Source organism: Rana temporaria, chromosome 3 (assembly GCF_905171775.1).
Source record: "Rana temporaria chromosome 3, aRanTem1.1, whole genome shotgun sequence".
NCBI classification, from domain to species: Eukaryota; Metazoa; Chordata; class Amphibia; order Anura; family Ranidae; genus Rana; species Rana temporaria.
The window spans coordinates 232,400,661-232,539,882 of record NC_053491.1 but is presented as its reverse complement, the minus strand read 5'-3'; the positions used below and the strand labels follow the sequence as shown (position 1 = coordinate 232,539,882).

General features: G+C 44.4%; 1 protein-coding gene and 1 long non-coding RNA gene across 2 annotated transcripts; one reads left to right on the top strand and one right to left on the bottom strand.

Annotated features, from left to right (window-relative positions):
* Positions 1–53,895: 53,895 nt before the first annotated feature.
* On the bottom strand, positions 53,896–137,259 carry F12 (coagulation factor XII). The gene is made up of 14 exons (XM_040344449.1): positions 137,130–137,259; positions 131,069–131,114; positions 130,890–130,983; positions 117,375–117,445; positions 107,619–107,726; positions 102,697–102,828; positions 99,083–99,187; positions 98,801–98,975; positions 92,091–92,188; positions 85,953–86,298; positions 84,690–84,826; positions 62,615–62,755; positions 62,368–62,516; positions 53,896–54,154 (listed from the first exon to the last, which is right to left on the bottom strand). The coding sequence occupies exons 1-14, from the start codon at positions 137,187–137,189 to the stop codon at positions 53,999–54,001; spliced, it is 1,818 nt and encodes a 605-aa protein (XP_040200383.1). The 5' UTR covers positions 137,190–137,259; the 3' UTR covers positions 53,896–53,998.
* Positions 58,894–96,390, top strand: LOC120932214. Its single transcript, XR_005747938.1, has 3 exons — positions 58,894–59,066; positions 93,410–93,719; positions 96,236–96,390. It is a non-coding gene; the product is annotated as an uncharacterized LOC120932214 (long non-coding RNA).
* Positions 137,260–139,222: the final 1,963 nt, after the last annotated feature.

Sequence of the window (139,222 nt, the reverse complement as noted above, 5' to 3'; positions counted from 1 at the left end):
ACTCAACTGATCCCGCTAGCCCAGTCTCAATTTGCCAGTAGGACTGACCTCACTTGTTATATTCAAAACGAATGGTTGTTCAGTCTTGTGGAGTCTCCCATATCCTTGGACACAAATCTACCAGTATTTGTCCTGAGAAAGCTAATATCTAGTGAAATGCGCCGACAAGCAAATGTCGACGAGCAAACGCGAATGGTTATTGGATCAAATTATTCTACTTTAATACGATATGAGATATCTTTACATTTAGATCCAACCTTCATAACTGCATTATTGGGTAACTGGTAACTTGTGTCCATATGGGGTGTTGAATGTATGTTTTTTCATGTTTTTTAATCATTTTGTAATACAATTATATTTTTGACTAAATTCTCGGTTAGACATCACCTCAGCTCCCGTGGCGGACCATTTTTTGGCCTCAGCTCCATACTTACCACACTGACCTCCCAGATCCCATGTAAGTACTCCAAATTGACCTTTCTGTTCCATCTTTTGTTTTTATCATTATTGTTATTCATTTTTGATCACTACCAGATCAAATAATTATACCTTATACTATTTACTCTGTAGATATCCCATGCATCAGCCCCTGATGAGTGTCATGGACACGAAACGCGTCGGGCACGAGAGATGCGGATATATGCTCCGATCATATCATTGATATTGATGAATACCTTAGCTATCCTTGATGGTTCCACTTGTTTTAACAATTTGTATACTTCTTGCTTTTGCTGTCAATGTGACATCTGTACATATGTTAATGCATATATTGTATCCATCGATCAATACAGACCACTGTGTGGCACCAGGTTATGCACTGTTGTACCCTAATTGCCTATTTTGCATATGCACATTACACATGGATGTGTTTAGCATTATGAAATGACATTTACACATGATGATTGTTTCTTTGATGTGGTTTCTGTGTTTAGAGACATGTTATGCAATTGTATGATTAATAAATATGTACCTCCCTTCATTACCCACACCATGTCTGCAGCCTCATTTAAAGTCCCAAATTTTCCTCCTTTTTCAAATGTGTGCCCACAAAGTCAATTTATTTTTTTCTCAATCCTTTTTTATGTTAATTTTGAATGTTGGCATGGTGAGGGTCCTCCCTTTGTTTGCACATGCCAGTGAATATGGCCAGAGATTGGCACACAGCTGTCACAGCTGGGTGCCCATAGTGAAGATGCAGGCTCACGGGACTGAAGACAGTGGGTGAGACTGACTGGGGTGAGCAGACTGCTAGATCGTTGGACAGGTGAGTGGATGTTTATTTTAAAAGTCTGCAGCTACAGATTTTGTAGCTGCTGACTTTTAGTTTTTCCACAGGTGGGTGGAACTCCGCTTTAACTTCCTTAGGACATAGAAGTTGAATCCAGAACAATTTTACTAAATATAATGCAATGCAAAGGATGTTTTTCCAGTTTTTTTTTTAAATAGACAATCACTTTCCTGTCTCCAGGCTATCTGAAGAACCATGAGAAAACCAGGGATGGTCCAACTAGGACTGAACCAACTAGCACAAAACAAGCGAGAAACAAAATGAGCATACCAAATTACAAAAAAAAAAACTAGTTGTAGTTGTGCATCACCACCACTAGATGTCAGCATACATTAGAACATCAAAAATAAAACAATGCACTAGCAAAAAAATACTTAAAGCGGGAGTTCCACCCAAAAATGGAACTTCCGCTTTAAGTGATGGTGACCCCCTGACATGCCACATTTGGCATGACATTTTTTTGACGGTTGTGCCATTTCTAACGTAGGTCATGCCGTGAGTGGAGGCTCCCGTGCATCACACGACTCCGGCCACTCACAGAGCCGGAGTTTGCGGCCCCAGAAGGAAGAGGGGTGAAGAATGGCCGCTCGCTACTCGCGAGGAAGACGGGGACTTTGCGGGCTTCTCCTGCAGGTAAGTGTCACATAATGGGCTACTATGCGATGCATAGTAGCCCATTATGCTTTACCTTTGCAGGGAAACAAAGAGGAAGTAACAACCATCAGGGTTTACTTCCTCTTTAACTAATCTTGTTTTTTGTTAAATTCTACTTTAAGGGGGCGTGGCAGGGGTATGTGTATATCTCCTGCATACTTTTGCTGATAGGTGTCCCTCATTCCCATCTAAAAAAGTTAGGAGGTATGCACCAGTTTTTATGCTGGCCATACACATATAGATTATCTGCAGATTTTCTATGATTAGATGTAAAAAGTGCAACAGATTTCTCCATGTACGCTAAACAGTATGGATGGAGGAATCTCCCACTTTTTCCATCTGACTATAGAAAATCTGCAAGTAATCTATAAGTGTATGGCCAGTTTTAATAAATCTCCCCCAAAGTGTACAAGTTTGTAATCTATAATGAGTAGGGCCCTCTAATTCCTCCTGTATTGAATTGTATTGTAGTGGGGCGTACACACGATCGGGATTTCCGATCAGATGGACCTTTTCCATCGGAAATTCCGACCGTGTGTATGCCCCATCGGAGTAATTCCATCAGAAATTCCGACAAATTCAATCGGAGTTTACATAGAGAACATGTTTTCTTTTCCTCCGATGGAATTCCGATGTGAATTTGGTCGGACAAAGGTCCGATCGTGTGTACAGGGCATAAGTGTACTGTCTGCCCTCATGTTATAAAGCGCTGCGCAAACTGTCGGCGCTATATAAATCATGTATAATAATAACAATTATCTTCTATTTGATTTTGCTTAATTTGAACTAAAATAATCAAACTGAACTTTTGACTCTCCTGTGCTGGTATTCTTGTTCTGCTGACAGAAGCATATCACAGGATGGGCTGAACCTTCATATCTCTTCTTGTGGGACAAAAGGTCAGAACACTTCTTCGCATTTCAATCACAAGAAGATACGGTCGTATTTTTAATGAATTAAAGCCCAGTACATTTTAGTTATTTACATTTTTCAAAGCAATGCATTTATTTTTTACAAGCTGATGCAATGTTATTGCTAGGATCGTCAAAACTACGTCTACAAAGAGTTCTTGAAATGTATTTTTACAATAAAACAAGAATTGCTATGGACAGTTATTGCCTCTTATATAAAGCACAGTGACTTCTCTATTTTTCATTCACAATGTGTTGCATCCAGGGGCGGACTGACAACTCATGGGGCCCCCGGGCAATAGGAGATCATGGGGCCCCCGGGCAATAGATTATGGGGCCACACAGTATACACACACACAAACACACATACAGTATACATACACGGTATACACACACGGACACACAATATACACACACAGGGCTGGATTCAGAAAGATCAGCGGATCCTTCTGCTGGCGTAACGTATCTCAGATACTTTACGCCACCGTAAATTTGGGCGCAAGCTCCGTATTCAGAAAGAACTTGCGCCCTAAGTTACGGCGGCGTAACGTATGTGGGCCAGCGTAAGCCCACCTAATTCAAATGGGGATGTTGTGGGCATGTTTTATTTAAATTTAACATGACCCCGCGTATTTTACGTTTTTGTGAACGCCGCATTCGATGTTCGTGAAAAAATCCCAGTGCGCATGCTCGAAATTCCGCCGCAAATCATCAATGCTTTAGACGTGAACGTAACTTACGTACAGCCCTATTCGCGAACGACTTACGCAAACGACGTAAAAATTTAAAAATTCGAAGCAGGAACGACGTCCATACTTAACATTGCGCCTCATAAGAGCAGGAGCAACATTACGCCGAAAAAGCCTAACGTAAACGACGTAACAAAATAGCGCCGGGCGTACGTATGTTTGTGAATCGGCGTATCTACCTAATTAGCATATTCCTCGCGTAAATTGACGGAAGCGCCACCTAGCGGCCAGCGTAAATATGCAGCCTAAGATACGACGGTGTAAGACACTTACGCCAGTCGGATCTTAGGGAAATCTATGCGTAACTGATTCTATGAATCAGGCGCATAGATACGATGCCGCAACTCAGAGATACGACGGCGTATCCGGAGATACGCCGTCGTATCTCCTACCTGAATCCGGCCCACAGTATACATACATACAGAATACAAATACACACACTGAAAAGGTACTGGAGAGGCGGGGCAGCTATAGTCTTGGGATTTTTAAAACAGATTTTTACATACTGTCCATGGTTTTACTAAGGCTGGCAACCCTGATGGGGCCCCCTAGTGGCATGGGGCCCTTGGGCAGTGCCCGAATGGTCAGTCTGCCCCTGGGTGCATCGAGAGTGTTCACACCAGAAGACACACTGAATGCATAGATGGTGTGCAGTGATGAATCTGGCGTATCGCCCTTTTTTATAGGTGTGCGTAGCCTATTGCATTAGGGTGTGCACCCCAAAGCTCAAACACACGCGTGTGTGTGTCTACATACATACTGACCTGTGTCCATTGGTTTTTGTTCACTTCAGGTATGTTTTACTTTCCCATACAGACATATGGAAATGCAAAAACCACTTGGAGCAGATCGGAAGGTGGTCAACTAGAGGTCAAGCATATGAACAAAAGAAAGGCCACTGACCCTTTGGGACCGGCATGCAACCTTGCTACCTCTTAGGAATCAACTCCTCTGCTTTCCAAAACTGGAATTTCATATACAAACACAAGTGGAATTTACAGATGAGGAAAAACCCAGGAGGCTTTATGTCAGAAAGCACATACAGATGACAAATGTCTTACCATATTTGGTGCTGCTCTGCATAACCATACGACTCTGGTCAATAAATTCTGGTTCTTCTCAGAAGCGTTATTTTACTGTATCTATGTATAATAAATTTGATATTTTTATATTTCGGTTTTGATATGTTTATGGCACCCTAAAAATCCCACTATCTCTTTATCTATGTCAAATTAAGGCGATCGATTCGACACAAACCCAAAGCCCTTCAACACGGGGTCCTTTATATAACCTTAATTTCCAAGACAATACTACTTCTATAGAGTTATTTATGAAGCTTGCTCACTGTTGGTGACAGTCAGTGTGGGAGTGAGTATCTCACTGTAGCCTTGTTTAAGGCTACTTTCACAATGACAGCGCCAGCCGTTACCACTGTTTTAGCGGCACTTTTGCACCACTTTTCGAATGCTAGCGGGGCACTTTTTACCCCCAAAAATTGTAAAAAGTCCAGTTTTGCAGCGCTGCCCCTTCATTGCAATGCACAGGGCATTTTGGCAGTGCTAAATACAGCGCTCCCAATCCACCCCAAAGATGCTGCAGGCAGGACTTTTCATAACATCTCGCAAGCGCACCACCTCCGGTCGGAGATGCTGTACTAACTATTCAAAGTTAGTACCGCAATCTCCCCTGCTGAGCTGTTGTGTTCTGACAGGGAGACGTCACGCCCCCCCCCCCCCTTTGCCAGAACACTCTGATCAGCGCTCTCTGTCATTGGCTGAAAGTGCTGATCAGGAATCAGTCAGCTGCTGGTTTTCCCCAGCATGCTCGTCTGACAAAACGGCATACACATGGGCCGGATGTCCTTACATTTGCCCTTTGTGTACGGGGCTTTAGATTTAATCGCTGCACCATCTATGTGCTTTTCCAGGCAGATATTGGAACTTCATTGATCACTATTTCTAGATTGCAAATGATTATAAACACCAATAGGCTTTAGTACGCCATCAATGAATGGCATCACCACTAAGTTTTTCATGGGCTTTGTAACACACTAAAGTGAATTAGACCATTTTTGCTGTTAGGTTTATTACTGCTTTACTGTAAATCAAACCCAGTAAGAAAATGGCATGCAAACAAACCCTTTCTCCCCATATTACAGGGCTGCTTTATGCACAAACTAGCTCTATCCAAAAACTTTGTAGGCACATAGTAATCTCATGCCTTCTGTACAGAGGGGGTCAGGTTCCCCATTCTTCTCGGCAGAGGCCAGTATATTCATTATAAAAACATTTCCTACCCCAGAATAGAGGGAAAATTAGAAGGATTGGGGGGGGGGGTGGGATTGGCTGGGGATTGCTACCTTTTTTTTAAATTAAATTTACCAATTCTTTTGACCTACGTATATATTCGAGTATAAGCCAAGTTTTTCAGCACATTTTTTTGTGCTGAAAATGCCCCCCTTGGCTTATACTCGAGTCACCTTTTTGCGCCTGATCTCCCGGATTTGGGGACCCAGTACCGGCCAGCGTAGACCCCAAACTTGGCACACATGTAGCCCCACTCTTCCTCTACAAGTGTGCAAAGTTTGTTGTCCGGGGGACCTACGGCCGGGGAGCACCGATTTTTCAAACCCGGGCACCCCTTTCGTAGACTCCCATGTTAAACAGTCATTTCTCCGGTGACTTTGGGGACCCGGTACCGGCCGGTCATAGGTCCCCTGGACCCCGGAACTTGGCAGACATTGAGCTCCTCTACAAGTGTGCAAAGTTTGTTGTCTGGGGGACCTACGGCTGGGGAGCACCGATTTTTTAAAGCCGGGTACCCCTTCCATAGACTCCCATGTTAAACATCATGGACACAGTGAGGCATGGGCACAGTGAGGCATGGGCACAGTGAGGCATGGGCACAGTGAGGCATGTGCATAGTGAGGCATGGACATAGTGAGGCATGGACACAGTAAGGCATGGGCACAGTGAGGCAAAGTGAGGCACAGTGAGGCATGTGCATAGTGAGGCATGGACATAGTGAGGCATGGACACAGTAAGGCATGGGCACAGTGAGGCAAAGTGAGGCACAGTGAGGCATGCATATGGACACCCTAGGCTTATACTCGAGTCAATACGTTTTCCCAGTTTTTTTGTGGTAAAATTAGGTGCCTCGGCTTATAATCGGGTCGGCTTATACTCGAGTATATACGGTAATTTTTATTTATTTGCCAATCTTTTCCAATGTAGTACTAAATGCATAGAACTGTAGCAAAGAAAATTCTTGTTTCTTTTACAGAAACAAATAGCAGAGTATAAGATAATAGCTGCAAAAACTAAATTTTATGATACCTTAAGGCATATATAAGAATGCCAACAGAAAATCCAGTGGCACTAGGTCTGCATAAAAGCTTCTTGCCATCTAAGATGAATATTTTTCTGCTGTGTAAAAATCTAATGCTGAAATTATAATTTGCAATACCCTGCATTATATTTTAAATTTATAAATTGTCTTTATTGTTGCTCTTAATTGGTTTCAGCAAGCTGCCCAGCTTACAAAAAACTTGGAAGACGTGTCAAAGTCAATTGACAGAAGAGCAGTTGCACAGAAATATGGTTAACAATCTCGAGTTGGCTATTTTCTGCGTCAGCACAATGCTGATGAAAGAAGCAAACAGACAATTTCTAGAACGAGCACCACCAAATACAGAGAGAGCAGGAGCAGTCACTTGTCATTGGTATGTTTTCCATAAGGTCTGTCATAGGATGAAGTAGTCCCTGAAGTTTGTGCAAACTCTTCTGGAAGCAGAGATAACACGGGGGTTTGTGTAAAGACAAAAAAAAATGTCAGTAAAACAGTATGGGTTACTGGGATAATAGCAGCATGTCAGTCACTGTGTCCCTATGGCTCCACAGAAATAACTAAACTACACAGAACCAGCAATGTAAAGTGTGTTCTATTGAATTTAGTGGTACCATATCCATCTTAATATTTTTCAGTGGTCCTGCAAGCCAAAACTACAGGCAAGCTAAGCCTGCAAAACAGAAGTTAAAGAGAAACTTTACATCCACCCCCATTATGTGCATTACCATCTTTACTTCTCTCTTGCATGTGCAGATGTGCCACCGGTCTCTACCAGGTCCTTGCATGATCCCACTGCTGGTTTCTTCAGGTTATTTAACATTAATTAGGGGATTGAGTTATATGTGTGCATTCGCAGAAATGCCTTGTGCGTGTGCAGACATCATGTTAGGTCTCCACCAGTTCCAATACCTGGCAGAACACTGCATCACGTGTGCGCATGTGCAGAATATCATAGCATGCAAATGCCTTTCAGCAACACACTGGGGCTGATTCACTAAAAGCAATGCGCTGCGCCGGTTCATGGCTTAATTGGCACGCCGGATGAATCCTTAATTAGGCGCATGAACCGGCGTAGCAGCGTGCGCAATGCAATTAATATGTAAAGCCCCTGCCGAACTCCCTTTAGAAGTCTATTGGAGAAATTAAAAGTGTTAATTTTAAAGGTTAATATGCTAATTTTTGTCCTAAAAAGTGTTTGGGGACCTGAGTCCTGCCCCAGGGGACATGTATCAATGCTTTTTTTATTTTTTAAAACGGCCGTTTTTTCGGGAGCTGTAAATTTAATAATGCTTAAAGTGCAACAATAAAAGTGAAATATTCCTTTAAATTTCGTACCTAGGGGGGTGTAAAGTAAGATGTGAAATAGCGCATGTTTCCCGTACTTAGAACTGTCCCTGCTCAAAATGACATTCTGAAGAAAAAAAAGTCATTTAAAAAATCACTCACAGCTGTAATGAATTGTCGGCTCCCGGCAATTCAGAGCAAATTCATTCATTAAAAAAAAGTGTGGGGTCCCCCCAAATTTAATTACCAGGCCCTTCAGGTCTGGTATGGATATTAAGGGGAACACCGCCGTAAAAAAAAAATAGTAAAAAAATAGTAAATGATGTGGGGGTTCCCCCTAAATATCCATACCAGGCCCTTCAGGTCTGGTATGGATTTTAAGGGGAACTCCACCCCAAATTAAAAAAAAATGGCGTGGAGTTTGCCCAAAAATCCACACCAGACCCCTTATCCGAGCACACAACCTGGCCGGGAGCGCCCCCCCTCTCCTGAACCGTACCAGGCCACATGCCCTCAACATGGGGAGGATGCTTTGGGGTCCCCCCAAAGCACCTTGTCCCCGTGTTGATGGGGAGTGGGGACAAGGGCCTCATCCCCACAACCCTGGCCAGTGGTTGTGGGGGTCTGCGGGCGGGGAGCTTATTGGAATCTGGAAGACCCCTTTAACTTCTCCGTCGTTTTCTGCCGGGGGGAGCCAGGCTTCTCCGCCGCCTTCTGCCGGGGCACCCTCCCCCTTAAGCTCTTTTACATTGGGGGGGGGGTGCGCCCGGTCTTCTCAGTCGTTTTCTGCCAGGGGGGAGATGGTCTTCTCCACTGTCTTCTGTTCCCTCATCTTCCGGGCTCCAGCGTGGGGCCCGGTCTTCTCCTCCGCTGTCTTCTCTGTTCCCTCCTCTGCCGGGCTCCAGCGCGGGGCCCGGTCTTCTCCTCCGCTGTCTTCTCTGTTCCCTCTTCTTCCGGGTTCCAGCGCGGGGCCCGGTCTTCTCCTCCGCTGTCTTCTCTGTTTCCTCTTCTGCCAGGCTCCACCGCAGGGGCCGGGTCTTCTCTTCTAGCGATGTTGACACGACGAGCTCTCCCGCTGTAATGTCGTGTGAGCGTTGCGCAACGACTTATATAGGCATGGGGCGTGGTCACCGGGTGATACCACCCGGCGACCCCACCCCTTGTTACATCAGATTCCCGGGGCATGATGGGAGTGTATACTGTATGTGCGTGTACTGTGTGGCCCCATAATCTATTGCCTGGGAGCCCCATAATCTCCTATTGCCCGAGGCCCCATAATCTCCTATTGCCCGGGGGACCCATAATCTCCTATTGCCCATTTGTCAGTCCGCCCCTGATGTCAGACTTGCCTAGATGAGGTAGGGGCTTTTATTTTTCCCCTAGACCGAATAAGCACTTAACCCTTGCAATGTGGGCTTAACCCCAAGTTGGGCTTTCACCATTTTTTTTTTGTCTGTTTATTGAGCTTGAATGTACATGCTACATTATATATGCCGAGAAAGCCTTGGCATGTTTTATGAGTTCATTAGGCGACATTAGGTAATTGCTGTATAGAGGCTATAGGTATGCATAAATATAGTTATCAATGCAAATTATCTAACTTCTCGATAACACTACAAACGCTATTGAACTTCTCATGAACTGCCCCTCTTCTCTAGTATAATTTTATCTTAAGCAATTAGTCAAATAAGGAGACAGGAAACACTTCCTCTAAATGATTTTGTGGTTTCTCACATGGGATCTATATGTTAAATATTATGGACAGCAGCTACAATCTCATTCAATTCCAAGAGATGGACAGAATGGCTCCCCCCACTATGAGACAAGAAGTTCTGTATATAATGAACACAGGGACTTATACTTGACATTAGGTTACATCATTATCTAACAATGATTGTACATATAATGGGCAATCAGAAGAAATGAAAATGACCAGGGCACCAGATGAAGTCTGGCTTACTGATTTTACTTGTCTAGTGAATTAAACCTTATTAGGACATAATTACATTGTCTGTTACTAGAATACATTGCCCCCAAGCACCATTCTACTCCTAATGAAACACCACTGAGCAGGAATAAGGATACGCCAAGCATTACATAACACTCTTATGTATGTAACAGAACTAACTTACAGTATCATTATACAATAGTCACATGTTCATGTCAGTTAAATTGGATGTCTTGAAGCTTAAATCTTAACATTCATTTGATGTTCCATATTTTTTTTTCTAGTCCAGTACCTCTGCATGTTATGATTTTTCATTGATTTTCATTTAAAAACGGCCATACGCACTTTGAAATTATTATTTGATCAATATGTCATTTGATTATAATGATCAAATCTGCCAAGAAGTGAATGGCTAGAATTTCCCTTACCATTTATTTTGTATTGAAAATATATTTATTGGTAGTTTAACATACATGTAGAATTACCCCCATTGGAGCTGCTGGATTTTTGGGCGGCGTGTTACCTCGTGGCTCCTCCGAATTCTCTAGGGGTGAGTGATGCGTATGTGCATAAACAGAAGTAAAGGAATTTCCACGACAGGTGCTCTTTTGCTGTGCACTTTATTACCCACCTGGGTAAAAACAATAAAACGTGTGGTGAGGAAAGTAAAGTTGAAAGGAGGAAGGATAGCAGATTCAGGCTTAATGATAGGAAACAGTCCTGCTCCCAAACGTAACACTTCCTCTTCACCACTCCTGCCGGAGTGGGTTTGTTGTACCCGGACAAGCCTCTCTCACTGACCTGACAGCCGGAGTATCACTCAGACAATTATAGGATGAAGTCTCTGCCACAGACCCTCCTTGGTGAACTTGAACTTGGGAGAAAGTCTCTGCCACAGACCCCTCTCAATGAGCCTCAGAAGACACCTCTGTCACAGGTCCCCTCTGGGTAGAATTCTTGGAGATATGCCTCCTTGGTTGAGTTACGTCTGGCTCTCCTTCAACTTGTCGCCCAGGTACCGACTGACAGGTGATCAGTCCCGCAGGGTCCGGCTACCTGTGATCCCCGGCCGTTTTGTCCAAGCCGTATTGGACCACCAGCCTCTCAATGGCGCTCCTCAGACCGATTCCCCACCGAACAGCACACAGCTTGGGATCTTGAAAAGTGGGAACCCAGTCGCTCACTGGATCCCCATCGCTGGTTCAGATGCTCCGGGCCAACATTGTCCCAGAACCAGGAACACCGCGTGGCACGCACACCTTGGCCAGGTAGGCCATAGCACTGGGGCGCCGTGATGTGGCCACCCTAAAGGTTGCTGCCACACTGGACGAAAAGAACCCAGAACCAATGGCGTCTGTCCCATAAATACTTCTCCCCAGCATGCACAGCGAGGACAAACCCTTTCTCTTCACTTGCTGTCCCATAGCCAAACAGGAAGTAAAATGAAATCCCTGCAAATTAAGGGAATTCCTTGGGGACCCCCGGGTCACCAGAACTAGTTTCCTCATTGGAAGATTTCCCCTTTATTAATTTTCTGGGGACAACCCAAAATGTGTGATTTTCTTTTACCTTCACTCTCAATGATAATGGTGAACAACACCCGCCTCCGCAGCGAAGCCGCAGCTGACAGCTTAGCGCAGGGTCTGATCGGCTTCAAAAGAGATATGTATACTGACTTCTTCTTGAGGAGGTCTGGTTCACACTTATGTATTTTTTTTTTTGCGCGTTTTCAGTTTTTTCATCCCTAATGATGTACAGTAGTTCACATCTGTGCATTTTATGAAAAGAGCCAGGGACTTTTTTCTGTTTTTTGGTATCATATATTTCAATGGATGAAAAGCATGTATTGGAAAAGGCAAAATGCACCTGCAATAGGCAAAATGCACCTGCATAGGTGTGAATCAGGCCTTACAGGGCTAGATAGGTTAGTGTTAGATTGTGGATGCCTGTAGATGCAGGGATTTTAGTGTTAGGGTGAACTTCTAAAATCGACTTCCCTATGTGTGGCATATCAGTCGAATGGGTTATTGACTATAGAGGATTTATTCCTATGTCTCGGGTCCTCATTGGACAGATTGATAGAAGCAGGATTCATTGGCTCCCGCTGCTGTCAATCAAATCCAGTGACATGGGAGGTGGGAGCCAGGGGAGGGGACGAGTCCTGCTGTCTGTGTCAATGGACGCAGCAGCAGGACTTGAGAGTGCGCCCGTACAGGTGCCCCCATGGAAAGCGGCTCTCTGTAGGGGCACTCGATGAAGAGGAGGGGCCAGGAATGCTTCCGGGGACCCCAGAAAAGGAGGATCAGGCCACTCTCTGCAAAACCCTTGCACAGAGCAGGTAAGTATAACATGTTTGTTATTTAAAAAAAAAAAACCTTTACCATGACTTTAACGGTACAGTGGCTAAGTGGTTAGCACTTCTGCCTGGCAGCACTAGAGTCATCAGTTAAAATCCTAACTAAGTCATAACCAGCCTGAAGTATGATAGTTATCCCAGGGGTGAACTGACAACTCATGGGGCACTCGGGCAATGGGAGATCATGGGGCCCCCTGTGTCCGGGTCTACACTCAAGCTACACCCACACAAAGCCTCACCTACATATTGCTCTGTCCACATTACATGCATTCATCACAGAATTTCTCTACACTATGTTCAAAACAAATGTTTAATAATTTAAGAAAAATAAACGTACATAAAAAATGTAAATTTCCAAAATGAAGATTTTAAAAAATTAACACAATATAACAGGTGCAGCAAATGTCTTCTTAGCTGAACACTACCCTCTGTACTTGCCATGCATTACCCCCTACACACTTCATGCACTACCCCCTGCACACTCCATGCATTACCCCCTACACACTTCATGCACTACCCCCTGCACAATCCATGCATTACCCCTACACACTCCATGCACTATCCTCTGAACACTCCATGCATTACCCCCTACACACTTAATACACTATCCCCTGCACAGCACATCTGCTACAATGGTTAATGCATAAAAAAAAAAACGAATTTATCTTACAGGCAGTGGGGCTCTACTTGGGGATAATAGGAGACAGAATTCTGAGACATTTCCACAGAAAGATTGACTGTCTCTGCAAACCAGAGATTGCTGTCTGTGAAGTTCCTCTTTTAGTAAGAAAATATATTATCAGGAGTTGGATCTATTTGTCAGAAGAGACTCTGCATGTCTCTTATGCCAAAAAAAAATCTACTCTCTTCCTTCTAGCAAATTTATGTTTTGTTTACACTGCCTGTGGCACGTGAGCTGTAATGTGTGTACCCCCAGCTCATTCCTGGAATTTGTAGGATGCCAAGAACAGCTGGGTGCCAGGATAATTAAACCACCTTCCTTCATATGTGCAGGAGTCATCCATGGCCACCCAGTGGATCAAGATGGAAGACACTGAATCCAAAAGAAGTGTTTAAAAAACATGCTAATTAGCAGTGCTAATTACCAGTAGTGTATTTAGGCTTCGTGCTGCCCTAGGCCTGACTAAACTCCTGCACCTCCTAATTAAAATATGACCCACCCCTTCCTGTCAAGGCCATGACCCTTCCTGAAATTTTTGAGTGGGGGCACTAGTTCTTAGGGCCTGGGGGGGAGGGCAATGGATTACCTTAATTTGCATATATTTCCTCTCACTTTCTGTTCTACTTTAAGCACAAATTTTCGATAATTTAATGGAGAGGACTAAGAAGATATAACAATGCCAATGGTGCAGCAGAAAACATAGCACAGTGAGGAAGGTTTGTGGTCCAGGATGAAAGGACAGCCAAAATTAGAAGCAGCTTGCGTTACCCTAACAGTGTAGAGCAAGCCGGCGGGGACTCTTTCCGTGCTGCCCTCCTGCAAAGTGCTGCCCTAGCATACCTCCCAACTTTCTGAGATGGGAATGAGGGACACCTATCAGCAAAAGTATGCAGGCATAGGACACACCCCTTGCCACGCCCCGTTACAGGAGAATTGTACAAAGAAATAAGATTGGTTAAACCCACAAGTGCTTTTTTTACCACTACTATTTCTTTATATTGGCTTTTGGAATTTACAAATGCAGCAATTTAGAAATCAGGTGAAAGTTTAGTGCTGGGAAACACTTTTTAATAGATAAAAAGTGAATTTGATTTACATCTATATAGATCAGACCAAAATGAGGAGGAATGAGGGACAGAGGGACATTGCTCCAAATCAGGGACAGTCCCTCGAAATCAGGGACAGTTGGGAGGTATGCCCTAGGCCTGGGCCTTGTTGGCCTAGGCCAGGATACAGCGTTGCTAATTACTCCACTACCTAAAGTAGAAATACCAAAGGGGTGCCATCCATACAGAGTAGTAAGGAAAAATACACACTAAGTAATAAAGGTATGGGTAGTTTGAGAAAACATATGGCTTTTTTTCAGCTTGAACTTGGTGGAGCTCAGTTCCACCACCACTGACTCAGGCCCTCTGCTCCCTGCTCACCACTATCACTTGTAAACATAGAAGTCTGGCTACTGTGTTTACAAGTGACAGCTTGTCTCCCAACAGCTCCCACAGATCTGATGAGTGACTCCCACTGAGTGCAGGATGGCGACAAGAGAGATGCAGGTGCCCGGGGGGGCGCAGTGCGGATGCCAACACCCCCAATAGATGATCTCCCTGCAAATGAGAGAGGTAGAGCCAACTACAGTGTGCAGGTAGGTACTAGAGCCGATTGGGTGCTTTAGATTAATACAGCAACAATAGTAAGACATGTAGAAGGTGAAGGAGCTTTTAAGGAGTTGGGGGAGAACATGGGGGCAGTGAAAGGGGGTGGTTGAATGCAGAGGTCAGAGCTGTAGAGGGGTGAAAGTGAGATGTTGATGGGGATGCAGAAGTAAGCAACTGTGTAAGAGGGCTGAACCCTGCACTGTGTGTAGCGCACCCCTGAACCCTGCACTGTGTGTAGCGCACCCCTGAACCCTGCACTGTGTATGTAGCGCACCCCGAACTCTGCACTCTGTGTGTAAACCCCCCCCCCCCAACTCTGCACCCGTTATGTAATGCACTCTTGGTATAAATAACCCCCTCCCACTGCTAGCAAAATTTGACCATGGTCACTATTCGATGCATTTTGGAGGATGTGTGGATGGGGGAGGGGGTTTTGGGAGGTCGTGTTTGCGTCCCTGTACCTATTTTCAGAGAAAAAAAGCCTGGCATATAACCCTAAAGAAATAGCCAATGTAAGGAAACACCTTCACTTAGCTGCAAAAATCAGAAAGCAGTGGCTGGGTATCTTTTTAGGAGCCACTGACCTGGAACAGGTATGCAGATCAATAAAGTAACAGTGAAATCATATCTCCTAATCTGTATATGTTCAAGGCAATTGCTGCTTTCCTGGGCCAACAGTCTTATGTCGCCATCCAAGTTGACATGATATGCTTAAAGGATCACTAAAGGATTTTTTTTTTTAGCTAAATAGCTTCCTTTACCTTACTGCAGTACTGGTTTCATGTCCTCATTGTTCGTTTTTGCTTTGAAGTAGCTGTAATTCTGCTGTGATCTCCACACTTCCTGCTTGTCTGGCTCCTTATGAAAAATCTCATGGCAGCTTTTCACTGTGGTCCAAGCTGTGTGTCTAAAACTCCTCCGAACCAATCAGATTAATTTTAAAAACAAAACACTGCCCTGGATTTGTTTGTTTTTGTTCTATGGGTCTCTGTACTTCACAGAAACATGAAACCAGTTTAAAAACGAAAGTGAAACTGTAGGCACATTATATGATTGAATTTAATCTATTTTTAATCCTTTTTAAAAGGAATCAGTTAACTGTTATGTCTCTATACCCTGTAAACAGTCATTTCAGCAAAAACATTTTTTTCCTTTAGTGACCCTTTAATAACATATTTCTAAATTCAGATATCATATCCACACAACGGCACGTTAAGGTCAAGGGCAGAAAAAATAAAAAGAGAAATTTTTCTCATTCTGTTTTAATATGTTTTATGTTTTTTAACTGACTAATAGAAAAATAGAGCAAACTGTCTGCTTACGGCAGCCGTCTTGCACTGGTAGGCAGAGTAGTTTTTCGTACACAAGAATGCGTTATTGACAGTCACCATTGTGATGTATGGTTTTGTGCCACCCCTGGCAGCTCTGGTTCAAAGTCAGTAATATTTCTCCATCAGCACATCCCCCACAGTTATAACCTCTTGTATCTATTGACCCTTCCCTCTTAGATTGTAAGCTGTAATGAGTAGGGCTCTCTGATTCCTAATGTATTAAAGTGTATTGTATTTGTACTTTCTACCTTCAAGTTGTAAAGTGCTACGTAAACTGTCAGTGCTACATAAATCTTGTATAATAATAGTAATAACAAGTCCTGAAGCCATTGGAGCGGCGTCACGAAAACCCAGGTTCAGCAGTCTCCGTAAGCTAAAAATTGACAGCTTCAAAGAAAAGCATGGTAAAATAGAAATTTTTCACTTTAACCACTTGCCGTCCGCCATATAGAAAAATGACGTCAGCAAAGTTGTTTAGTTAACCTGATCGGACGTCATATGACGTGATCAGGATAATGAGCCGGCGCACATTTGATGCCAATCAGTGCCCGCAATTGATGCCAATCAGTGCCCATCCCTAATGCCTGTCAGTGTCTGCCAATCAGTGATGCCCATCAGTGCCATCTATCAGTGTACATCAGTGCCACCCATAAGTGACACCTATCAGTGCCCATCCGTGCCCATCAGTGCCACCTATGTGTGTGCATCAGTTCTGCCTATCAATGCCCATCAGTGCTGCATATCAGTGCCCATCAGGGCCGCCTTTCAATGCCCATCAGTGCTGCATATCAGTGCCACCTATCAGTGCCGCCTATTGATTGATTGATTGATTGATTTATTGGATTTGTAATGCGCCAAATACTGACCCGTCAGGGAAGCGTCTAAGCGCAGAAGACATACCTATAAATAGATAAATCAAGTCAGGGAAAGAAAATAGAAGGAAAAGAAAAAAGGAGAGCACAAAAAAAGCAAACTACCAAGGAACAACAGGGAAAACTAACGTGACTCAGCCTGCTTTTCCCTCAAAAAAACAAGTTTTTATCCTTTTACGAAAGGCCATAATGGAGGGGAGAGACCGGATAGAAACAGGGAGACTATTCCATAGGGCCGTTGCTCTCACAGAAAAGCGTCTACCCCCGAAGGTAAGCAGGCGAGCAGATGGACAAGTGACGAGACCAGCTGTAAGTGATCTAAGTCCTCGTGCAGGGGTGTATCGCGTTATCAAGGAATTCAGGTATTGTGGGCCCGTCCCATGATAAGCGCGATAGGCGAGACAGAGAGCCTTAAACTCAATGCGATCTACCACAGTGAGCCAGTGCAGTGATCGCAGGGTAGGGGTAATATGCTCCTGCCTATTTAAGCCGGAGATTAGTCTAGCGGCCTGGTTCTGGACGAGCTGGATTTTCCTCAGCCACTTTAGAGGCATACCCAAATACACAATATTGTTGAAGTCAATCCGGGAGTTGACGAGAGATTGAACCAAGACTTTCCGGTGGTACTGAGAAAACAAATTTTTGACCTTTCTCAAACACCTGATGTAATACAGTGCATTGTGGATACATTGATTGACTTGGGGTATCCAATTCAGATTACAGTCAAAAATTGTCCCCAGGACGCGGACTTGATTCACTGGAACCAGACACGGCCCGCGGCTCGTGGGCCAGTTTCCCAAAAAGACAGCTGGATCAATACGTCCAGAGATGAGAATTTCTGTCTTTTTAGCATTTAGACTAAGGGAATTGCGATCCATCCATTGTTTGATGTCTAATAGACAGGAAGCAAGCTGCAGGCCAGGAGCAGGGCTGGATAGGCTGTCAACGACCAACTGGACATCGTCTGCGTACAACCGATTAAACACTGCATGGGTGTCCAGCAGACTCGCAAGCGGCCGAAGATACACATTAAACAGCCATGGTGACAGGGCAGAGCCCTGAGGCACCCCACAACTCAGGGTGCTGATGGCAGATAGGAAAGGACCGGTTTTAACCTGAAAGGTCCTGTGGGTGAGAAAGTCTGAAAGCCAATGTGAAGCGGAGCCGGTAATGTAAAACTCGTCCCGAAGCCTGGCAATCAACATAGCGTGGTCCACGGTGTCAAAGGCCGCGGAGAGGTCAAGGAGCACCAAGGCAGCCGCTCCCCCCGCATCCCTGACTCCGAGCAGCTTCTCTCTGGTGGAAAGAATCGTGAGCTCAATCCCACGGCCCGGGCGGAAACCGCACTGCGAGTCGTGGAACAGACCTGTTGTCTCCGAGTACGATTGAAGTTGGAGAAAAATTTCGTATTCCACCAGTTTAGCCAGGAAACCTATAGCAGAAATGGGTCTGTAATTAGAAAGACAGCCAGGGTCCAAGTTGGGTTTTTTTAAAATTGGTGTGATAATGGCATGTTTCCAGCGAGCCGGAAACACGCCATGGGTTAGAGAAAGATTGACAAGTATCAGGAGGTCGTTCACAACCAGCTCTGCATTCTTCTTCAAGAGCCAGGCTGGACAAATGTCACCATAGAAGTAGGAGGCCTTAATTTTTGCCATAGATTTTAGAAGATGTTCCCGGCTGACCTTACTAAAGGACGACAGGGAATTAGGCACTGAGGAATTTGGTTTGGGGGGGCAAGTGATTGGTTTCTGTGAGTCAGTCCCTAAGAGTGACAGGGGGTCGGATGAGGATTTGGGATATTCCAAGGGAGTTAGTTGTCCTATGCCTAAGCGTATGTCGGCTACTTTAGTAACAAAAGTATTAAGTAGATTGTCGCACAGAGCCTGCAAATGGGGTATATTCACCTGGCTCTGCGTAGGGGAGAATAAGGTTTTAACTATTTTAAAAAGTGCCGAAGCACTGTTATCGGCGTTATCAATAAGATTACCATAATGGGACCTTTTTTGCCGTTTTAAGGCCTGTGTATAAGCTCGGCATTGAATTCTATACTGCCTCTTGTCAGTCGAGTTTTTGGTCTTATACCAATGGCGTTCTAGTGCCCGACATTTCCTTTTAATAATAGACAAGGAGTGGCTGTACCAGGGTTGGTTTTTGCCAGCCCTGTGGCGATTTTTAGACATTGTTAAAGGAGCAACAATGTCCAAAATTGTATTTAATTTAAGTTCCCACACGTCTAATTTGGCTTTGAGGGCAGAAAGACTCTTTTCAAAGGAGCCCAGATCTACATCCTCGGGATCGATATTTACACATGAATAAAAAGCTTCTGTAAATGCCGGGGTTTTGATGTCATGTAACTTCCTATAAGGTTCAGTTACTGCCATTGGTGGGCCAGGGGGATTACCTTTTGGTATTTCATAGTTAAGATTGGCTGACAAGAAAAAGTGGTCGGACCAAATCACCTGTTTTGAAAGAGTATTACATATCAGATTCTTAGAACAAATATGGCATCCAGCTGATGGCCCTTATCATGAGTTGGCCCAGAAACGGTTTGCAAAAGACCCAGGGATTCCATGTCCGCCAATACTTCTTGTCCCAATTTATCATGTTCTACATTTAACCAAATATTAAAATCCCCATTAAAATAAAAAAGTCACATAAAGTTAGGCAGTGTAGAGCAAAAGCTGAGAGCTCATTCGCAAAGGAGCTATCATAGCCGGGTGGACAGTAGACCACTGCAAGCAAGATGGAGAGGTTATTGTCTAGACTACATCGGGTGAGGAGGTGCTCAAATGACTTAAAAGGTGCTGAAGAAACTTCTATACATGTTAAGTCCTCATTGTAAATTACAGCCACTCCCCCGCCTTTCTTGACAGGTCTACATTTAGCTAAAATCTTGTAATTCTCGGGCATGAGCTCATCCAGGTGAACCAGCCCTCCTGAGGAGAACCAGGTTTCGGTCAGGGCCATCAGGTGAAGGTCATTTTCAGTAATTAACTCGTGGATCTGTGATGCATTCTTGTATGCTGATCGAGCATTGATCAGTCCCACCCGTGGAAGGTCGACCAAAGAATGTTTTTTTTTGGCAGTGTGTCTGAAAATCCTGTTGGACAGGCAAACATTCTTGACCTTTTTTGAAATAGTATAGTCCACGTGATCTAGTTGAGTCAATTGCATCTTACTGTAAAGACGGCGAGGTGCCGTCAACTCACAAGATGGTGTCCTTAAGGTGTGGGCCATGTGGGGCTGCATTAGGCCAGCATGACGTGCCGGGACCGGGCCCGATCGGACCCAGACGGGCCCGGACGGGCTTGCCTCTGGCGCGCCTCCGTGGCGCCGCCGGCACGCCGCCGGCACCCAGCAGGGTGCCGCCGCCATGTAAGTACTTCCTGGATGGTCAGGTGATCGCTGGCTCCTCCCCCGCTCGTCGCACTCTCACAGCGTCAGGCGGCAGATGATCAGCAGGTGTCACAGATCGAAGGCGATCAAATAAGCAGTCCACAAAAGGCAGGTCAGCAGACAGGTGAATAGAGGCACAGATTTTAAAAGCACAATGAAGGTAAATGTCTTATCTGGCCCAGCAGGGTGCCGCCGCCATGTAAGTACTTCCTGGATGGTCAGGTGATCGCTGGCTCCTCCCCCGCTCGTCGCACTCTCACAGCGTCAGGCGGCAGATGATCAGCAGGTGTCACAGATCGAAGGCGATCAAATAAGCAGTCCACAAAAGGCAGGTCAGCCCATCAAACGGGACTTGCCCAATATATGTTCTTCCATCATGGGAAAGTACCGTGCTGTATTAGTAATCCTAAGTATCACTCAGTGAAAGCAGATTCGTTCTGAACTTTATCCAACGTTTTCAAATTTTTCGCTTTGCACAACATTCAAACTATTTTCTGGTTTAACCACTTCAATACCGGGCACTTTCCCTCCTTCTTGCCCAAGCCAAATTTCAGCTTTCAGCGCTGTCACGTTTTAAATGACCATTGCGCCGTCATGCTACACTGTACCCAATTTTTTTTTATTAGTGCCCATCATCAGTGCCACCTCATCAGTGCCACTTCATTGGTGCCACTTCATCAGTGCCCATCAGTGCCACCTTATCAGTTCTTGTCAGTGAAGGAAAAAACTTACTTATTTATAAATTTTTGTAACAGAAACAAAAAAAAACTTTTTGGCCTATTTTTATTTGTTTAGCAGAAAATAAAAAGACTCAGAGGTGATCAAATACCATCAAAAGAAAGCTCTAAGACCCCTTTCACACAGCGTTTTAGTGTTAAAAATAGCGCTCTTAAAACGCTCTCCATGCATCTCAATGGACCCTTTCACACTGAGGCGTTGTGCTGGCGGGGCGTTGAGAAAAGTCCTGCAAGTGGCATCTTTGGAGCAGCTTTTGGGCGCTGAAAAAAACACTCCTAAAACGCCCCTCTTCATTGAAATGAATTGAAAGCGCTGTAAAAACGCCTGAATAGCGCCTATAATCCACGCTGAGCTGTAGAAAAGTCACATAATCTCCCAAAAATTTAAACATGCAAGCAAAAAAAAGAGCATCTACAACAACAGCACTGAAATTGCCCATGCTTCAATAACGCAGGAAAAACGCTGTTAAAACGCCCGCAGCATTGCATTAATTTTACCACTAGTGCCCTAAAAACGCGGTAATAGCGCTAAAAGCGTTTTAGGGCATTTTTTCAGCGCCTCGGTGTGAAAGGGCTCTATTTGTGGGAACAAAATGCTAAAAAAAATTGTTTGGGTACAGTGTAGGATGAAAATTGGCTTGGGCAGGAAGGGGGGAAAGTGCCCAGTATTGAAGTGGTTAAACCAGAAAATAGTTTGATTGTTGTGCAAAGCGAAAAATGTGAAAACGTTGGATAAAGTTCAGAACAAATCTGCGAGTGATAATTAGGATTACTACTACAGCAAAGTACATTGGCCCAGATTCAAGAAGCAATTGCGCCTGTGTAACCATAGGTTACACGGCGCAATTGCTTACTTGCTCCGGCGTAGCAAATGCTCCTGATTCAGGAACATCGCTACGCCGACTGCAACCTAAAATCTGCGTGGCATAAGGCTCTTATGCCACGCAGATTTTAGGCTGCATTCTAGCGATGACCGCTAGGGGGCGCTCCCATTGTGATCTGTGTATAGTATGCAAATTGCATACTAACACCGATTCACAACGTTGCGCGAGCCCTGCGTACGCAAATTACGTAGTTTGCGTACGTCGGGTTTCGCGCAACGTTACACATCCTGATAGCAGGCGCAGCCAATGCTATAGGATACCCACGTTCCCGCGTCGCGAGATTTAAAATCTACGTCGTTTGCGTAAGTGATTCGTGAATGGCGCTGGATGCCATTCACGTTCACTCTGAAGCAAATGACGTCCTTGCGACGTCATTTGCCGCAATGCACGTCGGGAAAGTTTCCCGACGGAGCATGCGCTCTACACTCGGCGCGGGAGCGTGCCTAATTTAAATGATTCCCGCCCCCGGCGGGATCAATTACATTGCGCGTGCTTACGCCGGCCAATTTTGCCGGTGCGCCCTCGCAATTTACGGAGCCACTGCTCCGTGAATCGAGGGCAGCGCAAAATATTTGCGGGGGCGCAGGGCAAAATCGTTGCCCTGTGCCTCCGCAAATAAAGCGCAAATGTACCTGAATCTGGGCCATTCTCTATAATGCCCCCTGGATAATAAATACGGAAATGCTACACCCAAATGAAGCAATGATATCCTCCTTCCTTCGCTATTCTATAGGCATTACTGACAATTGTATTTGCATATCATGGCACGTATACACCCTACGCTGTCTGCTTTTCATATAAAGGGAAAGAAAGCTGTTTGATGGTCTGAAAACTTCCAGCTTTAATGTAAGAATATTTATTGCTAAAGGCTGATTTATTATACATGCAGGATATTATTTTAGGCATCAATGCTATTCTATCTCAGAGCTTGCAGAATTGTGAATCCCCAATGCACATTAAGAGGAAGCTGCTTTGAGTGTTCATATTTAGTTATTATTCAAACCTAAATCCAAATCTTACTATTTATTTTTTTATTTTACCTAATTAAAATCCCTCTTTGAGCAATGATTGATTTATTTAACTTTTCAATGTTTTTGAAGATAATTGATATTGTTCGTCAAGCATTAATTAAAAAAAAAAAAGGCACTTTATTGAGTTTTAGTGAATGAAGGCTTTATCGTGCTTGGAATTGTTTACGTGAATAGCCTATTATTCTTCAGGACCAGTGAAGAGTGGCTGTTCACAGCTTATATATAATTGCAGAAAATATGTACAGTAGTACCTTGGATTACACGCATAATTTGTGTTTGTAATCCAAAGCACTCGTATATCAAAGCGAGTTTCCCCATAGGATTCAATGGAAATTCAGATAATTCGTTCCAGTGTCACTGCTTGTGTATGCAGTACCGCATGTGACCAAAGGTGAGAGGGGCGCCGGAATACAAAGGAGACATCTATAAGGGAGACCCTTGTCTGTTACCAACACCCCTATTATTAAATAGGAAAGGAAAAATCCCCCAAGGTGGGGCTTGAACGGTAACAATTGATTCAAAGAACGTAAATGATTAGAATAAAATGTATTTATTAATAGGTACAAAAGATTTTTTAAAGACAAATTTGTTAAGAACAAAGGGCCAGATCCACAAAAGGGATACGATGGCGTATCTACTGATACGCCGTCGTATCCCTGTTTCTATCTATGGAACTGATCCACAGAATCACTTTCCAATAGATAGGGAGAAGATCCGACATGTGTAAGGGACTTACACTGTCGGATCTTAGGATGCAGTACCTCGGCCGCCGCTGGGGGCATTTCTCGTCGAAATGCCGCTTCGGGTATGCAAATTAGCACTTACGGAGATCCACAAAGCTTTTACGCTTCGTTTTTTCTCCTTAAGTATTAGTTTGCAAACGCAAAATTAGGGCTGCTTTTACAAGGCCTAAACTGTTTAGGCCTTGTAAAAGTAGACCCTTCTATCCCGCGTCGCCGTCTTTTTTTTTTCAATTTTTTTTTTTTTTCGCCGCAACTCGTATTTTTTTTACGCCCGTCGCGATTCTCAAAACCTGGCGCAACGTAAAACCGCGCAAAGCACGTCGGGAAAATGACGTCGTGAGCATGTGCAGTACGTCCGGCGCGGGAGCGCGCCTAATTTAAATGGGACTCGCCCCATTTGAATAGGAACGCCTTGCGCCGGCCGGATTTAAGTTTCAGCCCTGGTTCACACTGGGTAAGATTTGGAACGATTTGAGATGCGATTTGACGGCAATGGCACTGTCCTAATCAGTGCGACGCCGCATCTGCGATTTCAAAAAGTAGTTCCTGTTTTTCTCAAAAAGTAGTTCCTGTACTACTTTTTGCGATTTCGGGCAGCGTAGAGCGCATGCTCCGTCGGGAAACTTTGCCGACGTGCATTGTGGCAAATGACGTCGCAAGGACGTAATTTGCTTCAAAGTGAACGTGAATGGCGTCCAGCGCCATTCACGAATCACTTACGTAAAATTCGAACGTCGCGACGCGGGAACGACGGGTATACTTTAGCATTGGCTGCCCCTGCTATTAGAAGGGGCAGCCTTACGCTAAACACGCCATTCGGAAACAACGTAAATTGGGTACGCAGGGCTCGCGCAACATTGTGAATCGGTGTTAGTATGCAATTTGCATACTATACACTGAGCACAATGGGAGCACCCCCTAGCGGTCAACGCTAGAATGCTGCCTAAGATATGCGTGGCATAAGAGCCTTATGCCACGCAGATTTTAGGCTGCAGTCGGCGTTACGATGTTCCTGAATCAGGAGCATTCGTAACACCGGGGCAAGTAAGCAATTGCGCTGTGTAACCTATGGTTACACAGGCGCAATTGCTTCTTGAATCTGGGCCAGTGAGTATAACAAGCATGCTTTACTGCATATACACACTGATTTTACTGTGTGTATATGCAGTAAGTGTTACTAAACCCAGGACTCAGCATTCACTAGATCTGGTCTCTCACAGTACACAGAACATGGAAATGCAATTATTTTAGTAAATATAAACTGATAAATACATTTTCTCATCAGCAGAATATGGCAGTCTTATGACTTATATAAGTGTCTGGTTAAAGCTTGTAGGAGGAGTTTTAATTCAACTGCAGGACCACTGACCCTCTGTCTGTACAGTGCTGGTCACATGCACCCTTCCAAGGAAATAAAAAAGAGGATTAACCCCTTGGGTTCCACAGTGAGTATAACAAGCATGCTTTACTGCATTTACAGACCGATTTTACTGTTGTGGGTTTAGTAACACTTCAATAAAAATAAAAATAAACCCTATACATGCCTTTTTCCTACAGTTTGCTAGCTGGTCTAGTGACATCACAAAATTGTATCTTCTTCGCCAAGCGGCAGCGTTGGGGGGAGTGGCCATTCTGCCTGCACTGGACAGCACTGATGTAATAATGTGTAAGCGCAATTCATTCCTAGAGTCCTGTGAGCCCAATCTGCGTGTAAATGACAGGCTGGGTTCACAGGAAATGGGCAGAATGACCTGACTGTCATTCTGCCCAAAGGGGACCTTCAGCTCTGGAGAGAGGAGGAAGCTGGGGACAGTGCTGGAGTGTGGAGAGGGTAAGGCCCCATACACACGAGAGGATTTATCCGCAGATCCGGTCCAGCGGACCGTTTCTACGGATAAATCCTCTCAAAGATTTCCGCAGATTTCGATGCGATGGAGTGTACACACCATCGCATTGAAATCCGCGCGGAAATCCTCTGCCGATGACGTGTCGCGCCGTCGCCGCGATTATGACGCGGCGACGGGCGCGACGCTGTCATATAAGGAATTCCACGCATGCGTCAAATCATTACGACGCGTGCGGGGAATCCCTTTGGACGAATGGATCCGGTAAGTCTGTACAGACGAGCGGATCCATCCGTTGGAATGGATTCCAGCAGATGGATTTGTTGTGCAGCACAGCAAATATCCGATCTGCTGGAATCCATCCCAGAGGAGATTTCTCCGCGGAAACAGATCCGCTGGCGTGTACACACCATAGGATCTATCCGCAGAAACCCATTTGCTGGGATTTATCTGCGGATGGATTCTATCGTGTGTACGGGGCCTAAGTGTAATGTGCAATACATAGTTACATATCTTTATATACAAACAAATTATCAAAAACAAATTATTTTGTTGTTATTTATGCTCCATTATTTTTTCTGCACAGTTTTTAACATACAAACATAACATTTCTTCTTTGTAAACACTTCATTGTACACACACTGCATTACCACCATCCAGAGGGCAACATGAAGAATTACATCCACACGTTTTCTCTACTGCAAATATTCTACAGCAGTGGTTCTCAACCATGTCCTCACGTAACCCCAACAGGTTGTGCTTTCAGGTTTTCCCTATGGTAATTACTAAGGCAGTGAAACTGATCAAATCACCTGTGCAAAATAATGGAAAGCCTGAAAACAGGACCTGAGAACTGGAGGTGAGAAACATTGATCTACAGTAAGGATGAGCTCTGGCGTGTTCGCATAGAACACGTGCAGAGCCCGCCAGGAAGTGTGCACGGCGCTGAGCTAATCACAGCCAGGGAGACATTGTCCCGATGCTCGGCTGCAGGGATCTTAAAATGTCTCCCTGGCTGTTATTAGCACAGCGCCGTGCACACTTCCTAGCGGGCTCTGCACGTGTTCTATGCGAACACGCCAGAGCTCATCCTTGATCTACAGCAGCCACGGAAAACCTCAATTTAAGGCACTGTTTCTCAACTTGAGTCCTTTTTTATTTGTGCCTATCTGACCATGCTTCTAAAGCCCTGTACACACGGCCGGTTTTCCCGACGGGAAAACTGTGAGGAGAGCTTTTGGCCGGGAATCCCACCCGTGTGTATGCTTCTCACAGTTTTTCCGATGGCAAAACTGTCCAAAAACCACCGGACAAAAAAAGAGAACCAGCTCTCTCTTTTTTTTCCGCCGGGAAAACAGGCGGACTTTTGCCTGGTGGTTTTTGGCAGTTTTCCTATGGGAAAAACTGCGATGGAGCATACACATGAATTATCACACCTGAAGATTACCCTCAGAGCAGATAATATTGTTTTGAAAAAAGATTCAACAACCCCCCATCTTTGATGTTTTTCCTGGACATGGATTTAAAATGGATTTTTTTGGGCCTTTGTACAACGTGATGTACATACCATGTCTACCACTTTGAAAGTACAAAATATTTTTTATTGTGACGCAAACGATAATAAAAAAAATGGAATGAGCATAAGTATTCACCCCCTTTGCTATAAAACCACCTAAATAGGATGTGGTCAAACCAAAAAGTGCTATAATTAGATGACTACATAAGGAAATCAAAGTATTATATGATCTGTTATATGATGTCAGTACAAATAAACACCTGTTCTGAAAGGCCCCTGACTCTGCAACAAAACCAAGCAAGCAACATGAGGGTTACTCTCCAAATTGGTCAGAGACAATGTTGTGGAGAAAAATAGACCAGGGTTGGGTTATAAAAAAAAAAAACTTTTAGAAACTTTGAGCATCTGACGTAGCACCAATAAATCTATTGTAACAAAATGGAAAGCATTTGGCACCACTACAAACTTGACAAGAGACAGGCGACAACCAAAACTCACAGACTCGGCAAAAAGGGCATTCATCAGAGGGGAGGAGTACAACTGGGGGAATCAATGGTGGAGAAGGATCTGGGTGTTCTGGTAGATCATAAGCTTAATAATGGCATGCAATGCCATGCTGTGGTTTCCAAAGCGAGCAAAGTCCTTTCTTGTATTAAGAGAGGTATGGACTCCAGAGAGAGAGATATCATTTTGTCCCTGTACCAATCATTAGTAAGACCTCATCTGGAATATGCAGTTCAGTTTTGGGTCCCAGTTATCAAAAAGGATATCGGGGAACTGGAGAAAGTACAGAAGACAGCCAAACTGATAAGAGGCATGGAGGAGCTCAGCTATGAGGAAATATTAGAGAAACTGGATTTATTCTCTCTTGAGAAGAGGAGATTAAGGGGGGGTATTATCAACATGTATAAATTCAAAAGTGGTTCGTATAGTGAACTTGGTGGTGAGTTATTCACTTTACGGTCATCACAAAGGTCAAAGGGGCACTCTATACTTCTAGAGGGAAAATCATTTAATCTTCAAATATGGAAAGGTTTCTTCACAGTAACAGCTGTGAAAATGTGGAACAGACTCCCTCCAGAGGTGGTTCTGGCCAGCTCAGTAAATTGTAGGGTTGTCCCGATACCACTTTTTTAGGACCGAGTACCGATACTTTTTTTCAAGTAGTCGCCGATACCGAATACCGATACTTTTTTTTAAATGTGTCCCCAAATGCAGCGATGTCCCCCCACATATGCAGCCATTGTCTCCCCCCATGCAGTCATTGTCTCCCCCCATGCAGCCATTGTCACCCCCCATGCAGCCATTGTCACCCCCCATGCAGCCATTGTCTCCCCCCATGCAGCCATTGTCTCCCCCCATCCAGCCATTGTCACCCCCCATGCAGCCATTGTCACCCCCCATGCAGCCATTGTCACCCCCCATCCAGCCATTGTCTCCCCCCATCCAGCCATTGTCACCCCCATGCAGCCATTGTCACCCCCCATGCAGCCATTGTCACCCCCCATGCAGCCATTGTCTCCCCCCATCCAGAGTCTCCCCCCATGCAGCCATTGTCACCCCCCATCCAGCCATTGTCACCCCCCATCCAGCCATGTCTCCCCCATGCAGCCATTGTCTCCCCCCATCCAGCGTCTCCCCCCATCCAGCGTCTCCCCCCATGCAGCCATTGTCTCCCCCCCCATCCAGCGTCTCCCCCCATCCAGCGTCTCCCCCCCATGTATCCAGCGTCTCCCCCCATCCAGCGTCTCCCCCCCATGTATCCAGCGTCTCCCCCCATCCAGCGTCTCCCCCCCATGTATCCAGCGTCTCCCCACATCCAGCGTCTCCCCCCCATGTATCCAGCGTCTCCCCCCATCCAGCGTCTCCCCCCCATGTATCCAGCGTCCCCCCCCATCCAGCGTCTCCCCCCCCATCCAGCGTCTCCCCCCCATGTATCCAGCGTCTCCCCCCATCCAGCGTCTCCCCCCCCATGTATCCAGTGTCTCCCCCCATCCAGCGTCTCCCCCCCATGTATCCAGCGTCTCCCCCCATGCAGCCATGTCCCACTTACCTGCATCCCCGCTGCCGCCGACTGTGTAATATGCCGGGAACATTACAACTTTGAATCGCTGTAATGATTGGCGCTGCGTATAGACACTCCCCCTCGCTCGGGATTGGACAGTTCACCCGAGCGAGGGGGAGTGTCTATGCGCGGAGCCAATCATTACAGCTATTCAAAGCTGTAATGTTCCCGGCGTATGACACAGTCGGCGGCAGCGGGGATGCGGCTTCATGGCGACGGGATGCGGCTTCATGGCGACGGCGGCGGCGGCGGGGGGGCAAGTATTCTATTTGGGTATCGGGGGTATTTGCGGGAGTACGAGTACTCCCGCAAATACTCGGAATCGGTCCCGATACCGATACTAGTATCGGTATCGGGACAACCCACCTGTATTCTTTTCTAAATGTACATAATATAACTGGATACTAACATTTATAGGTAAAGTTATTTGAGGGAATATCCAATTGCCTCTCGGTGGATCAGGAAGGATTTTTTTCCTCTGCTTTGTTTTATGCCTTCCTCTGGATCAACTGTGGGTATTTTTTTTATTAGGATTTTCTTCCCCATTTCTTGTGTAGCTCCTGGCTATTTTCAGACCCAGTGCTATGGTAAATTTAGGGGGAGTTCAGAGAGGTAGTTGGCTCTGAAACTGTTATTTGGTTAAATTTGGGGTCTCTGCTCCAGCTTGGCTGTACTGTGTGCTATCCTTTTGTCTGGGGACTCCCGTCACCCCCGGACGGCAGGTGGCAGCAGTGGGGTCAAGTGCAGTTGGATATCTCTTCCAGGGGGGTTGATCGCCTCGCTGTGCATGCTGGGAAGGGGTATTTAGAGGGCAGACGCCATTGAATCGGGGTCGCTGTGTTCCCGCCTTTGAGCTGGGCAGTCGTCCCACCACCCCATGTGTGGCTCCTGCCCGGGGTGCGTGCGTGTGTGTTCCTGGCTCCGAGACCACATTGGTCTGGAGCGTATTTATCCAGATTGTGGATCCAGTGAGTCGACTGGGTCCCTATTTCGCCAAATGGTTCTGGGCTGTCCGTCCAATTGGAGGAAGCTGACTGATGAGGAACCTGTCCGGGAGATACCGAGCACGAGGCGTTTCAGGAGAGGCCTGTCTATTCATCGGAGGACACTTTGGTTCTGAGAGGCTGGACGTGGGTCGCTTATCTGTTGCTGATCAAACAAAAAGCTATGTGAAGGAGAACCGGGTGCTAAATCCAGTCAAGAAGGATTTTGGACCGCAATTGTCTCCAATCTTCAGGAGGGTCTGTGGCAGAGACTTAATCCTATTCATCTGAGTGACACTCTGGCTGCCAGGCTAGTGAGAGAGGCCTGTCCATGTGCACTGTACCCAGTCTGGCTAGAGTGGCGAAGTAAAGTTGTCATTGGAAGCAGGACTGTTTTCCATATCCAGTTACACCTGAATTTGCTATGTTCTATTTTGCTATCCCTTCACCTTTCTACTGTTTATCGTTTTTACCCGGCTGGGTAATAAAAGCACAGAAAGACACCTGTCGTGTGGACATTGACTTTACTGCAGCTCTCATCAAGTACCCTAGACGGCGGGGATATAGCGGTAACATGCCACCCAAAACAAACCAGCAGCTCCTTCGGGGGTAGTGCTACACTTGGTTGAACCATATGAACTTGTGTCTTTTTTTATCCAGACTAACTATGCAACTATATACTAGATCCATTTCCTGGTAACTGATGCCAAACTGAAGTTTCCCAGTTAAAGTGACTTATCTTTGAGGCAGAAGAAAAGATGACTTGCCTTTAAGCTGTGTACAAGAGCTCAGACAACAGTGCCTTACTAGTCAAAAGTTTCAAAAAATACCATCATTCACCCTAATAAAACCAGACAGCAGAAGAGCAAGCTTTTGAGCTAGACAGTCAGACAGCACTTCCCAGCAAACTTTATCTAAGCCTATGGAGGGTCTACAACTCCCAGCATATTCTGCCATGATATCTGGAGGCACTACAACTGCCAATATCTACCTAATTCTTGGAGAGACTTAAATTCCCAGAATATAAGATTATTTACTGCAAACAGTTTATAAAAAAAATCCATCTTTTCAGTGAAATTACCATAATATAGAATTATTGCATTGTTTTGTGACATAGGGTGAAATTGGGGTGTTTAATAGATGGTAGCTGTAAGACACATGGGACATACATTACTCTGGGGGAAAAGGGTGCAACTGAAGAAAATAATCATAAAATACAGCAAATATACATAAAACTGCACGTATAGTCTAAAATTGTTCTTAATGACATTTCAGTAATTAATTGCAAAAATCACATATACTGCACAATAGGAACATATTATCTGCAAATATCTACAATAACAAACATGCAGCTTGCTCTTATATTACACTGTGGGAGCATTTACTTGTCACAGGAACATACACTAGATGATTTTAGTGCTAGCTATGGCTTTTAATTTGATATTTCTTACCTGCAAGAAACAGCGGACATACATTGCTCTGGGGGAACAGGGTGAAACTGAAGGAAGTTCCCCCCAGAAACATATTACTGTATTTTGCTTTCCACCTGCTGTGCAGGCAGTGTTGTATGAAAATGTGTCCCCTTTTTAGAGCAGGATTTTGGTTCCAGGCTGCTGCAGCTGGACATATAAACCAGGGGTAGGCATTTAGGCAACCCCCGCAAGCGGCACACAAAGCCTCCTTTGCCGGCACTCGACTCCCTCCCCAGGCATCAGCAGAGTGACTAATGCATTCCAATTTCAGAATTCCCCAGGCCACACCTGCACTGAGGGGGAGGCACTGTGCCCCCATGCATTGTAAAGGTGGCAAACATTGGTTCTCTAATTGTAGTTGCGATCGTCAGCTCTTGTGATGGGAAAGAGATTGGGTGCAGTTCTGCTAGGGGGGTTGGTTCCTGTTCCCAGGAGAAGGAGGATTGTCATTGGCCACTGCTAAAGCCAATCACAGTCCTGCTGGTCTGCCCACCATCTGGAGGAAGATAAGTGAAGGTACATAAGTGGAGCAGATGGAGTGGAGGGTACAGCGTTGGGGCAGATGTGCAGGGAGGTACAGTGGTGGGAAGGGGGTTCTGCAGTGGGGGTACAGTGTTGGGCTAGATGATCAGGGGGTTCAGTGTTGGGCCAGATGAGCGGGAGGGTTCAGTGTTAGGCCAAATGAGCAGGGGGGGTTCAGTGTTGGGCCAGATGAACAGGGGGATTCAGTGTTGGGCTAGATGAGCAGGGGGGTTTAGTGTTGGTTCAGATTAACAGGAGGGCTCAGCGTTGGGCCAGATGAACAGGGGGTTCAGTGTTGGGCCAGATAAGCAGGGGGGTTTAGTGTTGGGGCAGATGATTAAGGGGTTCAGTGGTGGGACAGAAAAGCAGGTGGATAGAGCAGTGGGGCAGATGTGAATGTAGGTGTATTGGAAGGACAGATAAGCAGGGGGAGTACAGAGCTGAGACAGATGTGCAGGAGGTATAGTGGTGGGGCAGATGAGAAAAGGGGGTACATTGATGGGGCAGATGAGCAGGGGGTACAGTGGTGGGAGGAATGAGAAGGGGGTTTGGTAATGGGACAGAAAAGCAGGAGGGTGCAGTGATCGGGAAGATTAACAGGGGGTTACAGTGGTGGGACAGATGAGCGGGGGGTTTCAGTGTTGGGGCAGAGGAGAAAGGAGGTACATTGGTAAAAGGCAAAGGAGAAGAGGGTTACATCGGTGAAAAACATTAGCAGGGAGTTACATTGGTGGGGCAGAACAGCAGGGGGTACAGTGGTGGGACAGATGTGCAGGAGGTACAGTGGTGAGGCAGATGAGAAAGGGGATTACAGTGGTGGGGCAGATGAGCAGATACGTTCAGTGTTGGGACAGATGAGAAGATGGTTCAGCAGTGAGACAGAAGAGCATGAGGGTATGGCGGTGGAGCAGATGTGCAGGAAAGTACAGTGGTGGGGCAGATGAGAAAGGGGGAACACTGGTGGGGCAGATGAGCAGGGGGTTACAGTGGTGGGACAGAAGAGCAGGGTGGTACAGTGGTGTGACAGAAGAGCAGGGTGCTACATTGGTGGGACAGATGAGCAGGGTGGTACAGTGGTGGGGCAGATGTGCAGGGGGGTACAGTGGTGGGGCAGATGTTGAGGGTAGTACATTGATGGGGCAGATGTGCAGGGGGGTACAGTGGTGGGGCAGATGTGCAGGGGGGTACAGTGGTAGGGCAGATGTTCAGGGTAGTACATTGATGGGGCAGATGTGCAGGGGGGTACAGTGGTGGGGCAGATGTTATTGGTAGTACATTGATGGGGCAGATGTTATTGGTAGTACAGTGGTGGGGCAGATGTTATTGGTAGTACAGTGGTGGGGCAGATGTGCAGGGTAGTACAGTGGTGGGGCAGATGTGCAGGGTAGTAGAGTGGTGGGGCAGATGAGCAGGGTGGGACAGTGATCTGAAGGGTGAAGGTGCATGAATTGGGGCTGATCTGAGGTGTGGAATTGCAGGAATTGGGGCTGATCTGAGGAGTGAGAGTGCAGGATGTTACTTTCTCACTACTAAAGTCGTTTACAGCATTTCGTTTATAAAAAATCCTGATTGATAGTGTGAAGTTGACATATTTTTGTTATAAAATCGGCACGCTCAATTTCTTTGAAAACATTTTTCGGCACGCTGTGTTTAAAAGCTTGCCTACACCTGTGCTAGAGTGCAATGGTGGTCAGTCAAGGAATTACTGGGTTAGCTGGTGAGAAGTAGAGAAATTATAGAGTGTAGTGGTGGTCATAGGAGCAATGCTAGGGTATAATGGTGGGAAATGGAGAAATCCTGGGGTGCACTGCTGGTGGTGAGTGGGGAAATGCTAGGGTGCATTGATGGTCAGTGGGAAAATACTAGGGTGCACTGATAGTAAGTGAGGAAATGCTAAGGAGCACTAATGTAAATTGGAGAAATGTCAGGGTGTATTGGTGGTCGGTAAAAAAAAAAAAAATATAACATTGAGCAACAAAATTGTAAAAAAAAAAAAAAAAAAAAAAATACTATGAATTAATCTGACATGACAGTTTAAAATGACTGCCTGAGTATAGTATGTTGTACTCATGGAAAAACAACCGGCTCTGAGTTTCACATCATGTAAAATGTAAGAAAGCATTATGATAATTGCCTATGCTGCCATGTGTGTATATGTATGCCATAAATAGAAATGATAGAGTTATTGCTTTGCAGATCTGGTGCTTTCATTCTCTACTAAGCATCTGGCTTTATTTTGTTTACCTACTGTTAGCAGCACCACATAAAAAAGGTCTATGCAGGGAAAATATAATACAGTACAATAGTGCAACTAGGAGCCAAAGTAATGTACTTAAAGGCTTTGTACTGTTAATTCTTTGACTGCTGCCAAAAAGTCACTCACGATATTGCTCATATTTCATAGAGTGGAGTATTATAATGTATCCAAATCTTTTTATTATATTTTAGATGGAGTGTAGAAGGGTTACAACCCCCAATGCTCTATGTCTGTTAGGGAGATCCAGCCTCTCCATTTGTCCTAGTGTCCATTGTCAGCATGAAAGAGAGAGAAAATAGTAATAGGCCTCGTACACACAACCGGGTTTCTCGGCAAAAAACAGCAAGAAAACTGCTTCTTGCCGAGATTCAAGTTCGTGTGTACGAGGCATTCAGGTTTCTCGTCTGAAAATCTGGCCAGAATCTCGACGAGAAAAAAAGAGAACCTGCTCTCTTTTTTCTCGTCGAGATTCTTGTGAGTGAGTGTGTATACTTACCTGTCGCCGTGGAAACCCGCGCATGCTCAAAATGACTAAGGCCGGGTACACACGAGAGGATTTATCCGCGGAAACGGTCCGGGGTACTAACCATGAGATCAAAATCCCCGCGGAATTCCGTCCGCGGTGACGTGTCGCGCCGTTGCCGCGATGATGACGCGGCAACGTGCGCGACGCTGTCATATAAGGAATTCCACGCATGCGTCGAATCATTACGACGCATGCGGGGGATGGATTCGGACGGATTGATCCGGTGAGTCTGTACAGACCAGCGGATCAATCCGTTGGAATGGATTCCAGCGGATCGATTTCTTAGCATGTCAAGAAATTTTGATCCGCTGGAAATCCATCCCCGGGGACAAAAATCCGCGGAAACAGATCCGCTGGATCGTACACACCAGGGGATCTATCCGCTGGACCCAGTCCGCGGATCAATTCCAGCAGGACGATCCTCTCGTGTGTACGGGGCCTTAGACACATGAGCGGTAGCTTCCACGGCATAGGTAGGGTGAAGCAAGATGGCGGCGACGGCATCGAATGTGACGTCACCGCGTTCTTTCCTTTCAAGAGAACCGCGGTTCTTTTGAAATGAAAGTCAGCACACTTCGGCGGCAAGAGTTTCTTGCCAAGAATCTCGCCAGGGAAAACGACGGGTTTTTCCTGACGAGATCCTCGGACGTGTGTACGAGGTCATAGAGGGGAAATCTTCCAATGTTCTATATTCCACTAGGAGGATTTTGCTTCCTTAAAGTAATACTAATAACTGGATTCAGGTAGATGCGCGCATTTTTACGGCAGCGTAGCGTATCGTATTTACACTACGCCACCGTAAGTCAGAGAGGCAAGTGCTGTATTCACAAAGCACTTGCCTCCTAAGTTACGGCGGCGTAGCATAAATGGGGCCGGCGTAAGCGCGCCTAATTCAAATGAGGATGAGGGGGGCGTGTTTTATGTAAATGGGTGGTGACCCGACGTGATTGACGTTTTTTACGAACGGCGCATGCGCCGTCTGTGTACATATCCCAGTGTGCATTGCTCCAAAGTACGCCGCAAGGACGTATTGGTTTCGACGTGAACGTAAATTCCGTCCAGCCCCATTCACGGACGACTTACACAAACGACGTAAAAATTTCACATTTCGGCGCGGGAACGGCGGCCATACTTAGCATTGACTAGTCCAGCTATTTGTTGGACTAACTTTACGCCGGAAAAAGCCATACGTAAACGACGTAAAAAAAAATGGGCTGGGCGCACGTACGTTTCTGAATCGGCGTATCTAGGCATTTGCATATTCTACGCCGAACTCAATGGAAGCGCCACCTAGCGGCCAGCGTAAATATTGCATCCTAAGATACGACAGCCTAGGAGACTTACGCCGCTCGTATCTTAGCCTAATTTAAGCGTATCTGTAGGTAGATTCAGTAAGAGTTAGGCCGACTTATCAGTAGATAAGTCAACCTAACTCAGAATCTACGCCGACCTATGTTTAAGCATATGCTCAAACAGAGATACGCTTAAGAATATCTAAGATAGGACGGCTTGCGCCGTCCTATCTTAGATTGCAATATTTTGGATGGCCGCTAGGTGGCGCTTCCATTGCGGTCGGCGTAGAATATGTAAATGAGGAGATACGCCGATTCACGAACATACGCCCGGCCGACGCAGTACTTTTACGCCGTTTATGTAAGAGATAGGCCACGTAAAGTTAGAGCTGGGCCCTAGTTGGAATAGTAATGTCAAGTATGGCCGCCGTTCCCGCCGTGAAATTCGAAATGTTTACGTCGTTTGCGTGAGTCGTCCGCGAATCGGGATTTACGTTGTTTACGTCCACGTCGAAATCTTAGCCGCAATGCACACTGGAAAATGTAGGCGCCCGGCGCATGCGCAGTAACAAAAAAAAGTCAAAAACGTAAGGTCAAGCCTCATTACCATTAAACATAGCAGGCAAGTACATTGAGAATCATTACTTGCCTAGCTAACTTACGGCGGCGTAGCCTAAACACGCAAAGCTACGCTGCCGTAACTTTAGTCCATTGTTCTAGCTACTGGTTTCCAGAATACGCTTAAATTTAGGACGGCGTAGATTCAGAGTTACGCCGGCGTAAAGCTTTCTGAATCTAGCTATATGTACCCAGCATTCACTTTTATTTTATAAAATCATCATTCTAATAGCAATACAATCAATAGTTTTAGTGAAATTCCAATGTAAGCCTACTTGAAAAAATACTCTGTTTTCGTTTCATCCAGCTGTATTTACTTGTACAACTTATAACATCCAAGTGAAAGATATAACACCAACATGCCAGAAAAAAATGAAAACAAATCAAAAACAGAAATAACAGAGTTTGAAAACCATGTACAGCCTTTAGTCTGTTGCAATGTGTCTCTGCTAACTTTGCACATCTAACTTTGCAATATTTGCCCACTCTTCTTTGCAGAACTGCAAGTTCAGTTAAGTTTGATGGTGGCTGTTTTTGGACTGCAGTCTTCAAGTCATTACATAGATATTCATTGGGATTTAAGTCTGGGCTCTGACTAAGCCATGCAAGGACATTCACCTTTTCCTTCAACCACTATGTAGTCATTTTTGCTGTATGCTTTGGGTCATTGTTATGTTGGAAAGTAAACCTTCTTCCCATCGAGAATTTTCTGGCAGCAGGTTTTCCTCAAGAATTTGACAGTATTTTGCCCCATCCATTTTTCATTCTATCCTGACAAGTGCTCCAGTCCCTGCTGCAGAGAAACACCTCCATAACAGGATATTACCACCTCCATGCTTTACTGTAGGAATGGTGCTATTTGGATAGCGAGCTGTATTGGACTTCCGCCAGACATATCGTTTGGTGTTGAGGCCAAATAATTAAATTGTAATCTCATCTGACCATAACATCTTTTTCCATGTGGCCTTAGAATCGTCAATTCGCATTTTGGCAAAGCTCAGTTGTGACTGCATGTGGCCTTTCTTGAGGGGGGGGGGGGGCTTTTTTCTTGCAACCCTCTAATACAAGCCACATTTGTGGAGAAATTGTGATATTGTTCACATGCACACAATGACCACTCTTTGTCATACATTCCTGCAACTGCTTCAGAGTTGCTGTAGGCCTCTTGGCAGCCTCTCTGACCAGTGTCCTACTGGCTCTTTCATCCAGTTTGGAGTGGCTCTTAGCGGCCATTTGCCGTGATCCATGATCATGTTCTGGGAGAACGTCAATGTATGCCCTCCCAGAGTTATTGAGCCACGCTGTAGCCGTCATTCGCCTATAGTAGTGGTCATCAACCCTGCCCTACAGGGCCCACTAACAGGCCAGGTTTTATGTATTACCATGGGGAGATGCAGTCTAGAATACTGCAATCACTGAGCAGCAAATTATATCACCTGTGATGTATTTCAGTTATCTTGCAAACCTGGCCTGTTAGTGGGCCCTGTAGGGCAGGGTTGATGACCACTGGCCTATAGCACGGTCGTTAAGTGATTAAAGTGAACCCAAGTAGAAATGACTCCCTATAGATGTTTTGTCTAGCTCCCTCCTGGGGGTACTCTCAGTCATAGGGTACACTTCATGAGAGATAATGAGGTAATTAGCCCTCTTTGTGCCTTAGAAGAAGCACCATGCTGTTAAGCAACCATGCTGATTGTACTATCAATTTACACTATTCCTTTAGGACCCAGTGTTTTCCCTTCTCCCCTCCCTCCTGAGATCACACTCATACACAGGGTACACTCCTGAGAGATAATGAGGCAATTAGCCCTCTTTGTGCCTCAGAAGAGGGTGAAGTTTTGTATCTGTTTCTCTATAAATGTTTTTATTATTTCATTGTAAACTTGCTATGACTAATGCCGCGTACAGACGGTCGTTTTTTGTGATGAAAAAAAACGACGTTTTTGAAAACGTCATTTAAAATGACCGTGTGTGGGGAAAACGTCGTTTTATGTCTTCTGAAAAACGACAAAAAAAAAATTCGAACATGCTCGAATTTTTTGTGTCGTTTTTCAAAACGTCGTTTTTTGTGTCAATGAAAATGATAGTGTGTGGGCAAAACGACGTTTCAAAACAACGTTTTTAAACCCGCGCATGCTCAGAAGCAAGTTATGAAGCTAGCTTCAATGGAAAAGAGTGCCGTCGTACGTGCTGAACGTAACCATGCTTTGCTAGAGCATTTAAAAAAACGATGGTGTGTAGGCAACGTCGTTTTTGAAAATGAAGTTTCAAAAACGTCGTTTTATTTCATGATTCGAAACGTCGTTTTTTTTTTTCATCACAAAAAACGACCGTCTGTACGCGGCATTAGGCTCACCTGTCAACTATTTGCTTTTTAATGCTCATATGTAGCCAATACATTTTTGCGACAAGGACTTTGGAGTTGCTTGCACTTCTCTCTTATATAATCCTACCTCTACTGTTGCAAGAGTTACTGGCCAATCCCAAAGACTGTAAAAGACTTCTACAAAATTAGCATCAAATGGACAGCTTTTGGGCTCAGTTTAAATTAGCCGTCATTTGAACTCTACTCCATCTATAGATTATTTTCATTACCTTGGAATTATTGATTTTAAATAGATTGGAAATCTTTTTAAATCTCTTGCCAGACTCAAAACAGGGATGGACTGGCCATTGGGACTACAGGGAGTTTCCCGGTGGGCCGATGGCTCAGTGGGCCAGCTTCAGTGACAGCAGACTGCCGCCCCTCCGCTCCTCTGTCTCCCCCTCCCCGCAGCGCTCACCTGGGGGGAACAAAGAAGCAGAAGGAGGACCAGAGGAGCAGGGGGGATGACAGGGGAGTATGGGGGGAGGGGACAGACAGCTGACTCAACAGCTATGGCCTGGGAGTTTCTCACAAACGGATTCTTTGCTCTGGGTGAAATAATGTCTAGCTTCCCCACTGGTACTGCCTAAAAATAAATAAAGTAGAACGGCTAGTGGCTAGTGAAGGGGGAGAGGGGGCTTGGGTGGCCGGGGGAGGGGGGGTGCGGGAGTTGTCCGGCCGCCGTGGGAGAGACCTGTCAAAGTGGGCCAGTCTGGATGAAGTCCAGGGCCAAATTTCTGTCCCAGTCCAGCCCTGACTCAAAGACATCCAAAACATTTTTTCCAGAGGGCTTAATATGTTTTTAAAGGCTTCAGGGTTTTTCATCTTCATGCATTCTGTGCATGAAGGCATAAAACCTTCTCTGTGCAGCAGCCCCCCTAATAGTTACCTGATCCAACGATGTGCATGAGAGTCTCAGCTCTCCAGGGTCTCTCCCCGCTCATTGGCTGAGACAGCAGTGGGAGTCATTGGCTGTCAATCACAACCAGCAAGCCAATGAGAAGAGAGAGGAGGCAGGGCGGACCTGTGACTGTGTGTGAATTGACACACAGAGCAGTGACTCAGGAGTGAGCCTGCTTGGTTTCCCCCATTTCAAGCTGCTTGCTGTGGGGGCACTCGGCAGGAGGGAGGGGCCAGGCAGGGATGGACTGGCCATTGGGACTACAGGGAGTTTGCCGGTGGGCCGATGGCTCAGTGGGCCGGCTTCAGTGACACAGACCGCCACCCCCCCCCCCAGCTCCTCTGTCTCTCCCTTCCTGCAGCGCTAACCTCCTCTCCCTCCCCGCAGCGCGCACCTGGGGGAACAGGGAAGTAGGGGGAGGACCAGAGGAGCAGGGGGACGAAAGAGGAGCATGGGGGAGGGGACAGACAGCTGACTCAACAGCTATGGCCTGGGACTTTCTCACTTCTACCTAATCTAGTCCCATAACGGGGAGCACCTAGCTCATTCTTTGCTCCGGGTGAAATAATGTCTAGCTTCCCCACTGGTACTGCCTATAGGAGTACCAGTACCAGCTGTTCTACTCTAATAAAGTAGAACGGCTAGTGGCTAGTGAAGGGGGAGAGGGGGGATGTAGGAGTTGTCCGGCCGCCATGGGAGAGATCTGTCAAAGTGGGCCAGTCTGAATGAAGTCCAGGGCCAAATTTTTGTCCCAGTCCAGCCCTGGGGCCAGGAGAGCCAGCGGGGGACCTAAGTAAATAAGGATCAGGGCTGCTCTGTGCAAAACCACTGTACACAGCAGGCAAGTATAACATGTTTGATTTAAAATGTTTTTAACCACTTCAGATTCGTAGGACGTCCTGGGACGTCCTGGACTTTGAGCGGTGATATCTGAATGATGCCTGCAGCTGCAGGCATCATTCAGATATCGCTGTCTTCAGCTGGCGATTCTGTGCACCAGAAGAACGATCAAAGTGGCGGTTCCGCCGCTCGATCGTTCTTCTAGGCAGCGGGAGGGGACGTCCCCCCCTCCCGCCGCCATCCTGTGCTTCTCCGGGCTCTCCCGTGCCATCGGGGGCCCGGAGAGCGAATCGGCTGGCGCTCGTTGGTGAACCATAGAGATGACTGGTGACCAGACGGTCACAGTCATCTCTATGACCATCGGAGGGCCGGGCGCGACGTTATGACGTCACGCCCGGTACCCAGAAGTAAACAAAGCCGCTATCGCGGCTGTCGGCATGTAATCGGTGAAATTTTTTTCACCGAATTTCATGCTTGTAAGCCTGTAGGAGAGATGTGGGGTCTTATTGACCCCACATCTCTCCATAAAGAGGACCTGTCACACTGATTCCTATTACAAGGGATGTTTACATTCCTTGTAATAGGAATAAAAGTGATCAAAAAAAAAAAATGACAAAAAAAGTGTAAAAATAAAAAAATGAAGTAAAAAAAATAAATAAAATGCAGAAGCGAACGCACATGCAAGTCCCGCCCACATATGTAAACACCGTTCAAACCCCACATGTGAGGTATCATCGCGTGCGTTAAAGCGTGTGCAACAATTCTAGCACTAGACCTACTCTGTACCTCAAAAATAGTAACCTGTAAAAAAATTAAAGCGTTGCCTATGGAGATTTTTAAGAACCGAAGTTTGGCGCCATTCCATGAGTGTGCGCAATTTTAAAGCGTGACATGTTAGGTATCTATTTACTCGGCATAACATCGTCTTCACATTATACAAAAAAATTGGGCTAACTTTACTGTTTTGTTATTTTTTAATTAATGAAACTGTTTTTTTCCCTAAAAAAAGGCGTTTGAAAAATTATTGCGCAAATACCATGTGAGAAAAAAAGTTGCAATGACCGCCATTTTATTCCCTAGGGTGTCTGCTAAAAAAAAAATATATAATGTTTGGGGGTTCTGATTAATTTTCTAGCAAAAAAATTGTGATTTTTACATGAAGGAGAGAAGTGCCAAAATAGGCCCGGTAACGAAGTGGTTAATATCACTCTAAGAGACCACAATAGCACCACCCATGTCGATGGCATAGAGAACACCAAGCGTTAGATATCTAAGGTTTATATAAGGCAGGTCCCATTTGCATTTTCCCTAAGAAAATTGTAATCATCTGCACCTAATCTAAAACACCTCATTCTAATTTCAGGGTTTTGATATTGTGTTAAATATAGGGATGCTTATATTTTTCTGCGTGATAAATCAACATTTTTCAATAATTAAGATTATGAGGATGAATACACCATGACAATTCGATGTTCCATTTATTCACATTGATCCCTTTTATCTGCGGACAGATGTTGAAAAAGTCAACAATTTCCATGGGGTGCACTTAATTTCCCACATGAATGCATACTGAATCATACATACTGGTAAATCCTGTTAGAAACTGCCCAGTAAGCTGCTTCTTTAGATGTTTAGAACAGATTTTTATTTTTTTTGGCAGGTTGTATTTACTAAAAGCAGAACTTTACCCGGCCGTAACCCGTTTTTTTGTTTTTTGTTTTTTGTTTTTTTTGCAGAATGAAAAGTAAAAAAAAAATCCTTTTGTAGATTTGGATACTTTATGTTACATGCAAATGATTATAGGAATAAAAAGAGCCAGGGCAAGAGTAGTCCAGAAGATGTTCAGCAAAGTTACACATACAGTACATAGATAATGTTTTTGCTCCATCTAGTGGCTATTTTATAAAACTTCAGTACTGCAAATTCCAAATGTAGAGGCTGCTAGTCTACGATTTACACTCACCAGCCACTTTTTTAGGTACGCCTTGCTAGCACTGGGTTGGACCCCATTTTGCCTTCAGAACTGCCTTAGTTCTTTGTGTCATGGATTTAATAAGGTGTTGGAAACATTCCTCAGAGATTTTGATTTATCACATTGACATTATAGCATCAAGCAGTGGCTGCAGAATTGTCGGCTGCACATCCATGATGCATAGCCCCCAACTGTGGCGGTGCGTCCATAAGGGGTGCATGGGCGCTGACACCGCTCTATCCTCATAGATAGATTCATGCATTCATCCCTTTTTGGGCGAACCTGATTACAACCATAGGCTCTAATAGGCGCCCAAAAAGGTGAACAGCGGGCGCAATGCTGTGCGTTCGCAGTTCACTCAGCGTTGGTGACGCCCAGATAGTGGAGGAAGTTCACCTTTGATGGACACAACCAATCACAAACTAATAATACCTAGATAACATTGTGCTAATGATACATATGCTCACCGCCTTAGTAGCTTAACTATAAAACCCCCATGTATCCAGAACCAATAAAGAGAGCATCATCAATCTGAGTCTCAGTGTGATATTTTCTCGTGCATGCACTAAGTCATATAGGTTTAATCAGGACGGAGGCAGATACTCATCAGACGATTGGTCTGTTCCAAAACAGCATTGTAGTGCACTTTATCGCAGGTGCATTCCTTTAGTGCTTTAATGTGCCCTTTAGAGTTTTTGGCACCAAAAAGCAATAAAGAATGCATGATGCATTTGCGGTAACATAAGGGTTTCCACAGCAAAGAGTTGCGAATGGGCCCTTTGTGTTCTTTGTATTTGTGGGTTTTTTATTGTGTATTTGTTATATTACTATCACTTTAAAGTCTAAATTTACCTAAGCAAAAAAATACAGTGTTATGTAATTCTAACCCTTGTCCTAGGCTAACAATGCTGCTCAGTACAGTTGTCACCCTAGGACAGGAAGTGACTTATTGGCAGGATTGCAAGGTTAAAATAAAGGAAAAGTGTGAAAAAAAGAAAACAAATGCAGCCATCACATGCTTGAGTTGGTCATCTCTTGGTTGCGCTGGGTTGGAATCGAATTTCCGATGCCTGTTCACTTTCCCTTCACCCTTCCTCTCTTTATGTTCTACTTTACACTTTGCATGAACTCTTAAGCCTCGTACACACGATCGGATATCTGATGGAATCTAGTCCGATGGATTTTTTTGTCGGATATCCGATGAAGCTGACTTTCATCAGTCTTGCCTACACACCATCAGTCAAAAATCCGATCGTGCCAAAACGCGGTGACGTACAACACTACGACGAGCCTAAAAAAAATTAAGTTCAATGCTTCCGAGCATGCGTCGACTTGATTCTGAGCATGCGTGGATTTTTCTCCGATGGAGTTCCACACAGACGATCAGATTTTTCTATTGTTTTTTTATCCATAGGAAAAATATAAAATTTAAAACGATTTTTTTTCACAGATGGAAAAAAAAAACGATGGGGCCCACACACGATCGGTTTGTCCGATAAAAACAGTCCATCGGTCTGTTTTCATCGGACAAACCGATCGTGAGTACACGGCTTTAGTTTTTTGTGTATGTTCTGTCCCATTTTCACATATTTTTTATGGCTTGAGTTGTATACTGCATGAGGTTATTTTTATTTGTAGTATGCTGAGATTTAGTTGTGACTTGTTCACAATGTCTTTTTGGTATCTTCCTCTGTCCTTCCTTCCTGTTTAGTGCTAGTTAGTTTAGACCCCTTTCACACTGGAGCCATGGCCATGTTTGCGGTAAAGCGCCACTTGTTTTAGCGGCTCTTTACTGCTGTTAAAGCAGCGCCTTTCAGCCGCTAGTGGAGTGCTTTTAACCCCAAAGAAGGGGTTAAAAACGACCATGTTGCAGCGCTTTTCATGCGCTTCCGAAGCATTGCCCATTCATTCCAATGGGCATGGCGTTTTGGGAGCGCTAAATACAGCGCTCCCAACCCACCCTAAAGATGTTGCTTGCAGGGCTTTTAATAACGTCCCTCAAGCGCACCGCCCCAGTGTCAAAAGTTACAATGAATGGAAGGTGGTTTTCAGGCGCTTAACAGAAGCTATTTCCAGCGCTAAAGCGCCTGAAAACCACCCCATTGTGAAAGGGGTCTTAAATTTAGCTAGACCCTCCCCATTTCTTCTATGTTTCCTCAGTTAGTGTAAAGGCCCATAAACACGATCTGACTTTTTGACAACAATGGTCCGACGGACGTGTTTTATCAGCCAATCCGACTGTCTGTATGCTCCATCGGACAATTGTTTTCGGTTTTTCAACAGACAAATGTTCAATGTGAATGCTCTCAAACTTTCCGAACAACAAATATCCGATAGAGGATCTTCCGATCGTGTGCACAAGCAAGTCCATCAGAGTAAAATCCAAAGTACAAACATGCATTCTCAGAACCAATGCTAAACATCAGACAACAATAGCAGAAGTTGCCCAAAGGGTGACGGTAAAGAGCTGAAAAACCACGTGGATTGTTGAATGTTGGCTGAAAAAGTTCTGCCGTGTATATGCAGAACAAGTTCACGGTCAACACCCCTTCGGACAAAAATCCACGGAAAAGTCAGATAGAAGTCCGATCGTGTGTATGAGGCTTTAGTTGTCCACAGAGACAAGGCTTAAAAAATGCATTGTCTTCTTACGCTTTAAAAGACTTATTGGATGGGATTACTGCCCTGTGGACTATTTCCCTTTGCTGTTCCCACTGCTATTATGTGGACTATTTCTCCTTGCCGTGTCTCCACTCCTCTCACAACTTCTATCTGTGTAGTGCTATCTCAGGACCCATAATTGGCCTGTGAACAACCTCTGCCCTCTGGACCTCCTCTCCCTTCCACCCCTTAGCTGAGGTTGCTGTCAGCTAGTGAGTCACCTGACCCTTGCTGTGCAATATTGCTGTCCAACCTGCTGTGCCCAGATTACTGCCCTGTGTGCTGCACTTAACCTTTGCTGAGCCCAGATTACTACCCTGAGCACTGGACTTAACCCTTGCTGTGCCACATTGTTGCATAGGGCACACTGGGCGCTTGCCTGGTGGGCTGGGGCCGCATGACCTTGTGGGGCCAAGGCAGCTGAGCTGCTCCTTGAGCCTCCGCCACTCACTCGGCCTCTCCGTGGCTGGCTGGCTGGGCGGCCACCCGCTATTTCAGTTCGGCCAATGGGCCGAGGGGCAGAGACTACAGGTCATATTACCTGTGACCATGAAGAGGGATGGGATCTACACCAGACAGGAAGGAAAGTGAGTGCGGCTCCCCATGCGTGTGCCTGGATAAGAGAATCGGCTGCATACACAGTAGAAGTATCCATCTCTTTATTTTTTCCTACAACCTCTGAATGCCTGCTTCCCATTCTCTCCCTTCCATGGGCATTCAGAGGCTGTAGGAGAAAAATAAAGAGATGGATTCTTCTACTGTGTATGCAGCCGCTTCTCCTATCAAGATTCTTTCTACTGCCCCCTAGTGCTCTCAGGTGCCCCCGTGCTCTCAGGCTCCCCCACTGCTCTCCAGCCCCTCCCAGTGCTCATTGGCCCCCCAGTGCTCCCTAGCCCCTCTGTGCTCTCAGGCTCACCTGTGCTCATCGCCCTCCCTGTACTCTTTGCCCTCCCATGTACTCTCCACCCCCCAGTTCTCTCCAGCCCCCCATGCTCTGCAGCCCCCTGTGCTCTCAGGACCCCCTTGTGCTCATCAGCCCCCCTGTACTCTCTGCCCCCCCCCAGTGCTCTCCAGCCCCCTGTGTTCTCCAGCCCCCCTGTGCTCTCTGCCCCCTCTTGTGCTCTCCAGCCTCCCATGGTCCCCACCCCCTCAGTGTTCTCCAGCCCCTGATGCTCTCCAGACTCTCTGTGCTCATCGCCCCCCCCCCCCTGTACTTTCCAGCCCTCCCAGTGCTCTCAGGCCCCCCTGTGCTTATCGGTCTCCCCTGTACTCACTGCGGCCCCCCCCAGTGCTCTTTGCCCCCCTAGTGCTCTCCAGCCCCTCTGTGCGCTCCGCTTCCCCATGCTCTCAGCCCCTCCATGTTCTCTTCCCCCACTTGTGCTCTCCAGCCCCCTGTGGACCCTGCCCCCTCAGTGCTCTCCAGCCCCCTCCATGCCCAGCCTCCAGCCCCCTCCATGTTCTCTGCCCTGCTTGTGCTCTCCAGCCCCCTGTGCTCTCTGGCCCCCCAGTGCTCTCTGCCCCCCCTAGTACTCCCTGATCCCCCCATGTTCTCCACCCCCCCCCCCCCCACAATCTCCACCCCCCATGCTCTCTGTGTCTCTCAGTAAATATGTCATGGGCTGCTAAGTCAAAAAGGCCTATTTATTGTCCCAGTCCGGGCCTGATTACATGCCACTGTCCTTGTATAAGTCCTTGCATTGATTTCTCCCCCCCCCCCCCCCCATTTCTATTTGTTTGGTCTTATATGGTGGGTTATGCAAAGTCCGACCTTGATTTGTAAGCATTCTGTTTATCTGTTGTAACGCTCAGACATACATGGTACTTTTAGGTATGAGAAATCATGTGACTTTCTCCCAGGTTGTGTACCTGGGCCTGGGCAACCAAACACTGGCTTCAATGCGGTCACATGGGGATTGGACAAGAAAAAAAAATAGCATTGTCATGGACTTTACACAGGGTTTATATTCAGGGCTTAACAAATAAACAGTGCAGAAAGTGTCACAAAGGTGAAAATAAGCAGGTGAAAGGTGTGGCCTGCTATAAGAACCTGTCAATTTGAATTAAATGGGCAAAGTGACAAATTCTCTTTAAACAGGAAGAAAAAAAATACTCTCTATTTCTCATAAATATGTCAGTGTTATGTAAAAAAGCATGCTTCCGTGAAGGAAACATGTTACAGCAGCTCACACGTAGCTTCTATAATGTGACTAATCCTGCCATATTGCTCAAAATAAGCAGAAATTTTGAAAGACCATATCACATATTGTACATGCACTAAAAAAAGGGAAACGGAAATAATTACTAATGACTAACAAAAATGATGTTTGTCAAAGTGTGTTATAATTCCAAATAATTGTGGGACAATCATTCCCTGCAAGCAGAGATTTTCAAAACACATTACAAGTAAAAGTGATTAAAGAACAGGATGATTAAAATGTAAGAGACATTTACTCTCTGTTCAAATTTCAATCAGAAAGTACTGGTAGTTATGACCATGTATGAAGATTGCATTTCATGTCATCATAATTGTTTGTTAAAGCAGTATTAAACCCCAAAACAAAAATGTAATATATTGCACCTTACCAATTCTTAGATGTGGTGACTGCAATCGTTTTCTTTTTTTAGACTTTAAATTTTATTTTCACCTGGAGATCCAGTCAGTAAGTGTATTATTTTTTTTTTCAACTTACTTTAAAGCGGATCTCCCACGCAAAAAAGTTTTTTTTTTTAAAGGCTACTTAAATAGTTAATAGCGCTGCTTATCTGGACTCACGTTTCTGGTGTCCTACAACCGCTCCTCTGGCATTCTGCCTGCAATGTAGACTTTGATTGCCCTGTTCGTCCTGTTGCCATTTTAGCTGTGGGCATTAGAAGCCGACAAGCAGGCACTTCCTCGTTGCGGTGACGATCGATCTCATGCATGCGCACTCGCAACGGGGAGCCGCGGCGTCAGCGTCTTCCTGGTCCCGAAATCACGCGATGTTTGCTGAACACAAGGGAGGTATGAGATAAGGCTCCCAGAGCACACTGCTCTGGGACGGGAAATGATACAATGCCCTAGAAAAACCCGAGAAAAACCCGTAGTGTGCAGACCGGAAGGAGGACGAATATATATGGAACTGTAAATATTTGAGAAACAAAAATATCCGTTTGTGCAATGTTTAATAGCAGCAGTAATCTTATGATTATGTTGAAATTCGGGTGGAGATACGCTTTAAGGCTACTTTCACACTGATCCACTGCAGCTTTTAAAGGACACGTGACTCAAAAACCGCACCAAAAACGGACTGCGTGTGTGGTTCTGATGCATTTTTACATTTTACATGTTCTACAGGTCCTGAAAAATACCTGTTTGTAAAGATTGTGGGCCAGATTCACAAACAGCGGCGCAAATTAAGTTACTCAAAACGTATGTCATTTAAGTTACGGGGGCCTTAATTTTGTGTCGTAAGTGCCGTATCCACAGCGCATTTGCGCCCAAAATTGCGCAAGCGTAACTTAAATCCCGAGGCGTAAGGCGGGGTTATTGCAAGTGGGAAGGAAGTGGGCGTGCTCCATTGTAATGAGCCGTGACCCCATGCAAATGAAGGGCCGGCTGTACTGCGCATGCGCGCACAAATCTGCACCTCACTGGGCATGTGCAGAACTCGGCTCGGCGCAATCAGTGAGATAGGTAAAAGGCCAAGCGTACTTAGTTTGAGAATCGCCCTGTGTATAAATAGCCCCAGACAAACACACTTCCCTTGCAAAAGTACATCCCTGTGTTCCCCTTTCCTAGAGCAAGTTGCTTCTGCTCTGTCGTCTGTTGGTGTGTGTTGGTGAGTTTAGTGTTAGATAAAAGTTTTGGAGGAGTAGTAGAGTGTAGTAGCTGTGTTTTTTTTCTAAGTGTATTTTCTGTTTGTTTTTTCTGATTGGTTTTTTTTCTGAGTGTATTTTCTGTGTGTTTTTTCTGATTGTTTTTTTTCTGAGTGTATTTTCTGTTTGTTTTTTCCGTGTTTGTTTTTGAATTTGTATTAGCTGTCTGCTTGTGTGGTTTGATTTTTGTGTGTGTTTCTTCTGTGAGTATTTGTGTTTGTTTGTTGTGTGAGTATTTGTGTTTGTTTGTTGTGTTTGTTTTTTGTTGTTGCTGAGTGGTGGGTGTTATGGCACCGAAGCGCAGGAAGCTGAATTTTTCTGTCGCAGAGAAGCAGATACTTGCTCGGGCCATCACCCAATATGGGCGTTATTTGCATGGCCCTGAGAGCCGGAACACCCCCCGGCCAGGAGGAAGGAGATCATTCAAAAAATCACAGATCAGATCAATGCGGCGGGGGGGGGGGGGAGACGAGGACCCCCGATGGGATTTAAAAGAAGATCAACGATCTTAAGAGCCTGGTCCGGGACAAGATGGCCAAAATACATGTCCATGCCACGGGCACTGGAGGAGGCCCACCCTGCTCCGTCAGGCTGACTGAGGAGGAATGGGCAGTGGGCCGGTGTTTCCACCCACAGCAGGTGGTGGGCCTGCCTGGCTTTCAATCTGATTCTCCTGTGAGGACAGGTAATTTTTGGGTTTTTCTATCTGGTGATTAGCATGTGTGGGTGGGGGAAGGGAAGATGTGCCAAGTGTGTGGATCCTCCAACCTGTGAATGTTTTGTGTCCTCCACAGATGGCCAGGAGATTGCTGGGCCATCAGGCCAGGAGGTTGCTGGGCCATCATGCCATGCTGCACCATCCCCAGGACAACAGGCTGCAGAAGAGTCCCAAGAATGGCAGGAGTCCCCAGGGGAGGGGAGTGGCCACACCTCCCCTCATGAGGAGGTTGAGGGGGGGAGGATGAGGGGGGGAGGCTGAGGATGAAGATATGGAGATTGCCAGGGAAATCCTTTTGGCCTCGGATGTGGTTCCCCCTGAGGCTACCCCTAAGGCTGGCAGCAGTCAGGCCTCCATCAGGGGTAGCCCCTCCCACTCCTCCCCCAACAGGCCTCCCCCACAAGGGTCTCTCTCTCCCCTCCTCCCAGGCCACAAGACTCAGCTGCAGGCAGGATGGCGACCCAGAGGACCAGGGGGGGGCCGAGTGTCTGCCGGCTAGTCTGCAGAGGGACAATGCCCGGCAGACCCGCCATCTGGGTCAGATCAACCAGGCTCTGACCCAGATGGAAGACAGCCTGGGCTTAATTAATGAGTCACTCACTGATGTGGCCACAAACTCCTTGGCGGTCATCACATGCATTTGTGACCTGCAGACCGCCACAACAGGCGTGGCCCAGGAGGTAAGTGCCCTGACCCAGGCTGTCCAGGACAATACCCGGGCTGTCCAGGCCAATACGGCTGCCCTCACAATCAGTCTGAACAGAATTGCAGTGGCCTTGGAGGGCAGGCCAGCAAGAGGACAGTCACCAGGGGAGGCTCCTCCTTCCCCTGCTCACCCCCCCCCAGGAGTCTCCCCTGGTTGGCCGTGCCCGTGGCTGGCCCAGGCGTAGCTCTCGCCGCCGCCGTTAACTTTTGGGGTACTTTTGTTTTTTTTTTTGTTTTTTTTTTATTATACTGTACTTATGATTTGTTTTATGTGTGTGAATGATGTGTGAATGTGGGGGTGACATTCCTGATTAAATAAGGGGTGTCACCCTCAGTTTTGGTGTAGTAGGGATCCCCAGGACCAGGGAGAAGTGATCCCAGGTCCGTGTGAAAGGGGTATGAATGCACAGTGACATAATTGGAGCCGTGGCGTAGCGTTACTGCTCCCAAGTACCATTGGGGGTACTTGGATCTAATCCAATTAGATGTGCATGTGATGTGTCTGTGCTAGGGACCACAGTGGGTGTGCATGCGTGCATTCTCATTGTGCCATGATTCATTTGTGTGTTTACTGTGCAAAGATGCATTCTGCGAGGCGTCTCCTGACTGCTGTTCCCTCAGAAGAGGGGGTACCCTCGGTTACTAAAGTCACTAGTATAGTTATGAGCATGGATGCCCCTGGCATGTTGGCATACAGATTGTTGTCCTGCAAGTGTGTGTGCTCAGCTCTTCCTTAATGGTGTTGCTTTAGCTGACCTTTACACGGCTGGTGTAAAATTAGGGCACCTTTTATAAAGTGTAATTTTACACCATGAAACTAACAGAAGCGCACAGGGGGTAATCTACGCCGCACACACTTAATTTTGTGGATCGCCTTATCTCCCTCATTTGCATCTTTGCCTATCAAAACAGTGGTGTGTCTAGCGTATTTTGCGTGCGAAGAAGCGGTGGTGTAATTATTTTAGGCAGGACGGAAAAACCTGGATTTCAGGCGTATCTCGTTTTGAGGATCAGGCGCAAAGATACACGCGGCGCATTTTTCAATTACGCCGCGCATCTCGAGTTAAAGGGTCACTAAAGGAAAACATTTTTTTTGCTGAAGTGACTGTTTACAGAGTATAGAGACATAAAAGTTAACTGATTCCTTTTAAAAATGATTAAAAATTGAATTTAATCTATCATATAATGTGCCTCTAGTTTCACTTTTGGTTTTAAAGGTACATACATGAAGTTCCGGGTGAGAGGTGAGTCGGGAAGACTCACAGAACAAAAACAAACAAATCCAGGGCAGTGTTTTGTTTTTAAAATGAATCTGATTGGTTCTGAGGAGTTTTAGACACACAGTAATGACAGCTTAGACCACTGTGAAAATCTCCCAGTACCATGGTTATAAGGAAACAGGCAACCAGGAAGTGTGGAGATCACAGCAGAATTACAGCTACTTCAAAGCAAAAACGAACAATGAGGACATGAAACCAGTACTGCAGTAAGGTAAAGGAAGCTATTTAGCTAAAAAAAAAAAAAAATCCTTTAGTGACCCTTTAAGTCGGCGCATCTGCTTTGTGAATCTGGCCCATTGATCTTAAGGCTGGGTTCACACCTATATGAATTCTACTCGCCAGGCTTTAAGAGTTACTCGCCACTAGTTGCCCCGCCCCTAAACACCCTTATAAAGTATCATATTTTATTCAGATCATACACGGGTATGCCATGATTGCAAATGCCACCCAGGTTTCTCACCTCTCACAAATGCCCCCCAGGTCTCTTCCCTCTCACCAATGCCCCCCAGGTCTCTTCCCTCTCACCAATGCCCCCCCAGCTCTCTCACCAATGCCCCTTTCAATTCTCTCACCAATACCCCCTAAGCTCTCTCACTAATACCCCCCAGCTCTCTCACTAATACCCCCCAGCTCTCTCACTAATGCTGCCCCCAGCTCTCTCACTAATGCTGCCCCCAGCTCTCTCACTAATGCTGTCCCCAGCTCTCTTACTAATGCTGCCCCCAGCTCTCTTACTAATGCTGCCCCCAGATCTCTCACTATTGTCCCCCCAGTTCTCCCACTAATGTCCCCCCAGTTCTCTCACGAATACCCCCCAGATCTGACTAATACCCCCCAGATCTCTGACTAATACCCCCCAGTTCTCTTACTAATGTCCCCCCAGCTCTCTCACTAATACCCCCCAGATCTCTCACTAATCCCCCCAGCTCTCTCACTAATGCCCCCTCAGCTCTCTCAGTAAGCCCCCCAGCTCTCTTACTAATGCTGCCCCCAGCTCTCTCACTAATTTCCCCCCAGCTCTCTCACCACCCAGCTCTCTCACTAATCCCCCCAGCTCTCTCACTAATGCCCCCCCAGCTCTCTCACTAATGCCCCCCCAGCTCTCTCACTAATGCCCCCCCCAGCTCTCTCACTATACACCCCCAGCTCTCTCACTAATGCCCCCCCCCCAGCTCTCTCAATAATACCCCCCTGTCATGTTACATGATATTGTTTTATTATAATGTACTGTTTCTTTAATGTCCATCTTAAAGTTTGTCTCTTGTGCCACTCCGTAGTTTGCATGCTGCTGAGTTTTCTCCTCCCCCTCTTCTCTGTATTAGTCTGCTGATAAACTACGTAAAATACGACGGCTTATGTTCCCTGGTCCATACCGTTGCATGGGTTGTGCCTCATATATGGGGAATAACTTTACGCCGGACATACGACTTGCGCAAACCGCGTATATTATGCGCCGGGCGCAAGTACGTTCGTGAATCGCCATATTTCCCTCATTTGCATATTTGAATCAAAAATCAATGGGAGCGCCACATGCGTCCAGCGTAAATATGCGCCCACGATACGCCGGCGTAGGCAAGTTACGTCGGTTGAACTGAAATAATAAATAAAAAAAATTCTAAAAAAAAAAAGTATGTATTTAATTAGTGCATTTAGCTGTTTATTTACAGTTTTGATTTTTAAAAAGCAGTCACACAATGAGCGATTGCCAACATGGTATCACTGTCCTAGAAAAACCTAATCAGTGTTAGTAAGGATCCATTCTGTGTATTTGGAGACATCAGTGTAGACACCAGGCTTATTCTCCTCTGCACAGCCAGAACCCCAGCTGACAACACCAAATAGCTGCACTCTGCTGTCCACTTCACACACAAGGGGTCCTCCAGAGTCTCCCTGCAGGGAAACAATACAGAAATAAGAAATTGTGCAACTGAATTACTTTTTCTATTCCAGCATATTATACTCCACTTTACACAGTGTGTAGAACAGTGTTTCTCAACATTTTTTCAGTCAAGGCACCCTTTAAAATGATAGACAATTTTAAGGCACCCTTTAAAATTATGGACAGTCTCATAGCACCCCATTCTAAAATGTAAAAACAAATATTCTAGTAGTTTTACATATAGAGCAACATCCACACATGTAGGACACCAGATGTTAGAGGTGATGTTTTTTCTCCAAAGCAAAAACACTTTTGCACACTGGTACTGAGTAGTATTCCAAGGTTTCTCTTCTCCCTCAATTTCTCCCCATCAGTCAGCTAATGTGACCCCAGTTCTGGAGGAGGGGCAAACAAAGATGCTGTGGAGGCAATAGACATCCTCCTTATCAACTGATCATGTCATTGGTTGTTGGAATGCCAGTGTCTAGAACAGGGGTCCTCTAAATACGGTGTGCATCCGGCCCGCCAGTGTGATTTACCCGGCCCGCGGACTGCCCCTTTAACATTGCAGCAATCCCCCTCCCCTCTGCTACCTTTATCACACAAGACGAGAAACATGACAGGTCCGGAAAAAAGGCGGGTCCTTTTGAGTTAAGAAGCGGGTGATTGGTTACTAGGCAGTGGGACGGTCCCAGCAATCAATCACTTGCCTTTTACTTGCAAAGTCCTGGCCTTTGTCCGGACCTGCCCTGCTTCACGTCTTGTGTGATTAAGGTAGCAGTGGGGAGGGGGGGGGGGGTGCTGTGATATTATAGAAGGTGTAATATCAATGGGGGGGATCTGTGATTGGGGGGGATCTGTTATGGGGGAGTCTGTTATGGGGGGCTCTGTGATGGGGGTGACTGTTACGAGAGGGCTTTGTGATGGAGAGGAGTTTGTGTTGGGGGGCTTTGTGATGGGGAGATTTGTGATGGGGGATCTGTGATGGGGGATCTTTTATGAGGGGCTTTGTGATGGATGACCTGATATGGGGAGTCTGTGAAATACTAATAAGTTTATGTTGATTAAAATTGTTTTTTATATTTTAAAAATATTAAAGTAGTTTTTTTCCTGTTTTTTTTTTTTTTCACTACAAATAAGATGTGTGCATAGGAATTTGTTCATATTTTTTTAAACTATAGTCCGGCCCCCAACAGTCTGAGGGATCATGAACTGGCCCCCTGTTTAAAAAGTTTGAGGACCCTTGGTCTAGAAAGTCGTAATGGTGCACAATGAAAACCTATGGCTTTGTGCAACTAAAAGGCAGACTTCATCGATCTGCTGAGTTGTATACAATTTTTTTATCAATTTTTAGGAATTTTGCCAAGGCAGCCCTGATGAAGCCTCAAGGCACCCTGTTTAAAAAGGCTGGTGTAAAACCTTGCACACATCAAAGTGTGTATTACTCCAACATTTTATATATCTAATATGAGTCTGTATTAAAAATTGTCCGGTTCTCTTTGTATTGCTTCCTTTGACTGAAATATCCACTGATCCTGTCAGTCCCCCTCCTTTCCTATTTCAAACTCATCACACCAGAGCATGAAAGCACATCCATTCCAGTGTGGTCCATTTTCTTCTTTGCATCCTTCCTGGGAGCTCAACCTGCCTGTGGTCAGACTTCTGCTGACAAACCCCCTGCACAGCTCTTCACACGAAAGATCTGTGTACTCCTGTTTCTCAGCCTCATGCCGACATGCTTCCCTGGCCATTGTTTAAGCCAGCTGTGTGTAGTTCAAGCTGCTGCTGAACCCCCCCAACCTCCATTATCACACCCCTATCTCTCTAAGCCACTTATGCAGCTGAGAAAATAGGTCATGTAATTACTTCTAATAATGAAGAAAAACATTTATAATTTAATATATAAACACACAACACACTTTAAAAGCGGAAGTGATGTAATATGGGACGGTAGGCGGCCCAAACATACATAGAACGCCAGACACACCAAACTGAATTAATAACAGCCGCCTAGTTTATTGTTTTTTACGAATGTAAACAATTGACAATTCACCATAACCATACCTCCCAAGATTTTGAGATGGGAATGTGGAACACCTACTGGCAAACGTATGTAGGCATAGGACACGCCCCCTGCCACACCCCCTTAAAGGAGAATTAACCAAAATAAAAGGTTAATTAAATCCACAAGTGCTTTTTTTTACCACTATTTTTCCTTTTATATTGGCTTTCAAAATGTACAAATGCAGCAATTTAGATTTTGGATGAAAGGTTTAGCACTGGGAAACACTTTTTGAAAGATACAAGGTGCATTTGTATACAACTATATAGATGAGACCAAAATGAGGGACAAATGAGGGGGAAAGAGGGACAGAGGGACATTGCTCCAAATCAGGGACAGTCCCTCAAAATCAGGGACAGTTGGGAGCTATGCCTTAACTCTTTTAATCAATAAATACTTTAACCACTTGCCACCAGTGTAACATACTTATACTGCAGCAAGGTGGCACTGCTGCACCAGATCACGTACCTAGTATTTGAGCCAACAATTCCAGGTCTGGGACACGCATGAGAGAGCCAGAACAGCGGTCTGCCTGTGTAAACATGGCAGATCGGCGTTCTGTCAGTAGGGAAGGCATGGATCCTGTGCTCCTGAAAAGCAAGGACATGGAACTATGCCTTCCTCTAGTAAAAGCACCTCCCACAATACACAAACACACAAGCTAGGCCCACAGTTAACACTTTGGTCGCCCCTGATGTTTAACCCCCTTCCTCAGCCAGTCTCATTAGTACAGTAACAGTGCATATTTTTAGCTCTGATCACTAATTTAGTGTCACTGGTCCCCAAAAAGTGTCAAAAGTGTCTGTTAGTGTCTGACTGTTTGCCGCAAAATCTCAATATGTCGTTGATCGCTGCCATTACTAGTAAAAGAAAAAAAAATGAAAAAAAAAATATCCCATAGTTTGTAGACTATAATTATGCGCAAACCAATCAATAAAAGTCTATTAGGATATTTTGTTACCAAAAATATGTAGCAGAATATTTATCGGCCTAAATTGATGAAGTTCTATAATTGTTTTCAATTTTTTTATTGGATATGTTTTATATCAGAAAATTAAAATCGTATTTTTTCCCCAAAAATTGTTTGTCTTTTTTCTTGGTTTCTACCGAAGAGGTGAAATTTGGTTACAGCCTGGCACGACCCTGCAATTGTCAGTTGAAGTTATGCAGTGCCGTATCACAAAAAATGGCCTGGTCATGAAGGGGGGTAAATCTTCCAGAGGTCAAGTGGTTAAAACTTAACATAATCTGCCAAAATCAGTGGGGGCACTCTTTAAATATCCCTCTGGCAACTGGCAAAAGATCCCACTCCACCCCCTGCTTAAATATGGGTCTTGGGAATTTCTGGAATGTTCTGGGGGGTCAGGGTTATCTTAAATTACCAATCCTAGAGAACCCTGAAGAACTTCCAGAACATTCCCAATTAGCCAAACTTTTTTGACCTATCACAAAACCCACAATTGAAATCAAATAATAGGGGGCTTGAAACTCCTACCGCCACTATTCCATGAGGGAAAGGGGGTTTCCTCACATTCTTTTGCTTCCACTGTGTAATGAGACACCTAGCTAACAGGTGGGTAGCCTCCTTTTGTCATACACTGCGAGCGCTGCTAGTAATACAGGGCCAGATCCACAAAAGGGATACGCCGGCGTATCTACTGATATGCCGTCTTATCCCTGTTTCTATCTATGGAACTGATCCACAGAATCAGTTTCTCATAGATAGGCAGAAGATCCGACATGTGTAAGGGACTTACACTGTCGGATCTTAGGATGCAGTACCGCAGCCGCCGCTGGGGGCATTTCTCGTCGAAATGCCGCGTCGGGTATGCAAATTAGCACTTACGGAGATCCACAAAGCGGTTTCCCTTCGTGAAGTCTCCGTAAGTTGTTAGTTTGCAAACGCAAAATTAGGGCTACTTTTACAAAGTGTAAAGTTAGTACACCATGTAAAAGTAGACCCTTCTTTCCCGCGACGCTGTCAAATTTATTTATTTATTTTTTTTTTTTCGCCGCATCTCTTTTTTTTCCCGACGCAACTTTTTTAACCCGGCGCGATTCACAAAACTCGGCGTAACGTAATTTCGCGCAATGCACGTCGGGAAAATCGCGTCGGGAGCATGCGCAGTATGTCCGGCGTGGGAGCGCGCCTAATTTAAATGGGACTCGCCCCATTAGATTGGGCCCGCCTTGCGCCGGACGAATTTAAGTTACACCGCTGAAAATTTCTAGGTAAGTGCTTTGTGGATCGGGCACTTAGGTAGAGATTTTGCGGCGGTGTAACTTAAATAGGAAGATTTAAGTTAAGCCCGCTCGTTGTGGATCTGGCCCACAGAGCTTATTGAGCTTCAAAGAGGACAAATTGTTGGTACCCTCTTAGCTGGTGCATCTGTAACTGAAGTTGCCAATTTATTTGCGGTGTCGTGAGGTATAGTATCAAAAGGTTATGACAGCATATACAGTTTCCAGGAAAACGCCTTCTAATAAGCAAAAGCACAGTCAACATGGTCAATTGATCGGAAAAGACAAAAGGGCATTGCGAAGGATTGTTACCCGGAACAATTTTTGTCAATTCCCAGGTGAATTCAGGCCATCTTGTATGCCAAAGGCGGTCCAACACCACATTGGGTAATGATTTCATTTTTTTACCTGGTGTTTCCATATTTGTGTCAAGACCCTATATATTATTGTATTATACTGTATATGTAACTGAAGTCTACCTATATTCTTCTCCCCTTCAGTGATGCAACATCTACGAGCTCTCCCTCACTGGCACTGACATTTTCATGCAGTCTTCTTCCAGGTTCAGCAACTTTAGCACCAAGCCATGCCCAGAACATACACTGTTTGCAAGAAGGCAGGTAAGAATATTTTATGCAAAAGGACATAAATGAACTAAGAGTGGTGCAAGCATAATGCTGAACTTTGGAAATGGAGCAGATGCTGCTCCTTATTATTAAAAGTGGCTCAAGCCCCTCTGTTAATTAGAAGAAATCAGTTCTCTGTTCTATGCTGTGTCTATGACAGACACAGAACAGTATAGCTGAGGGAGCCTGTATAGCTGAGGAGGCCTGCTCAGTCTTATGCCGCATACACACCATCACTTTATGTGATGAAAAAAAACGACATTTTCTGTGAAGTAAAAAACGACGTTTTTGAAACTTCAATTTTCAAAGACGAAGTTGCATACACACCATCGTTTTCTCACAATGTTCTAGCAAAGCGAGGTTACGTTCCACCACGTTTTTCCATTGAAGCTCGCTTCATAAGTAGCTTCTGGGCATGCGCGGATGAAAAAACGTCGTTTTAAACGACGTTTTTGCTACACACGGTCAATTTCTGTGAAGTAAAAGTTGACGTTTTGAAAAACGACACATAAAATGGAAGCATGCTTCAATTTTTTTTGGTCGTTTTTTAGAAGACATAAAACGACGTTTTCCCCCACACACGGTCAATTAAAGTGACGTTTTTAAAAACGTCATTTTTTTTCATCACATAAAGTGATGGTGTGTACGCGGCATTAGGCTCTGCTCGTACAAGCAGAGAGAGTAATGCGAGTTGATGCTGACAGCTCACATCCTGTATGCCAGGTCTGACCTAGTGGGGAACTTTGGCAGTTTTCTATACTGACAACTGCTGCATTCCCTTTGTTAATTAGGAGCAGGCCCTGTGCCAGTTTCTATTCCACTCTGAAACAGAAATTGTTGTGAGTGGTGCAGATAGACCTAAAACAGGACTATCTGCTTAGTTAATGTGGGGCTCACCACATTATGCGGGCACGCAAACTTTTTTGAATTCCCTCGGATTATGTCTCCCCTGCAAAAAAAAGAAGCCTGCCTTCTTGCATTTTGGAGCGGGATTCCACTGCTCATACTAATGCAGTGACTGGCGTTGAAGTGTATAAACATACATACAGGCATACCCCACTTTTAAGTACACAATGGGACCAGAGCATGTATGTAAAACGAAAATGTACTTAAAGTGAAACAATATATTTTTTCACTTCTAGGGTGTAGTAGGGGGTCAGGGGCTGTAGTTGAGGTCTCGGGGTCTGTATTGGGGGTGTCAGGGGCACACTGGAACAGGGTGGGCTATGCTCTTGGAGCATTAGCTCCTTCTACTGTGGCTCCAAAATGTCTGTACAGTACTTGTAAGGCACTTTACATACACTCGCGGGTATGTCCTTACTCGCGAGTGTATGTAAAGTGAGTGTACTTAAAGCGGGGTATGCCTGTATAGTATAGGTCCTGTTTCCTGGTTGTGGGTGTTAAACATATTGGGCCAGATCCACATAGAAATGGATCGGCGCAGCGTATCAGAGATACGCTACGCCGTCGTATCTTACTTGGCTTTAAATCGAATCCAGGAAGATTTTGCGCCGTAAGTTACGGCGGCGTATTCAGGGCGCAAGTCCTGCGGGAACGCGTGGGAACGGAGTTCCTGCACTTTTTTCACAGCAGGAACGCAGTTCCCTTTGCAGGACTTGAGCAGCCGTGCCGCCCGAGCCAATCCTTCACTAAGCAGAGATGCCCAGCTCGAATCACTGTCAGGGGCAGGCGAACCTTAGTAATCCTTTATGTTACTGGCCGCTTCCTGTATATGTATTCCGTCACTTCCTCGATGCCGCAATGTCTCCTGGGAGCTTTTGTCATTGTTCCCAGGAGACATTGCGGAGGTCTGCCACGAGTTATCGCAGGATTTAGAAAGAACTTGCTTCTTTCTAAATCCCGCGATAAATTTTGCGCAAATTATGCATATGAGCGTATATTTTTTTTTTTTTTTGGTGGGGTAGTGGATCTTGGGTGGGAGTTCCCACACTTTTTTCCCCAGGACTTGACCCCTGGGCGTATTGTATTTCTGGCGGCGGAATTCAAATCGCCGATTAGGGGCCGTGATTCATTTAAATGAAGTGCGTCCCCGCGCCGATTGAACTGCGCATGCTCCGTTTCAAAATTTCCCGTGGTGCTTTGCAATTTTTTGAACTTAGACGTGACTTACGTCCATCCCTATTCACGGACGACTTACGCAAAAAAAAAAAATCAAATTTCGACGCGGGAACGACGGCCATACTTTAACATGGCAAGTCTATCTATACGGCGCAAATTAACAGCTTTAACTATACGCCGGAAAAAGCCGATTAGAGACGACGTAAGAGAATGCGACGGCCGCGCGTATGTTCGTGGATCGTCGGAAAAAGCTCATTTGCATACCCGACGCGGAAAACGACGCAAACTCCACCCAGCGGACGCCGAAGTATTGCATCTACGATCCGAAGGCGTGCGAAGCCGTACGCCTGTCGGATCAAACCCAGATGCCGTCGTAGGATTCAAACTAAAGATACGACGCGGGTAATTTGAAAGTACGCCGGCGTATCAGTAGATACAACAGCGTACTCTCTCTCTGGATCTGGCCCATTGTATTTCTGGTTACTGACTTCTGCTTGTTCCTGAGTACGCTTCTTGGACTACTCCTTTGGATCAATGCTGATCGTGGTTGCTGCCAGTTTCATACGCCTCTCCCTGGTATACCCTGTGGACTGCTGCCTTGGTTTGCTGACTTCACTCTCTACTAACTGTTGCATCTTGTGAGCATATGGGAAGGATTCGACCAACCTCCCTCTGAGTTTTCCTTCTTTGCTGGGATTCATCTGAGGGACAGCATGATCACCATCCGCTTGTGCCAACATTTGCAGATGTGGATGTCCCCGTCTACCGGTGTGCTGTCACCACAAGTCTTGACGACTCATTGGGCATATGCCTGGTTGAGTCCAATAGGTCTGGTAAGCCTTCCTTATGTTGGTGGTGGCTTCTCCTATTATCCTCTCTTCACACTTGTCCTTCCACTGATGTCCTAAGGTGGTCATTCACTTACCTGGATTAACATTACATTTCGGTTTCCACCTGTGGACTTTATCTATTTGCCTTCCATCACATTGTGGATATTTAGTTTATATTTAGTTTATTAATCTATGTGTTTGCACGTGTGTTATTAAGATTGTTAAATGTCAATGTTTATTCATTTTTCACTGTACTATATACGATCTTATTCAATATGACCATTCTTATTTAGCGCCGCTGCACATATATTCGTTATAAACATACATACTGTGCTACATGTACTGTATATCTGAAAGCAAAAGACTATACATTATTTTTAACTTACTTGGCATGCATCAACACCTCCTTCCATGAAGCCAGCACACATCATACCAGCCATTATTTTACTACCATGGGCAAGGGGAGATTGGCATTGTGTATTGGAAAGAATCGGCACATGTGCTTCCTGCAGATATAAGGCATAATGATCGGCCCCTATAAATACAAAATAATAGTAAAATGCTAAAGAAATGTGGACTCCTCCTAATATCTTTATTATCTTTAATGACAGCATATTTGAGTTATTTACTTACCAGAGTACTGATGACCCCAACCAACCACTTCACAATGTTGTGAAGATGCAGCTGTCATGGTGTTCTTTGGTAAACATACAGGCTGTATAAACTGGGAAAACTGGGCACACACTCCATTCACATCTTGCAGTCTCACCAGTGCTGAGGGGGGAAAACATAGTAGTTAACACAAAGTAGTGTGGGGGAGGGGGGGGGGTATTTCATCCTAATATTGGCTCAAGTGCTAAATATAAGAATACATGACCATTAATGACAGATGGCTGCTTGCATGTATTCAAAATCTTATAGCAAGAACAAAAAAAAAGTAATATATTATTGCTTGCCAGTCTTTTATAGTGGCTTCATTTGTTTTCTTTTTTTGTTTCAAACATTGTTTTTCTTTATTTTCCCCTACTGGGAATGACAGCAACATATTCCCCATCATAGGGTGACAACATTCACCCTATGTACGGTATCTGTGAAGAAGCAACATGGTCAACTTAAACCATAAAGAATGTGGTTTACGTGATTGAGTGCACTTTGTGGGCTGTACATCTAGGTGCCTACATACTAGGAAACATTACAATGGGGCTGCCTATACTAATGATAAAAACATTTCTAATGTAGCTAAACACTTCAAACATATGTATGCTGGCAACATGAGCTCATTAGTCTTTAGTACTATAGAAAGGGTTAAAAGAACTTCCCGTGTAGGTCCACCGCAAAAACTCCTTGAACCGGAGGTATAGTGGATTTTCACCTTGGGGACTAGGATCCTACTGGGTTAAACTATAGATGGGATGTGGATCTTTTCCTAAGATAGAGATTGCCATTTACTGCTTCTATTTATTCTATTTTAATCTCATAGTTACATAGTTGGTAAGGTTGAATTGCCAATTAGTGGGACCGGCGATCGAAAGACAGAGCTTTTGTGTTTCTGCTAAGTAGGAACACAGGGCCAGATCCACGAAGCCCGGGCGCAACTTAACTTTTCGGATTTAAGTTACACCGCCGCAATTTTTCCAAGTTAGTGCCCGATCCACAAAGCACTTACCTGGAAATTTGCAGCAGTGTATCCTAAATCCGGCCGGCGCAGGGTGGGCCAATTCAAATGGGCGAGTCCAATTTAAATTAGGCGCGCTCCCGCGCCAGACATACTGCGCATGCTCCGTTTCCGAACTCCCGCTGTGCTTTGTGCGCCGTGACGTCATTTTTTCGAACGGCGACGCGCGTAGTGTAATTCCGTATTCCCGGTTGGCTTATGCAAACGACGTTGATTTTTACATTTCGATGCGGGAACGACGGCCATACTTTAGACAGCAATACACTTGCTGACTAAAGTTAGGGCAGCAAAAAAAAAGTGTAAATTTGCGACGGGAAACTATACTAGCGGCGACGTAGCGAACGCGAAAAACCATCGTGGATCGCCGTAACTCCTAATTTGCATACCAGACGCTGGTTTACGACGCGAACTCCCCCCAGCGGCGGCCGCGGTACTGCATCCTAAGATCCGACAGTGTAAAACAATTACACATGTCGGATCTTAGGGATATCTATGCGTAACTGATTCTATGAATCAGCCGCACAGATAGAAACAGGGATACGACGGCGTATCAGCAGATACGCCTGCGTATCCCTTTTGTGGATCTGGCCCACAGATCTCCGTCTTTCCTCAGTTAAGCCATCTCCCACAAAGTAAGAAAGCACTCCCAGGGAACACAGTTTACCCTTTTATCAGCCCTGATGTAAATCCCTTCCCTACCAGTGTCATTTATACATGGACAGTGCAATTTTTTTTAGCATTGATCACTGTATTGGTCTCACTGGTCCCCAAAAATTGTCACTTAGTGTCAGATTTGTCCACTGAAATGTCGCACTCCCACTAAAAATTGCTGACCTCCACCATTACTAGTAAAAAATAATGAATTAAATAAAAAAATAAAAAAGTCCATAAATCTATCCCATAGTTTGTAGACCCTATAACTTTTGCGCAAACCAATCAATATAGGCTTATTGGAATTTGTTTATCAAAAATAGGGATGAGCTCCGCGTTCGATTCGAACGTATGTTCGAATCGAACATCGGTCGTTCGATCGTTCGTCGAAAATCGAACAAAACGGGTCGTTCGCGCCAAATTCGAATGACACTAAACGTCCCATAATTCACTGGGGCGTTGAGCGCTGATGATTGGCCAAGCATGCTGTATGTCCCGCATGCTTGCCCAATCACAGCGCTCAAAAAACGAAGAGCCATAATTGGCCAAAGCCAGGGTGGCTTTGGCCAATTATGGCTCAGGGGGATTAGTACACGCCCCCCACTATAAAAGGCAGCCTGCACGGCTGCCTAGTGTAGTGTGTTGGCGGTTCTAGAGAAGATCAGTCAGTCAGACAGAGAGAGATAGAGAGATAGAGACACAGTGTCTTAACTAGATAGATAGATAGATAGATAGATAGATAGATAGATAGATAGATAGATAGATAGATAGATAGATAGATAGATAGAGTAGGAAGTGTAGTCAGTATAGTTAAAAGTACAGTTTGTAGAGAATATATTCACATCCTTAGGCGTTGTCAATATATTTATAAACTGTACAGCTCAGCTAGTTTATCTATCAGGCAGGAGATTGTTCTACATGCAGCGCTCTAACGTGTTGTATTGCCTGCATTAGGGATTTACTTTAAATATAATTATTCTGTGTTATTTAACGTGTGCTAGTTAATTGCACACACAGACGCATTACCTGTTACTGCACGTGTGCAATTTATTTGCACAGAAGCGCAGTCGCTGTTAATGCAACTGGGCTATTGAATTGCACAGAAACGCAGTCGCTATTACTGCGTGCGTGCTGTTTAATAGCAACTAAAGGCAGTTGGTGTCACTGCGTGCGTGCTGTTAAATCGCATTTGACCGCAGTCGCTATTACTGCGTGCGTGCTGTTTAATAGCAACTAAAGGCAGTTGGTGTCACTGCGTGCGTGCTGTTAAATCGCATTTGACCGCAGTCGCTATTACTGCGTGCGTGCTGTTTAATAGCAACTAAAGGCAGTTGGTGTCACTGCGTGCGTGCTGTTAAATCGCATTTGACCGCAGTCGCTATTACTGCGTGCGTGCTGTTTAAGAGCAACTAAAGGCAGTTGGTGTCACTGCGTGCGTGCTGTTAAATCGCATTTGACCGCAGTCGCTATTACTGCGTGCGTGCTGTTTAATAGCAACTAAAGGCAGTTGGTGTCACTGCGTGCATGCTGTTAAATCGCATTTGACCGCAGTCGCTATTACTGCGTGTGTGCTGTTTAATAGCAACTAAAGGCAGTTGGTGTCACTGCGTGCGTGCTGTTAAATCGCATTTGACCGCAGTCGCTATTACTGCGTGCGTGCTGTTTAATAGCAACTAAAGGCAGTTGGTGTCACTGCGTGCGTGCTGTTAAATCGCATTTGACCGCAGTCGCTATTACTGCGTGCGTGCTGTTTAATAGCAACTAAAGGCAGTTGGTGTCACTGCGTGCGTGCTGTTAAATCGCATTTGACCGCAGTCGCTATTACTGCGTGCGTGCTGTTTAAGAGCAACTAAAGGCAGTTGGTGTCACTGCGTGCGTGCTGTTAAATCGCATTTGACCGCAGTCGCTATTACTGCGTGCGTGCTGTTTAATAGCAACTAAAGGCAGTTGGTGTCACTGCGTGCGTGCTGTTAAATCGCATTTGACCGCAGTCGCTATTACTGCGTGCGTGCTGTTTAATAGCAACTAAAGGCAGTTGGTGTCACTGCGTGCGTGCTGTTAAATCGCATTTGACCACAGTCGCTATTACTGCGTGCGTGCTGTTTAATAGCAACTAAAGGCAGTTGGTGTCACTGCGTGCGTGCTGTTAAATCGCATTTGACCGCAGTCGCTATTACTGCGTGCGTGCTGTTTAATAGCAACTAAAGGCAGTTGGTGTCACTGCGGCTATTTTGTTACTTTACACTTGAGCCAAGTCGCTCTTACTGTGTGGTTGCTGTTTAATACCATCTGAACGCAGTTGGTGTGACAGCGACTATTTTGTTACTTTACACTTGAGCCAAGTCGCTCTTACTGTGTGGTTGCTGTTTAATACCATCTGAACGCAGTTGGTGTGACAGCGACTATTTTGTTACTTTACACTTGAGCCAAGTCGCTCTTACTGTGTGGTTGCTGTTTAATACCATCTGAACGCAGTCGGTGTGACAGCGACTATTTTGTTACTTTACACTTGAGCCAAGTCGCTCTTACTGTGTGGTTGCTGTTTAATACCATCTGAACGCAGTCGGTGTGACAGCGACTATTTTGTTACTTTACACTTGAGCCAAGTCGCTCTTACTGTGTGGTTGCTGTTTAATACCATCTGAACGCAGTTGGTGTGACAGCGACTATTTTGTTACTTTACACTTGAGCCAAGTCGCTCTTACTGTGTGGTTGCTGTTTAATACCATCTGAACGCAGTTGGTGTGACTGCGACTATTTTGTTACTTTACACTTGAGCCAAGTCGCTCTTACTGTGTGGTTGCTGTTTAATACCATCTGAACGCAGTTGGTGTGACAGCGACTATTTTGTTACTTTACACTTGAGCCAAGTCGCTCTTACTGTGTGGTTGCTGTTTAATACCATCTGAAAGCAGTTGGTGTGACAGCGACTATTTTGTTACTTTACACTTGAACCAAGTCGCTCTTACTGTGTGGTTGCTGTTTAATACCATCTGAACGCAGTTGGTGTGACAGCGACTATTTTGTTACATAACACTTGAACCAAGTCGCTCTTACTGTGTGGTTGCTGTTTAATACCATCTGAACGCAGTTGGTGTGACAGCGACTATTTTGTTACATAACACCTGAACGCATAACTATGGCTGGAAGGACAAAGAGAGGCAGAGAGTCACGAGGGCAAGCAGGCTCTGCATCTAGAGGTAACGCTGGTGATGGATGTGGTGCATCCTCTTCAGCACGTGGCCGTGGCCGCTCGTCCTTCTTTTCGGGAGCTGGCCGTGTTGAGCCTCAACATGCTGAGAAATTAGTTGAGTGGATGACCAAGCCGTCCTCATCCTCCTCATCCTCTCTCACACAGACTGATTATAGTTTGTCTGGCAAAGCAGCTGCCAAGGCGTCCTCTACCCTCTGCACAATGGGATCACACAATCCTTCCCTAGTCCCACCGTGTCCTCCTGAGGAGTCCCCCGAACTGTTTCAACACAGTGTTGGGTACATGCTAGCTGAAGATGCGCAGCGTTTTGAAGACTCCGATGACGGAACACTGATAGAGGAAGGCATTGATGTGAGCCCAGGGAGAGGGGGTGGCCGAGAGGGACAACAATCTGGGAGTGATGTTCCCCCAGCTGGAGCATACTGCCAGGTTGTCGCCAGTGATGATGAGGAGGGAGGGGATGATGAGGTCATTGACTCTACCTGGGTGCCTGGTAGGAGAGAGGAGGAGGAGGAAGAGGACGAGGCACAGGCACATCTTCAAAGAGGCAGGAAGCCCTCCAGGGGTCAGCTTAAGGGCAGTACACCAACTGCATTACGTGGCGCTGCTGTGTCTCAACGGTACAGCAAAAGTTCTTTGGTGTGGGCCTTTTTTGAAACCTGTTCATCAGATCCTACCTTTGCTGTTTGCAACATATGTCTCAAGCGTATCTCGCGTGGCCAAAACATCACCCGCTTGGGCACCACATGCTTGTCCAGACATATGTCGACCTGCCATGCAGCTCGTTGGCAGGCATACCAGAAAGACCCACACCAAAGACCAAAGCGGTCCTCCCCTTGCCCTTCTGTGACCTCAAACCCCACTAGACCCCCAGTCCTCTCTGCAGCCTGCACCGGAGGTGTAGAAATAGGTGTGTCACAACGTAGTAGTGGTAGTACATCCGGCCAATCTACTGATATTACCAGACAAATTTCCCTGCCCCAGCTGCTGCAGCGCCGAAAGAAGTACGCTCCCAGCCATCCACATGCCCAGCGGTTGAATGCTAGCTTAGCAAAATTGCTAGCACTTCAACTGCTACCTTTTCAGTTGGTAGATTCTGCCCCCTTCCGTGAGTTTGTGGAATGTGCAGTACCTCAGTGGCAAGTACCCAAACGCCACTTTTTTTCACGGAAGGCGATTCCGGCTCTCTACCGGCATGTGGAAGGCAATGTCCATACCTCGCTGGACAGGGCGGTCAGTGGTAAGGTGCATCTTACCGCTGACTCATGGTCCAGCAGGCATGGACAGGGACGTTACCTGTCTTTTACGGCCCATTGGGTGACTCTGCTGGCAGCTGGGAAGGACGCAGGTCAAGGTACAGTAGTTTTGGAGGTTGTTCCACCACCACGCCTCCAAAACACTACAACTGCTTGTGACACACCTCTCTCCTCCACCCCCTCCTCTTCTTCTTCCTCTGTGGCCTCTTCCTGTGGTGATGTTGGCTCAGAACCAGCCGTGCTCCGTAGGCGTACGACGGGCTACGCAGGAATGCAGGCCAAGAGATGCCATGCGGTCCTAGAGCTGGTGTGCTTGGGAGACAGGAGCCACACTGGGGAAGAGGTTCTTTCAGCTCTGCAGGGGCAGGCTCAGAGGTGGTTGACGCCACGCCAGCTGAAGCCTGGAATGGTGGTCAGCGATAATGGCACCAACCTCCTCTCTGCCCTGCGATGTGGAAAACTCACCCATGTGCCCTGTTTTGTGCATGTTCTCAATTTGGTGGTGCAGCGGTTCTTGGGCAGGTACCCTGGTTTACAGGATGTCCTGAGGCAGGCCAGGAAAGTCTGTGTGCATTTCCGGAGGTCATATAATGCCACTGCTCGGCTGACAGACCTCCAGAGGGAATACAACCTGCCCAAGAACCGCCTAATCTGTGACATGCCCACCAGATGGAACTCTACGTTGGCCATGCTGCAGCGGCTGCACACGCAGCAGAGGGCCATCAATGAGTACCTGTGCCAATATGGCAGCAGAACTGGCTCAGGGGAGCTTGGGTTTTTTTCACCACGCCAGTGGGCCTTGATCAGGGATGCATGCACTGTCCTGTCACCATTTGAGGAGGCCACGAGGATGGTGAGCAGTGACAGTGCATGCATCAGTGACACTGTCCCGCTTATTCACATGTTGGAGCACACCCTACGTGGAATAATGGACAGGGCCCTTGAGGCAGAACAGAGGGAGGAAGAGGAGGACTTCCTTACCTCTCAAGGCCCCCTTTATCCAGACACTGTTCCTGCTTGCCCACCTGGAACACAGGAAGAGGAGGAGGAGGATGAGGAAGAGGAGGAGGAGGAGGATTGTATCAGCAGCATGGAGGTGGAGCCTAGCACTCAGCATCAACAGCAGCAGTCTTCAAGGGATCATTTACAGTCCCAAGGAACACGTGGACTTTTACGTGGCTGGGATGAGGTGGCTGAGGATCCTGTCGTCCTCAGTGACCCAGAGGACTGTGCCCCGAATGCCTCTGCAAACCTACGCTGCATGGCCTCCCTGATCCTGCAAAGCCTGCGTAAGGATCCTCGTGTACGTGCTATCAAGGAGAGGGATCATTACTGGCTGGCAACTCTCCTTGATCCACGTTACAAGAGTAAGGTAACGGATCTTATGTTGCCATCGCAGAGGGAGCAGAAGATGAAACTACTGCGGGAGGCCTTGCAGAAGGGTCTGTGCAATGCGTTCCCAGAACCGGGGGGATTACCAAAACCTGGCCCTGGACAACGTCTTGCTGAGGCTTCGGTGAGTCAGAGAAGGAGCGGTGGAGAAGGTGGCCGTCTGACCGATGCGTTCAGACAATTTTTTAGTCCGCAGCCCCAAGGTCTGACCGGTTCCAGCAACCATCGCCAGCGTCTGGTTTACATGGTCCGGGAATACCTAGCGGCAAGATCCGACTTGGACACCTTCCCCACGAAAAATCCTCTGGCTTACTGGGTCTTGAGGATGGATCACTGGCCAGAGCTTGCACAGTACGCAATTGAGCTACTGGCTTGCCCTGCATCCAGTGTTCTTTCAGAACGCACATTCAGTGCTGCTGGAGGCTTTGTGACCGATCACAGGGTACGCCTCTCCACCGACTCTGTTGATCGACTGACCTTCATCAAAATGAATCAGGCTTGGATCAACACCGGCTACCAAGCACCTGATGCTGATGTTACTGAATAAGAATTTTGTGTTGAAATATCAGATCCCTTTGAGACTGCTGATGCTGAGTGACTGTCCTGTTGTGCTGCTGATGGAATATCCTTCTCCTCCTCACTTTTCATGCTGTTAGCTAGTAAGAAATTTTGTTTTTCTGTGCTCCGCCACCAGTGCCTAAGGCCTAATTTTTCTGCCCCTGTTTAACAGGGGCGCCTAATAACAATTTTTGATGCAATACTTTGCACGTGGCCTAAGGCCTAATTTTTGTGCCCCTGTGTAACAGGGGCGTCTAATAACAATTTTTGATGCAATACTTTGCATGTGGCCTAAGGCACAATTTTTGTGCCCCTGTGTAACAGGGGCGTCTAATAACAATTTTTGATGCAATACTTTGCACGTGGCTCCTTGTTGCGCTCCAATTACAGATATTGGGAGGGGTTGCAGTGTTATGTTGCGCCTAATAACAATTTTGGATGCAATACTTTGCACGTGGCCTAAGGCCTAAGGCCTAATTTTTCTGCCCCTGTGTAACAGGGGTGTCTAATAACAATTTTTGATGCAATACTTTGCACGTGGCTCCTTGTTGCGCTCCAATTACAGATATTGGGAGGGGTTGCAGTGTTATGTTGCGCCTAATAACAATTTTGGATGCAATACTTTGCACGTGGCCTAAGGCCTAATTTTTCTGCCCCTGTGTAACAGGGGTGTCTAATATCAATTTTTGATGCAATACTTTGCACGTGGCTCCTTGTTGCGCTCCAATTACAGATATTGGGAGGGGTTGCAGTGTTATGTTGCGCCTAATAACAATTTTGGATGCAATACTTTGCACGTGGCCTAAGGCCTAAGGCCTAATTTTTCTGCCCCTGTGTAACAGGGGTGTCTAATAACAATTTTTGATGCAATACTTTGCACGTGGCTCCTTGTTGCGCTCCAATTACAGATATTGGGAGGGGTTGCAGTGTTATGTTGCGCCTACGGACACATTTTTATGCCCCTGTGTAACAGGGGCGCCTAATAACAATTTTTGATGCAATACTTTGCATGTGGCTCCTTGTTGCGCTCCAATTACAGATATTGGGAGGGGTTGCAGTGTTATGTTGCGCCTACGGACACATTTTTATGCCCCTGTGTAACAGGGGCGCCTAATAACAATTTTTGATGCAATACTTTGCACGTGGCCTAAGGCACAATTTTTGTGCCCCTGTGTAACAGGGGCGCCTAATAACAATTTTTGATGCAATACTTTGCACGTGGCTCCTTGTTGCGCTCCAATTACAGATATTGGGAGGGGTTGCAGTGTTATGTTGCGCCTACGGACACATTTTTATGCCCCTGTGTAACAGGGGCGCCTAATAACAATTTTTGATGCAATACTTTGCACGTGGCTCCTTGTTGCGCTCCAATTACAGATATTGGGAGGGGTTGCAGTGTTATGTTGCGCCTACGGACACATTTTTATGCCCCTGTGTAACAGGGGCGCCTAATAACAATTTTTGATGCAATACTTTGCACGTGGCCTAAGGCACAATTTTTGTGCCCCTGTGTAACAGGGGCGCCTAATAACAATTTTTGATGCAATACTTTGCACGTGGCTCCTTGTTGCGCTCCAATTACAGATATTGGGAGGGGTTGCAGTGTTATGTTGCGCCTACGGACACATTTTTATGCCCCTGTGTAACAGGGGCGCCTAATAACAATTTTTGATGCAATACTTTGCACGTGGCTCCTTGTTGCGCTCCAATTACAGATATTGGGAGGGGTTGCAGTGTTATGTTGCGCCTACGGACACATTTTTATGCCCCTGTGTAACAAGGGCGCCTAATAACAATTTTTGATGCAATACTTTGCACGTGGCTCTTTGTTGCGCTACAATTACAGTATGTTTGAGGGGTGCCCTTTTTTCTACAATTTTGCTTTCCCAAAAAGATAATGCCACCCCCCCACCACCCCTAAAATAATCGAGATATTGTTCCCACACAGCACGTGCGCAACCAGTATTAAATTACTTTGTTCTTATAATAATTTAATGTTGTGCAGGGACATTTCTAAACATGTGCCACTACTAGAGACACACAGCAGGTGTGATATTTGAAGGAATTTTTCATTTTTTTTTTTTCACTTTAAACATCATTAAAATCGCTGCTCCGCAAAAACGTCCGTTTTTAAAATATTTTTTTCGATTGATACATGTTCCCTGGGGCAAGACCCGGGTTCTGAAAGACGTTTACCAACATTAAATTGAATATTGGTCTTTAAAATGATCGTTTTTGAATTTGAACGTTCGAGTCCCATAGACTTCAATGGGGTTCTAAATGTTCGCGCGAACCCGCGATCTGTTCGAACGTTCTGATGCGAACCGAACCCGGGTATGTTCGGCTCATCCCTAATCAAAAACATGCAGCAGAATAGATCTGATAACTGATAAAGAAATTCGATTAAAAAAAAAAAAAATTATGGATGAGTTTGATAGCAGAAAGTAAAAAATATTGTGGTAGATTCACAGACAAGATACGACAGCGTATCTCCAGATACGCCGTCGTATCTCTGAGTCCGGCCGGTCGTATCTATGCGCCTGATTCATAGAATCAGTTACTCATAGATTTCTATTAGATCCGACCGGCGTAAGTCTCTTACGCCGTTGGATCGTAACTGCATTTTTACGCTGACCGCTAGGGGCGTGTATGCTGATTTCCGCGTCAAAATATGTAAATCAGCAAGATACGCAAATTCACGAACATACGCCCAGCCGACGCAGTACATTTACGCCGTTTACGTTAGGCTTTTCCCGGCGTATAGTTACCCCTGCTATATGGTGGCGTAAGTGCGGCGTACCAATGTTAAGTATGGCCGTCGTTCCCGCGTTGAATTTTGAATTTTTTACGTTGTTTGCGTAATTCGTCCGTGAATGGGGCTGGACGTCATTTACGTTCACGTCGAAACCAATGACGTCCTTGCAGCGTATTAGGAGCAATGCACACTGGGAAATTCCATGGACGGCGCATGCGCCGTTCGGGAAAAACGTCAATCACGTCGGGTCACACAACATTAACATAAAACACGCCCCCCTGTCCCACATTTGAATTAGGCGGGCTTACGCCGGCCGATTTACGTTACGCCGCCGCAACTTACGGAGCAAGTGCTTTGAGAATACAGCACTTGCCCGTCTAAGTTGAGGAGGCGTAACGTAAATCGGATACGTTATGCCGCCGCAAAGATACGCGGATCTACGTGAATCTACCCCATTGTTTTTTTTTTCAAAATTTTCTTTTTTTTTGTTTATAGCACAAAAATTTTAAACTGCATAGGTGATCAAATACCACCAAAGAAAGCTCTATTTATGGGGAAAAAAGGACATAAATTTTATTTGGATACAGTGTCGCAAGACCGCGCAATTATCATTTAAAGCAATGCAGTGCAGTATCGCCAAAAAAATGGCCTGTCAAGAAGGGGGTTAATTAGTTAATTATGTGATTGTAACACACCAATTTGTTCATGGGTGGAGTTTTGTATGTATAAATGTAAGATGAGTAAGACTATCATCAAAACGCGTTCGATTATTTTTATGCCACTAATACGTAGCCAATAAAATTGCAACACGGATGCCAGAGTTCCTGGCTCTCCTTCTTAGTTTCATCTTGTCTAGAGTGTGGGAGGATACCCTGAGCCTGGGCACGTGTATGTGAATTGTATGTCTGGATGCAATAGTTCCCCACAGTGATCACTGCACCTATGCTTCCATTTTCAAATGTATATTTAACAGACCCCAAAAAATATATACTTGGAGCTAAATTCAATTCAGGTCATAGTGCATGAAGATCAACCAGCCACCTATTGTATTTATGTGAACTGAAGACGAACATCGTACTCTAAGGACTGTAGTCTGACCATTGACCGCAGACGAAGGAGAATCTTGTCTCCTGGTTCTGCTGGACCTAAGCGCAGCCTTCGACATGGTAGACCACAAACTGTTACTGATGCGACTAGCCACGGTAGCAGGAGTCGCAGAAGGTGATTTACCATGGTTTTCTTCCTTTCTTGAAAACCGATCACAAACAGTTAAACTAGGATCTTTCAAGTCGGAAAAGCGTACGTGTCATGTGGAGTCCCCCAAGGATCCCCCCTGTCGCCGGTGCTTTTCAACATCTATCTTCGCCCTCTTCTTGATATTATCAGTAGCCAAGAACTACTCTATCACTCTTATGCAGACGATACGCAAATCTATTTTCGCATCTGCGACAAAAAGGATCATCATCCCAGTTTAGAGAAATGTCTCTCTTTGATAGAAAACTGGATGACTAAGAGTTATCTGAAACTCAACAGTTCAAAAACAGAACTCCTTATGTTTCACGCCAGCCGAAAGAGTCAACTGGCAACAACCTGGACACCGCCGCCCATTCTGGGCCAAATCATCACCCCTAGCTCCAAAGTCAAAAGTCTTGGGGTCATTTTCGACACCTTCATGACAATGGATGCACAAATAGGGTCAGTAGTCAGCGGAGCGCACCATCTGTTGCGCCTACTACGCAGACTTATTCCATTTATCCCCAAAGAAGACGTAGCAGTCGTGGTGGGAACAATCGTGAATTCCAGATTGGACTATGCTAACGCCCTCTACCTCGGACTCCCAAAGTACCAAATCTCCCGTCTGCAAGTCGTTCAGAATACGGCCGCCAGACTGGTGACTGGGAAAAAAAAATGGGAATCAATCTCACCTTCGTTGAGAACCCTTCACTGGCTGCCAGTAAAAGACAGAATTGCATTCAAAGCACTCTGCCTGACACATAAGTGCATCCATGGGAAGGCTCCGCAATATCTTTGCGACAAGATAGAACCTCACAACTCGAATCGCGTTCTGCGATCCACCGACCAAAATCTGGTCAAGGTACCAAAAACCAAATACAAGTCTAAAGGAGAAAGAAGGTTTGCCTTTCAAGGTCCTAGACTATGGAACGCTTTACCAACCAGCATTCGGTTGGAGGAAAACCACCTGACTTTCAGAAGACAGATCAAGACTCTGCTCTTTTGATGGCATGAGACACGAACAACTAGCGCCCAGAAGCGATTCAGTTCGCATGTGCCGCGATTTATACATTTTTCATTCATTCATTCATTCATTGAATAAAATTGACACAATGTGGCTTGCCTTCTACTCAGTATACACTTTGAACACTTGGTATAAATGATCCAGTCTGTTCATGCAGATGTCATACATTGAAAAAATAGAGAACTCTGCGCTATGGTAATAAAAATATAAATATATTAAAGAAGCTGCTCCCCTAAAGTGGTGTGAAAACAACTTAAGCAATGTGGGGGGTGTATAATAATAAGGGGGCGCTAATAGTAGGTGATAAATAAATTCCAAATTCTAGCTTGAAACAATATATTAACTATAAGGTCAACAATATAATAGTGATTTAAAGTGCAAGTGCTTATATAATGACAACATCAAAAAATAGGTGCAAACAGGTCCGAAAAATACAGCAATGGTCACTAAATGATAAGCATTGGTAAGTCCATGCATCAAATGGTTGACTTGAGAGTAGACACCATCACCACGGAACAGATATCAAACTGGCCACACCCGGTGAAAGGTTGAGGTAAATGCCTACTTACCTGGCTCCCAGTTGATGGTGGCTTCACATGTGGACTCTCTGACCAGAAGTGCATTCTTTGATCAAAAGTGCCTGAGTTAGAAACCAGGAGTTTGCTATCATCTGCTTCTGCTTGCAGATTTTTTTTCCCCTCTTTTTCTCTGACACTTTTTAAACAGCTTTTTTTTCTTTTTCCTTTCTGCTAATTAAGGGGAGGGTTTAATTGTTCACAGGTGTGTGTTTGTTCACAGGTCTTCACAGGTGAGTATAAAGTGGCTGTACAAGCTTCCAGAGGTGGCTTCACATGTGGACTCTCTGACCAGAAGTGCATTCTTTGATCAAAAGTGCCTGAGTTAAAAACCAGGAGTTTGAAACAGGAGGTAAGACAGGAGTCTTCATTATTATTTTTTTTCAATCACTGATCCAGAACAAGCTTGCAGCTAATAAAGTTGGAACTCTTGATATATAGATTCAGCGGTGCAGCATATGCTCTCATCTTAGTCTGCTCACCCCAGGGATAGTGAGAGCAGGACGCTCTCAAACGAGTCGGCTCTCCCCAGGGATAGTGCAGCCAGGCAGGGTCCTCCCAGCTCTCGGCTGCTGCAGACACAGCACAAAAAAAACAGGACTCCCACCCCCCCCCACACCCCCTAGGCAATTGATCCAGGGTTGCACCGATCGCCGTTAAGGGGTCAGGAAGGAATTTTTTCCCCCGATCGCTGCAGATTGGCACAGCACGCCTGGGGTTTTTCGCCTTCCTCTGGACCAATTGGGGAGAGAAGACTCAACGAGTGACGGCTCACTTGGACAGTCTTCCACCCATCACCATATAAGACCCCCCCAATCAACATTACTTCCCTGCGTTTTTTTTCTGCGACCATGGGTTACCTAAAATACTCTGCAGAAACTATCCGGGAACTAAAACCATTTGCCTCTATACTCCCAGTTGTCACCAAAAAAGCTCTAAGGAATGAGCGACTGTTGAGAATCAATCGACGATCAACCGTCAAAAACTACGCGCAGGTACCCCAGCCCAAGCGCATAATATGCGCTTTGGTCAACACAAGATCGGCAGTAAAACACCGACAAGAAATCCATGATTTCATCCTTCAACACGATCTAGACTGCCTCTTCATCACAGAAAGTTGGCTGACAGCCGACTGCAACACCATTCTAGCAGAATTGGTGCCAGCAAATTATCGCATTCAAATGCAAAACAGAGTGGGGCAAAGAGGGGGGGGCCTGGCGGTGATCCACAAGACTCACCTCTCGATCACCAAACCAGTCCTTCAAAACTCGCTTCCATTCATGGAAACCCTCACTCTGCAGCTGCAAACAAATCCCCAAGATACGGTCCATATGCTACTTTGCTATAGACCACCAGGCCCAAAAACGCACCTTCTCACTTCATTGACTGAATTCATCTCCACATATACCCTAAACATCAAACACCTTTTGGTGCTTGGGGATTTCAACCTCTGGGCCAACTCCTCGCTGGACCCCGTAGCGGACGCCTGCATCGACCATCTGGAAGGATTAGGTCTGCAGCAACTAATACAAGGCCCCACTCATGCCTCAGGCAATTGGAAATTGACGTCCTGGGAAATGAGCCGCAACCATGGACCGATCACCATGCCATCAAATTCACAATCACCAAAAACGCCAGCCCAAAAAAAAACGACAAAACCGGTGACAACTCACTGGACTAGATCTCAGAAGAAGCTCCACTCGGAACTCTTCAAAACAACACTAGGGAACAAAATAAAAACAACCCAACAAAAACAAACAGCCACAGAAACACTTGACGCCATCAACAAGGCGCTACTACAGTCAGCTGACTTAGTAGCACCAAAACGCAAAACTTGCATCCGGAAAAACAACTCCAGCTGGTTTAATGACCAGCTGACGTTGCTAAAGCAAGAGCGTAGAAGAGCAGAAGCTGCGTGGAAAAGGTGCTCTTCAGATAAAAACCACACCATTTACAAGATAATAACAAAGAAATATCACAAAGAAATCTTCACGGCCAAAAAAAATCATTTCTCCAACATCATCGCAAATGCCCTTAACCGCCCCCGAGAACTCTTCAAGCTGGTCACTCAGACTATGAATCCAGCTTGTTTAGAGGCCCCCAATTCTGATTCACAAGAATTTTGCAACAAATTATCGGATTATTTCATTAATAAAATTGAAAAAATCCGTGAAAGTATTCAGCAAAATGGAACAGTCACCAACTCCCCCCCAAATCACAAACCTAATACCCACATAAATCCGTCGCAACCACCAAAATTCACTCTAAAACCCATTTCCATCGATGCCACTAAAAACATCACCGGGACTCTGCGTAATAGCACAGCACCCAATGATATCATCCCCACTAAACTGCTGAAAGAAAGTGCCGATATACTGGCACCAGCTATCACGCAGCTCATTAACCAATCATTCAAGGAGGGCATGGTGCCCACCTTGCTAAAACAAGGTACAATAAAACCAATTCTAAAAAAAACTACCCTCGACCCCAAAGACCCAAACAACCGGAGGCCCATAACAGCTCTAAATGTCTTCTCCAAGGTAATGGAGAAAATAGTTGTACAACAGCTGCAACTGCATTTAGACACCCATAAATTACTCGATCCGTTTCAATCAGGCTTCCGTCCGGGTCACGGAACAGAAACGGTGCTGCTTAAAATATGGGATGGCGCTCTAGAGGCCGCAGACGAAGGAGAATCTTGTCTCCTGATACTGCTGGACCTAAGCACGGCTTTTGACACTGTAGACCACGGACTACTACTGGCTAGGCTAGCTGAAGTAGCCGGAGTCGCTGAATGTGTTTTACCCTGGTTCTCCTCCTTCTTGGAAAACCGATCACAAATAGTGAAACTGGGGTCTTTCACTTCTGAAAAACGTACGGTGTCATGCGGAGTCCCTCAGGGATCTCCCTTATCGCCCGTATTGTTTAATATCTATCTTCGCCCTCTCTTTGAAATCATCAGTAACCAGAAGTTACTTTACCACTCCTATGCAGACGACACACAACTGTATTTCCGCATCTGCAACAAAAAGGATCATTCTCTTGGACTAGAGAAATGCCTCACTCTAATAGATAACTGGATGACAAACAGTTATCTTAAACTCAATGGTTCGAAAACAGAACTTCTCCTGTTTCACGCTAACCGGAAAAATCACCCCGCGTCAACATGGACTCCCCCACCCATTCTGGGTAAAACTATCACCCCTAGCACCAAAGTCAAAAGTCTCGGAGTCATTTTCGATACCTACATGACAATGGATGCACAAATAGGGTCAGTAGTCAGCGGATCCCACCATCTGCTGCGCCTACTACGCAGACTCACACCCTTTATCCCGAAAGAGGACATTGCAGTCGTGGTGGGAACAATCATCAATTCCAGACTCGACTACGCAAATGCCCTCTATCTAGGACTCCCCAAATACCAAATCACTCGTCTGCAAGTCGTTCAAAATACGGCCGCTCGACTAGTGACTGGGAAAAAACCATGGGAATCAATCTCACCTTCACTGAGATCCCTTCATTGGTTGCCAGTAAAAGACAGAATCACTTTCAAGGCACTCTGCCTAATACATAAGTGTATTCAAGGCAACGCCCCCCAATATCAATGCGAAAAAATAAAAGCCCATAACCCCAATCGCATTCTGCGATCCACCAATCAAAGCCTCCTCCAGATACCCAAGGCCAGATACAAGTCCAAAGGAGATCGAAGATTTGCAGTCCAGGGACCTCGCCTGTGGAATGCACTACCAACCACCATCCGACTGGAGTCGGACCACTTGGTCTTCAGGAGAAAGATTAAAACCCATCTCTTCTGAGGTCAAGGGGTTCCTTACCCATGAAATGGATACAGCGCCCAGAGGCGATTCAGTTCGCATGTGTTGCGCTTTACAAGTCTCACTCTCTCTCTCTCACCATGACCCTTCGTATGAAAAAAGGATCAGGTGGGGCTTTAGTACAGTTGGTGGCCTAAGGTCTGTACTGGTACCTGGATGGGACTGGCCAGGAATGGACTGCAACAGAGTACTTATACATACAGTGGGGATGGAAAGTTTGGGCACCCCAGGTAAAATGTGGTTAATGTGCATAACGAAGCCAAGGAAAGATGGAAAAATCTCCAAAAGGCATCAAATTACAGATTAGACATTCTTATAATATGTCAAAGAAGTTAGATTTTATTTCCATCATTTACACTTTTTAAAATTACAGAAAACAAAAAAATGGCGTCTGCAAAAGTTTGGGCACCCTGCAGAGTTAATATCTTGTACGGCCCCCTTTGGCAAGTATCACAGCTTGTAAACGCTTTTTGTAGCTAGCCAAGAGTATTTCCATTCTTGTTTAAGGTATCTTTGCCCATTCTTCCTCACAAAAGTCTTCCAGTTCTTTGAGATTTCTGGGCTGTCTGTCACGCACTGCTCTTTTAAGGTCTATCCATAGATTTTCAATTATGTTGAGGTCAGGAGATTGTGAAGGCCATGGCAAAACCTTCAGTTGATGCCTCTTGATGTAATCCCCTGTGGATTTTTAGGTGTGTTTAGGATCATTATCCATTTGTAGAAGCCATCCTCCCTTTAACTTCAGCTTTTTCACAGATGGCATCAAGTTACCATCCAAAATTTGCTGAAATTGTATTGAATCCATTTTTCCTTCTACTCATGAAATGTTCCCTGTGCCACTGGCTGAAATACAACCCCAAAGCATGATTAATCCACCCCCATGCTTAACAGTTGCACAGAGGTTCTTTTCATTAAATTCTGTGCCCTTTCTTCTCCAAACGTACCTTTGCTCATTCCGGCCAAAAAGTTCTATTTTAACCTCATCGGTCCATAGAACTTGTTTCCAAAATGCATCAGGCTTGTCAATGTCTATATGTTCATTTGCAAAGTTCAAACACTGATTTTTGTGGTGAGGACGTAGAAGAGGTTTTCTTCTGATGACTCTTCCATGAAGACCATATTTGTACAAGTATCTCTTTATAGTGGAATAGTGTACCACAACTCCAGTGTCTGCCAGATCTTTCTGGAGGGATCGTGCAGTAAAACGTGGGTTTCAAATTACTTTTCTCACAATCCTGCGAGCTGTTCTGTCTGATATTTTTCTTGGTCTTCCAGATCTTGCTTTAACTTCCACTGTTCCTGATGACTGCCATTTCTTAATTACATTACGAACAGAGGATATTGACATCTGAAAACGCTTTGCTATCTTCTTATAGCCTTCTCCAGCTTTGTGAGCGTCAACTATTTTCAGTTTCAGTTTTCTAGACAACTGCTTAGAAGAACCCATGGTGCTGATTGTTGGGGCAAGGTCAGATGAGTCTGGGCATTTAAAACCTTTGAGATTGACATCACCTGGTCTTCCCAGACGATGATTGAAAACAATCCATGACACTGGCAGGTCTCAGCTTTGCAAAGGGGGCAGTGCATGCTATAAATTCTGAAGGGTGCCCAAACTTTTGCAGATGCCATTTTTTTGTTTTCTGTAATCTTGAAAGTGTAAATGATGGAAATAAAATCTAACTTTTTTGACATATTATAAGAATGTCTAATCTGTAATTTGATGCCTTTTGGAGATTCTTTCCATCTTTCCTTGGCTTCGTTATGCACATTAATACAAATTTTTACCTGGGGTGCCCAAACTTTCGATCCCCACTGTAGTTGCCATCATCCCAAATGGCTTTCAGCTATCCTAAAGGGACAATACATGAGAATCAGGAGGAATTGCAATAACCTTACAGATTATGAGATCCAATCCTCAGTTCTCACAACAAAATTTATAGAAAAGGGTTACTCAGCCCAAGTCTTGCAACAATGTCAGACACCGGTATCCCATATGAATCGGGAAGACCTATTGGTAACAAAAGCCAAAGTACCATTCAAAGTAGACATGGCTTTGTTGACAGGCTTTAACCGCCAGTACAAGTAAATGGAACAAATATTTAAAAAACATTGGCAAATTTTGTTAAAAGATAAAGACCTACAATTAATATTACCTGCAAAACCACAATTTATCTACAAAAGGGCACCTGGACTGTGAAACAGGATTGCACCCAATATCCCTGAACCTCCAAAAGCTTTGTCCACTTTTCTTGACAGAGAGGGTTTCTAATATTGTACTCGTTGTAAAGCCTGCAAAACGTCTAAAAGAACTAAAAGGAAAATTACCAATTTCCAATCAGTAGTAACTAAACATAATTTCAAAATCAAGTCGCTAATCACATGCGATTCAAAATACGTCACATACGTGTTGGAGTGCCCTTGCCCTAAGCAGTATGTAGGGCGCACTACACGTAAGTTACGTACAAGAATTAATGAGCATATCGCAAATATTGTCAAAGGGTTTTCGAAACATAGCGTATCCAATCATTTTAGGTTATTTCACAATCAAGATCCCACATTCCTTACATTTTATGGGATCGACATGGTTAAAAAGTATTGAAGAGGAACCAACCTCAAAAAATGGATACACTCCAGCCGGCAGGCCTCAACATAGATGTTGATCTAAACTGCTTTTTAACCAATGAGTAAGTTCTTAATGTTGAGGTACATTAATCAATTTTTACTGATTTATAGAGAATTCATTTAGGGATTGGTACTAATTTTATTTTTTATATCGGCACTTTTTTATATTAGCACCTTTTTATATTAAAATGAATTTTTAATAATTGTTTTATTAACTATTTTAAATAATTTATGTACCAGCAGATGTGTTGTGAATAGCAAGACTCACTTAGCCAGATTCAGGTAGACGTGCCTAACTGTAAGCAGGCGTAGCGTATCTCATATACGCTACGCCACCGTAAGTTAGAGAGGCAAGTACAGTATTCACAAACAATGGCGCTGTTACGGTTGCATAGTGTAAATGTGCCGGCCTAAGCGCGCCTAATTCAAATGTGGAAGAGGTGGGCGTGTTTTATGTAAATTAAGCATGACCCCACGTAAATGACGTTTTGAAAGAACGGCGCATGCGCCGTCCGTGGACGTAACCCAGTGCGCATGCTCCAAATTACGCCGCAAAGACTCATTGGTTTCGACGTGAACGTAATTTACGGCCAGCCCCATTCACGGATGACTTACGCAAACGACGTAAAACGTGAAAAATTAGACACGGTTCCAACATCCATACTTAACATTGGCTGCGCCATCTTTTTGGTGGTTTATCTTTACGCCTGAAAACGCCTTACGTAAACGGCATATCTTTACTGCAACGGGCAAGCGTACGTTCGTGAATAGGCGTATCTCGCTGATTTACGTATTCTAGGCGTAAATCAGCGTACACGCCCCTAGCGGCCAGTGCAAATAGACAGATAAGATACGACGGCGCCGGCGATGGTATCTTAGCAATATTTAAGCGTATCTCAATTTGAGAATACGCTTAAATATACGATGGCGCAGATTCGGAGTTACGACGGCGTATCTACTGATACGCCGTCGTATCTCTACCTGAATCTGGCTAACTGTGTCTTATAAAATGTAGTACCCAATTCGTCCACAAGATGGCTCTGCCGATTTATTTACTTTTAATTACTATATCTTATAAGACTGCAGTACCCAAATTCGTCCACAAGAATGCCGGTTTTTTACACTTTTATTTTGTGTTGTTCATGCAACCAATCACATCTCACCCAGGGTTATAAATACGACACCCATCATGTGACCAGAAAGCTTCCTGACGACATCAATAGATGAAACGTACGTGGAGGCATTCCTGGTCGTGTTCAGCCACTTCCAGATTTGGCACAGAGGGGCGGTGGAACGCACGCTACACCTACCCACGAGAGTAAGACACAGTGCAGCTGGTGCTCCACGTCACATCTAGCTGTAACACGCTTGATTTCTTAGTGCCAAGGTCTCGGCACTTGCACAAGTAAGTGGCCATTTGGCTTTTGTTTTTAATCTGTTTTACAATAAATCTCAGAACTTCACTATGGCCCTCTTTTCTTCATTTTATTCATGGTAATTTCATGGTAAACTGTTGGAGTCCATTCTTGGCCAGTCCCATCCAGGTACCAGTATAGACCTTAGGCCACCAACTGTACTAAAGCTCCACCTGATCCTTTTTTCATACGAAGGGTCATGGTGGTCTGGTAAGTAGGCACTTACCTCTACCTTTCACCGGGTGTCGCCAGTTTGATATCTGTTCCGTGGTGATGGTGTCTACTCTCAAGTCAACCATTTGACACATGGACTTACCAATGCTTATCATTTAGTGACCATTGCTGCATTTTTTGGACCTGTTTGCACCTATTTTTTGATGTTGTCATTATATAAGCTCTTGCACTTTAAATCACTATTATATTGTCGACCTTATAGTTAATATATTGTTTCAAGCTATTAATGCCCCCTTATTATTATACACCCCCCACAGATGTCATACATTACCTATATCATTTTGGAAAGTCACATCAGAATATAGTTCATGAAGAATGTATTTCTTCACAGAAAATTTTACTGTACGATGGTCTGTAGTGTTAAATAAACTCTGCCCTAGCACCACAGTCATTGTCTTCACGCTTGGCCTGAAAAGAAAAAAAACAGTGCATGCGTAAGATGATAATGCCTGACAGAAGAACAAAAGGCCTGACAGAAGAAAATTGAGAAGATCTAAAGCTGGCAATAGATGGATATAATTTTGAAGAAAAATTATTGGGAAAAGAAGGTTCTAAGAAAGTTTGTTTGTTTTTCTAATCATTGGTGGGTCAAATCAACATTCGTTTTCGACCGTATGATGAGAAAATTTGAAGAAGCAGGTTGAACAAATGAATTTATAACTGTATATGTGGCTTTTATTCAGTAAAGTCCATTAATTCAAAAATCTAATTTTAAAAAGAGATCTTTTGAATGACAAACTAATGTTCTGAATTTTCCTAAGACAGTTCTTAAAGTGTAAGTAAACCCCCTATTGTTTTTAGGCAAGGAAGCTGCCATCTTTGCCTCTGTTTAATCTACAATTGCTATGATGCTGAACATGTGATCAGTTATAACACCAGCAATTGGATTGTTTGACAATTTGGTTGAGAGCACAACCAATGAGAATGTTAAATTTCTGGCACGTGCCGCAAATGACACTGTTTTATGGATGGGTTTACTTCTGCTTTAAGAATTTTCTTTCGAAATTCTATCCATCTATAGCCAGCTTTAGTTGCCTATGAGTGCCACAGTAGAACAGGCACTCACAGAACTTTAAGGCCAGGTTCAGGATTCTCCACATCATGTGCATCAGGGATTGTGGGTCTCTGCACACTTTTCTTGCCCTTTTAAAAGATTCACCATTTTCAGGAATTTGTTTGAAAGACATTGATGCCATTATGACTAAAAAAAATCCTGCCACAGACAAGGCATGATGTTGTTCATTATTTCTAAGACTATAAAGGTACACATTTGGTAATTTTAAATTTTGTTGTTCAGAAGAGTGGTGGATAAAATAGGTGAAGTAAATAGAGGCAATCTAGAAGAATCGTTTTAAAACACCTTCACACTGGAGGATCCATATATTGGAATCAGTTTAACTGTTGTTTACAACTTTATCTATAAATGAAAACCAGAAATGAAAATCCCTACTGTCTTCAAAGTGGTACAGTACTTTTACTTAGACTTTTTAAAACACAAATTTGATAAAAGCCATGTGTGTAAAATAGTCCTTACTTATCATCTAAACAATGAGCAGCTGTTACAACCCAGCAGGAGGAGATCAGGGATCCACCACATAACTGTTGTCCCATATAAATGGCTGCCATATATGGATGAGAAGCAGGTAGTGCCACCAATCCTCCTACAATACGTGCGGTCATAGAAGGGCTTTTTAAGAACCTCTTTCCACAGTCTACAGGAATTGCCCGATTGACATCTTTATTAACTGCTGTACTGGTAGGAAGAACAGTGGTTTTAACAGGATGACTAGATGCTTTTGTCGGTAATGGAGGTTTTTTGGTTTGTGTTTGAGGTTTGCTTGTTGTTGGTTGTGGTGGACTTGATGGTTTTGTTGGACTGGCTGAAAAAAATAAAACACATTTACTATTATTCAAAGGTGGTGAATTATGTCCAGTTATCAACCAACCACTTACAGATAATGTATTCCTGTTCCAGAAAAATGGCAATAAACCCATGAAAGATTGATTACATAACTTAAGCTTAACTAATCTTAGTCATTATCAGAGAGCATGACAGTATAATAGTGACTAGTAGACTTAAAAACAATATTACAAAACCTCATAAAAATGTCTATAAAGCACTCCACACACAATTACACAAAAGAAAACTTAAAGCAGCATTGTCTCTAACTTCTCTTTAACTTACGAGCCAACCTGGGACTACATTACTTATCCAAATATCAAGATAGCGAAGAAGTATTAGGTTATAACTTAAAAAAAAAAAAAACTCTGTTTTGGTTGATCTAAGTATCTGTAAAGCTGTTTGTATGAGGAAATTGCAGTTCTGATTATAAATTAATGAAAGGGCTGCTATTTGTAAGCATCATTAACCCAAAGACACTATTGATACTAACTTGTTGTCAACAGAAAGCATTGCTCCTGCAATAGGAGTCTGTAAATGTTGCTGCAGTTCTTTCCACTAGGTCACTAGCTCCTATGTCAATGTAAGACACAGTAGTGACATAGTGCTTCTTCCCACTGTTCCCTAAGTACATGGGTGGGGTTGCAGGCATTTGGCACTTACAAAAGAGCTAGCCCCGGCAAACACAGGCAAAACCTGCCATACAGCACACGAAAAACCCACCCCACAACAGAATCTGACAAGTACGTTCTCCCTCTGCTGTTTGCATAGCGTCCCCTTCCGCTGTTTGCATAGCGTCCCCCTCCGCTGTTTGCATAGCGTCCCCCTCCGCTGTTTGCATAGCGTCCCCCTCCGCTGTTTGCATAGCGTCCCCCTCCGCTGTTTTTTTTACGTTGAATACTGTCTCCAGTCGAAAAATGTGTCAACATCACGCCAGCTGATCAACATATCAGCTGAAGTGACGTTTGATACTTGCAAAATTACTAGGAAGTCAGGAGATCTGAAGAAGAAGACACACTTCCAATCTACTGTAACAAAAGAACAGTTTAAAGTCAAACCTTTAATTACCTGCGATTCCGACCATGTCACCTATGTTTTGGAGTGTCCCTACCCACTTGAATATGTAGGTCGGACGACACGGAAACTTAAAACAAGAATAAATGAGCACCTGACGAATATAAAGAAGGAGTTCCCCAACCACAGTGTATCTAGACACTTCAAAAGTCATCATAATAGTGATCCCAGTTTGTGTACCCTTTATGGGATAGATAAGATAACCCAGCACTGGAGGGGGACCCATATGAGACAAGCTATTTCCCAAAATGAAACCAGATGGCTGTACAAATTGCGGAGTATGCAGCCTAGAGGTATAAATATAGAACTCAATCTCAATTGTTTTTTGTCTAATGATTAATTCATTGGTCCCAATCATTTTTCCTTAAGCCTTCCTTCAATTGTTTACTATTGGAGTGGTAAGATGTGGGTGCTCCTCTTTGAGAAACCCACTAATACACTCATTGACTACTAAGTTTTTTATTGACGAATCCATTATCATGCAATGGATCTATTAAATCCACTTTAATCATGAATTAGGGTATGACAACTTTCATTCCCTATAAATCCTTGTGTGCTCACACTCATTTTTATGTGATGTACTTAATATTTGAACTCTTTTTTTGTTATTTATGATTTTAAAGGAGTCTATTTATATTAGTCCCTTAATCTTCCTCCCAGCGTACATCATTTAGCTTATGGAGGGTGGGAGATAATATAGCGAAAAGGAGAGAGATTCTTTAATGTTTACATATTTTAGGATAAGTTGTGTAATTACATATTACTCTATAGCACCCCCAATAGTAGACACTGCTGATCTATGGAAGTCACACTGAAAAAAAGCTATACTTATCAGTTAGCATGTCAGTCTTCCAAAACCTGAATTATATTTCTTCTCTGTACAGGATTTAAGGTCCCTAAACACTATAATGCACAGTGAGTAGGTTGGTAGTAGTAAATGTGGTTTACATCTTAAAAGATCAACCCACCCAACTCAAATTTTTCAGCTTTAGGTAGGCGTTTGGGAAGATAAACCAACTGACACATTATTATATATATTTTTTTGAGATCTTGTCACAGACTTAACCAGGGAGCCTAAAGAGATAAGAACAGTCTCTCTTTCACCTTCAGCCCAGGGCCCCTGATAGAGCAGATAGGTGGCACAAGGGCATGAGTCTCTAACTGGTCTGGTCAGTAATATGTCAACTACCCCCAGTAGGATGACAGACAGAAGGCAGGTCACTGGAGCAGCAGGAAGGAACATGGCAACAGAATCACTGGATCAGAGGACAGGTAAGCAGATTGGTGTATTGACTTTGAAGCAGCAAGCAGGTGAGTAGTTGTGACACAGAAACACAAGATTTGTGCAAAATCAAGTAAGCCAGGTCTGCCACCGTGGCTAGATCAGGTACTGAGACGCATCAAGTGCGTGGTTGGAGTTCAAGCCGAAATCAGTACCAGACTAAAAGACAAGAATTGAAGGAGTAAGGAGAAGCGTAGTCGAGGTAAAGACTGAGTTCAGTACAAATGAGCAGAAACAGTTCTTGGCAAGCTGGGTCGGTATCAGGTAGTCAATCAGGAAAACACTGGACACAGACTCACTGCTGAAGACATGTTATCACACTCCATATGCAGTTATCCAGTTACAATAGCCAGCTTTGTACCAACTCCAGTAGCAAGCATGCGCACACATCCGTGCACACTCTGAAATGCAAACACGGTCAGAGCCAACTTGTGCTTGTGCACAGGTGATCACATTGATGTGCCAACTTCCATTCTGGCATGACCTCTTCCCATAGTCATGCGCAGTCTATTGCATTAGGGTGTGCAAAACCAATTTCAAACACGTGTGTGTGTGTATATATATATATATATATATAAATACACACACACACTCTTATAAATAACTATGAACAAACAGTTAAAAATGTATAAAAACATTTTTTAACACTTATCAATTTAAAAAAAAACATCAAATGCAGCCACTCTGCCAATCAAATGCAGCCACTGTGCCCATTAAATGCTGCCACTGTACTATCAAACGCAGCCACTGTGCCCATCAAACGCAGCCACTGTGCCCATCAAATGCAGCCACTGTGTCTCCTCCGCCCGCCCAGCACTTACCTTGTCTGCAGTGGGTAATGGCAGCCGTGTTCTTCTCCATGATGCTCAATGTCTTCTCCTGTCTTCTGCTATGATTGGATGCCTGATAGGCATCCAATCACAGTGCCTGTTTCAGCAAATCAGGTGACAGGTAACAGACCTGAGCACCTGATTGGCTGAGAGGCGGTTCAGTGTTAGGAAAGCGAATATTGATTTGCTTTCCTAACACAACGCTGAGTGAACAGCGATCGCCCAGCATGGCGCCCGCTGTTCACCTTTTTGGACGCTTTCAAACAACACCCACCGCTGTAATTCAGGCTCCCGGTGCTGGACACCTGAATAGGGGGTGTCAGTGGCGATGCAATGCATGAATCTATCTTTCTATGGTGATAGAGGGGTGGCAGGAGAGGAGGGGCGGTGCCCATGCGCCCCTTATGGACCCACCGCCACTGCTTCAGAGTCCACAGCATTACCCCTTACACCAGAGTAAATAGTGTTACATCATGTATCACAGTTTCTCCCTTAAACAGGGTTCCCAGACAGCCTCCCTTACACCAGAATCCCCAGAGTTTCCCTTTAAAACAGTGTTCCAGATAATAAGTATTTCTAGAAGGGGTCAGGTCAGCCATAGCAGCCCCCTCACAGCACAGAGTATTTTAGTTTGTATGACCAGACCCCTTCCCCCTTCCCCAGTATGTGTAAGCATTGCCCTCTATGGAACTACAAATCCCAGCATAGCAGGCTGGACTCTCATTTCAGCTGCTCTGTGTCCCACACAGTGTGACTGAGAATGACTGCACTTCACCCACCTCTCTCACTGCCTGCTGCAGTGCCATGCACACACACACACTTTTGGTAGTCTGTGCCCCCAACTTCCCCCTTACCAGTGACATTTCCTCAGTCCCAAGTCCCAGGCATCCTCCTCGCCTCAGGTTCTTGCATTGTCGGCACTGCAGGGTGGAAGCTGGGAGGCGGGGCACTCGGAGGCGGAGCAGGGAGGAAAAAGTTACCTCCTCCTCTGCCTGTGATGATCCTGGCAATGCTTTTCTCAGACAAAGGGCAGTAGTGGGCTGCGGAAGCCCCGCAGTGGCAGCGGGCAGGTCTCATTTAAAAACAGTGGGGTTAATCCAGCCCCGATGCTACCTCTATAGTTGTGGCTACTGCGTCCCTGACAGCAGGCGGCGGAGTGATATTCAACTGTAGCATCGGAAAATGCGGCCGCTTGCCTGCTCACTCCCAGGGGGCAGTGGCTGCACTCACAGGAGTTATACAGCCAAACAAAAAAACAGTTTCACTCGCATAGTCACAGCGTTCCTATTGTCCATCAGCAGAGGTGCCAGGATGGAGATCCTGCCAGCAAAAAAGCCTTGGGGTGTGCCTGGGCATTAGGGTGTGTCCAGGCACACCCTGTGCGCATGCCTATGCCTCTTCCTGACATATCTCTTCACTTGGGTTTGCAAACTTGCTGTGGCCGTTATATGCAGTTTCCACTCTTCTGTTGGACATATACATATTAACCAAGAATAAAAAACCCTAGTTGAATACACAGCTGTGAAAACATCTGCATTATGGTAAAAACTTCTGTGTACATTAGCAAAACAAAAAAAGTCCTTTTTAAAATGTCCAAAAGAATCCCTGTGCTATATGAAGAAACAAAGGGGGTTATTTACTCAAGGCAAATCCACTTAGCACTACAAGTGCAAACTACAAGTACAAAGTTCACTTGAAAGAGCACTGAAAGAGCACTGAAAGTGCAATCGCTGTAGATCTGAGGGGGACATGCAAGGAAAATAAAAAAGAGCATTTTAGTTTGCACATGATTGGATGATAAAATCAGCAGAGCTTCCCCTCATTTCAGATCTACCCCTCAGATTTACAGCAACTGCACTTCCAAGTGCACTTTCAGTGCAATTTCAAGTGCACTTTGCACTTGTAGTTTGCAATTGTAGTGGCTTTGCCTTTCGTAAATAACCCCCAAAGTGTCCAAATCCAACAAATTAAACAAGCTTCCTCCTTTACTTTTTGGTGATGACAAAAAATCAGTATCCACTTCAAAACATCTCCATGTATTCAGCGTGTACTGTATATACAGGTGCATCTAAAAAAAATGAATATCATTTAAAGTAAATTTAGTACAGTAAGTAAATTAAAAAAATGAAACTCATATTATATAATGTAGGTTCATTACACACTGAGTGATATATTTCAAGCATGGCTTTCTTTTAATTTTGATGATTATGGCTTTCAGCTAGTGAAAACCCAAAATTCAGCATCTCAGAAAATTTGAATATTGTGAAAAAGTTCAATGTTCTGTGAGCTCTACATCAGATAATTATTTTGGGGGTTCCCCGAGACCTATATTTTTTTACAAGGGGTACTCTTTGCATTTGGTCTGAAACAAGGTACAATTTGTGATGTGGGGAAATTAGGTAAACTGTTCCAAAAGTGTAATAAATATTAAAATAAATGTAAAATTTTATGGTTACACATGTAAGCTTAGAAGGATTGGTATACCATGTTAAAAGGGGCAGGCATTTGTCAATTGCTATGCATTAAATGATTGTATTAACACCTTATCTATCACCAGAAGGCTTCTTCCTGTTGGTTTTAGTGTACCTGTAGGCCGGTGGCAATGAGGAATATCACAGTGTTCCCAAGTGAGGGTTCCATTCTTCTGTATGAAGCACCAAGGCTGTGCATCTCCATCTGGGCTCCTGTAAATTACAACAAATTGCTTTGATTTAACAAGGCAGTGAAAAGATAAATGGTGATGCACAAAGTGGAAGAATATTCCATAGCACCCTAATAGAATTACTTGGTTGCTTTTTGAAATTGCTGCAAATAAAAGCATGATGTCTAGTCATTCATTACTTTGTGGATGCTGCTTCAGCCAGCTAGATAGGTAATAGGATAAAGGCCAACAGCAGGTTTGGAACAAAGCTCACAATACATCAACGACCTCCTCCAAGCACACACACAGGCACCGGGAGCCCAGGGTAGCTCTCAGGAGCTAAAAAATGGTTCACAGGAAGTGGGTTGAGTCATCCTAGACATTGTATAACCCAGAAGGCCAGCAGCAGCAGCGGCAGGAGGAAACATGGGGCCAGATTCACAGAAAACTCTGGCGGCGTAACGTATCGTGTTTACGTTACACCGCCGCAAGTTTTCAGCGCAAGTGTCTGATTCACCAAGCACTTGCGTGTAAACTTACGGCGGTCTATCGTAAAGACGTCCGGCGCAAGCCCGCCTAATTCAAATGGGGCGTGTACCATTTAAATTAGGCGCGCTCCCGCGCCGGACGTACAGCGCATGCTCCGTTTTGAAATTCCCGCCGTGCTTTGCGCGAAGTGACGTAATTTTTTTGAACGGCGACGTGCGTTTCGTATTCCCGGACGTCTTACGCCAAAAAAAAAATATTTGAAATTCGACCCGGGAACGACGGCCATACTTTAACATGGCTCATATAAAGTTAAACCATGTTAAAGCAGGCTTAACTTTGCGACGGGAAAAAAATCGCCATAAAATCTAATTTGCATACCCGACGCAGGAAAACGACGCAAACTCCACCCAGCGGCGGTCGAAGTATTGCAGCCTAAGATCCGAAGGCGTGCGAAGCCGTACCCCTGTCGGATCTTAGGGCTATCTATGCGTAACTGATTCTATGAATCAGTCGCATAGATACACTCAGAGATACGACGGCGTATCAGGAGATACGCCGTCGTATCTCTTCTGTGAATCTGGCCCATAGTCTTAGGTGAGTATTGCAACGAATGCTGATTTTTCTTCTTTTTTTTTTTAAGATGGACTAGGGAATGGATTTTTTAATTTACTATAAACTGGAGTTGTGCTTTAAACCTTTTAGACTATTCTATGATAGTATTAAGCAGAAACTAATGACTTTGTATTGTTTTATACCCCTTTTACCTATTTTGCAGGGTTTTCATCAATAAAATACTCACACACCCAGCAAATCCAGTGTTGTTGCTGCAGTTTGTCATTCTGCTGAGTCACCATCTTCCCTTCCTACATCATTGGGATTATTGGGCTGTCTCTGATGATGGCTTTGTGATTAGCCGAAAGGTCGAGGTAATGCCACGTCATCACGTTACTTCTGCCTAATCCAACATACCCGGGAATCGTGCACCAGGACGCCAACACAGGGGCTTATCCGTTCAGGGCCGATTACTCTTTACTTACTCGCCTGCTATATTTGCCGGGTGCCAGGACTATCAGGCACTCAGCAATGTAAGTGTAACCTTTTTATCTTTGTGGAACTAATACATTTTTAAAACGGCATTGCGCAATGAGGCTCTCTTCTTGCTCTTATCATCCCCATTCATCCTTATGAGGCACATTTCAACTTCAAAAGACGTCATCCTGAAGATTCGGGGTATCCCCACATGCTTACAAGACCACACTAACGATATGTGGTCCACACCCAGGGGTGAGTGTACATCTATGTGGGGCACCCAGTCTGAGCACCAACCCATAGGAGACATCTATTGAGCACTGAGCACCATATGGGATCGTTTTATGATTTCAATGACGTATTTTTAATAATGCATTAATTTGTTTAATAGTTTGTCTAGCACCTATATCAGATTATTTCTAGCGCAATTTTCCAAGAATATATATATATTATGTTTTCTGCTTCCTTGCAGGAACTTCTTTGGAAAGCCAAGTGGAAAAAAGAAAAGGGGTCTAATGCCGCATACACACGACCGTTTTTCGGGTTCTAAAAAAATTAAGTTTTTAAGGGTCTAGAAAAAACTAAGTTTTTCCAACCCGATCATTAAAACGGCCTTGCCTACACACGATCGTGAAAAAAAAAAATGCTCTAGCAAAGCGTGGTGACGTACAACACGTACGATGGCACTATAAAGGGGAAGTTCCTTTGACGCCACCCTTTGAGCTGCTTTACAGTAGCTGATTTTGTGTTAGTAAAAGACGATTCGCGCTTTTTTGTCTGTTACAGCGTGATGAATATGCTTACTCCATTACAAACGGTAGTTTTACCAGAACGAGCGCTCCCGTCTCATAACTTGCTTCTGAGCATGCGCGTTTTTTTCACGTCGTTAAAGCCCACACACGACCATTTTTTACAACCTTAAAAACGACAACGTTAAAAACGTCGTAAATAAATAGAGCATGTTCAAAAAAAATGTGGCCATTTTTTAGAACCCGAAAAATGCTCTGAAGCCCACACATGATCGTTTTTAATGACATTAAAAAAAAATGTAAGTTTTTAGAACCCGAAAAACGGTCGTGTGTAAGCGGCATATAAGTTTTCATTTATACCGATAAAGGTAAATGATGCTGCTATATAGAATAAGTGTAGGAACTTGGGCAAAATCTATTTACCATAATCTTAGATCTCTGTCCACTACAGCCATGTTTCAGTAAGTACCTCCCAAAGTTGCCTGTGTTATGTACATTTCTCTCTTCCTATGTCCTGCATCACTGGTCACATTTAAACTTCCAGGAGGGGGTCTGAATCTGCTTGGCAGTATTGAGAAACTTTCTAGCACTAACATTACTCTACGTTATTCCTTCTGTATGGGATACAGTAAGGAGCCAGTGGTAAGGACTTTCAACAAGCTTTGAGTTTGTGTCAATGAGCAAATGCAAAGTGTATTCAGGTGCATTCAGATTGCATTTGACACCAGTTGGAAATGCTTCTGAGATCATTTGTGATTCATTGAAAGGTGCATATGGCCTGCAGCTGACCTCCTCCTGACTTGCATGTGACCTCCTTCATAGCTGCATCAACCTGCTTCAAGCTGGTTTTACATTTCCATTGATGTTTATGGGGAGATGCAAACAAAAGCTCATCAATACTAGTCCTAACTGAAAACGACTCTCCTACATCACAGAGATATTTTTGGATCACCAGATCGCATACAATAGGGAATGTAGTAAAAGAGAGCTGCGCTACTGCAATCTACGGATGTGTCTGCTCTATAGACCAAGTACCTTTGATTTTGTGTCAATAAATAAACAATCACAACAGCATTTAGCATGCCTTTAATACTAAATGGTAGATAGGCTGTAACATATATGTTGTCTGCTCTCTCAGCATGATTGATATACTGTTTTATTTGTGAAAAAGATATATAGGCTAAAAATTGGTCAAATTTAATTTCCTGGCAGATTATGCCTTTTTACTTATTTCTTTAATGCTTTTTGACATACTGTACAGGGATAATAATTTTAGCACAGACCTTTTTTTGCATGCACTTATTTGTATTATTTATTTATGTATAGAGCTTGTTCGCCCCAAGCCTAGAATGTTACACCAAAAAACCAGAGCAGATAACTGATAACTGGTATAATATTCGTTAACACGGGCAGGATTCTATTATGATCTATTTACTGTACATTCCATGCAATGCCTAGGTTAGCCTAATTAAGAAAATGCTGTTATTGCTTAAGGAAAATTATGCTATGCCCTGATTTATGCCAGCAATTACAAAATGATTATTTCATAAAAAGACATACAAATAGATATTTTCAACTTTCGATAACATTTATTTTTCCAATGCCCATAGAAATCCATTCCCATGGAGGATAATAGTAATAAACAGACTACGATGCTGACAACAAGGAAAAAACCCAAATACATCTATAAAACATGCAGCTGCTTTAACGAAATGAGTAAACAGGTTTTTAGTCATCGGTGCTATAAAATATTCAATTACCCGACTATTTAAATATTTATTTGTAAATGGGTCCCTTTTAACATTTTCAATTATTCTTTTTAGGACAAACAATGTAAAATTAATGAAATGAAGGTGTTCCCTGAAACCAGCATATTCCTTTCAATCACCTCCTGGAATATTGACGGAAAGGACAGCCTCAGCCCACTCCCTTCTGCCTCTCAGACCTTGCTACTAAATCTTTAATAAAGCCAATAGTAACACGTAGGAGGTTCTTCAATGTGATATTTGCATATTACAGTGCTTTGTACAGTTATTTTATAAATTCCGCTCACCTCCCTGAGTATTTCCCACTAGGACAAATACCTTCAGCTAACTTTGTTGTGCAGCTCTGCTCAGAACCACTAATGCCTCGTTTCCACTGAGTGGATCGGTTCGGGTTGGTTCGGTATGGTACGCTATTTTGTTTCCATTATGAAAGCGGCCCATACAACCGAACCATACCGCAACATTCTGGGTCCTGCTTCAGATGTGTGGCCATAGAAAATGGTACGGTTCGGTTAGGGCGGAGCTACAATACATTCCACTGATTGGTGGACACACTAGGCATTTTTTCTAAACCCTGTATGGCCCCTGACAGTCCGACTTGCAGTGGAAACGCTCATCTGAATAGGCCGGACCATTCTAACCCTTCCAAGCTGTACCGACCCGAACCGTTCTGCTCAGTGTAAACGAGGCAATAGGTTTTCTCCCAAGAATGTTTTTTTTTTGCACTGCACATGCGTTCCAAAGTATGTTGTCTGATAGGAATGAATATGGCCACAGTGTCTGCTACATGAAGGACAAAACAGCTGTTTTCGGGAGAAAGTCTGTTCACCTCTGAGCAGGGCCACATAGTGAAAATCTCTGGATCAGAGCTGAAGGTATTAAACCTAGTAAGCAGCACTCAAGGGGGTGGGGGGATGTCTTTACCTTCCTTTTTGTCCAGAAGGACAAAGCCATTTTATTCAGGCATCATTCAGAGTCACCATCCACCCATCCAATTATTGGACTGAGATGCTTGTTTAGAGACACAGTCATGTTTATCCTGGTGCTTGTGCAGTGCTTGGCCGCATTAGCAAATTTTTAACACAGATCAGCCCTTGCAGCCACCACACCTTATAAATCGCTACAAAATTACAATATTGCAGTCTGATCAATGGGGGAAATGATACTAAGGAAATTCTATCTCCTGCCTGCAGAAGACTGATGACATCATCTCAGTGTAAGTAAAGTCACTGACTGGAGCTCGTTTATGGCTTTGGTTGGAATCGGAGTTCATCTAAAAAGTTATACTGTAGCATTGTGACATGTCAGGATTTTTTTATTTAATGCTGCGTACACACGATCATAAATTCCGACAACAAATGTTCGATGTGAGCTTGTTGTCGGAAATTCCAACAGTGTGTAGGCTCCATCGGACAGTTGCTGTCGGACTTTCAAATTTTCCGACAACAAAAGTTCTTGTCGGAAAATCCGATCGTCTGTATGCAATTCCAACGCACAAAAAAAACACGCATGCTCGGAATCAAGCAGAAGAGCCACACTGCCTATTGAACTTAATTTTTCTCGGCTCGTCGTATGTGTTGTACATCACCGTGTTCTTGACGTTCGGAATTTCAGACAACATTTGTGTGACCGCGTGTATGCAACACAAGTTTGAGCCAACATTTCATCAGAAAAAAATCCACGGTTTTGTTGTCGGAATTTCCGATCGACTTTAGCGCAGGATTAACTACATTCTGCATAATGCTGAAACATTGGGGTTGATTTTCTAAAGGCAAATAGACTGTACACTTTTGAAAGTTCAGTTGCCCTTTGCAAGTGCAGTTGCTCCAGAGCTTAATAAATGAGGGAGAGCTCTGCTGACTTCCATCATCCAATCATGTGAATGCAAAAAAAAGTTTTTTATTTTTTTTATTTCCCTTGCATGTGATTAGGTGTTCTTTGCAAAGTTAAGCTTTACCTAATTTACTAAGCTCTGAAGCAACTGCACTTGCAGAGTGCAACTGCACTTTCAAAAGTCTGTTTGCCTTTAGTAAATGAATACCATTTTGTTTTATCAAAAATGCATGAATCTACAGGTAACGTACAGTATAACACCTAGGTCATACTAATGCTGGACATAGATGGTTTGAATCTCAGACAATTCAGCAGGGACTGGTCGAGATTCTAACCAACAGGCTGAATGTATCCAGGTCCATCCATTCATTGACTTAGGTACAACCTGCATTTTGGATTTTCTGTGTGGTATTATTGCCAGCAGCTATAATCACTGTGTTCTCCCAGCAGGGACGGCTCCCCATGCCCCCCCTCCCCCTCCGCTGGGAGAACACAATAGCTTAGCTTAGTGGGAGAGACTCCCCCATAAACACAGTCAGTGATTACTGCTTAGTCACAATCAACCCATATAAATAGGCAGCAAATCTTCCCTTTTTGAGTATAGGTCCTTTTTTTAAGACTGAGCCATGAAATGTCTGCCTTCTGACACAAATTTACCATTCCTGCCTTGTAACATGTCTTCAGTTCTTTTGAAATGTTAGCATTTCTTGTCCACATTTGCTTATATTTCAGTAACAATCAGTGTTTGTTTCTCTGAGCACCAGGTTGTACCTTATCTTGATTTCTCACCTGCAGAATGAATGAGGTCCTATACCATGTTTCTTTGCGTTAGGTCCACTGTACGCAGAAACTTCATGTTGAATGATGTCAGACTCCCAGTTTAAACATGGTGTGCCTGTCACAGTGACCTTTTTAGTTCCTCTATATGTGGTGCCATTTCCAGATAAACAATTTTCATTTTTATCTATAATACCAAGATAAATATTAGATAAACATGTAGAAACATAGTTAAGTTGTTATGAGGCTATCAGTGTTTGCCTGATTGATATGTAAATTACAGTTAGTACTTACTTATTTCACAGCGAGGTCCCATGTACCCCTTGCTACAGCCGCACACCTTGCTATGCTTGATTTGAATGCAGGGTCCTCCATGGAGACATGAGTTGTCAGAGCATTCTATAAAAGCAGAGAGAAAACATATAAAAAACAGTGGTCATCAACCCTGTCTTTAGGGCCCACTAACAGGCCAGGTTTGCAAGATAACTGAAATACATCACAGGTGCTATCATTGCATTATTCTAGTTTGCATCTCCCCAAGGTAATACATAAAACCTGGCCTGTTAGTGGGCCCTGAGGAAAGGGTTGATGACCACTGATATAAAAGACACTTTTGTATTGTGTTTACATCAGGAATGTAGTGACATCACAAGTCACGATAGGCTCGGACAGAGGTGTTGCAGCTCTGTCTAGCCGCTCCCTCCAGCAGTAGATCACTGTTGCAGTACGCCAGCAATAAATCACTATTAAAGGTGATCACCTGCTGCACAGATGCAAAGAGGTCTAGATCTGGTGTCCACTAATTAGATTCAGACCCCCCGTGAAGAAAATAACACCCTAGATAGTGTAGCAGGATAACTTTTCAATCGCATGGTATGGTTCTTGGTATATGGTAGGGTAAAAAGTAAGCTGGACACCAGTCACATTAGTCTTTTTATTGCTGAGACTTTATTACTACAAGAGAGCATTTAGGGATGCAGGATAGCTGAACACGGCACAAAAATTGGACAGTTAACATACCGCCCAACTTTTGAACTTGAGAATGAGGGACATTTGAGGGAGATAGTAACCTGCGACATATATACCTCAACACAATCATTTAAAAAATACTTCCAATACATCTGGTTTTGAATGTACTGAAAATAGACAGAGAGATTAAAATAGAGGATCATAAAGGATCTGAGGAACCATGGGACAGAGCCAAAGAATAGAGCCACGTAGCACATAGGTGCAACTTGACCATGACTATCATTTGCTACTGTAACGCCTAGTTACTTTCCAGTACCGGTGCTATGTTAAATTTAGAGGGGGTCAGAGAGTTAGTCAACTCTGACCATGTTGATTTGTTCAAATTTGGGTCTCTGTCTGAGCTTTGGCTGTGCTGTGGGTCCATTCTGTTGTTTCTGGGGTGCTGATCTCACCCCAGGTCTGCATGTGCCCAGCAGCCTATCAGGATTGTTTGGCCTCGCTGTGCATGCTGGGAGAGAGTATTTATGAGGCAGACGCCATCTTCCTGGGTCTCTCCTCTCCTATTTGTGGGGAAAAAAGGACGCCAATTTTGTTTGGGAGCCACGTCGCATGACCGCGCAATTGTCATTTAAAGCGGCGCAGTGCCGAATCGCAAAAAGTGGCCCGGTCATTGACCAGCAATATGGTCCGGGGCTGAAGTGGTTAAAGAGGGATAAACAGAAACTGAACCTAGTTGCTGTATACAGTGCAGCATTGCTTGAACAAATGAACATCAGAAGGAAATAGTACCTCAAGTGTCAGAAATATGCAACATAACACTTAGGGCTCATTTACAACAGTGGTTGTAGGGGTGGTAAAACTGTGGCTCAACCACATGGCTTTACCACCTCACCACCACCTTACCACTTTAGCTGCAAAAGCAGCAGCCGGGGGTGTACATATGCACAAAGCTTTGCTCCCCTGATGTATTGGCGGGCACTACTGCCCACCGACCGCGACCCATTCAAGTGAATGGGGATGCTCTGCAAAGCATTCGTTTTTTAAATCGTACCACACCAAACCACATCGTACTGCAGTACGATGTGGTTTGTTGACCGTTAACAAGCTGTCATTAACAATTAATGGCACCTGCATGCATCTCACAAGTGCAGCATGGTTGCCTGAAGTGCGAGAAATGCATACAGAATGCCCCTTTCCTGTACTGTATTCCACTGTGAATCAAACTTTAGGGAGAGAGATTTGAGAAAGGGAAGGATCATTGTTATATGGAAGGAAGGATCACTATGGTATATGGAAGGCAGGATGATAAAGGATCACTATGGTACATGGAAGGCAGGAAGAAAGGATCACTATGGCACATGGAAGGCAGAAAAGAAGGATTACTATATTATGTGAAGGAAGGATTAGATGGAAGGCAGAGCGAGAGAAAATTTGAAAATTGGAAATTTCGAAAATTCGAGACTCGAAATTGCAAAATTCGAAAATCTAAAATTCAAAAATCTAAAATTTGAAAATGGTAAATTTGGAAAATTGGATTTCGGATTTCCGAATTTTTGAATTTCCGAATTCCGAATTTCCGAATTTTCTAATTTACGAATTCCGAATTTTCTAATTTCTCAAATTTACGAATTTTTGAAAAAAGCAAAAAAAGGAATATAACGAAAAAAAACTAATTTTCGGCAGTGCACATGTCTAGCTGTGTTCACTAGCCTGAGGCTGGCTGGTCTCCAGAGGCTCAGGCAGCAACATCAGGAGCACTGCTTTAAAGTTACCGCCCACACAATCCCTTCACAGGCACAGCATTGGCTGCATGCCGAGGTTTGTGGGCGGACACCGGGGGGCATGGGGAGGAGGTGGAGTATACCTAGCTTCCCTCCTCTGCCATTCTGCCGGCTGTAAAGCGGGCAGGTGAGCTGGCAGGCAGGTGTGCGGGAGGGGGCTGTGCTGGCTTGGCACTGAGCGTGTTAGTCTCAGCCTTGGCAGCCTCAGCGTGGCATAGCGCAGCGTGCACCTGACAAGTGGATTAGTGGAGTCAAATGCCGGAATTGGTTCTGGCATTGGGTTCCACTGTGGGATTCAGCCCAGATTTGTGGGACACCGGAATTTACTTGAAATCTTGGGACGGTTGACCCTCTGATAGCAGTCAAAGATAAGTTGATTAGTAGGCAATAAATCCTTATAATGTCCAGCAGTAGCTTCTACCCAGCTTCTCTGCAACACTATTGAGCAAGAATGTATACACTATAGCAGAGTAGCTAAAGTCCTTGGGCCTCTAGCACATGGCGAGACCCAAAATAAAAATAAAAACAAAAGTTGCTGTGTTGATGCTGGTCTTTCCAGATAATAGATCCTAAAACCTGAACTTTTAATGAAGATTTGCCATCCAACTTACATGTAAGTATAATGTGTCCTACAACACACCAAGCATGTTTCCTTCCCTGCACATATTTATACTTTATCTCTTGCAAGACTTTGTTAGTGTATAAAAAAAGGTATAGGTGGAATGGTGTGTCACAATGCATCTCCACCACGCCCACCTATTGTCAGGTAATCCTGCAGTAGCTTCTGTTAGGCCCCGTACACACGTCCGAGGAACTCGACGTGCCAAACACATCGAGTTCCTCGTCGAGTTCAGTGTTGAAGCCGCCGAGGATCTCGGCGGGCCGACTTTCCTCATTGAACAACAAGGAAATAGAGAACATGTTCTCTATTTGGCCCGACGAGTTCCTCGTCGGCTTCCTCGCTGAAAAGTGTACACACGACCGAGTTTCTCTGCAGAATCCAGCTCCGATCGAGTTTCTGGCTGAATTCTGCCGAGAAACTCGGGCGTGTGTACGGGGCCTCAGAAATGCATCTTCTCAACTTTTTTTCAAAATTCACAATGATAGCAGCATGGAAAACAAGGACAAAGGTTGCTAATGTGTGCATTTTCAACTCACGTTTCCCTGTTGTTGTTTTACAAACAGTCCTCTTCTCGCCGCAGGTGCATTCTTCCAAGATGGGGGGTTTGTATCTTAGCCACTTATCTTGGGGTTCAAAGTACTGTTGCAATGTTTCATCAAAGCATTTGTCTATAGGTAAAGAGAATCATAGGAAAATACAAATGTATCATTCTTCTGTTGAAGTTCTGGCACAGAGGCAGCAGGCATGTATAGCTTCGATATAATATTATGTGTGTTTTGTTCAAATATCTAACAATTTTCTGTAATTTATTTAAAGTTACTTTATTTATAAAAAAGCTGCTAAAGAAAAGCTTAGGTTAGCCTAGGCTTAGGTCTTTCTTTGGAAAAGGAATCTTATGCCCTGCACACACGATCCGTTCATCCGATGAAAAAGAACTGATGGATTTTTTTTATCAGATATCCGATGAAGCTGACTTTCATCAGTCGTGCCTACACACCATCAGTTAAAAAACCGATCGTGTCAGAACGCGGTGACGTAAAACACAACGACGTGATGAGAAAAATGAAGTTCAATGCTTCCAAGCATGCGTCGACTTGATTCTGAGCATGCGTTGATTTTTAACCGATTTCCCAGATAATTTTAAAACAAGTTCCTAGTTTTTTAACCGATGGAAAAAAAAATGGATGGGGCCCACACACGATCGGTTAGTCTGATGAAAACGGTTTTCATCAGACAAACCGATCGTGTGTACGCGGCATTATGCAGATGTGGACCTCTCCTTTTAAAAATGCTGAGTGTCTGGCTGTCAAGTTGATCCACTGGCTTGCAGCATGTTCCTAGGCAATCACTCAAAAAGTATTGAAGTCAGAACATTTTCAGAAGAGGCCAGAAATTTCAGGTTTCATATTTATTTGGTACGGGTTTCCTTCAAGATAATAAACATGAGCTTAGCCAAGGCAAATACTTTCCTATTAGGGTGGAATCGTTGAATGGGTTTTTGGATTATCATGACCCCAGTGAAGAAACCTTTGTTTCTGAATTCCCACCTGTACTGGCCATTATAAGAGTCTAAAGGCCCGTACACACGATCGGATTTTCCAATGGGAATTGTGTGTTGACAGGCTGTTGTCGGAAAATCCCACCGTTTGTATGCTCCATCGGAAATTGTTGTCAGATTTTCCGCAAAAAAAGGTTGGATAGCATACTTTAAAATTTTTCGACAACAAATGTGTGTTGTCGGATTATCCGGTCGTGTTTACAGAAGTCCATTGGACAAAACATGTAGTTTTGTGTTTGTTGGCCAACAATTGTGTGCCATTTGTATGCAAATTCCTGACCAACGCCCTTCGGACAAAAGTCCTACGTTTTGTCTGTGGAAAATCCGATCGCGTGTACCAGGCTTTATTGTCCAAGACAAATTGTCTATAAGGCCGGGTACACACGAACAAACATGTATGGTGAAAGCGGTCCGTCGGACCGTTTTCACCATACATGTCTGCCAGAGGGCTTCTGTACGATGGTTGTACACACCATCGTACAGAAGTCCGCGCGTAAACAATACGCGGGGCGTGTCCGCGGTGCCGCCTTTAAAATGCTTCCACGCATGCGTCGAAGTCATTCGACGCATGCGAGGGACGGCGGGCGCCTGGACATGTACGGTAGGTCTGTACTGACGACCGTACATGTCCGAGCGGGCAGGATTCCAGCGGACGGTTTTAAAACACGTCCAGGAATATTTGTCTGCTGGGAAAAGGCCCGGCGGGCAAATGTTTGCTGGAATTCGGCCCGCTCGCGCCCACACACGACCGAACATGTATGCTGAAACTGGCCCGCGGACCAGTTTCAGCATACATGTTTGGTCGTGTGTACGGGGCCTAAGAGGAGGAGTGGGATTCCTCAACATGAAGAACATAGCTGTAACTATCAGGGAGGGGATATGCTGAATAGTTTATCAGAGCATATAAGAAAAATATTCCTTAAATGTCTACAAATTCACCTATTTAACCACTTCCATACTGGGCCTATTCTGGCACTCCTCTCCTACAAAAATCATCATTATTTCCATATATTTTAGAAGCCCTGTTTGAACCAGTGACGGCCATTTGGGAACATGAAAGGCACCTAAATTCCAGTCCCTTGATGGAAATTTCCTGACTACCAAATAGTTGCATCCTTGCTTATCGGCATTACGTCTATACAGATTTAAATTGATTACAGGTGCCCTTGGGTGGTAATCAACACCCCAGTTAACAAATGTGCCACATCCTATTGGCAATTGAATTAAAAGAATATGAAAAAATTTACTTTATAGGCACATGAACAAGTTAAAAAAAAAATTATGTTTCACAAAAAAGTACATAATATACACAAGGTGCATCTAATAAATAGAATACAGCAATACAAATTATTAAAAAAGAGAGGGACCACGTGATTTAACACTGGAAATATATGGATGTAATCAATAGGAATGCCCACACTGAGTAGAGAGTATCTCCAGATGCTATTGAGGAGTGGAGTGGTCCAGTATACTTTGCATACTTGGCAGCTCGGGACCTTACATGGATGCAGTTTCAGAGGTTTCTTTTCTGTAGAGGATCCTTCTTTATTGCTTGCCTTTCAAATACGCTTAGTATTGATTGCAGCTTATAATGAGACTCATGAATGCCTGTTAGCAAATTCTTAATTCAAGTGATGTCCGTGGTGACTCTGGCTCCATTGAGAGTCTTATGAGACTCTAGGTTTTTGAGTGCAGGATTAAAAGTCAATCTTTAGGCAGCAAAAAATCCAATTAAGGAACAACTCTATTTTATCCAAGACTTCTGCATCCAGTTGTTTAGGCGTTCCTATAGCTGCCACAATATTACCATTACCATTTTATCTGGTGCATCCCCATATTTCCAATTCATACACTATCCATAGGGGCCTCTCATTTGGCGACGGGGACGGGTGATCCACCACCCCAATATCTTTTGGGGTGGGGTCTGTGTTTCAGCCGCTGCATTGTTGGGTGAGGGTGATTGTGTAGACACTCTCAATTAGCACCAGTTCATTGAAGCTCCAGAGGAAGTGATTTATTATATCGTGAAATGTAGAGCTATTTTTAATCTTTTCAAGAACCTCGTGGATACACACCAAGGAGATACTCTCTACTCAGCGTGGGCATTCCCATTGATTACATCCCCGCAGAAAGTGTATCATATCACTATTGAGTATTTCCAGTGTTAAATCACGTGGTCCCTCTCTTTTTAATCATTTCTATTGTTGTGTTCTATTTATCTATATTAAGAATCTCAGTCTGGGATCGGGTGCTCGGATCGCTGACAGGTATGATTGCTGTCATCCGGGGGCCTGTTTAGGAAAAAGTCTACTGGGAGGAGTTGCTCTTTATTCACCTAAGTCCTTTATTGAAATTGGCCTATGTCCAAGGCCCTAGAGCCGGGTCTGTGAGACAGACCTGTTCCTCCCAGACGGTTCAGAGTGACACTTCGGCTGCCAGGCCTATCATAGGGGTCTGTCCGGGGACACTTTACCCACTCCGAGCAGAGTGGCGACGAATTGCAGAAGTTGGTACTATACAGAGTAGTACTGACTGCTCCATTGTTATCCAGGCCTGATACCGCAAGGTTTTCTACTCCTATCCTTTCATCAACCTTGTCCTTCCAAACTGATGTTGATGTTGATGTTGGCCTGGAAATAAAGCATTGAAAACCTTTCAATTACTGTCTGGACCTTCGCTCACTATTTGTTCTACCACTGCACCCCTGGAGCCAGGGTAACTTAATTTGCCGATCCAAAATCAATCAGCGGCTCTTTCGGGGGTGAGCGCTACACCTATAAAGTCAATTTTTCCATATTCTTTTAATTCAATTACGTCTATACAGACAAGATGGTGTTGTTTCGGCTGAGAGGAGATGACATCCAGTATTATGAGCATAGGCAACACCCTAAAACCACAGAATGGCAGGATTATACTGATCATAACTATTATTTGTAGCGGTGTTCTACTATTTTATGTAGTGTTTGTCTGATTTATTATACATACTGTGCATGTGTTCTTGTTTTACAGTTGGTAACTTCTTCTAACTGGGTATGAGGTATAAAATATATGCCTTCTGTTAGATTTTTTTGTTTTTTTATGTTCATAATTTTAAAGTTTACAATGTTTTATTTCGGTGTGGTTCCCACAGGAAAGTGACATGTGAATGTTAATGGGAGAAGTGTATGCAGGGGTTAGTTTCCCTTTTAGTAAGTCCCCCTGAGTGGTTGGCGGGTGGAGTCATTACAAAAGCATCTTGAGTGGCCAATTCTTTATTTGAAACAGTGGGACACATTATGGCAGTGTTTCTCCTAAAGACAGGTATGTATGTATCTCAAGAAGAAGTGGGGGTAAGGCCTCTGGCCAACTTGGTGGGAAGAGGCAGCAAATCAAGGTCCCTAACTTGCTGCCATCACAGCCTTTGCACTATCCACATACCACCAGAACTATTAAACATTGGCATGTGTACCATGATTAATACTGCAACATTGCTTTTGTCTATTTACCTGTCTAGTTTCTCTCTATAGCTACAATACTTATACACCTTCCCACATGGTATCATTATTGTACAATATTGGGCATTTCTGATCTACTGGTTACATTACCGTATTTTCTTCAAGGCAGCTCCAACTAATATGCATATGTGAGCACGTTAGTGTATTTCCTGGCAAAACTGTCCCACACATAAGCCACACTGATACCCATACTTCATTCAGCGAGGGACAATATACAATATTATAAAATAAGATTCTTTTTATATACTTTTACTCTGACTTACAGTTAAGAATTACTGAACTTGTTAATGAAACTCATATAGGGTTTAATCACTGTATGCATCAAAATACAGTCATGCAACCTCACAACATAAAGCCCAGGGAAGCTTTGTAAATCTCTGCCTATAATTTATCCTTTTCAACTTACCTTTTTTGCAGTTCTTGCCTGTGTAGGGCTCTTGGCACACACATTTATAACCTTTTAAAGTGTTTTCGCATATACCTTTGGGTTCACATGGGTTGTCTTTACAGTGATCTGTGCATCATATAACAAAATGTAACCAAATCATATGAAAATGTCAACCACACTTAACATCAACTTAAACAGGTTTATAGGCTAGATTCCAAGATCTTAACAAGATCAAAAAACAAACTGTAATATGCAGACCGGAAGAATCCTGACTTAAAGTGGAAGTCCAGGCTAAACAAATCTAATCTAATCGTACATCTGCTCCCACCCCTATTTTAACTCCTATTCTAAATAACCTGTAGAGGAAAGATGTGTATGCTTACTTATTCTGAGAAAGCTCCAATACTGTCACATGAATGGCCCCCAGTGCCAGCTTCAGGAGAGAGGAGGGACAGCAGACAGTAAATTCCCATAGTAAGCCTATGGGTGGAGTTAGAAAGGGGGTTGGAGCAAATTTAAACCTGGACTTCTACTTAATTAACCTTTCCCTACTAGTTTATTGCATTACATATTAAAGTTACAAAACCCAGGACCTTGCATTTACTATATCTTGTCTCCCACAGTACACAGAACATGGAAATGCAATTATTTTAGTAAATATAAACTGCTAAATACCTTTTGTCATCTGCAGTATATAGCAGTCTTATGACTTCTATCAGTGTCTGGTTAAAGCTTGTAGGTTAAAGCTTGTAATAAATTGTAATACCATATTCTAAAGAATCATGCTGGTTTGTTGAAGAGCATGAACAAATAAAAATGAATATGGGAGTTTGTTGGTGGTCACTGCATTTAACACCCATCTCTTTCACACCACAGATAAAAAAAAACATCACATTACTGTAGTAGTCTGCCCTGGGATTATGTTAGATGTGTACCAAATGGCCAAATAGGCTGAAGCTAGAAACATTTTTTTCCATGTTTCTCACAGTCATCAAGCTGTACCCTGTAACAGTGGGGATACGTTTATAGATCAAGAAGACCATATGGTAGGTTTTTTATACCCTTTATGCCGCGTACACACGATCAGAGTTTCCGATGGAAAAAGTCAGACTGATTTTTTCCATAGGAAATTCCGACCGTGTGTATGCCCCATTGGAGAAATTTCATCTGAATTCTGATGAATTACAACTGAGTTTAAATATAGAACATGTTCTATTTTACTCCAATGGAATTCCGTCGGAATTCCGATGTGCTTTTGGCCGGGCAAAAGCCTGATCGTGTGTACGGGGCATAACAGTTTGTTTTCTTGTTTTTAATCATATTTTTTATTAAACCAATTAAAGATAATATGTTACCCCAAAATGTTATATTCCTGATATGTGCCTGTTGTAACATGTACAGTACTTATGTTAAAAAAGTATCCTGTGCTCCTTGTATTTTTTCCTTTGTCTGAAATACCTGGTGTTCCTGCCAGTCCTGCCATTTTCCTATTTCAAACTGACCATGATAAGTATAAGAGTACATCCATCCCAGTGCGGTCAGTTTTCTGGATATATGGGAGAACAGCCTGCCTGCCCTCCGATGGTCAGATTTGTACTGACGCGCCCCCTGCACAGCCATTTACTGGAAAGATCAGTGAACTACAGTACTCTTTCTCCACACCCACCTTTCCAAGCCCTTTATTCAGATGAGAACAGAAATTATACGATCACTTATTTAAAAAAAAAAGGAAAAAAATGTATAATGTGTTTTTTATGCAATATACACAAATGGTTTACCTTTACCTATTTTAAGATGAAAAGGTCATTTTACAAGGTAAGGGTTCACATAGACCGTACGTATGCAGATGCCATATTTGTAATGACTATGCTTTTAATTTTCTGTTTTTTAAATCATATTTTTTTTATTTGTGCATGAGCCATGTCTAAATTGTCAAAAACAATTACATTTTTTATTGCATTATAAATATTGCAATCATGTCTTATTGTCCATTGATTTGCCCTGTCAATGGTTTTCCTTTAATTAATAAAGATGCTTGGCACACTTGCTCATTAACAAGATTTTTTGGGGGAAATTAACTATGTGCACTATTATACTGTAATCGCATACTCTTTGAGCTGCTGGTACAATTGTGGTGGCAGTGCATGCGCAAATTGCTTACCTACGTAAAGGTACAAAAAAGGTATGTGCTCACCCCCACTTGATTTATTGGGTTCCTTCTGCCCTGCACCTGTGATGACTCGCCCTTACCTGGACCCGAGAACACCCACACATTTTAAACAATTTAAATGGGCTTTATTTAACCACTTGCTGACTGCGCTATAGGCGATTGTTGGCTACAGCGTGGGAGTTCTGGGGGGCCTTCATATGAAGTGTCCATGCTAATCAGTGGCCTACAGTGCCGAGAGTGTTCATCACTGCCACTAAAGTGCTCATCAGTAACACTAAAGTGATCATCAGTGCCACTACAGTGCTCATCAGTGCCACTACAGTGCTCTATTAGTCCTCATCAGTGCCCATCAGTGAGTGCTCATTAGTGCCACACTATCAGTGGATCCTCATATGCACCCGTCAGTGCTGTAAAAATGTGTAAAAAATGCGTTTTAATTTTCTTTAACATTTGCCAAAAACTTCTGTTAAAATGACACATTCAAAAGTCTCATTATGCTACATATAATATAGGTTGGTGTGTATGCTTTTCAAAATGGGGTTATTTTGTAGGCGTTTCCATTGTCCTGGTGCTCCAGGGCCTTCAAAAGTGTATTCAAGAAATTAGATGTGTAATTTATGCTCCTAGAACACCTGACAGCCCTCCTTGAATGGTGGACCTCTGTATGTGGCCGGGCTGTGAAAAAGTCACACACATGTAGTATCACCATACTTAGGAGGAGTAGCCAAATGTGTTTTGGGGTATAGTTGCAAGTATGCATATGCCATGTGAGAGAAATAAACTGTTAATATGCCAATTTTGTGGGGAAAAAATAAATAATAATAATTTTGTTTTGCAAAGAACTGTGGGAAAAAAATTACAACTTAAAAAAAAACGCCAAGTCTCTTAATAAATGCCTTGGAATGTCTACTTTCCAAAAAGGGGTAATTTGGGAGGTATTTGTGCTGTCCTGGCTTGTTATGCCCGATACACACGGTCCAAAAATCAGACGACAGATCACGCATCTTTTCTCGCTTACTAGTCGCAAGTAGAAATTGAATAGGTTGCCAAAGTCACAAATTCTTGTGAAAAAATAAATTGGAAGTGATGTCATTTGTTGTAGTCTATTTGTATTTTCAGATGACAACTGTACTGACTAAACGAAAGTCGTACAATCTGGTATCATACGAGGAAATTTTTTGTGCTTGTCTGGTCGAATAATTTTGGATTGGCTCTTAAAAGCTCTGTACCACTGATCCGATTATTGTACAATCGCATCGAATTGGTATTTTTTGTCCGATTTTCAGATCGTGTGTACGGACCATTAGTGTCTCAAGAAATGAGATAGGCCATCAGTACATCAGGTGCGATCAATTTTCAATGATTGGGACTATAGCTTGTAGACTCTATAACTTTCACAAGGACTAAATAATATACCTTGATTTGGCTTATTTAATAAATAGAGGTGAACAGGCAAAAAAAAAAAAACACGTTTCGACCATCAGGCCTTAATCATGGCCAAAATGTGTTGGCTTTTTTGACTGTTGTTCACCTGCATTAATTCAACAATGTTTTAGCCGACTTCCATGGCACCGGCCTTTTTCCCTTTTTTTACATGGAGCTGAGTGCTGTGTTTTTAAGGCTGACCAAGCATTACACAGGAGGTAGTAGCTTGGATGCACCTGTTCCTGTGCAGTGCCATGTTGGACTGGACAATGAAGATAGGTGAAATATATATATTTTTTTTAATCCAACAAAGTTTTATTCAGTTTGCAGAGGTACAAAGTATACAAGGTCCCCTTAACATTGCGGGGACAAAATAGCAACATAGATTAAGACATCCCGTACTCGGTAAGTATTTATATGCAGGAGGTATGGCCCCCTCCCCCCAAACCTTTTCAAACATCACCATCCCGCAAAGTAGCACCGTCCCCATCTCACCCCACATTAACGCCCAAAAGTCTATCCATCACAAGGTCTACCGGGGCTAGACCTGGCACATCCAACCACTTTGCCCATAATTTCTCAAATTTGTGGGTATTACCCCTGTGTTGATACACCACTTTCTCCAACCTTAGCACCAGCCCAATGTTATTAATCCATTCAGCCAGAGTCGGAGGAGCCTCAGTCCACCAGTGAACCATAATGAGTTTCCTTGCTTGGAACAGAACCCTGTGTATCGCCTCTCTGTCCGCTTCCTCCCACTCATACTCCTCCAGAGCCCCCAAGAGACAAGCCCTCGGGTCCTGTGGAAGGGCCACGCCAAAAGTTGAATTTACGGTACTCACAACTCCCGCCCAATACGTGTGGAGCTTTGGGCATCTCCACAGCATATGGATCAGATCACCATGGTCTCTTTTGCACCTGGTACAGGTTGGATCAAGCTGAGGATTCATCTTATGGAGCCTGTGTGGGGTATAGTAAGTGCGCAGCAAAATATACAGTTGTGTGAGCCTCTGTGAAACATTCAGCGAGCATTTGCCCACTGCCTAAAAGATTTCTTCCCATTGTTCCCCGTCCAGCTCGCCCGCATCCGCCTCCCACCTTTCCCGTATCCTCAGGAGATGCTGCTTCATCACGTACTGTAGCAGAATGGCGTAGCACTGAGAAATAAAGCCTTTTGATGTCCCAGCATCCCCCAGAAGATCAAAAGCAGGGGTCGGCGACAGGCACCACTCGGAGGAGCGACCCTGTGCCGCCACTGCGTGCCTCAACTGCAGATAGGAGAAGTGCATAGTCTGGGGCAATCCAAACGCCCCCTGTAGTACAGAGAACGAGCGGAGCACCCCGTTACTGAATATGTGTGTGAGGTGCGTGATCCCATACTGTTTCCACCTGGCCCCAGACTGCAACTTGGCCAATTCAGTGTATGTGTCGTTCTGCCATATAGGGCTGTATTTCGTGTAACCCTCCGCGTTTTGCACGTACTTGACCTTATTCCATACCTTCTGAATTAAACTAAAAGTGGGGAGCTTCTTGTGCGGTTTAGCAAAGGCTTGCGCCTCCAATGCCTCAGGGATCGGCCTTCCGCCCACGGTGTGCTCCATAAGCTTTTGAGCCGAGGATCTCACCGCCGGCCGAAACATACCAACCAGTTGCTGCATCTGAGCCGCCAAATAGTACAGCCAGGGGTTTGGCAACGCCAATCCCCCGCCGTCTTTAGGTCTGCAAGTGTTCCAGTTTAATCCTAGGCGTCCTATCTTTCCATATGAGACCTCGGAAAATACTATTTACCGTATGGAAAACCTTCAGGGGTATAACCATAGGGGTGTTGTGTAGAAAGTACAACAGTTGCGGCATGAGTATCATCTTAATAAGATTCACACGGCCGGCAACCGACAAGAACAGGGCCTTCCAAGTCTTAACTTTGTCTCTAAATTTCAGAAGTAGGGGAGAGATATTTAGATGGATGAAATCCCGTGGCTTAGCAGTGATCTGTACTCCCAGGTACTTAAAGGACCAAGTAACGGGTATGGGGCATACGGGGTTGATTATCTACGTATCGTCGCCATCTAACAAAAGTAGTGACGATTTTGCCCAGTTTATAAGCAAACCAGAGAATTGTCCAAACTCTGTAATTGCCATCATAACTTCCCTGAGGGAGGGGTCCGTGTCGCCCAGCAGAAGGAGAGTGTCATCAGCATATAGCATCACTTTTTCCTGCATGTCACCATAGCAGAATCCAGTGATGTGGGGGTTAGCTCTAATGCCAATGGCCAACGGCTCAATAGCCAAGGCAAAGAGCAGGGGGGACAGGGGACATCCCTGCCGCGTCCCCCTCCTCAGTGCAAAGCTCCCCGATAATGAGCCAAATGTCCGTATCGCCGCTTGCGGCTGACTGTACAGCAGCCGCACCCAGGAGATATAAACAGGGCCAAATCCAAATTTTTGCAACACGGTCCAAAGATAGTTCCAATCTATGCTATCAAAGGCCTTTGTAGCATCTAGGGACAGCAGAGCCCTACTACCCATATTATCCGCCCGTGCCTGCATGTTAAGGAACAGCCTCCTCAGATTAACCGCCGTGGACTTATTGGGCATGAACCCAGCCTGATCCCCATGAACCAAGGAAGTCACCACCCCATTCAGCCGAATGGCGAGCACCTTGGCCAGTATCTTAATGTCGCTCTGTAGTAGTGAGATGGGGCGATAAGCCCCCGGGTCCACGGGATCCTTACCTGGCTTGAGCAACAGTACTATATTTGCTTTGGACATTGAAGGGGGCAAAGTCCCCCCTCCCTGGCGCTGTTAAAGACTTTTAGAAGCTGTGGCAATAACACCTCGGGATATTGTTTGTACACTTCCATGGGCAACCCGTCCTCTCCCGGGGCTTTACAGTTAGGGAAAGCACTGACTGCCTCCTGTAGCTCCTCGACAGTGATTGGTTTTTCTAATATGGTACGCTGGCTATCAGACAGCTCCGGGAAGACCATTTGGGCCAAATACCTCTCTAGATCCTCCTGGGTGTACATCGTGCCAGAACTGTACAGGGTCTCATAGAAACCCGCCAGTTCCTGCATAATCTGGTCTGGCTGAGAGACTACCCCTCCTGACCCTGATCTTATAGCCCCTATCGCAGGTGAGCGTTGATGGGAGTTTGCAATCCGCGCCAATAAACGGCCGTTTTTGTCACCCTCCTCAAAGAACGCCTGCTTAGCAAAAAACCTCTTCTTCTCCGCCGACGAGGAGAGCAATTGCTGGTAGGCAGACTGAGCAGCCTGCCAGGCCTCCCTGGTCAGGTCAGAAGGATCAGCGACATATACCCGCTCCATTTCCTGGACCCTGTTCTCCACCTCTATCAGTAGTGCAGTCGAGGCCCTCTTCACCTCATTCACTCCCCTTATAAGCAGGCCCCGAAAATACGCCTTGAAAGCATCCCAGTTTAGCACATTCAGCTCCATCCCTTCCCCATCAGCAAAATACCTTCGTATGTCCTCCTCTATTTCCACGTGGGATCTTATCAGCTTCAGCCAAAAGGCATTCAGCTTCCATGGTGCCTTAACCAAGCCCCCCTGCGGTGCCACGCAGAGCTGCACCACCAGGGCAGAGTGGTCAGACACACTGCGGGGTCTGTGTGATAGGTCCGCTATCAATGGAAGCATGCTCGAATTTCCCACCCCCAGGTCTATTCTTGATAGGCATCCATGCGTCTTCGAAAAGCACGTGAACTGCCTGACCTTGGGATTGCGGTGTCTCCAGATGTCCACCCAGCCCACCTCTTGCAGCAACCGCGCCAGGGGAGTACTCCTAGCGAGGGCAGAGGGACCGGGGCCCGGGTGTCTATCTGCCACCTGGTCTAGACAACAGTTAAAGTCGCCAATCACAAGCAACGGGACATTCGGCCTACCATCCAAAAAGGAGAGGAGGAGCCGGAGCACCGCTGCCGTGAACGGCGGGGGGGATATAAACACATGCCAAGACACATACCAAATTACCCATTTTGCAATGAATAAACACATAGCGACCTTCCGGGTCTATAACACTGTCAATTTCCTGAAAATCCAGAGCATTGTGCACTAGTACACTCACCCCCCTAGAAAAGGAGGTGTGTGTAGAGTGATATGCCTTACCCACCCACCTGTATTTCAAAAAGCACACAGTTTCCGCTGTCAGGTGCGTTTCCTGAAAGCAGATCACCCCTGGTAAAAATTTCTTCAAACACATAAATAGCATCGTGCGTTTCAGTGGAGAGTGCATACCCCTCACATTCCAGGATACGATAGACACCTTAGCCATGTGTATCTTCCATTATCATCAAAAAACAGTATACTGAAGAGCAAACATATATAACTGGCCCCTCTCCTGGGAGACAGGGCCCCCCCCCATACCTGTTCTGTCCTGCACAGTGTCTCGCACAAGGGCTGAAGGCCCAAGTCTGGTGTGTTGTACCTCTTTCTTTGTATGGTGGCTGAAAAGATTAAAGTTAGCAAAACTTGTGGACCGAACGGGTCCAAAAACATCTTGGACCGCTAACAGGGCGGTTTCAACACTTTGTGCGACTAATCGTCGACTTACTTCAGTCACATCAACCATCAGCACAGTACTCTTTACGTTTAGGTCAGCTCTTCTCACTTTGTGTCACCAATCATTGTGTCCCCCAGCCAAAGGGAAAAATAAAAAGATTCAATCAGATAAAAAAGTAGGGGATCCCCCCTAAACAGAAAAAAGGGCCAACCGTTGAAGCATAACAGCTCTTCCAACATGTGCACACTAGGTGCCTGGAGGCAAAACATAAGATATAACTTGGGACAAACTTGCACATGTCTCACTCCCCTTCCTCCTGCACTCTGCGTTGCAAAGATTGCTCGTTCCGATCCAGCCATGACATGGCCTCCTTGGCAGATTCAAAGAACTGGGCTTGACCCCGCACCACCACCCGGAGCTTCGCAGGGTAGAGCATGGCATATGGGAGTTGCAGAGCTCGCAGCCGTCGTTTTACATCCAAGAATTTGGCCCTGCGCCTCTGTACCTCTTGTGAGAAGTCCGGGTAGAAGGACACCCGGACGCCGTTGTGTTGTATGTTCGCTCGCTCCCGAGCCTGGCGCAGCACCGCCTCCCTGTCCCGGTAGTGAAGTAGTTTCGCCAGGATGGATCTAGGGGGGCCCCCCTGCTGTGGTGGGCGCGAGGGTACTCTGTGGGCCCTTTCCACTGCAAAAAATGGTGACAGTGCATTTTTGCCAAACAGTTCAATCAGCCAGTTCTCCACAAACATGGTGGGGTCCTTGCCTTCCACCCTCTCCGGCAGACCCACTATACGAACGTTGTTTCGTCTGAGACGGTTCTCCATATCTTCCACCCTGTCATATGCGTCCCTCGCCATCTGCAAGGCAGCTCTAGTGTCCTGGGCCATGGGCTGTATCTGGTCCTCCACCTCGCTGACTCTGCTTTCCACGGCTGTAGTACGTTCGCGGATTTTCTGCATATCCTGCCTCAGCAGTCCAAAATGTTCCTTCAATGTGTCCACAGAAGCTGTACACTTATTTACTGCTTTGAGTATATCAGCCAACGTGGGCTGCGCGGCATTCGCAGCCTGTGTGTCTGCGGCCTGCTCATCCTCAGGCCTAGGGCCTGCTTGGTCTCTGTCCTCCTCCTCCCCCCAGTAAAGTGGGACAGTGTCCTCCTGTGCTGCGGGCCTAGTGTGGGGCGCATCACCCGAGCGGGACGGTTGTTCCGGCCCCCCCGTCCCAGTCATCTTCTGGGCATAATAAAGCATGTCCCTGGGGGGGGTCCTTACCCTGGGTCTTAGCCGTCTTGCTTTGTTTGGGCCCCGTTTTGTCCGCTCCACGAGGCGTCCCTTTCCCAGCCAGCGCGGCGGCGCCATCTTGGATTTCCATCCCCGCTGCCTCCGATTGTCCTTTGCGGGTCATCCCCCTGGTGCAGAACGCCGGTGGTGGTACCGCTGTGATCCTGGGAGCACGGGCTTCCAGCATATGGTGGTGTCGAACCGGAATCGTGGCCGGGGGAGGATCGATACCGGATCAGCGCCGGGAGCTATGAGAGATGCGTCCTCTCACATGCCTGTCCTGGCCACGCCCCAGGTGAAATATATTTAAAGGATGACAAGTCACAGGCTATTGTAGCTTTTAAAGCTGCAGAATAAAGAAATGTACCATATAAAACTGTACCTGTGACTTTGGACCCTTCCACACAGAATGACCAGCGTTTGTCTTTGTCAAGGTTTCTTGTGAGTGAACACCTAATTAGAAAAACAATTGAGAAAGCAGCTGTAAAACATAGAAGCAAACAATGCACAGATGCATATTAAAGCTGAAGATCCCTTACAAGGCTCAATGCTATGATGGAAAGAAATGTCAAACTCCTTCAGCTCAAGCTGTGCCATAAACGGTGCAAGTATCACATTCACAACAAATACTTAAATCACACTATGAGCATCACACTACAGTACGGTCACCCAATATATTTGCAGACTAATTGTTTTTTTTGTGCTGTTCTGTTTACATTGGCCCATGCCTGGTATGCACTTACTTCAGGTGAGTGTAGAGATAAATGCCCCCTGTGATAAACTGGAAAGCACCAGGTTCTCAGTGCCAAAAAATAACTGTAATGTGTATGCAGAAATCTTATGAATGCCATCTATCTCAAAGCTGGAGTAGATGTTAATGGGAATGAAGGTTATTGGACAGTGGAAAATTGGCCAAAGTGATCTCTCCATGTTTTAGAAATATACCCATATTTACACACTACTTGTCTTTTTTCCCTCAAACCTTTAAAAGAGAATTTACATATAGTAAATCAACATAAAAAAAAATAAAAGCTCTGAGAAGATCCCTTTCAATTGATAGAAAACTGTATTTACATAGGCCTTATGTATCATCAAATCTAAAATATAAACATTTATCGTAATAATCCAAAGAAACCAATTAGTTTCACATTTCAGTCACAATACTATCCGGCTGTAGGCTTCAATCTATAGCTGTTACAATATTTAGACAAGCTGATAAGTCAGGGCTGGTATGTTTATTCATTTCTATCTTGTACTCCCTTATTGATTTGTTTGTTAATAGGAAACTAAAGCAGTCCATACATTATGCAATTTTATTACCATCAATCACGGGTTGAAGGAAAGAAAATTGCTTGATTCTCCCTTTTAAACCAGTCAGTGATGATGGGGGAATCCCTCCTACAGTGCTATTGTGTTTGCTGGTGAGCAGCCTTCCTCACCAGTACAAGGTTCACTGCTGGCAGCTATAGTGGCAGGTGTTCTATCGGGAAATGCCCTCCATTGAAAAATGCCTCAGATGGGTCTGTGCATGCGCAGTATGCAACGTCACTCCAGCTGATGTGTTGATCATCTGGCGTGACGTCAATATAGCACATGCACAGATCGTCAGTGCAGAGAGAGAATGAAATTGTCAGATTCTGCCTCACTGTTGCAGGGCGGGTTTTGGCTGAATTGAACTTTGTATTTTTCTGTCTGTTGCACGACGGCTTGAGTGCGCCAAAAGTGAAGTTTGATAGAGTCAACTTGACGCGTTTCGTCATTAGGCTTTCGATAACGTCGCATAACGCGTCAAGATGACTCTCTCAAGTGTCACTTCCGGCCAGGGGAGTGAAACACACGCTAGAAGCTGAATAATTACCATGTCTCCATACTAGCAGGGCCAAGGGTTTTCTAGTGACGCTGGTTCTGTCATTTTGACAGTTTTTAAATAATTAGTTAAGTTGTTTTTAACAATAAACCTAAGGATAATACTCTATGAGGATTTTTCTTTTCCATATATCACATACTGTACACTATTCATTCTGGAACCCCCGGAGCCACTTTTGGAAAATATCCACTATAGAGGAGATAGTAGAAGACACCAGAGGATACCAAATTGGGTTTGGTCCCCAGCAAATGACCTATAAGCACAGTAGACTCTTTTTGCTATAAGGCAAAGAAGTCCAACACATCTGGTGAGTTTGGATTTTTACACCACCTTCAGCAGGAGGATGTATTGACATTGTTGGGACACGGAGCACTACAGCACCTTTTGCACTAAAATACTTTATTGCACTAATATCACTTTATGCACTTTAATCATTGTCACTTTATATTATTTGATGCATCATTATTTGTATTTGGTCTACACACATCATGCAAAAATTCAAGGAATGTAAATATATTTATTCATCCTAGGTTGTAAATGCATATAGAAGTTGATCACGGGCGTAGTCTTGGTTGTAACCAGGACTTGGCTGACTAATCCTTCATTTAAACTTCTCTTGAGTAAATAAAAATCAAAGAGAGTTGAAACTTCTTGCTTTGTGTCTGTGTGTCATTTAAAGGTATACACAACGTGTCTGAACTGAAAGTTCACAGGGTCATGGCTGCACAGGAGAACATGCATTATCAAGCAACCCCCCGATAGGTCAGGGCTATATATTCATTCAGGTTAATCATTTTGTTTTCTCATATCCCTTATGTTAGAATGGTTTGTTTTCTTAATTAGTTTCACATATTCAAATTAATTTTGTATATTTGGATTTGTTTTGTAAATTCATTGTTCTGAATCAATTTATATTTCAGGAGATTGGCTATATTTGTTTTAACGTGTTAATCCATTATTTCAGAGATTACTTATGCACTCTAGGTTGAATGGAGGTGGATCCATCAGGATCTCTGAATCATAACATAAGGAATGGAACAAAATTAACGTGATTGTAAACCCTCACCTTTAAACCCATTGGGCCAGATTCTCAAAGGGCTTACGACGACGCAACGCCATTTGCGCCGTCGTAAGTCCTAATCTGGCCCAGCGTATCTATGCGACTGATTCTTAGAATCAGTTACGCAAAGATATCCATTAGATCTGACAGGCGTAAGGCTCTTACGCTGTCAGATCTTAGATGCAATTTTTTTTCCCGCCGCTAGGTGTTGCCGACGTTGTTTTCCCCGTCGTCTATGCAAATTAGCTATTTACGCGAGATTCCCGAACATTTGCGCGGTCGACGCAGGGAATTTACGATGTTTCCGTAGCTTTTGCGACATGTAAAGTTGCCCTTGCTCTATGAGGGGCAACCAATGTTAAGTATGGCCATCGTTCCCGCGTTGAAATTTAAAAAAGTACGTTGTTTGCTTAAGTCGTCCGTGAATGGCGCTGGACGCCATTTACGTTAACGTCGAAACCAATGACGTCCTTGCGACATCATTTAGCGCAATGCACATCGGGAAATTTTAGGGACGGCGCATGCGCAGTACGATCGGCGCGGGAACGCGCCTAATTTAAATGATCCACGCCCCCTACCTGGATCATTTGAATTAGGCGGGCTTGCGCCGGAGAATTTACGCTACGCCGCCGCAACTTTACAGGCAAGTGCTTTGTGAATCAAGCACTTGCCCGTAAAACTTGCGGCCGCGTAGTGTAAACGAGATACGTTACGCCCGCACAGTTTTACTCCAATCTACGAGAATCTGGCCCATTCAGTTTAAAATAGAAGTGAAAGGCAAAACGTGTGCATAAAGATATATATATTTATATATATATGTATATATTCCCCTTTATTATAAGTGATCCCATAAACTCTGTTCTCAGCTGAAAAAGAGCTGGGGGAGGATAAACAGCAGTACGCTGATCTTCCCAGTGAATGGCTGTGCAGGGGGTTTAGGACAAGTCTGCTCATTGAAGGAGAGCAGGCTGAGTTCACAGCACAGCTAGAGAACTGACCAAACAGTGTGGTCAGTTTTAATAGTAAAGCAGAGAGAGTGGCAGGAACGACACAAAGGAAGCAATACAAAGAGAATTGGGTACTTTTTCATAAAACTACATGGTACAGCAGCCACGTATCAAGAATATGAAACATTGGGTTTATATACTCTTTCATTTTGGATTTATTCGTTATGTTATGATTCGGAGATTCTTTTTTTTTTATTATTTTTTTTTTTTTTTTTTATACTTCAGACTCCACCTCATAGAGTGTGCATTTACATGCTCATGTTCTGCGTACCAGCCCATTGCATCTCTATTTCGGTTTTGCATCATTAGTGTCTTCTTGTTTTTTTATGCTAGTTGTTTTTGTTTTCCACTTTTGTGGTTTTTTTTTTATATTATATATATATTATATTATTTTCTTGAATACATTTTTTACTTCTTTTGCTGGACATATACAAAAGTTTTCCCTTAATACTTCACCTCCCCTTACCCGTCCCCCCCCCCCCTCCTATCTCACCAAAACAATCTCCTTATACCTCTACTTCTCTCTGATTTTTCTATAATGGCCTCAAGTGTCTTCTCTTAATTTTTCCGCGTAACTCCACGATTTCTTAAAAGTTCTCCAATTTTCCCATTTCATATTTTGTAATATGTTATTACCCTCCATGTCCTCCTGCAGTTCCTCCATATTATACGTTTCTTCAACCGCATCGATCCATTCCCAGATCGATGGGCATTCCACCTCTTGCCAGCCCCTTGGAATTAATCTTTTGGCAGCATTCAATAGGTGTGGTACCAGCGATTTTTTATAACTTTTAATGCCTTCTTCCCCCCCGTGGAACAGGACAACCCATGGGTCCATCTTTATCTTTTTCTTTGTAATCTCTTCGACGCAGGCCAATATTTTTTCCCAGTACCTCCTTATCTTAGGGCATCCCCACCACAGGTGCGCCATATTTCCTGGTAAACCGCATCCCCTCCAGCACTCTCCAGTCTGTCCCTCTTTAAACTTCTTTAATTTGTCTGGTGTCATATACCATCCGGCTATGCATTTAAAACACATCTCTGCTGTGCGATTATCCACCGCGGAGGAGTGTGTCAGGGTCAGCATTTTCTCTATTGTGGTCCTATCCTGATGTGTCCCTAGTTCCCTTTCCCATTTTTTAATGAATGGGGGTATGTTCTGCTCTTCCATCTTCAGTAACATCTTATATAGTACCGAGATAGATCCTCTGGCATTTTTTGTAGAGCATATTTTTTCCAATTCCAATAACTGATCTCCCGACCTCAGTGGGTGTGGAAGGTCTTGGATAAAATGGTTTAGTTGCCGATATCTCCATTCATTAATTTCCAGGAAAGAGTTTTTTAATTTCAACTCCTGTAGTGTTAAAATGTGACCTTCCTTCATTATATCCCTTAATTGTATAGTGTCCATTTTAATCCAGTTTCCCCCCACTTGTGTTTTACCTGGTGCAAAATAATCATTATTCTTTAGTGATATAAGGGGTGAATTGTACTCTTTCACAATTTTTTTATAGACCGTGTCCCAAACTTTAAGTGCATTTTTAGTTATCTCGTGTGCGTTTTTATCTATTGTCCTAAATTGTGGAGGGTTCCAAATTATCTTATCTAACCTTGCCTGTGACAATTCATTTTCTACACTAACCCACCTTTTTTCTTTGCTAGCTCTGGCCCACTCCACCACTCTTGTCAATATCACCGCCTCATAGTATCTCTTGACATCGGGGACCGCTAATCCACCCTTTTTTTTTGGTTGTTTTAGGGTCTGAAGTGCTATCCTGTGCTTCTTATTTCTCCATATATAATTCATTATTAATTTTCTAAGGGCCGAGAACAATGTCCCGGGGAGGGCAATGGGGATCATCTGGAACTTATATAAAATTTTTGGCAGAATGACCATTTTGCAGTAATTAATTCGTCCTATCCATGATATTGCCCTGTTTTCTACCCTTTTTGTTTCTGTCTTAATTTCATTTAATAAAGGGATAAAGTTTATCGTATACATCTCCCTAGTAGATTTTGCTAACAGTATTCCTAGGTATTTGAGTTCTTTAACCCAAGCAAATTTGTACTTCATTTTCAGGAGTTGTTCTTCTATCTTGCTTATGTTAATACTCATAATCTCCGTTTTTGTGATATTTAATTTAAAATTTGAGATTTCTCCGTATTCGCTACAAAGGTTTAGAAGGTTTGGGATTGATGTTTTAGGTTCCATTAAATAGAAGAGGACGTCGTCTGCAAAAGCTGCAAGTTTATGTTCTTCCTCTCCTATTTTAACCCCTTTTATTTTTTGAGAGTTTCTGATCCTAGCCAGCAGGGGTTCCAATGCGAGCACGAACAGTAATGGCGATAGAGGGCACCCTTGCCTTGTACCGTTTCTCATTAAGAAGGTTTGAGAGAGACTTCCGTTTATTTTTATTTTGGCCGTGGGGAACCTGTAGAGAGTGCCAATCCACTCCATCATCCTCTGTCCAAACCCCATTTCCTTCAGGGTGTGCAACATGAGTCCCCAGTCTACCCTGTCAAACGCTTTTTCTGCGTCTATCGACAGAAGTAGGCCTGGGGACCCCGCCGCTTTCATTTTCCGGAGGATTAACAGTGTTCTAACCCCATTGTCTCTCCCCTCTCTTCCCTGGACAAAACCCGTCTGATCCGGGTACACCAATCTCGCCATTTCCTGTTTAACTCTCCCGGCCAATACCTTTGCAAACAGTTTTAAATCTGTATTGAGCAGAGATATCGGCCGGTATCCTGAACAGTTTCCGATGTCCTTCCCTTCCTTAGGGATAACGGTGATAGTTGCCTCTGATGCCTCTTTACTTAGTTCGTACTCCTTTCCAAGCCCATTATAATACTGGCATAGCCTTGGCAGAAGTATCTCCTTAAATTTTTTGTAATACATTACTGTAAAGCCGTCTGGCCCCGGACTTTTACCTGAGGCAGAGCTTGATAATGCTACTTTAATTTCGTTTTCCGTTATTTGCCTGTCCATCCCCTCTGCGTCTATTTGACTGACTTTTGATTACCTTGCTTCTTCTAAGAATGCTAAGATTTTTTTGTCTTTCTCCCCTTTTTGCCAGCTTTTTTGTTCTACTGAGTATAATTTTTCATAATATAATCTAAATGTTTCAGCAATATCTTTTGTTGTGTGCAGGACCTCTCCTTTTTCGTTTTTAATTTTATCTATATAATTCCTTGATTTCTTTTTTTGTACCATCCGAGCCAGATGTTTGCTTGTTTTATTTCCCCACCTATATCTCTCCCTTGCCACCAAGTTAAATTCCCTTCTTGTTTCCCGATCAATAAGTTCTTTAAGTTCGTTCCGCTTATTAACTAGGTCCAGATAAATATCTCGTTGTTTACCATTTTTCTTATGTATTAGTTCCAGATTGAAGATCTCATCTACTAATTTTTCCTTCTTACTATTCATTTCTTTTTTCCTCCTTGCCCCTTCGGATATTAACACCCCTCTAATCACCGCCTTATGGGCATCCCATAATGTTGCTGCCGAAATTTCATCTGTCTTGTTTATCTTAAAATATTCCTCTAATTCTTTTTTAACCCTCATTAAACTTTTCTCTTCTATTAGTAGTTTCTCATTTAGTCTCCAATTTGGATAGGTCCTTTGATTGCCTATGATATTTATGGATATACTGATTGGAGCATGATCGGAAATCGTCATGGTCTCTATTTTTGTCTCGACCACCGCATCTAACATTCTATGCTCAATAAAAATGTGATCGATCCGGGAGTAACTCTCATGTACGTGAGAATAAAATGTATAATCTCGTTTGCTTGGGTTAAAGATCCTCCATGTGTCTACTAATTGGCTTCTATGTAGACTACCTTTTACCTTTCTTAATTGCCTTTCTTGAGTCTCTAATGTTTGGTGTGTTTTATCGGCCTTTGTGTCCATACAGAAATTTAAATCTCCTCCCAGTATTATCTTTCCCCTCCTGAAATCTTTTAATTTCCCCAGGATTCCCTGGAGGTATTTCATCGGGGAGGTATTCGGTGCATATATGTTTACAAGAGTATATTCCTCCTCCTCTAGTTTTCCCCTAAGAAAGAGGAATCTACCTTCTGGGTCTGTCAATCGGTCTGTTAACACAAACCTAATCCCCTTAGCTATCCCGATTGCTACCCCTCTGGCCCTTTTAGAAATGGTGTCACCATAGAACCATATGGGGAAGTCAGGGGAATATAGCTTTATGTTTGATCCTAATGTAAGATGGGTTTCTTGTAGGAGGACAACATCTGCCCTATACCTCTTTAGTTCCTTTAGTACCTTATGTCTCTTTGATGGACTATTGAGGCCTTTTACGTTATAAGATAGGCATTTAATTACCGGCATCTTGGTTGTTGGTTACAGTTTCTTCCGATTGTTTTGGTGAGATAGGATATCTTCCCCCCTCCCTCCCTTCCCTTCCCCTCCCTCCCCTCCCTCTCCCCCCCTCCCCCCATCCCCTCCCCCCTACTCCCTCCCCCCTCCCTCCTCTCTCCCCTTTCGGCCATTTATTGGCCACTGAACCATCTTCCATGTCTGGTCCAGTTTTCTCTAGGTGGGGTCCTAGGGTAGCCTCCCCTCCGCTCCAATTCTGGAGCGGGGGAGAGGGGGGACGGGTGGGTCCCCGACCACCGGGTTTCACCCCAGGAAAAAGAACCGAGAACAAATAAGGTAAGGGGAGGAAAAAGAAAAAGACAATAAACAAATAAACAAATAACCGAGAACCAAGTTCTCTATAACTAAATCATTGTGGGTTCACTAATCTTTCTCCCTCTCCTTCCCCCTCTCCTCTATTCCCACCCTGGTAAATCAGGGATCTGGATATCCAATTTTTTACAGAATTCTTCTAGGTCCTCCGGGAATCTAAGTATCGTTGATCTTCCGTCTTTTGTGCCGATCAGACATGCTGGATGTCCCCAAGTATATTTTATGTTTAGATCTATCATCTGTTTTAACAGTGGTTTCAGTGCTCGTCGTCTTGCTAGAGTCTCAGCCGATAGATCCGAGAATATCTGTAACTCAATCCCCTCGAGGACTATCGGGGGTTGACCCCTCAGTTTCTTCCACACTTTTTCTTTGTCCTCATATAGTCGGAACCTGACTATGACATTTCTTGTACGCTCTGCGTTGGCTCTTTGTGGGTTCCCCACCCTATGGACCCTTTCGATCCTGATGGGATCTTCGATTGGTTTTTCCAGGAGGGGGTTGAAAATCTTCCTCATTATTTTCCTGAGGTCTTCTCCCCTTTCCTCTGGGATTGACCTTATCCTCAGATTTTGTCTACGGTTTCTGTTCTCTTGATCTTCTATTTTGTAGAGGATAAGTCTCTGCTGTCTTTGTGTCTGATCTATTTGGTCTTTTATTCCTTTAACTTCTTGTTCTACCGTCTCTGTTCGTTCTTCTATTGTAGCTATTCTAGTCATAAAGTGTCCAAGGTCTGTGCGTAAGTTCTGAATTTCCCCTTTGATTTCCTCCTTGATTCGGAGATTCTAAAGGATCCACCTCCATCAAACTCAAACACAATAAGTAGGAATCATCATCTTCTTTCACTTTTATACCCTACTGTATTTATTGTAATATTTTTATGTAGTATTTCAGATGTTTCAAACATTAACAAAAGTTCAGAATGAAACTAATGAATATAAATACATTTTGTAGTTTTGTTATAATTTATTTTGTATTCGTTGAAATAAATTTTTCTTGTGATTTGGAAATTCAGATACATCTGAATCTCTGAAAAAAACAAAAATATTATATGAAATTCGGATTCTGAACAAAACGACTCTCACATGTCTTCTGCCCATAGTTTAATTTAAATTTCTATGGTCAGTTTAAAGTGGAGGTTCACCCTAAAAACATTTTTTTTACATTAGAGCCAGCATAGTAAGGACATTTCATTTCGGCAGGTTTTTTTTCTCTGTACTTACCTTTATATACTGATTTTGTCCAAGGCTTCCGCGTTCTGATGACTCCGGGACTGGGCATTCCTATCCCAGCCTCAGGGTTCCGATGACTGCGGGACTGGGCGTTCCTATCCTTCTGTTCGATGATTGACGGCTTGTGAAACAGATGACCTGTCGCACAACGCACGTCACCAGATTTCCGGAAATAGCCGAGCTGCGAGTCGGCACTATACGGCGCCTGCACCCGCCGTGTAGAGCTGACTGCGCAGGCGCCGTATAGTGCCGACTCGCAGCTCGGCTATTTCCCGACATCTGGTGATGCGCGTTGTCCGACAGGTCACCTGTTTCACAAGCCGTCAATCATCGAACGGAAGGATAGGAACGCCCAGTCCCCCAGTCATCGGAACCCGGAAGCCCTGGACAACATCAGGATATAAAGGTATGTACAGAGAAAAAAAAATGACCTGCCGAATTGTAATGTCCTTAGTAGGCTGGCTCTGCTAGATGTAATTGTAAATATTTTTTTTGGGTGAACCCCCGCTTTAAGTACACTTTTTTTAGTTCATTTCTGTAATTGTTACATTTAACTGCCTGCCGACCGCCGCACACTGATGTACGTCGGCACAATGGCACGGCTGGGCAAATGGGCGTACCCGTACATCCCTCCATTTAAACCGACTAGCGGACACACGCACTTGCGGGAGCGTGCCTGCGGGTCCTGCGAACTCGATGTCCGCCGATGGCCTGCAATCATGGCGAGGAGAGGCAGAACGGGGAACTGCCTGTGTAAACAAGGCATTTCCCTGTTTTGCCTAGTGACATGACAGGGATCTTCTGTTCCCTGCCATGGAAAAAAAATTTAACCCCTTGATCGCCCCCTAGTGTTAGCCTCTTCCCTGCCAGTGACATTTATACAGTAATCAGTGGCTATTTTTTATCTTTGTTCGCTGTATAAATGTCAATGGTCCCAAAATAGTGTCAAAATTGTCCAATCTGCCCATCGCAGTTCCAATAAAAATCGCAGATCACCGCCATTAGTAGTAAAAAATAATAATAAAAATCTATCCCTATTTTGTAGACGCTATAACTTTTGCGCAAACCAATCAATATACACTTAGGCATATTTCTGGTAAAAAAAAATGCAATATCTGCCTAAACTGGGGAAGAAATGATTTTTTCTTATATATTTTTTGGGGATATTTATTATAACAAAAAAGAAAAAATATTGCTTTTTTCCCCATATTTATCTGTCTTTTTTTGTTTAATAGTGCAAAAAATAAAAACCGCAGAGGTGATCAAATACCACCAAACAAAAGCTCTATTTGTGGGAAAAAAACACAGTGGCGACAATTGATGCAATAGCACAGTGGCGACAATTGATGGCACAGTGGCTACATTTGATGGCTGTAACAGGCGCTCCTCGCGCCCGTTCTATCTTGTAATGCGACATCATCGCGTGGCGCCCTGTGCGTTCCACTGTGGAACGCGGAAGTGCGCCGCAGTATATGGCGCTTCTTTTCAAATTACTGCAATGCACTACAGCTGTCTGGTACCTGTCTCCTGCCTATAAAGGGGGTTTACCTGATACACAGACAGCGTTCTATTATTGTCAGCCGTAGCTCGGCCACGCTACTGATATTGGTACTATCGCTCCCCATGCTGCAACACCGCTCCAGCCTGCAACTACTGTTGTAACATCTACTGCAACAGAGAGCCATTGCTGGGGACAACCTTGAGGCCTTCTTTGCTGAGCACCTTACACCACGGAATCCCTGTTTACTACACTGAAACCTGCAAACGGTTGTGTCACTTATAGTGCCATAGGAAAATCTGCTGCTTGTGTTCCATCTAATACTATTATTCTTACGCCTTGTGGATATCAACATACTATTTGGGATATATTCTTGTGCTAAGGACTGTTTTCTAAAGGAATACCTTAAAGGGCCATCTACCTTTAAATTACCTGAGCTATATTGCCTCTCATACGCAACTATTAGTTATCACTACAACTCCTATTAACTACGAGCTTGACATAAGTAAAAATCGCTCAAAGGCCTTGTCCTAAATTATTGAACATGTTCGCTCTAACTTTTCTATGCTATGGGTTGATGGTATTTCATACCAACTCCCTTAGTGGCCTAATACATCCCTATATGTTCAACGTGATATGATGTAGAGAACCCCCAAACTCCTGTTTGTGTGGAGTGACGCCTGGGGTCCCGTACTGATAATCACTTGCATATAGAGGTGTATTGGAATATTGATCTAAGCTCTGGTCGCATGTTGTAATGCGTCCATCCTAAGTAGCTCAACGCCTTTCTTTGTGTGAGAGAGAGATGTAGAGATCCCCCAAACTCCTGTTTGTGTGGAGTGATGCCTGGGGCCCAATACTGAGTTCTCACATAGAGAAGCGCATTGAAATCCCTGCTAACTGCAGTTGTGGTTCACTCCGTTCACCAGTGCTGTTACAATGGCACAGTGGCTGCATTTGATGGGCACAGTGGCTTCCTTTGATGGGCACAGTGAGGCTGCAATTGTTTTTTGTTTTTTTTTCCGTTTGTTTGCGCCCCCCAAAAATTTTGAGCACCAGCCGCCACTGGTACCGATGTTACTTTTGTGACATCCGTGTCCTCAAATCCATCACGCTTATGTACAAAAGAACAGAAAATGCTACAGACCTTTTCTTTTATTTTTTAGATGTAAACAAATGCATGTCTGTTTACCTTCTGTTTAGATCTACCTGAAAAACTGATTGGAGAATCTGATCACACTGGCTGGTTGAATGGGGACTCTGTAGTTGTCCTTTAATAAATCCTCATACCCCCTTAGTGCAGCCCATCTGGTATAATACTAACTGATAGCCCCAACCAAGTGATCTTTCCTCTGAAATGGCCCAGCCAGCTCTTCTTCCTGCCCTGCTTCCTGAGGTTTAAATCACCATTATGAGTGCAGAATGTTAACTTTTCTCTTTCGACTAGGGTTGTCCCGATACCGATACCAGTATTGGTATCAGGACCGATACTGAGCATTTGCAGGAGTACTTGTACTCCCGCAAATGCCCCAGATGCCAGATCCGATACTAAAACCCCCCCACCCCGGCGCCGCCGCCCCCGCCGCAATGCCACTGCATATGTGGGGGACATGGCTGTATATATGGGGGACATGGCTGCATATATGGGGGACATGGCTGCATATGTGGGGGACATGGCTGCATATGTGGGGGACATGGCTGCAAATGTGGGGGACATGGCTGCATCTGTGGGGGACATGGCTGCATTCGTGGGGGACATGGCTGCATTTGGGGACACATTTAAAAAAAAGTATCGGTATTCGGTATCGGCGAGTACTTGAAAAAAAGTATCGGTACTCGGTCCTAAAAAAGTGGTATCGGGACAACCCTACTTTCGACAAAACAAGGCACGTAAAACTACTGATTTCTTTAAAGTCAATTTTCTTAACAAAGCATGTTGTAGGGAGTGTAGACACCACAAAACAGGAGGAAATGTCCAAGAAAGATAGCTAGAGCATCTCTCTGTGTACTATAAACACTGAGCCCAATATAATTATGCATGCACATGTGCACATAGCAGAGACTGATTGGCTCAGAAACCTGACCAATCCTATCCCATTCTCAAGTCTCAGAGTGGACAGGGTATTCAAAGGGTCTACTATCAAGACATGAAGGGATTTCTATTAGTTGCAATTATAATACTATTCATTTTGGGTCGATCTCAACCCAGCCCTGTGCATGTCTGCAGCAGCTCTTCTCCCCTCTCTCCTGTTTCCTAGGCTTAACTGAGAGCAGCAGGACCAGTTCGGGATCAAGCACATATGAGTGCCCCCATAGGAAGCAGCTTCCTATGGGGGCAATCAGCGGGGGGTAAAAGCCAGGAGAGCCCTGGAAGAGGAGAATCAGGGATACTCTGTGCAAAACCATTGCACAGAGCAGGTAAGTATGACATATTTGTTATTTTAATTTAAAAAAATAAAGCTTTACAATCAAAAAATAGTGGGTCAATATCTTTGCATGGAACTGTATGCACATATCAGCCTTACCATGGTCTGGGTTTTCCTTTTCTGATACAAGTGTGGTGTTCCCTACGTTCATGATGGAATGGGAAATGGCACAGCTCACCAATCTCTGTTAATACTGAGGGACACACAAAACGATGTAAATACACAAATTACTTTTTTTAATAGTAAGAGATTCACATCATAGAACAATTATACTTCACCTAATCCACCTAAGCCAGGTTTATGTTTTTCCCTCTCTCTGTGTTTCTGGAACAAAATAAATGTATAAAGAATTAGTTGGAATAAACCACATAACTCCATATAAAAAAAACTGATCAAAAACTGGCTCCCATAATGCTGTGCAAATATGTGATTTAAGCAGGATGGCCCAGATTCACAGACAGCGGCGCACATTTATGCCGCCGTAGCGTATCTCCTTTACGCTACGCCGACGCAGCGCAGAGAGGCAAGCATAGAATTCACAAAGCACTTCCTCCCAAAACTGCGCTGGGTTTCCTAGGCATAAGCCGGCATAGGTGGAACGAGGCGTGAGCCATGCAAATGAGGCATGACCCCATGCAAATGATTGGCCGATTGCCAGACAGATACGTATAACGAACAGCGTATGCTCACAATCACGTCGGAAGAACTGCCTAAGATACGCCGAATCACTGCCTACGGCGTGAACGTAACCTACGCCTAGTCATATTCACATCCATCGTAAACTACGTAAAATACGCAGGCTTGAGTTCCCTGGTGCAGACCTTTCCATGTCTGCTGCTGAGTTACACCTGCTTTATGGGGCTTAACTTTACGCCGGACGTACAACTTACGCGCACCAGTCGTAGCCTGCATCGGGCGCATGTACGATCGTGAATCGGCGTATCTCCCTCATTTGCATATTTGAATATAAAATCCATGGGAGCGCCACGTGCGTCCAGCGTAAATATGCGCCCACTCTACGCCGGCGTAGGCAAGTTACGTCGGTGGAATGAAGCCTGTTTTTAGGCGTATCTTAGTTTTGTGGGCCCGGCGCACAGATACGACGGCGCATATTTGCACTTACGCGGCGTATCTCGAGATACGTTGGCGCAAGTGCTTTGTGAATCCGGGCCAATGTTTTTTTATGTCAAAGTGGAATCACATGATTTCACCCTAATAGAGGTACTTTCGATGAAAGCAAGTATTGGCCTTGCTGTAAAAAAATGTAAATTATATGCCATGGTCAAAAGTTGGTCTTTGGGTATTGACGGTGCCTTTACACCGTAACTCTATAAAGGGAATTTTGATGAAAGCAAGAATTGGCCTTGCTGCAAAAAAAAAATTGATGCCCCTATCAAACAATTGTAGAAAAATTGGTCTTTATGTGTTGGTGGTGCCTTCACACTGCAACCCTATAGAGGTACTCTTGATGAAAGCAAGAATTGGCCATGGTCCTTGGGTGGCAATTGTGCAAATGAAACCTATACCACAAAATTACTTCAAGTTCAAATCAACACCCACAAAGCTAGGCAGTCTAGACAATCTTGCAGAGATTACAGATTCCAAAAACACTTAATCAGCTACATTGGCATCAGGGGCGTAATAGCTGCTGCTAATCCAGGACTGATTCATTTTGGCAAATGCCAGGCGGTCAACGGAGTCTGTGGACAGACACGCTCTTTTATTTGTCACAAAACCTCCAGGAGCACTGAATGTCCATTCGGAAAGCACACTGGATGCAGGGAAGCCCAGCAGCTCAATTGCATACTAGAAAAGTTCTGGCCAGTGGTCTATTCTCATGATTTAGTAGCCCAGTGGATCTCTACTGGAAAGCTTTCCATGTCTGTTATAGCCCCTACATAATCTTCCACTGATGCAGATGCCTCTGATGGAATGTTGAATTTGACAGCCCTGGGTACCAAGGACTAAAACATTTTTTTAATGCATCACTTAGGCGGGCCCCTTCTCCACAGCTCCCCTTCTTAAAAATAGAAGCCTCAAAACTACCTTTGCAGAGAGACTGTATCCTATCAGATTCTGAAAAGGGGTTACTTAAATGCCTCTTTAAGGTGTCCTCAAGATATTTCATCCTGTGCTTTCTCTGCGAGGGCAGGATGGGTTACGAGACTTTCCCCTTGTAATGGTGGTTAAGGAGGGTTGCCAACCAATAATGATCCTTCTTCTTGATGCCACAAATTCTCGGGTCCTTTCGCAGGCTTTGAAAATTACGGGAGCCCATGCACCACAAGGTTGCGGAGGCATGAGAAGCAGACTCCTCCGGTTCACTGAGAATTACAGTATCTGGAACTGCCTCCTCTTAGCCACATACTACTACCAAGGTATCTTGGTCTGACATATCTGTATCAGTATCTTCTCTGCTTCTATGCCTCAAAAACTGCCAGAATCCTCCTCCTCCTCTTGTGTGTTCTGTGGCATTCCAAGAATGGTGACTGCATAAAGCAGGCCTTGAGAGGAAAGTGGGCATGTCACAAATCCGGCGGTTTACAGGCAGGTGGAACTCCCGCTGAATTTCAGCCAAACGAACAATGGCTGTGTATGAACACCTGAAATGGTTACAGACTCGTCTGGCCTGCCTTAAAAGATCTTGCAACCCTGGGTACCTGTTTAAGAAATATTGCACCACCAAATTGAGGACATGTGCTAGGCATGGTACATGTGTCAACTTTCCCTGTCGAAGGGCAGACAGAAGGTTGGTGCCATTCGCGCACACCACCATTCCTGGTTCAAGCTTCCATGGCATTAACCACCTCTGGGACTGCCCCTGTAGAGCTGAAAGTATCTCTGCTCTGGTGTGGTTCCTGTCCCCTATGACATCTTTTAGCCTGACTTGTTAGCCCCTTGAACACTTAGGGGATACTGGTGGTTCATAGGACAATTCAGCAGAGGAGGGCATGGAGGAGGAGGAGGGGTTGGAGCGGACAGATCTTGCATCATCACCACCAGCTGTATGGAGACGTGGTGGCAAAACAAGCTCCAGCACTGAGCCCTGTCCTGCATCCTTCCTAGTTGCAAGTAGAGTTACAAAGTGTGCTGCGAACTAAATATGTCATCCCTGACCATGCTTACTGTATCAGTAGTAATGTGGACCTTGCTGCTGACTGCCTTTCCCAACAATGCCAAAACCAGAATACTGGAGCACAAGAATGTCAGGTAGCCTATCAAGGCGTGCAAAATGATCCACCTCAGGTACGACCCTGCTGCACATCATTCCCGGTACCCCCAACCAACACACACACGCCTCCCTCCTAGAAATACCCAGCTGCCTGCCACCCGGTCTACGTCAGCCCCCTGAAACCCATATGAGTGGCCAGATGAGGCGTGGCTGCACTCCATCTGAAAGAAAAGAACAAAACCCCCGGATAACACAAGACAACCATTTATACGCGCCCAACATGAAAACTACATAGAACAGATGCACCAAATGCTTACCACCCCCATCATCAGCTACTCAGTCAACAAATGCGGGCAAATGTAGGAATGGAGTCCCATCTACCAATCCACTTCACTGTGTACATAAACACTGCCACCAAACCGCAGCACACCAGTGTGTGCCCAAATGTTTGTACACACTTGCAGCAGGCTCTGCCACTCCTCTGAAAAGTGATCAATGCTCAGGTCACTTTTGCTCACGCTCAGCGGCTCCAACCAGAGCTGTCCGTTTTGTTTTTTCAACTTGCTGGACTGAGCAAAAAATAAATAAAATACTAGTGGTGTGTACAAGGCTTTACTATGTTGATAAAGGAATTGATAAAGGAATCAAGCAATTTTCTTGAGGTCAACTGTGCAGACAATTTGGAGCAATGTCTCTCTCTGTCAGTGGTGGCTGATGCTCAAAATGTTTTGGGGGGGGGGGGGTGCAAACTAAGAAATACTGAAAAAAAACACATCAATTGCAGCCTCACTCTGCCATTAAATGCAGCCACTGTGCCCATCAATTGCAGTCTTACTGTGCCCCATCAAATGCAGCCTCACTGTGCCCCATCAATTGCAGCCTCACTGTGCCCATCAATTGCAGCCTCACTGTGTCCATCAATTGCAGCCTCACTGTGCCCACCAATTGCAGCCACTGTGCCCATCAAATGCAGCCAATGTTACCCCCCGTCAGCATTTAACCAGAACCCCACCCCACCCGCCCGCTCGCTGTCTGACCGGCACTTAACCCATCTTGGTGGCGGGTCAGGCAGCGGGTGACGGCGGTGAGCTGCTAGACATCCAATAAGAGCACCTGTCCTTTCAGCCAATCAGGTGACAGATATCAGACCCACTCTTCCTGATTGGCAGAGAGGCGGTTCAGTGTTAGAAAAGCAAATATTCATTTGCTTTTCTAACACACCTGGGTGGGCTCTGAGCGCAATGCTCTGTGCTCTGAGTCCACCCTATTTTAAAGCCTATTAGAGCCGATGGTCAAGCTGCCTGAGGTGAGGTTGGGAGCAGTGAATGAATTAGAACATATGTGTGTCATGGGAGCATGAGCCAGCAGCAGAGGAGGAGATGACATCCTTAAATCCCAGCCAGGGTTCATGCTGGGACTTGTAGTCCTTTACTTTTGGGGATGTGACACCCCAAAAGTGAAGGACTAAAGGTTCCAGCATGAACCCCTTAGAGCTTAGGATGTGTCACACACCCCTGCCCCCCCAACTAGTGAAGGACTACAGGTCCCACTGTCCCAGCCTAAACCCCTCATAGCTGAAGATATGTTTCCCCCACCCCCCTCCGGCCCTTCAACTAGTGAAGGACTACAGGGCCAAGCATGAACCCGTGGGATCTAAGGGGACACTTAGATCTCAGGGGTTAATGCTAGGACTTGTAGTTCATCACTAGTTGCAGAGGGGGAGTCAAGTCCTCAGCTCTGAGGGATTCATACATATACACGTGATACTGCACAGGAGGGCTGCCCTGTAGCAATGAATCTGCTATAGGGTGGTCCAGGAGTGGTTAGAGTAAACCTTTTTTTAAAGGGAAAAAAAGGCTACCAAAGCTGAAATTGAAGCACAATAAAAAGCACTGAGGTGCACATTTTGTTTAGCATCTCCATAGGCCTCCTGGACATATAAGAAAACCTCAGCCCACTAGGCTTCACCTATAATTTGTGATGTTTAGCTGACACTGACACTTTAAGGCTGGATTCATACTTTTTCTGTGTTATGGTAGCCTGTTAATTTCAATAGGCTCCTTATGGCACACAATGGACGGTAGTGCTTTACTGTACACTAAAACCAGTGTGTGTTGGCAATGTGCCTTGGTTTACCATTAAGAATGAATGACATCACAGCACCCCAAACTGCACATGTTTGTGTGTTTCTGCAGCACAAAGGTGTGAACCCAGAGGAAATCCTTTGTGAATCTTTAGTGCTACTTGAGTAAAGAACACATTCATTAACTGCTTCTGAGTGCAGTGCAAATGTCAATCCCCTGGAAACATCTTTACAAATTTGTTTTATAATGTTCATTTTACTATTACAGACTCATCTTTATGGCTATATTTATCAGATCTGTGTCATCATTATTGTTATTACTGTGATTCTGGAATAACATGCAATTTTTTTTAACATTCTGTTACACTATAATAGATTTTATTTTATTATTGCACTGACTGCAGTTCTGATTTCCTAAATAAGAATCCTCTTACATTCTATTGTATTTCTGTTCACAATAAATAACATTGATTGGTTATGAATTTTGAACTGTATGTAAATGTAGAAGTATCTTTTTTTAAGTATAGTAGTTCTTTATATCCTGTATTTATTTATTTACAATACATCTTCTATTCAAACGTAATTTGCTGAGTACATAGAACAATTCAGATCAGTCCCTTCTGCAAACAATTGCAGACAAATACACATACATTAGGGCCAGTTTTGTCCACAGCCCAATTACCCTAATGGATATTTTATTTTTTTAAATTTAAGCTGGATTCTGAAAAACTTAGCAAGCTCATATCATTAACATCTAACAGATGTGCAGTTCTACATCTCCAGTCCACATCCCACAAAATATCTGATAATGTACTAATTGTCAGCAAAACTATATTTAACAAAAAAAAACAAAAAAAAAAAAAACTAGTTGGTTGGAAATATCCTTGTGGTTTATATGGATTTTAAGCATGTAGGGATTCATTCAAAGTTATTTATTAATGACGCAACTCAGTATCAGAAATTCTTCCAAGGCAAACTGGCATAGATTAGTCATTAATATTCAGAAAATTCAATATCACATATAGTAGTAGCACTGCATGAAAAACAAATACACACTTAGTACTAATGATAAAAGGGTACTTACTGGTTTAGCCTGAGCGATGACCAGAAGAACAAGCAAGAAGAGCAAAGAAAGAAGCTTCATGATGACCACACAACAAGTCGCTAAGCTCAAATGAGAGGCAAAGGTTAGGAAGTTTAAAGGACACCTGGATTACACAGTAGCAAAGGGGCATTCACCTGTTATCTCTCTCTGCACCACACAGCATGTACATGTGAGGGTGAAGGACACATTTTTAGTTCCTGCTTCCATTTGCAATCATGAATCACTCTGTTATTACAAATGACCTGATTACCTCAAAAGGGGGTTGCTGCTCATGGCAAAATCTTTTTTTTTTTAATGTTACAGTACAGGACACAGGCTTCCACTAAAGAAGACAGTGGGTTATACGGTACCACCTTCAGATGAGAGCACTTACAAACAAAGTTGTTAGGACAGCCCAACTAACCCCTCCCACTCCCAGCAATTCTCAGTTTCTTGCTTGTACCCTTAGTTGATGGATAGCCTCTCTGTGCTGAGAGTAGTTCTCTGGTTTATAATTCTGATTCTACCAGCAGATTGAGAAGACTTATAGGTAGATTCAGGTAGAGTGGATTAAACTTGCGGCGGCGTAGCTTAGCGTGTTTAGGCTACGCCGCCGTAAGTTAGCTAGGCAAGTACTTGAGTCTCAAAGTACTTGCCTGCTAAGTTACGGCGGCGTAACCTAAATCAGGCGGGCGTAAGGGCGCCTAATTCAAATGTGTCTAAGGGGGCGTGTTTTATGTTAATGGGGCTTGACCTTACGTTTTTGACAGGCTTTCTTACTCATCAGTATCTAGACGCAGGGAAATGGTCTCTTCTCTCCAAAGTGTTCCAGGACATCTGTCACCATTGGGGGGATGCCAAACAAAGATTTGTTGGCATCCCACTCCAACAATAACGTGAACAGGTTCACGGCCAGGGATCCAAAAGCATTTGAAGTGGACACACTGATGACCCTGTGGGACAAGTTCATGCTGAGGCCTTCCCGTAAATAAGGATTTTTCTTTGACTGCTTTGCAAGATTGAGATGGGAGGGCATTCCAGTGATCTTGGTGGCACCAAACTGGCCTGGAAGGACTTGGTATTCAGATGTTACCCATCTCCTGAAAGACACTCTGTGGGCACTTCCAGACCAACTGTACCTGCTGTCTCAACGACCAATCTACCATCCTGTTATCTCAAGGATCAGTTTACTGTTGTTGGCTTTAACGGTTTGGCTGTGGAAACCCAAGTCCTGAGAGATCAGAGTCTGTCTGACAGTTAATTCTACACTGCATAATGCTGTAAATCAACCTTTCAGAGGGACTATCATTGCACTTAGAAGGTTTACTTTGCATTATGCAAAAAGTTTCACCAACTCCTTTTTTTTAATATATATATATATACCGGTATATATATTCTAGACTTAGGCCCCATACACACGGGAGGATTTATCCGCGGATACGGTCCAGCGGACCGTTTCCACGGATAAATCCTCTCGAGGATTTCCGCGGATTTCTATGCGATGGAGTGTACTCACCATCGCATTGAAATCCGCGCCGAAATCCTCTGGCGATGACGTGTTGCGCCGTCGCCGCGATGATGACGCGGCGACGTGCGCGATGCTGTCATATAAGGAATTCCACGCATGCGTCGAATCATTACGACGCATGCGGGGGATCCCTTCGGACAGATGGATCCGGTGAGTCTATACAGACCAGCGGATCCATCCGTTGGGATGGATTCCAGCAGATGGATTTGTTTGGCATGTCAGCAAATATTCGATCTGCTGGAATCCATCCCAGGGGAGAAATATCCACGGAAACAGATCCGCTGGAGTGTACACACCATAGGATCTATCCGCTGAAACCCATTTGCTGGGATTTTTCAGCGGATGGATTCTATCGTGTGTATGGGGCCTAAGAGTGGGAAAGTATTTAAATCTCTGTCTGTTTTTTTTTGTTTGTTTTTTATGCAATGTGCATCTCCTATAGGGAAGATTTAAAACCTTTATTTTTTCAGACAGTCCTCTGTCCAGAGATTTACACTCAATTTTCTGATCATTGACATGTTATGAGAAATGTTTGACTTTTTCACCTCATTATTATCCACATAAA

Excerpts from the sequence above, each read along its gene's own strand:
- F12 (XM_040344449.1), bottom strand. The coding sequence starts at position 137,189 with ATGAAGCTTCTTTCTTTGCTCTTCTTGCTTGTTCTTCTGGTCATCGCT. Across the intron at positions 131,115-137,129 it reads TCATCGCTCAGGCTAAACCA|AAACACAGAGAGAGGGAAAA; the intron begins GTAAGTACCCTT and ends ATTTTGTTCCAG. Across the intron at positions 54,155-62,367 it reads GAGGTGTTGATGCATGCCAA|GGAGACTCTGGAGGACCCCT; the intron begins GTAAGTTAAAAA and ends GTTTCCCTGCAG.